Source organism: Chenopodium album, chromosome 22, assembly GCF_948465745.1.
Source record: "Chenopodium album chromosome 22, dcCheAlbu1.1, whole genome shotgun sequence".
In the NCBI taxonomy this organism is placed as follows: Eukaryota; Viridiplantae; Streptophyta; class Magnoliopsida; order Caryophyllales; family Amaranthaceae; genus Chenopodium; species Chenopodium album.
In genome coordinates, this window is record NC_137855.1 from 37158324 (window position 1) to 37302110 (window position 143787).

A 143787-nucleotide genomic window follows, 5' to 3' on the forward strand; every position below is an offset into this window, starting at 1 on the left:
ATTGTAGGTTCATAAAGTCATACCTAGGTTGAGTCACTCGTCAATAAAGGTAGCATAAATAGCTGATTCATTCATTTGTTTAGAATTACGCTGTCCAAACTTGATGATGATGAGGTATGGGACAAGAAAAGTTTTAAATAACTTTAGAAATTGCATTTAGGTCGAACCATGCACATGTCCCGCCTTAATTCAAATAGATCGACTCACCACTTAGATCAAGCCGGACTAGTTTAGTTTAATTTGAAAATTGATCGATTGCTCAAACTCTACCTTAAGCAAGTCGAGTTAGCCAAGATTAGCTCTTTGATAGACTATGTGATTTGACTTAAATTGCATGACCTTCGTTATACAATCTAATTCTATCAAACAAACAACCTAACCCATTTCAATAGGATTATTAACATTAATGAATAGATACTCCGTAATAGATTGGAATTATAAGGCTAATTTGACAACTTTTACAAAAAGTGATTTAAATGTCAATTGTATCTTCTACTTACAACTAATCATACCAGTCAGTTTTGGCTTCTACTTACAAGTTTCAACTATGGATTAAGCATGCAAATGTTAAGGGTTGTTACTTTTATTATGAAAAACAATAGTTAATTAGAATGTACTCGTATAAATGTATTATACTAAATCCAATAGTAATTTATTTAATACGAATGAAATACTACAACGAGCAAATTTATGAGACCACCGTATCTAAATGTGCATATTACATAGAAGAATCTCTAATCTTAATATTTGTGAAAGAACTAAACTTACTGAGTAATTATTACTCACTAAAGAAGATAAAAAAACGCTAGACATAAAGTGTGAACTAATGAAATGCTAATGAATCAAACAAAAAACACACAAGAAATTCGTGAAAACCAGTCATGAAGCAGTAATTATCCGCGTAAACTAGTGCTTATTATTTCTTAAGTTGCTCATGTATGTGATATAATGATCCCACATTCCCTGAAAATAAGCATCAGCAGTACTCCTCCTTGCGTCGCCATATCCATACCCAAAATGTTCAACCGATGATGATGCAACATTTGCAAAGTTCGATGACCCGAGATTGTCGTACATCCCCGACCCAAGATGTCTAGCAGTAGGCGACGACGAAACAACATTTTCAAAGTTCGACGACCCAAGATGATGCCCACACGATTCCGTGGTAATAGGCTGTCTAAATGACGAAGATCTTTGATTTTCAGCAAGATGTCCATGTGTGTCCGAGGCTAGTTGTTGTCCATTGGTTAAAGAGCCAACATTCTCATGCGACGCCGAGCCAAGATCTCCATATGTGGCAAGCTGTTGTCCATGTGACGACGCCGAGCCAAGTTGTCCATCAAGATTTCCAAGATTATCGTATAAACCCGAGCCATGATTCAAAGAAGGCATGCCAAAATGTTCAACAGATGCCGAAGCCAGTTTTTCAAATGAACCCGAGCCAAGATTTTGAGACAATGCGGCCGAGCTAGGATATCCAAATGATTCCGGGTTAACATTTCCAAGATTAGTTGCAACTGAGCCATTATCATCTCCAAAAGCCGGCGACGAATCAAGATTATTTCCTAACACCACGGGGTCAAGTTGTCGTCCAACATTTGACAAGTCATGATTCCCAAACACCGCGGCATTAACATCAATCGGCACATTAAGATCAATCGGCGCATTAAGATCAATCGAAGGCAAGCCTCCTGAGCCATTATTATTATTACTTCCAAATGTAGCGGACTCATCAATTCCAAACGGAGGCGAGCCATGATTTCCAAATGTCAAAGCAGCTAACCCATCATATTCACTACTATTGTTAGGGTTAGTTTGTACAGCTTCTTGGTTAGTAGTTGGCTCGCTAATACTAGGCTGCTTTCCCGTAACATTTTGAAAAAAATCATACGAGGAGAATTGTTGTGGACGCATTACCTTTGGTTGTCTTTCGTGTGTAATCATCGGATCATTCTCCGGAGCATCTCTCTTACGGCCTGCTTGGTCATTCGTCATCGGCGGTTTTCCGGGATCGTTCGCGTTATACATTTTTGTGATGTATGTTACGTTCAAGGGTTCGTTCTTGGAAAAAATAATCAAGAAAGATTGAAGATTAAAGCTTGAGGTTTAAGTTGTAAGAATGCACAGAATTTTGGGGCTTTAATTTGGTTAGTTAGTTGTGTTTAACTAAAGAGGAGAGTAGTATATATATAGTAGTGATCAGTAGAATAATGGATTCTTGGTTTGTTAGAATTTGGGAGTTTTATCCTAGTATTGACCGTTGACTATTGTTGGCTTGTAGATATTTTATTTGAGAGCGTTATCCGTTAGTATAGTTAGTTAGGCCGTTAGTTAGGTTGTTAGGATGGATATGTTTAAGTTAGTCCAAATTACGGAGTAATTTTTTTTTCAAGATCACATACGCAATTAATTAGTTTTTCTGATATAAAAATGAAGGTAAAATAATTTAACAGTCAAAATTTAAAAATGCAAAGTATTGAGTATATAAAGATTATAGGGTAATTACTTTTCAATTATACATTATTTTATAAACTAAAAGTTGGTATGTGTATAGTACTCCGATCGGATATTTGAGATAATGAGTAATTGAACCAAATAACTACTGCACTATAGCAATATAAACAATATAATGTCAAGGAAGTAGTAGCCATGGTCGTCCTTTAACAATTTGATAGAAATGATCGAATAGATATTGTTTAGTAGACTTTGGAATTAAGAAGTGTTTGGGTCCAATTTAGTCCAATTGGGCCAAGTCATTAAATGATCCAATTAAAAGCCCAAGGTCAAGGTTCAACTCTCCAAATAATGCTAAAGTCAAGATCAGTCCACAAGGCAAGTCAATTGGGCCCAAGCCCATTTCTCCCATATATGCCAAGGTATAAAAGCCATCAATATTACATTTGTACAGATATATACACAAAAAGCCTCAAGCAATTAATGCTCTTGCATAGCTTTCTCTCTCTACACATTGTACTAACTTTAGCATCGGAGGGGTCTTCCTCGGCAACACCCCCGAGGCTAGTTTACGTGTGCTTGCTGTGCAGGAAATCTTCGGTCCATCGTCACTTGGATCGAATCCAGTCTTCACCACCTTATTGGACCTTCGGCAAGGTCCCATTGTTTTTACCCGAAACAATTTGGCGCCGTCTGTGGGGAAGACTCTAAAAAAATCTTTAAGCCAATTTCAATCGTTCTACCTCAATCTTAGTTCCAATGGCTAAGAATCGCAAGAACAAAAACGACGGGGCTTCTCCTCTGAGAAAGCGCCGAAAGTCACTAGGAGGGGGTCCCTCGGAACGCCCCACTCCTAGCCTAACTCCTCCTCGGGATAGGAGCCCCTCCGCGGGACCCGACTCTCGTGAGGAGCCTAGGGAGAGATCCGAATCTCCTATCATCCAGTCCAGTCATCCGCCGAGCCCACCTCGGTCAAATGAGGACGACTGGTCCAGTCAAAGGACTCAATCTCATGCCCGGAGCCAATCTCGGAGCATTCGCACCAACTCTCGCTCTCAGCCGAGGACACCCTTGACGGGACCCAACTCGGAGGAGGTAGTGAGAGCCCTAGCGGTCCTCATGGAAGCCATGAAGGCCCAGAACGTGCCACCTCCACGCGACCGAACCCCTCCGCAAACCAGAAACCAGCGGAGGTGCCTCGGCCAGGAGGGGGGGAAACTCTCCTCTTTTAAGGAGCTTGGCGAATGGGAAGAGGATACTTGGAGAACCGAGAGGGAGAAAAACAGGAACTCTCACTTCTTCAGGGATTCCTCCATTCAGCTCGCCACGAGCCGAACCCGTAAAAGCAGCAGTTCTGCCTCTCGGCCAGAAACTGCTCGCCGAAGCGTTCACGACCGGCTCGGCGATAGGGAGCGGAGTGTGCACAGTCGCCTCTCCTACCCTGCAACCGAGGCCCAGACCTCCCAGCCCGGGACGAAAACCACTTCTACCTCTCTGAGAGGGCGGAGCGCGGTCCCTTCGGCTGGGAATAAGGGCAAAGTCGTGATGCTACCCTCCAGTTCTCCATTCGAGCAATGGATATTGGAGTCCCATGTGCCGACGGTCAAAATCCCGTCGCACATTACTTATGATGGAACTTCGGATCCGAAGGATCATATTGCCTCGTACGAGGCTCATATGCATCTTTGCCCCAGGTCCGAAGCAACTTGGTGCAAATATTTTCCAACCACTCTCAAGGGGGTCGCACAAGCGTGGATCTCCAAGGGGGTTAAAGAGGGCTCAATTACTGGGTGGGACGATCTGTCCTCCAAGTTCAAGAGCAAGTTTTCCACGGCAAATCGCCGAGAGAAGACTACCGCAGAGCTCATGGGCCTACAGCAAGGTGAGGCCGAGAGCCTCCGAGATTATCTGACTCGCTTCAGCAACGAGTCATCCAGCATTTCTCAGCTGGACCAAGGGCTGGCAGTCTTCGCCTTCAGCACGGTCTCAGAATTGGGCCGTTCTCCGACTTCATGGTCATGAATTCACCTCAGACCTTGGAGGAGGCATTGAATGCCTCGGATAAGTTCATCCGAGCTGAGGAGTGGAACAAAGCAAAAACCCAACCCCAATCTGGGGGAGGGAAACAAAAACAAGCACCCTCGTCTGAAGGCCAAGGCCAGAAGGCAAAGGGAAAGGCGAAAGCCTCGGAACAATCTTCGGCCAACGAGTCGAAGAAGGAAAAACCTGCTCCTTTCCCGGGCAGATACGAATCTTACACTCCGCTCTCTCTTCCGCGCGCTAAGATCTACAGTGTGACGAAGGAGGAGCAGAGTTACAGAAAGCCGAGACCGCTCCCAGAGTGGTATCAGCGCAAGAATAAAAATCAGTGGTGTGAGTTCCATGAATCACCGGGACACAACACTGAAGAATGTATCCATCTGAAGGACCAAATCGAGGATATGGTCCGGAAAGGGTACCTGAAAAAATATATCGTGGATCACCGCGAGAAAAAAGAGGCCGAGAAGCTTGAGAAAGACTCTCGGCAAGAAATTGACTTCCCCCGAAAGAACAGCAAAACTGCGGAGGGAAAATTCCCTCCAATCCATGTTATCTCGGGAGGAGCATGCTCTCGGAGGGAGCACAAACGTCACCTCAGGGCTCTGACCCATCAGGTGAATCATGCTGATATACAGCCACCCCAGTCACCGGTGCCGAACATGACGTTCACAGCCGCTGACTGTCGGGGGGTGACGTACCCTCACGAGGACCCGTTGGTGGTAATCGCCACGGTGGCCAACCACAACGTCAGCAAAGTCTTAATTGACGGTGGTAGCGGGGCAAATATTTTGTTTCGGAAGGCCTACAACCAAATCAAGCTGAAGCCCAAGCACCTCACGCCGGTATCCTACCCAGTATCCGGATTCAATGGGGCTTCAACTTATCCTGATGGGAAGGTCCTACTCCCTGTCACCATCGGCTGCGACGAAGCAGCTAGGAATGTCATGACCGAATTTTTGGTCATTGATGCTCCTTCAGTGTACAACGTGATTTTGGGGAGACCCATAATTCACGAGATCCAAGGGGTTGTCTCAACTTATCATCAGCTGATGATATACGTTTCAGACGCCGGCTTCCCCGAAAGGATCCAGGGCAGCCAAAAGGAAGCCCGAAGATGCAACTACCTCAAGCCATCCACTAGTCGCCCAGAGGACGATGATGAGGATGAGGAGGAGAAAGAAAAAGAAAAAGAGCCGAGCACGAAGAAGCCGAAAGGCCTAAGTGCTTCAGCGCAAGGTTCTGTACCCAAAGAAAGAGGGTCAGAAAAAGAGAAGGCAAGCTCTTCATCTGAGCCGAAAGACTCAGGGAGCCAGCCGAAGAAAAAGAACTCTAGGACGCCTGCTGATATAGACAGCAGGCCGGATTGTGAAGAATCCAGTCCATCAGCAATGGACACGGATCATCAGACTGAAACGGTCGAATTGACCGAAGGAGATGCTGAGAAATGTGTAACAATCGGGATGGACCTTGATCCAAACACCCGTTGTGAACTTATACAACTCCTTCAGGACAACAGAGATGTGTTTGCTTTCTCGGCAGCTGATATGCCTGGGATAAGTCCAGACCTCATCTCCCATAGGCTTAACGTCGACCCAACGTGTCGGCCAGTTAAGCAAAAGAAGCGGAATTACTCCGCAAATAAGAACCGAGACATCGCAGCCGAGGTCAAAAAATTGTTGGACGCAGGTTTCATCGAGCCTTGTCAGTATCCAGAATGGCTGGCCAATGTGGTGATGGTTCAGAAGTCCAATGGTACCTGGAGAATGTGCGTTGACTTCACGGACCTAAATAAGGCTTGTCCGAAGGATTTCTATCCCTTGCCGAGAATCGATCAGCTAGTCGACTCGACGAGCGGTCACGCCTTGCTTAGTTTCATGGACGCATTCTCGGGGTATCATCAGATCTTCATGCACCCCGACGACCGAGCAAAGACGGCATTCGTCACGAACGCCGGGGTGTACAATTACAAAATGATGCCCTTCGGATTGAAAAATGCGGGGGCAACATATCAAAGGCTGGTGGATCAGGTTTTTGCCGATCAAAAAGGCCGAAACATGGAAGTCTATGTTGACGATTCAATCGTCAAAAGCAAGAAATCTGAAGACCATGTTAAGGACCTGACTGAAACCTTCGCCACCTTAAGAAAACATCAAATGAAGCTGAATCCGAAGAAGTGTGTCTTCGGGGTGAGGTCAGGGAAATTCCTTGGATTCATGGTCAGCAAGAGGGGGATTGATGCCAATCCCTCCAAAGTCAAAGCAGCTCTAGATCTTCCTGAGCCGAAAACAAAAAGGGACGTTCAGCGGCTCACCGGAAGAATGGCAGCCCTCTCGAGGTTCATTTCAAGAGCCTCGGATAAGGGGTTACCCTTCTTCAAAGCCCTGAAAGTTCCAAAAACAAAGGAGCTCATCTGGGGAGAAGAGCAAAAAGAGGCCTTCAAGCAGCTTCGGGAGCATCTCGCTCAGCTCCCAACTCTGGCTAGTCCAGTGGAGGGAGAAACTTTATATCTGTACGTGGCCGTTAGCCCGGCTACCATCAGTGCAGTGCTGCTGAGGGAAGAAAATAAAATTCAGCAACCGATCTATTTCGTCAGTCACACCTTGACAGATGCCGAGACTCGTTACCCTCTACTCGAAAAAATTGCCTTTGCAGTAGTGGTAGCCGCTCGGAAGTTGAGGCCCTATTTTGATTGCCATCAGATAGTGGTTTTCACTGATCAGCCGCTGGAAAAAGTTCTCGGCAAAGTGGAAAAATCAGGTAGGCTGGCCAAGTGGGCCTTTGAGCTCACTGAATTCAGCATCAGCTACCAGCCGAGAGCAGCCATCAAGGCTCAAGCTCTAGCGGACTTCTTGGCCGAATGCTCGTACCAGGAGACGTTAGACGATGAAAAGAAAATCTGGACCATGTTTACGGATGGATCCTCCACCGTAAATGGTTCGGGGGCAGGGGTAGTGATAACCTCTCCCGAAGGCAAATCCTTTGAGTATGCACTCAAATTTTCTTTCAAGGCTTCGAACAACGAGGCTGAGTACGAGGCAGCAATTGCAGGCCTAGAATTGTGCATCTCTCTGGAAGTCGAGCATGTTTGTCTGAAAACAGACTCTCAGCTAGTTGCATATCAGATTGGCGGCAGTATATGTGGAGGTGCGCCGAGAAAGAAGTGTCGACGAAGCACCCGAAGTGTGCTGCGCCGACCCAGAGCCCAGCTGGATGGACCCCATCCTAGCTTTCAAGCTTCGGGGAGAAATTCCCGAAGACAAAATTCTGGCTTCCAAGCTGAAGAGAACTAGCTCAAGGTTTGTCGTCTTCAGAGGAGAGCTTTTGAAAAAGTCCTTCTCAGCCCCATTGTTGAAATGCGTGGGACCAACAGATGCAGATTACATCCTTCGGGAAATTCACCTTGGCATCTGTGGGAACCACATTGGGGGAAGGACCCTAGCCCATAAGGCATTGAGGGCCGGATATTACTGGTCCACCATGGTCTCTGACGCCAAGGAGCTGGTCAGGAAGTGCGAGAAATGCCAAAAATTCGCACCAGTCATCCATCAGCCAGCTAGAAACCTTCAGCCGATCCTAAATCCGCTTCCATTTGCCCAATGGAGGCTGGATATTCTGGGGCCATTTCCAGATGCACCCTACCAAAAAAGATGGTTAATATCGGCATCGACTATTTCAGCAAATGGATTGAGGCTGAAGCAGCCTCGAATATCACAGAGCAAACTGTCAGGAAATTTATCTGGCAGAATATTATTACTCGCTTTGGTATTCCGAGGGTTTTTGTCTTTGATCATGGAAGGCAATTTGATAATCTACCGCTGAGGCGGTACACAGATCATTTCGGCATCAAACTGGCATATTCAGCAGTGTGTCATCCACAAAGTAATGGCCAAGCCGAAGCTGCAAATAAACAAATCCTCAACGCCTTGAAGAAAAGGGTTGAAGATCAAAAGTCCAAGTGGATAGAGGAGCTTCCAAGAACCCTCTGATCACTTCGGACAACTGAAAAAGAGGCAACGGGCTATTCACCTTTTGAGTTGGTGTATGGTGCCGAAGCCGTTCTTCCGGTGGAAATCGGTTCTGAAAGTTTAAGAGTGCACCACTTCTCGGCTGAAAACGAGCGACTTATGAAGGAATCCCTTGATTTCCTTGACGAAGTGAGAGACTCAGCCCGAGACAGAATGGCTGCTTACAAGCAGAGAATCAGCAAATTTTACAACCGAAGGGTCCATGCAAGGCCTCTCAAAATTGGAGACCTTGTCCTTCGGAATGCTGCTGCAGTTCAGAAAGGCCGAATCCATGGGAAACTTTCAGCTACATGGGAGGGACCTTATGAAATTTATGATGAGCTTCAGCCAGGGACATACAGACTTCGCCAGTTAGATGGAACTGAGCTGAAAAATCACTGGAACGCTGATGTACTTAAGAAATACCATGTGTAAACCCTTCGGGGCAGAACAATCTTTGTAAGTACATTTTGAATTATTAATGAAAGGGCTCAGAGCCACCATTTTATTCTTTTAAGTTTTCTTCATTCTATCTACTCTTTAAGGGTTTTCATCCAGCCTCGTCTGAAACCTTCGCCTTCGGGTAACTGGGTTTCAGATTGCTGACAAACCCATCTTTTCAAAGAACTCTGGTCTTTCAGCTGAAGCCAAACTTCAGCAAGACTTGTTCTCCAAAGACAGGAGTCCATGGACAAGTCTGGGATATTGCCTTAGCTGAGCCTCGTATCCCAGAGAGCCATTATTTGAAACATTGCCTTCAGTTGGCCCTGTGTTTCAGATATCCATTTTTAAAGATAGAAAGAAAACCAAAGGATAACGGCAACTATTAGAAAATTTTTATTCAGCCTCGTCTGAAACCTTCGCCTTCGGGTAACTGGGTTTCTGATTGCTGACAAACTCGCCTTTCAAAGAACTCTGGTCTTTCAGCTGAGGTTAAATTTCAGCAAGACTTGTTCTCCAAAGGCATGAATCTGTGGACAAGTCTGGGATATTGCCTTAACTGAGCCTTGTATCCCAGAAAACCATGATCCGAAACATTGCCTTCAGTTGGCCTTGTGTTTCAAATACCCGTTTTTAAAGTTAGACAGAAATCCAATTCAGTAATCCAAAGACCTGAGTCTTCAGATTACTGAGGGAGGCAAGAAGCACTGTCAGCGCAAGTTTATCTTCAGCAGAAATTCTTCAAGCTGAAAGCTTTGTACTTGGCAAGTTTTTGAAGAAATAGTAAAGCATTCAAAATAAGGCAAAGTAGTCGAAGAGAAATGCATCAGATAAAACTCAAAGGCTCAGATTAAGAGCTACAGAATTCAGAATTGTCTAGGACATAACGAAATATCGGCAGCCGCCCACAAGCGGAAAAATACAGCTGCCGAAGTACAATACAAAAACAAATAAAGCAGTTTGTACATCAAGGCAAGCTGAAGCAAAAAACAAGGCAAAAATACTTTTCAGAAGCGGCAAGTCTAAAGTTGAGCGCATGATGAACCGCAAGATTCTGAAGACGACTGCCCGAGTTCCTATGCTTCAGCCCGAGGATCAGACTGATCAGCAATGCTGGCTTCAGCTCCGGCAGCAGATGAAGCAGGCTGTGCACCCTGCTGAGCTTCCCTCCTCTCTTCTTCTTCCTCAGCTTCCTCAGCTGCAAGAATCTCAGCTTCGGCTTGAGTAGGGAACTTCATATGGGGATCTTCTGGATCCTGGCCCCATTCAGCACACTTGGACCAGTCCAGATTCGGCTCAGCATGGAGACAAAGTCTTCGGCATACTCTGAACCCGTTCTTAAATCCCATCTCGTACTCTTCTTGAGTATAAATGCGGGTCTTGAGCAGGGCTTCAACATCTGCTAGCTTCTTCTGTACCTCCTCCAAGTTTTTCTTGGATTGATTTAGCTCTTCAGCGAGCTCGGAAGAGGCACCCTTCTGCTTGTTCAGCTCTTGCTGAACCTCTGAAGCTTCAGCCTTCAGTTGAGTCAGCTCGTCATTTTTGACCCTTAGCTGATCCTCAGCCTCTCTCAGCTTCGCTCTCTCAGCTTCGGCAGCAGCAACAGCCTCTGAGAGTTGGACGTTTTGGGCTTGGAGCTGTTCTTCAGCAGCCATCCTACTGGCTTCTGAATCTGCTGCACCTCAGCCTGTGCAGTAGCTCCATCCTTGATTCGGCTTTCAATGGCAGCCTTGAATTTGGTAACGTCCACTCCCATGTGATCTCGGAGAAAGTTCTCCCCTTCTATTAACGGGGGGAAAACCTCCCTCTCCATAGCAGTGCAAAAGGTCTGGAGGGCTTCAGCAGCCTTCTTTTCGTATTCCTCCCCTTCCTTCTGCTTTTCTTCAGCTGCTGCCTGCTTCATCTGAGCAAGCTTCAGCTCTTCAACAGCCACCTTCTGGGCATGCTCAGCATCGTCCACCCTATCTTGTAGGGTGTCTATCAACTCTACAGTGAGAGTTTGATTGTGCACAAACTGAAAACAGAGGCACAACTCAGTAAAAAAAAAAAACACAAACATAATAACTTGGAGCTGAAGAGCTGAACAGAAAAATAGAAACAAGAGTAAGGATTTACCTGCATCATCAGCAGTTGATTCGTCCTTACAGGGTCTGGGACAGATCTGCTGGATTCACCCATCCCAGCAGTGGCCTTCAACGACCAGGCCCTTGCCCTGTCTACTTCGGACATTCCAGCAAAATTGCAGAAGTAGGCTTCTGCACCTTCTCGGTTCTGGCCCCATATGACGTCCCAGATATGATCTGGAATTGGAATTCGGGAGGCCGAGAACCCCATCTCTCCAGAGTGCAGCGTCTGGAATGAGGGGAAGGAAGACTCAGGAGCTTCATGAACCCTTTGAGGTTCAACTTCTCCTTCTTCAGCAGTCTTCTCTCCCTTCTCAGCAGAGTCGATGACGATGACCTCTGCTTCCTCTTCGGGGTTGAGAACGAAAGCCTCAACCTCTCTAGCAATGTCAGCTGAGAAACCCTCAACAGCGGGCTTCTCAGCACTTTCAGCATTGTGCCCTTCGGCACTATCTACAATTCCCTCGGCTGGGACCCCTCCCTTGGGATCGGGAGTCTTTTGGTCCACCTCCATCTCAGGAGGTGGGGAAGGGGTCTTCGGTGGAGATTGTGGTGGTGGTGGGGGAACCCTCGGCAATTCGCCGCCTTCTCCGGGCTCTCTGATGCTGATGCCGGCCGGCCTCGGCCTCGTTTGGAAGTCATGAGGGCCGATGATGGCCATCCGTCTCCTCCTTTTCTGAAGGGGTTGTTCATCCATATCCGATTCTTCGGAGCTTCCCGGATTTGATCTTCGGGACGAACAGGAGCTTTTCCTTCTCTCTGCTTTTTGCTCCCTTCAGACTGCAAAAAACAGGGGGGGCAGGAAGAGTGTGAGTTAAAAAAAAAAAAAAGAAAAAAAAGAAAAAGAGAAAAGAAAGAAGAAAAGAAATTTCAAAGCTAAAAAGTTAAGTGTAACTCACCGAGGTCTCCAGCAAAGTCTCGTCTTCTTCTTCAGCCGCCCTCGCTGCTGCTTTTTCTTCAGCAGCCCTGGAGGACCCTTCTCCTCCTTCACAAGCTTCAATAGCCCGTGCAACCTCCTCGGCTGTACGGGCGGCTTCAAGCTCCTCAGCTAGCAGTTGAAGCCAAGGATCTCTCTTCTTCCACCAAGGCTTCTGCCTCTGATATAGGGCAACAGCCTCGATTTGGAGATGAGAGTGATCTAGATGGACCTCCCTGCGCTTTGAATCGGTGATAGCGGGGGCCCGATCGATAATAACTCTCTCTTGGTTGACGCCGAGACGATTGTAGTCGATGCCAACGTTTGTTTCGTTCCGCTCTGAGTATAAGAAAAGAGCAAAGGTCAGTTCAGCAAAATAAAAATGCTGGATCGGCTCAGCAGGAAAGTGCAAAACAAAATTCTTGCTAAGAATAAATAATAAAGGCCTCGGCCCCAGCCGAAGAAACTTACCATCCCTGAACTTTCGGCTGAGGCGGACAGCTGCTAGCATGTGCTCTTGAAAAATATAGTGGTTATCCGGGAGCCAAGTCTCCGGGATATACTTCATTCGGCCTCCAGCGCCCCCAGGGTTCAGCATTCGGCCGAAAATATTTTGCTGATTAAGGTGCGGATCCGGGCCTCTATCTTCGGGAGGGCCCAGACTTCCCATTTCAGGGTCAGGCTCAGATAGATACCTGGGAGAGCTGAAGACGTAAGGATGGTCAGGATCTGTGGGCACCCTAACCCAGATCCATTGACCCCTCCATTCCTTGTCTGAGGAGTCATTCGGCCACATGGTTAAATACTGGGGCCGAGACTCAATTCGGTACCACCCAGGACCATGATCACCGTGCCCACTTTGAGTGTTTGGCACTAGCCGATGAATCTTTTTGGAGAAGTGGAGGTTCGGCACATATCTGAAAAACTTGCAGACCCACAAATACGTCATCACCCTTCGGATGCTGACAGGAGTTAGCTGGCACAGGGAGACCCTATAGTGGATCAGCAAGTCTCGGACAAATGTGTCCAGAGGAAACCTCAGCCCATACTAAAGTTGTCTTGTGTACACCCCCACGTACCCCGGGGATGGACGATGGATTCTATCAGATGCAACGGGCATTCTGCACCAATACCCATCATCTTCCATTATGCCATAATGCAGCTCTATTTGTTCAGCAAACCGATACACCTCGGCGTGATGTACCCACCAATGGTAGGGGCAGTTCTTTATCATGGCTGAGGCTACTTCAGCGTCCTGCCACTCCTGAAATCCAGGAAGGACATCCCAAAGTTGAGCGGGAACTTCCTCGTCCCGCCCAGAGACGCTCGGCTCCTCCGTTCCTTCAGGAGGCGCCGATGAGATTGGGGTCGCCCTAATTCCTTCAGCAGGGTCAGACCCCACTCCTTGTCCGTTCCAGGTCCCAGTCCTGTTCCTGGGATCGGGGAATTGCCTTGCTCTTCTTGGAGCACGGGCTCTACCTCTAACTCCTCTCACCATTGTCGGTTTTTGAAGAAAAAGTCGAAAGAAAAGGGGGAAGGAGTTCAAATTCGAAAAAAAAATCAAACGAAAATCAGAGGAAATTACCTTTATCTGAAGCGGAATTCGCCGATCTACAAGTTCGGAATGACGAATTTCGGTTTCTAAGCTTATTTCTCGGGGATTCAGCGAAGTTTTGATGCGGATTTAGGGATTCTTTTGCGGGGTTCAATCTCGTGTTGGTGAAGAAATGAGGAAAGAGTGCGTCCCTTTTGGTTTTATTTCCAGAAATGGGAATTTTAGGGGTTCACGCTTAAATTTGCTCTTAAATTCCTCATTAAGTAACCGTTAAACACGTTTCCCCTTAATTAATGATTAACTACCCATTATCCGTCCAACTTCCACAAATTATCCATCCATCAGCCGTTATCTCGTTAATGGCGGTTTAAATTTAAATCTTTTTGGATTAATTAAATCATTTAATTCCCTCCTTTTTGGGGTTAATTAAACCCGACCCGTCATTCTTCCAAATCGGGTCTGGGGGGCAAGTTGTTTGGGTCCAATTTAGTCCAATTGGGCCAAGTCATTAAATGATCCAATTAAAAGCCCAAGGTCAAGGTTCAACTCTCCAAATAATGCTAAAGTCAAGATCAGTCCACAAGGCAAGTCAATTGGGCCCAAGCCCATTTCTCCCATATATGCCAAGGTATAAAAGCCATCAATATTACATTTGTACAGATATATACACAAAAAGCCTCAAGCAATTAATGCTCTTGCATAGCTTTCTCTCTCTACACATTGTACTAACTTTAGCATCGGAGGGGCCTTCCTCGGCAACACCCCCGAGGCTAGTTTACGTGTGCTTGATGTGCAGGAAATCTTCGGTCCATCGTCACTTGGATCGAATCCAGTCTTCACCTCCTTATTGGACCTTCGGCAAGGTCCCATTGTTTTTACCCGAAACAAGAAGTAAAGCTCTAAAAGTTTTTTAATTTAATTAAGAGGTTATATAATGCTGTTTGAAATCATATATGATCATTATATGTTGTTTTAAACGTCTGTGGTAGGCTTGAGTTTACAAACTCACTACAAGTGGTGAACGGGTAAAATGATCGTTTAAGGGCATATTGGATGGTTCCAACGACCCAATTTGACTCCCGGAGGATATTAGGGACCATGGTAAACTTCTTGTAAATTTTTATTTCCGGGCGAAAAAATGGTCAAAAAATTACAAAATTAAAGGCTATAATCCACGTTTTTAAAAGATATTTGAAATTTCAGGGCCCGGTGGCGAAAAGTCTTGAAAATCTAAGGTATGATTCTTGGGGTTATATAATGCCGTTTGAAACCATATATGATCATTATATGTTGTCATAAACATCCGTGGTAGGCTTGAGTTTAAAAAGCACTGAAAGTTGTGAACAGGTAAAATGACCGTTTAATGGCATATTGGATGGTTCCACCGACCCAATTTGACTCCCAGAGTATATTACGGACCATGGTGAACATTTCGGCAATTTTTATTTCCGGCCGTAAAAACGTCAAAAAATTACAAAATTGAAACCTATAATCCACGCTTTTTGAGGGAAATTTTGAGGTTTTGGGGCCCGGTGGCGAAAAGGTTTGAGACCCTAAGGGATACATCTTGGGGTTATATAATGCCGTTTGAAACCATATATGATCATTATATGTTGTCATAAACGTCCATGGTAGGCTTGAATTCACGAAATCATTGTAAGTTGTGAACGGGTAAAATGATCGTTTAAGGGAATATTGGATGGTTCCACCGACCCAATTAGACTCTTGGAAGGTATTAGGGACCACGGTAAACATCTTGGGAATTTTTATTTCGGGACGAAAAAAGGTAAAAAAATTACAAAATTAAAGGCTATAATCCAGGCTTTTTGAGGAAATTATGATGTTTCGAGGCCCGGTGGCACAAGGCCTTGAAACCCTAAGGTATGAATCTTGGGGTTATATAATGCCGTTTGAAACCATATATGATCATTATATGTTTTCATAAACGTCCATGGTAGGATTGAGTTTACGAAATCACTAAAAGTTTTGAACAGGGAAAATGAACGTTTAAGGGCATATTGGATGATTCCACTGACCCAATTTGACTCCCAAAGGATATTACGGACCATGGTAAACATATCGGAAATTTTTATTTTCAGCATTAAAAAGGTCAAAAAATTACAAAATTGAAGGCTGTAATCTACGCTTTTTGAGAAAATTTTGAGGTTTTGGGACTTGGTGGCGAAAAGCCTTGAAACCCTAAGGTATGAATCTTGGGGTTATATGATGCCGTTTGAAACCATATATGATCATTATATGTTGTCATAAACGTCCGTAGTTGGCTTGAGTTTACGAAATCACTAAAAGTTGTGAATAGGTAAAATGACTATTTAAGGGCAGATTGGATGGTTCCACCGACCCAATTGTACTCCCGGAAGATATTAAGGACCAAGGTAAACATCTCGGCAATTTTTATTTCCGGTCGAAATAAGGTTAAAAAAATTACAAAATCGAAGGCCATAATTCACGCTTTTTGAGAAAATTTTGAGGTTTCGGGGCCTGGTACCGAAAAGCCTTGAGACCCTAAGGGATATATCTCGGGGTCATATAATTTCGTTTGAGATGACCACATATGATCATTGTATGTTGTCTATAACTTCCGTGGTAGATTTTAAATTACGAAATCACTTTAAGTTGTGAACGGGTAAAGTGACCGTTTAAGGGCATATTGGATGGTTTCACCGACCCAATTGGACTCTTGGAGGGTATTAGGGACCATGATAAACATCTCAACAATTTTTATTTTTGGACAAAAAAAAAAGTTCAAAAATTTACAAAATTGAAGGCTATAATCTACGCTTTTTGAGGAAATTTTGAGGTTTCGGGGCACGGTGGCGAAAAGCTTTGAAACCCTGAGTAATCTCGGAGTCATATATTATTCCCGTTTGAAACCATATATGATCATTATTTAATTTGTTATCATAAACGTCGGTGGTAGGCTTGAGTTTACGAAATCATTGCACTGTGAACGATTAAAATGATCATTTAAGGGCATAGAATTGTACTCCCATAGGGTATTAAGGACCATGGTAAACATCTTGGAAATTTTTAATTCCGGGCGAAAGAAAATTAAAAAATTATAAAATTGAAGGCTATAAATCTATAATCCACGCTTTTTGTGGAAATTTTGAGGTTTCGGGGCCTGGTGGCAAAAAGCCTTGAGACCTAAGGGATACATCTAGGGGTCACATAATTCTGTTTGAAACCACATATAAATATTAAATGTTGTCTTAAACGTCCGTGTTAGGCTTGATTTTACGAAATCACTTCAAGTTGTGAACTGGTAAAATGACCGTTTAAGGGCATATTGGATGGTTCCACCGACCCAATTGGATTCTTGGAGGGTATTAGGGACCATGGTTAACATCTCGGCAATTTTTATTTCCGGGCATAAAAAAGTCAAAAAATTAAATTATTTTTATAGGCCATTGAAACTATTTTTTTCGAACTAATAAAAAAAGAAATGAAAATAACCTATTTTGGCCTAACTGCTTTGAAATTAAATGATGATTGTTAACAAAGTATTATAGTATGCCTTTGTTTCAAAAAAAAAAAAAAAAAGTATTATAGTATGCCTAGTCATAAAAAAGTATTACTTCGTATAACCTTGCATATTGAAATGTCAATTATTGTAACTTGCAATTGTACTTAATAAGTTACACACAACTAATTATACCAGACAGTTTTACTTACAAGTTTCAACTATGGATAAGGTAATCACATGTTAAGGGTTGTTACTTGGGATTGTTATGATCGAGACTTATGACAATGGTTGTTAGAACGTAAAAATGTATTAGTATATATTATGCTAAATCCAAAACAATAGTACGTACTGTAGTGCTGTATTATATTTTAATACGAATGAATTACTACAACTATATTTTTTTACTAGATCACCCGTAAGAGAAAATTACACAGACTAATTAATCTCTAATCTTATTATTTGTGAAAAAACTTAGTAACTAACTAGCTAAAGAAGATAAAAATGATAAGACATAAAGTATGTATGTAAAACTAATGAACCAAGAAAGTCGTTGATGAAGCAGTAATTATGCACGTAAACTAGCGCTTTCGCTTTCTTACGTTGTTCCAATATGTGTAAAAATGATCCATATTATCATGAAAATAAGCTTTAGCAGTACTCCTCCATGCCTCGCCAGTTCCATACCCAAAATGTTCAACCGATGATGATACAACATTTGCAAAGGACGATGACCCAAGATTCTCGGTCATTACCGACCCAAGATTTCTAGCATTAGGCGACGACGAAACAACATTTTCAAAGTTCGACGACCCAAGATGATGCCCACACGATTCCGTGGTAATAGGCTGTCTAAATGACGAAGATCTTTGAGTTTCAGCAAGTTGTCCATGTGTGTCCGAGGCTAGTTGTTGTCCATTGGTTGAAGAGCCAACATTCTCATGCGACGCTGAGCCAACATCTCCATATGTGGCAAGCTGTTGTCCATGTGACAACGCAGAGGCATAATGTTCAACGGGTGGCAGCGGAGAAAGATTAATATTTTCATACGACGAATAAGGCACGCCAAAATGTTGAACGGGTGGCAACGGAGCAAGATTATTATTTTCATTCAAAGAAGGCACGCCAAAATGTTCAACAGATGCCGAAGCAAGTTTTTCAAATGACGCCGACCCAAGATTTTGAGACAATTCGGCCGAGCTAGGATATCCAAATGATTCCGGGGTAACATTTTCATACGAAGCCAAGAAGCTTTCATCTGCAAGAGCTGCCAAGAACCTATCATTTTCAAGAGTTGCGGCAGCTGAGCTATCATTTCCAAGAGTCGTCCGCGGCGAATCATGATTATTTCCTAGCACCACGGGGTCAAGTTGTCGTCCAACGTTTAACAAGTCATGATTCCCAAACACCGCGGCATTAACATCAATCGAAGGCGAGTTTGAGCCAATATTATCATTATTAGTATTATTACTTCCAAATGTTGCGGACTCATCAATGCCAAACGAAGGCGAGCCATGATTTCCAAATGTCAAAGCTGCTAACCCATCATATTCAAGAGTAGAGGTATCACTACTATTGTTAGGGTTAGTTTGTACAACTTCTTGGTTAGTAGTTGGCTCACTAATACTAGGCTGATGCTTTCCCGTAACATCTTGAAAAAAATCATAGAAATTTTCTGGACGCATTACCTTTGGTGGTCTTTCGTGTGTAATCATCGGATTATCCTCCGGAGCATCTCTCTTACGGCCTGCTTGGTCATTCGTCATCGCCGGTATTCCGGGATTGTTCGCGTGATACATTGTTATGATCGATGTTCAAGGGTTCGTTGTTGGAAAAAATAATCTTGATCGAGTAGGAGAAAGATTGAAAACTAAAGCTTGAGGTTTAAGTTGTAAGAATGGACAAATGTAAGGGTTTTAATTTGGTTTAGTTGTGTTTAATTCAAGAGTAGAATAGTATATATAGTAATGGTTAGTAGAATAATGGATTCTTGGGTTGTTAGAATTTTGGGAGTTTAATCCAAGAATTGACCGTTGACTATTGTTGACTTGTAGATATTTTATTTGAGAGCGTTATCCGTTAGTAGTTAGTTAGTTACTAGTTAGTTAGGCCGTTAGTTAGGTTGTTAGGATGAATAAGATTAAGTTAGTTAGTCCAAATTAACTTTTTTCAAGAATCAAGATCACATATTCACATACATGATTAGTTAGTTTTTATGATTTAGAAATTAAGGTAAAATAATAAATTACTCAAAATTCATATCATCAGAATTAAATAAAAAATGTATTTAATTTTTAAGGCAATCCTATTATGAGCTCTACCTCAACATCCATGCGAGGTATTAAGTATATAATATTATAAGGTAATTAGTTTTCAAATATACATCATTTTATAAAATAAAATTTGGTGTGTATATAGTATTCCAATTGGAGAGTTAATTGAACCAAATAACTACACTATAACAATATGGAGTATATATTCAAGGAAATAGTACTCCCTCTGTCCCTAAATTACAATCCTCTTTCTAGCATTTATTCCGCACATAATAGAGCAAAAGAGGAACGTAATTTAGGGACGGAAGGAGTAGCAATTTTGTAAAAATGATAAAAATGATTACGTCTAGTTTAAATTTACTTTAATTAGTGAGTTTGGGAAGAGTATGTGATCTTTAATTTGATTAAATGATTACGTCTAGTTTAAATTTACTTTGATCAGATATTTAAGAAAGTTATAGTAAAATAAGAAAATACACAAAATAAATTAATAGTCTAATACAAGTAAACATAAATGGAGGGAGTTTTGTATTACAAGTGTACATTTTTAACAACATTGACTTTGATTGACTCGTCCCCAAAGTTTGAAATACTAGAGTGTATAGTTGATGTATTCTTAGGTTTTCGTCTCCTTAATCCAATTTTAGCTATGAAGTAGTGTATAGCTTTTAATCACAAATATCTAAAACCTTATACTAATTCTTAATAAAAAAATAAATAAAATAAAAAATTCTCGATATAAGAATCTATCTCGTACATTATCATGGTATTACTTCAATTTCAACACTCTAAACTTGTACTACGTAAAACAAAAATGGAAGTCATAGATTTTGGGCCAAGCTAAAACAGAAAAGAAAGTCTTCGATTTTGGGCCGTTTGAAAAGTCTTGCCTTGACCCAAATGGCTTGGTAATCTATAAAATGTATTAAATCAGTCATACGTTAGGCCCAAAATCTAAGCTTTTTTTTTTTTTTTTTTTTTTGACGGCACCAAAATCTAAGCTATTGAGTCTCATTAAGCTTGAAATTTAGTAACTTAAGCTACATTTTGTTTCTGAGGTGGTTCTATGAAGTTCAACTTGACAACCGTTGTCAAAATATACCTTTTCAACATGACAACATGTAAAGAACAAAAATAGAAATGTGACTTATTATTATTATATTTGACAGGAAGGTGACTTACTATTTCGATGTAAAGATCGTAAGTAATTTTACTAGAATTTTTTTTTTTGAAATGTGACTTATTATTTGAATTTGGAGGTCATAATTGATTTCACTAGGATTTATATGTACTGTATAAAATTTTCTTCATCATGTATTAGTTGTCTCCATTTCAAAGTCTACCACTATAGTTAGGTCTTAGTGTGTAGAAGATGTATTTATAATAAAATCTAATTTCCATTTGTCTCAATTTGTAAAAACTGTGTGATATATATTCCGTGAATTTTTTCCCGATTATATTAATTCAACACCTTGTTGTATGTCAGGTGTTGTTCGTCATATCCTCTAAAATTTTGACACAAACATGCAAAACCCAAATATATAATGGACTTATAAGAAGAAAAATTTATTTAATCATGCCAATTAAGAAACCAAATATAAGTCCGAGCAACATATCTTTCCGTACTTCACAAAATAGTGGTACCTCCGTTTCAAATTATTTGCAATGATTAAACAATTTTAACTCAGATCACACTTTGTGTCAAAATATTGCCAATAATTGAAATGTAATTAGTATAATTTCCCAATGGAGGAACCAAGTATTATACAATTAATTTGCTAATATGAGTGTGACACCCAGCTGACCTAAATAACAAGATATGAATATTCTGGATGGCAGTCAAAGCAAAGTATTAACCTCCATCCAAAGTCATCACCAAAAATAAAAAAACAAGAAAAAAAGAATAGAAACAGCTCAGGCAAAAAAAAAAAAAAAAACTGCAAGATAACATAGCATAATAAAGTAAGTACATCACAAAAATATGCTCTTATACTTTGCTCAAAATGCTAAGAAACCCAAAACAAGAATCAGAATAACTAAGTAAAAGAAATTAAAAGCTTCCTTACCACAGCTTGTAAAGTACACCCTTCTCAATTCTCATTTCCTCTACATAAACCCATCTACCACTCCAACAATTTTCATCTCACCAAAGAGTCTTACACTTCATATTAACTTATCCTCTCTATTTTCGTCGCGCTCTCGGCCACTCTGCCTGTTGCTTTAACTCAAGAGGCATACATATATAGAGAGAGTATTTTTTTTTTTTCTTTGATTCAATTAAACATACACCATGGGTAAGAGTTTGTTTGTCAATGCGCTCGGGCTCGTTAGTCTTGTATTGCTTATGCAAAGAGGTGATGCAACTACATTTACAGTAGGTGGTTCTAAGGGTTGGTCTGTTCCTTCTGATAATGGTAATGTTTATAATCAATGGGCTGAAAGAATGCGTTTCCAAATTGGCGATTCAATATGTAAGTCTTCATTTTTTTTAATTACTCTCTTCTTCTCTTTTTCTTATGATATACTCTGTTCTTGAGATCATACATTGTACATAATTAACATGTTTGAAGTACAACAAGCTAAGTTTAACTATACATGAACTAGTACACTTATTCACTTTCGAAATAATTCTGATTATGTACACTATATATCAATATATAATCAACTACGATTACAGTAACATCATCTGATAATGTTATCCTTTAACAATCTGTGACATTATTACTTATTAGGCCACATTTTCATACAAACATTATACTATACACCTAAATAATGTATCAATTCAATCACATAATCATGATTTACATGTTCAAGTTACAAGTTTTGATTAACTAAAAATGCATGATTTTTTCGATTTTTCTAGTGTTTAAGTACCCATCATCAAGCGATTCAGTGCTTCAAGTATCAAAAGAGGACTACAGCAGCTGCACAACAACCTCACCAATAGCCAAGTACACTGATGGTAACACAGAGTTCAAGTTCAGCAAATCAGGCCCTTACTACTTCATCAGTGGTAACAAAGACAACTGTAACAAAAATGAGAAGCTTGCAGTTGTAGTTATGGCAGACAGAAGTGGCAAAAGCTCACCACCTTCGCCTTCGGCCTCTGCACCTTCCCCTGCCCCTACCACCAGCCATGATCAACAACCACCTATCGCCTCCCCGCCTATGGACAACGGTACCACCTTAGCTCCTGCAGCTGGTTTAGGTCCATCAGCTGACTTGGCTCCTTCAGCTGAGTCTAACCCACCTAAGAAAAATGGTGCAGGCTCAACTGTCATGAGTTTTGTGGGTGCTTTTGGTGCATTTGTTGGTTCTTCTGTTATCCTAGCTTTCTGATTGATCCTCCATGGTTGAAGATATGTATGTATGGTGGAGGATTTTCTTCCTTTTTTTTAATTTTTTAATTTTAATTTGTGATGATGAATGTATTTTCTTGTGATTTTGATTCTCAAGAAAGTTGGTATTTTGTGATTATTTGTTGTGTTTGATGAATAAAAGAGGTCATATTGGTCTTGTGATTCTCTCAAGTTGAGGGTTAAATGCTTAAATGTATAGGCAAAAATAAATGAATTCCATTATATTGTGTGAAATGTACATTTATATTCAATTTTTCTGTTTCCCCCCCCCCCCCTCTCTCTCTCTCTCTCTCTCTCTCTCTCTCTCTCTCTCTCTCTCTCTCTCTCTCTCTCTCTCTCTCTATACTTCAACCAATTTTAATTTATATCATCTTCATATAAAAAAAAAAAAAAAAAATTTCATTATCAAAATTCATATTTATTGTACTAGTGCAAGGAAATTTAAAAAGATAAACAAATAAATAAACAGTTGTTTAACATTTGACAATGCTAAGTTATAAAGCATTAGTATATACATAATCTAATTGAGTGTATATGATTTAAACCTCAAACCATAAGATTTTACGGTAAAAACCTTACCAAGTGAACCAACACTTTGTAGATTATATATGTTTTATCTTAGTTATTTTAATACATTTATATACCAAACCCGTGTGTATATTTTACTTAAAAGATCAGGTAGATGCATACTAACAACCTATTTAAAATTCCAGTATATGTATTATGTCTGATTAATGTATCGATGCAGTAATTAATTCATCAATATATGTACAAAAGTAATATTACGGAGTACTTCGTATTTGAGAAGGAACGAATACACAACCGTATATGATGTATGTTTCATGGGTAAATTGTTGCAGAATTACAGGATTTTTACAATGTTACCTGAAGAACGTATGCCTTGTGCCCTCAACCCAACTGATTAACAGCAGCAATAATAACAGGGTAATAAATTGTGCCTTACATTAGTGAAAATTATTTACAATTTGTAACATACACAACAAGCCCGTCTAGCTCAGTTGGTAGAGCGCAAGGCTCTTAACCTTGTGGTCGTGGGTTCGAGCCCCACGGTGGGCGTTCTTTTTTCATTCCCACGCATTCAATTTTTTTGCACACATGAGATTTTTAGCATCTTCTAGTAGTTAAAAAGCGTATTATGTTTTTGAAAATGATGTCTTTTTTGAAGCATAACTAGTTTATAAAAGTTCAACTTTTTGTCGGATAACAAATTGTAAAAAGTAGATAAATTGGTTATTTTTTATCATAAAACCCCCAAAATTTACAAAGAATAAATAAAGTTTTGGTAGAGAACAGGTACTCAGGTAGGCATAGTCAATGTCTACAATGAGGTTAAAGATGACGACCTTGGTGTAGCAAAATTATAATAGTCAGCTGTAAACAAACATTGCGACTAGTACGACTGTATTTTTTGAGTGGAGTACGAAAAAAAATTAGTCTTGAGAGAAGAATATCCACGTTGACTTACCTATTCAAAAAGAAAATTTGAAGAAATTGGACTTACAGGGTAGCCTTGGCAGTCCTCTAGATAGAATGGCAGACCTGCTCTGAAAAATGAAGCTTCAGCAAAACTAAAATAAAGCTTAGAAGAGGTTTTTTTTTTTATAATATTGATAATGTCTCTGTTTGGAATTTACGATAAGTCTGTTTTTAAGGACATGGGAAGAAATCTCTGAAAGGTTTCAGAAGTCCCTGTGCAAGCCAAAAGATGTGGAGCTCCAATTCCACTAGATTCTGCGTACATTATTTTTCATTACCAATAAGGTAAAATTTGAATAATTCACAAATTCTAGAGCAATCAAAGCGACTGTGTGTCTCAGGGAATTCATGAAATTTCTCAAAAGAAAAGAGAGAGAAGTCCAGAACTCCAGATGTTTGTCGATCATTCCTATACACATTGTTTGCAGCCTGCTGCACAATCAATATTTCGACACCTGAATTCCAAATGTTCGAGCAATGAGGAAGACTGTGCATCTGCAACAATAGAGCCTATTCCACCACAGGGGGGAAAAAGAGAGATAAACTCACTTTCCTATCAAAAATTTTTGCCTAACTCAACTTTCTTTATTAGCCGCATTGTGTTGTGCAGAATTGAATCTAAGATTCCGGCTACCTGAAACAGAACAAATAACTTCATGAAGTGACAAACGAAAGTTTTCATTAATGAGGAAGGAAATGAACAAGAACACTAACCGTGAAAACACCCCCAATAATAGCACAAATGTTGGTAAGGAAATGCGAAAAAGATCTGGGATTTTCTGTTATCAACACCTGTTTGAAAAGAAAAGGGTTAAAGGTGCCAGGTTCAACATAAAGAGGCACAACTAGATTAAGCTCGTGCGATGCACGATTTTAACAATAATTTTTTAATTTTTTGTGTGTAATATATATGTACGCAGTAGATAATTTAAGCAAATCTAATAAATAGATAAATTAACAAAGAGTGGAAACCCCAATCATATAATCTATATAAAATTTACAGAATAGGAGAAAAGATAGTGTAAGAAAATGAATTAGTCTGACCTTCCTTTAGTTTCTCCAATGGAAATTGTGTAATTAGTCAATTAAAATATAAAAAATGTTAGGAAATTGTATAATTAATTTACCATTTTCAAACTTTTATTTATGTTGAAAAAATATATATAATGATGTCATTATTAGTGGCGAGAAATTTTTTTATGAGAGGTTGATATGTGGATAGTAATAATATCAGCGGTAATTACTATAGTTATATTTATAGAAGATTTATAGAGTTGCACTCTTATTTCCATAGTAAGGAGGACGGACCTGCATGGGAGAGAGCTCAAAGTGAAATTTGGCGACTGGGATGTCATGACTCTGAATCAAACTACTGTGTGCAGTATATTCATACTCCTCTAATAACGTATGTTCGTTAGGCGATCGCACTTCTGTTTTTACCACTTGAAGATAATGCTCAATCTGCAGTTATCAAAAAATTAGTTGTTGCCAAGAAGAGCAATACAAAGAAAAGTATGAAAGAAAGAGCCATTATAAGAACTACAGCGTCAAACAATATCACAACACTATTCCACTATAAAACATATATATATATATTTAAAAAAAAAAAAAAAAAAAAAAAAAAAAAAAAAGGTCCCATTCATTGACTTCTATACACGGAGCACATTATAATCGAGTAGTCCAGCCCAAAAATTATTGATTTGGGCTTAGCAAATACTAACCTACCAGAATAATTAAAATTTGAGTATTAATTACATTAAAGACTGGGATAAAAGGTTAAGGCTTGACTGCTTGAGCTTCAAGCCCCAAAAACACTGATCCACTTCAGTGTCAGTAGCTCTCATTTGGCCTTACTATACGATGAATCCCCCATTAATAATTTATGTTGCCAAGATCAGCGATTAAGTTGCCCATATCACCTAAAATGTTCTAAATTGCCTACACAATTGCCAGTAGCTGCAAGGAAATTGGAGTTATAGACAGATAATACAAACAGAGATAGCTAGAAACTCACCGTAACCATTGAATTTGAGGCCTCGTCTTGGTTGATATATGATTTACCACTCAATCGATCATGGCTTGCACCAAGATAAGGTATGATCCTTTGGACATCAGTCATAACCCTGGGTGAAATTCTCTTTCCAAATGAAAGGTGAGTAATCACATGAGACATGTTCATCTTAGATGAATCAAATGAATGTGATCCAGAATGAGCAGAAACAATAAGGTTTCCAGGAACCTGCAAGGTACAGCAATAACACCAATCTGATCAGAAAAAAACATATGGTCCAATTTAAGTAGAGAAACCCAGGAACAGCAATACATCAAATAATCACACATCAAGTACATATAGCAAACCAGAATATACATACAACTATTATTTCAGGGCTGAGTAGATGAGTTCAATTACCTTCTTAACACGGACAAATCCTTCAATTCTACAGCCACCTGAAGGTGGTGCTAGCCTCTTTATGTTCTGAGTCTTATTGCTAGACTTATCTTCAAGAGCCAGAGTTTGGTTTCCCAATGGGATTGCTGAAACCAGAGATTCCATAAACTACAGAAAAAGATTGGGAAATGAGAAGAATTAAATGCAATTACTAGGCAACAAAAAATACAAGGAAATATAAAAGCCAGAACGGGTGTCCTTCGACAGACAAATCTTGTTACCTTAACAAGAGTATCAGTGTCACGATCCCCATAGTAAGATTCGTGTTCGTGATGTCCATGCTCATTCCTATTAGAAACAAATTGAATTTAAATGGGGAATTTGGGAAACTGAGATAAGCCAGATAACAAAGGAACTCAACACTGGCATAAAGTGGTAGTCATTACAGGTAGATGAACAAGAAACAATTTATATTGCTTTGGATCAGATTCATCAGAATTATGAGTACCTAGTCGATCCCACAGCAAAGTCCAGAGAAAATATGTGCTCAGCTTATAAAACTATCGAGGATTTTCTAAAAGTCCTTAAGAAGAGAAGATTTTGTACTTTTGTTTATTAAACAGCAATTGACACCATTTATCAGGAGTTAATTCAAAGAAAATAAACTTGGTACACATCACTTCAAGGGGTAGGTAAGAAATATACACACACACACCAAAGAGAATATTTCCTTTTCTGAATTAATGAAGCTAAGTAAGCTCATTCGTGATGATTTAGTACCAACAAGCAGGTCAACTCAAGTACTCAACAACAAAAGGGCTTCTGCCAGGCAGTTATCTAGCTGCTTTACAGATAGCAAGTTAGCAGATCAATCCTTAGTTCCCAGATATATGGGTTAACTGAAATTAAAGTCCTTGTGGGGGAGAGGAGGTATTAAGTCTGAAGTGATAGGGGTATAAGAAGGAAGTAAAGAAAAAACCAACTATTACAGAGAAAATTAGCAAGTAATAAGTCGACTAAATTTGCATATGACAGATTCTGGCAAGGGAAGGGGGAAAAATAAGCACTTAAAACCTAGAACATTCTTTTACACGCTATTTTAGAGTTGGACTTGGTGGTGTGCTGTGACATGTAAGATTATGAAAATGGCAGTAATAAATTAGAATCAGATTTAGCTTACTTCACATCGCTTCCTTTACGGAAAACTCTGATAGAAGGATAGCCTTGCACATGATGCCTGAAAATTTTCCATGAAGATAATATTAATGCAACAAAAAGCAGATAGGATCATAGGAGCAACAACAAAGTGATAAAAACAACCAATCAAACATTTATGATACAATTTTGGCAGCTCTGGGAAAATTATGTAGAGACTGAAGTCTTTGCAAGAATTTTTCAACTGTTAAAGGAATTTTGAGCTCTTAGGCTTGGAGAGACCCTTCCTAGTTCCTAGAAGATAAATCTCTCTTTTAGAGCTTTGTATTTTATATACAGGTAATGTTTCTTTCTTTGCAATATAATCATTTACTTTTTGAGGAGAATATTTCAGAGGTTTTCAAAACTGTTAGGGAAGAGAAAATTGAAATGAAGAATAACATAAATAAATAAATAAAAATTAAAAATAAAAACCTACAAATGTCATTGCAAAGGGCATTAAAGCAAGAACCACAGCATGAAATTGCAGGAGTTAAGATTTTAGTCTTTAGAGAGCCAAAGTTCTTGATTTTGGTGGTAGCGCAGTAATCTTTTTTCCCCGACCATATGTTGGAAAAAAAATGTCATGAGAGGTATCCACATAAATTTAAAATACAAGCCTTTTCTCCTAAAAATTAAATCACTGGAAGAGGATTCTTGTTGGGGATCAAAGTGGCATGAACACTTTTGCTCTTGTAACAATGAAACAAAAGCACATCCCCACATTCTGAGAGCTGATCACAGACAAACAAGTTACATTTCCCCATCCCTTCTTAATTAATTCTGACAGCTTATACAGTATAGAAACTTGAAGAACCAAATGGATAACAGTCTGCACTCTGCAGCATGTTTCATACATATCATACTCGTCTTAAAAATTCAACAAACTCAAAATTCAAGACTCAAACTACCAACTGCTTCACGTGTATAGCAGAGGTGATCAAAAAACATTTAATAACACATGGACAAAACAAGAAATGTGTTCTGCTGGTAAAAAAAGTTGCGTAGTAGTTAAAAGGATCATGTAATATTTTCACGTACTTTCAGACATCAGCTCATCACCATGATATCCATAGAAAAGAAATATGTGATACTATACCTCCGACACAAATCAACTTGTACAGTGCAGTCAACTTTCCCCAAAAGAATACGCCCATCAGCTTCAGGGTCATGTCTGCAACAAAAATAACAGACCATGTTGAAAGTTATAACCAAGCACAACCTTATGTATTATACTGAGAAATGTACCAGTGACTCATCATCGTGCATAAAGAAGAAAAGAAAAAATAAACAGCATACCTCTCTCTCATGATCATCGCTACCTTTTCCCATGAAGGTTTCTGCAAGGAAAATTGAAAATGTTATATTAACAATGTGCTCCAGCAGAGAATATTGTTGAACAAGTGCAATATAGTACATATTGCAAATGATGAATTCAGATGCATAGTTGAAGTAGGCATTGGACATAGCAGTTTATATCCATTTTAGGTTCTTCCAATTCTGGGATGTTGTGAATTTAGTAATACTTGGATAGTTTTTTTTTGACAAGGATACTTGGATAGTTGGATGGAGTTAAGTACACCTAAACTATGGGATTATTTCAAGAGCATCAATAACATTATTTCACTTATGATCAGTACTATCTTCAGTTCAAACCAGTTAATGTTAATTCTAGAGGTCTTACAGAGCTTTGGGTATCTTTGATGTCAATAACTAACAGGCTTTGACATTTTGTTTTAGAAAATTTTTGTTTTAGAAATTGTACTCGACAAACAGGCTTGTGAAAAATAAGCATGTCACCATACATTGGTTTTGAAGATGCTCCTTTGTTTCATATTAATCACAGTGTTTTCCTTTTTCATTTGTTTTGTGTTAATTGCAACACTTCCTTATTTGGTAAGGACCCACTACTATATTATTACTCTCCCACTAACCCCACTAGCACAAACATTTTATTATTTCTCTCTCCTAATGATTAAATATATCCCCACTAACTATACATTATATGTTCCTCCTTTGGTCCCACCATATAATTTTCCTATAACTTTGTGCAATACCTAGTGTTGCAATTATTACAAAACAGAGGGAGTAAAATGGGGCCTCTCAATCAGTCCTGATTTATCTGATACAAGGATGTACAGATCTTGACTTCCAAGGATCCTGTCTACAGCAAGATATATACTGGGTTACTTCTTTGTGGTCAAACAGTCAAGAGTTCAACACTTTTAAGTTGGCTAACTAACATGCACCAGCGGCAGTAGAGACCAAGACCCTAGCTCAGTCACTTATATTTAAGTCAAACATGGTTGCCATGGTCTAAAGCTTTACCACTTTTAGTTCAATGACCAGATTACAAAAGTCAACTAGATGGGACAAAAGGAACAAACAGCCAAAGACTAATGGCAATCTGAGTTTCCACCCTGCAGAAATAAAATGCGGTGCAATTTTTGTACTATAGTCCCTACAAAGATAAGGATCCAGTGCTTTACTATTCTGGATAATATGCACACAAATATACTTGCATGCGAAGTCTATTACCAATTTTCGTCCAATATTCCAATTGCATTTAACATTGATGCTGGTAGGCAGGCAATTTATGAAGAACAAATGAAACTCCTCCATCTCACTATAAATATTGCATTACAGCATCAAGCATCAATTTAAGAGATGATAGAAATTAATGTTTATCAGAATTTTGTGCCTCAAAACGTTTTTAAATTACTTGGAAGTTGATATAGAGTATCAAGTAGAAAAAAGATTGTCAAACATTGCTTTTGTATTGTAGAGCAAAAATTACTTTTGAGGCAAGAAAAATAATGTTTTCTGAAAACAACACTAAATGCAAGATGGAGGGAGTACCAGTCTTTTGCTCCAGTAGCACCATGGAGCATAAAAATTAACGACCAAAATATCATGCCTGCAAAAAGAAAATCTTAATGTCAACTAACTGAAATTTCTCTTATGGGTCATCAAGTGAGCAACAACCATGCTAGACAAGGATTTTTAAATTATTATTGACACTAAAGTATAGTAGTGACATTAATCATATTAGGGGCCGTAGTTTATGAAGCAAAAAGAGAAAAAACAACAAGAAAACAAAGGAAGGAAAGAAACCAAAGCCTATAACCCTTATATTGCTGGTACTGGAATTAGAATAAAAATTTCTGGGGTAATGTTTAATTTACAGCTATTACAGAAAGGGAAACAATCTATATTTATAACTCTTCCCAAACCATACCAACCAATGGCTATGTCCACCCCTTGGTTCTTGGCTAGCTTTCTCTGTTGAACAATTAGAAGCTCAACACCTTTTTGAACAACACTTAGTTCCTTCTGCCATGCACTAGCCTTTTCATCATTTTCACATCTACTTCAAAATAACCTGCTTCATTCCCCCCTCCACTTAAAAATTGAGACTTTAACTAATTCTACAAAACCATCAAAATTTAAGTGGGGAACCATGTTGGTCCAACCTCACCACAGCAAGGTCAATGAAGCACAGAAGTCAAGACAGAAGAGCATAGAGATAACAGATAAGGAAACGAGTAGAGAGGTTTTTGGGGTGATTTATCATGCCAAATAATGCAAACTTTGTGAAGTAAAATAATAGAGGATTGAAGGTGCTTCGTCCTCTTTTTCATTCTTGAATACCCCTATGACAAACGATCTTTAAAATAAACACAAGGAATGAACAGAACCTTAAAAGAACATAAAACTAATTTATATTGAATAGAACTCACTCTTGTGCAGCTCTTTCAAAATTTTGCCCATTTAAAACAAGGGAACCTTCACCATAGTCTTCCTCACCATCATCGTCATGCTTAATGAGATGTGTAGTGGCTCCGGATAGAAACTCAGGGCCTATTGGTCTCAAATGCGAATCTATTGAAAACTTGCGGATTGTTTTTGTTATATTCAACCTGTTCTGCAAATCAAATATCATAACTTTAGACAACTCAAAATGTATTTGAAAATGATTTTAAAAAGATGAGTCGAGAGTATTATAACTGCAGGACATAAAAGAGATTTAGCAGCTATCCACCCATAAGAACCACGGACAATATTTTAACAAATCACCTAGTCCCAAAGCATACTTTCAGCACCAAAGTTACATGGACATGCTGCCAAGTTCCAAAATTTTAGGACACAGGAACTCTGTCCAATATTTGGATGCGGGTGCAGGGGCGGGGGCATGCCATTTTAACATTTACAAATAAACTTTATACGGAGTATTACAGAAGCTTCAGTATTTTCATTAATATCCAATAAAATTATACTTCGTATACTTTCTGTAATTTATAATAGCTACTTTCTGAAAAGTAAAAACAATTAAACCAATCCTTCTTTCTACAAAATAGAAAAGCCCAGTAGCCCAATCCCTTAGACCCTTCACCCTTACTTGGATGCCACCCACTTTAAATTAAATTTTAAAAAATCCGGTATCTAATGACAAACTACTATATTAGATCTACAATTTTGCAGCAGAAAGGTAAGTTTGATAGTGAGAAGTTGGAATTGACAGAGAGAAGCAACAAAAGCTACAACACTAGGGATTTTGCAGAAAATGCAAAAACAGTAAGAAAAACCTCAAATATATTAACATCTTACGCCAAACCAATACCTCTCAAGAATCTTCCATGGACAAAAAAAATTCTAAACATACATCTCCCCTATGATAACAAAGAGCTATAATTGCCTATAGTCTGTAGACTCTGTACCAATAGATCATTAATCCAGAATGCAAGAACTGCTTGTTAATTAACAAATATTAAGAAGCACATGAAATTTGATGAGCCACTTTAATTTTTTGTCCATTAAAGCAGTATAATACAATGCCAAAGAATTTCTCAAAAAAAAAAAAAAAAAAAAAAAAAAAAAAAAAAAGGGTTTTTCTTCATGGTACCCCTAAGTTATTGAGTTTTCTACATTGTACCCTTCTAAATCCTAAATTCTACAAGGTGCCCTTGAGTTTTTGGGTTTTTCTACATGGTACCCTTGAGTTGTAAATTAAATGACTCTTAACTTAATTTGACTCAAACCGACACCATCTAAATGATCTATTACCACTTCTATATTTATATTAGATGGAGGAATCACTAATCTTCATTATTTGCTATTTAGTGGAACTTTTGTACGATTATTTGAGATGGAAGATAAGAACTTTTTTGCTCCTACTTTAACTAAAAGAGCTTGTTTTAGAGGGACTCAAGTTGTTAGTCCTTTTTTTTTTGCAATAAGCATGCTAGTTGTGTCTTTGATGGTGCTAAATAAGTCGTTTAGATGGTGTGGGTTTGAGTCAAATTAATTTAGAGCCATTTATTTTACTACTCAAGGGTACCATGTAGAAAAATCCAAAAACTCAAGGGTATAATATAAAATAAACAAATAACTCAAGGTCACCTTGTAGAAATTTGAATTTAGGAGGGTACAAGGTAGAAAACTCAAGGGTACCACGTAGAAAAACCCAAAAAAAAAAAACGCCAAAGAAGAGTAAATGTTGAGAAAACCAAGTGCTAAAATGGTTGCTGTAATAAACTAACCTCTAAGAGGGGTATTATGAGTAGTCTAATACTATTAGGTTAATAGTCTTTAGTTTTATTAAAAATACAGAGAGAGGGAAAAGGAACAGGCAGGCAGTTTTTGGAGTGGATCCTTAGGAGAGTTGTGACCTCAAGTCACCGGAAGAGTTGTAACCTCAAGTCACTAATGCCTAAAGTTGCTAGCTTGTACAAGGCCCCATTTTCAATATTTTCAATCAAAGATTCAATCTTTTCTCTGTTTTCTGTGTTAATTGTGTGTGTGTGAGTCCAGCAAGCTTTAGTCCATTACAGTTGACACGTAGAATTATTATGCTCATTTCATGCCCAAGCAAGAAAGACACTCCCGCCCCCCCCCCCCCCCCCAACCCACAGTCTTCATTGCTGGATTCATATGATTGCAGATTTGCAGAAAGCTTTTTTTTTTTTTTCATAAAGCATAAATATCAATGGAAAGCAATAGGATGATAGTAATTACCGTCCCTAACACATCGCTCACATCCACAGAAGCAAATTCACAAGAGAGTGCCGGAAAGCTACAAAAAGATATTATTAAATATGTCAGCATAAAGCATTACTAATCAACATTTATAAGAAACATATAAAAGGACGAAGAAGCAAAGGATGCTTTGGCACGATAAAGCTTAAATTGTCAAAGTTAACAGCATGCTAAAGCAGCCTAAAACTAAAAGATAAAACCTTGAGTAGTACCAAGGAAATGACACAAACAGCAAGAACAATAAGAAATAGAAAATTCCACAGATAAACCACTAGTAGCAGTGAACAGGAGAAAGTCATTCTTTTATTTATCTGTGAATATTGGATAATTTGGTTGTCCCACCAGATTCATATAAACCCTCCACAGGCTTAACATAAAAACAAAATCCAATGCCAATCTGAAAGTAATCATTAAATTCAGCTTGAAAAAACTCTATAAAGCTTTATGTACAGTATTAATTTAAGACTTAAGGTCATATCTGTTTTTTTTGGACACCATTGGTATTAAGCTATAGTATTTCTTATTATTGATTGGCTCAAGGAGCATTCAAAGAGCAAAAACAAGTTACAAGAGTATATTGAATCTACATTAAAAATATCTAACATTTCTATCAAAGTGCTTTTTAACTTTAGGATAGGTAGATATGCGAAATTACATACACCAAATGTACTGGTCAGGATATCGCCCAAAAACCTTGAAAAGCAGCAGCATGAAACAAGAATATAATGCAGATGTAAGCAACGATTAAGAATACGAAGCAATTCAAGTCCGGTTTGCACAGTTAACTGTATATAAAAAATAAAAAAAATAGAGAGAGAGAGAGAGAGAGTCTGAAAGAAGTAAAACAAACTGATTAAAATAGTTGGTTCCTGCTTTATCCTACCTCATATTGAAATCAATGCGCAAGAATTCTCCATCAGGACTCTTGTCAACTACCACAGATGTTGAGGTGCTGAGAGCCAAGTAACTACTTAACTCCTGCAAAGATATCATATATGTCATTATCAGTCACACATTTGACAGCTGGAATAGACTTACTGGCCAAGGGGGGAGAAAATAGAAAAAGCTGACATGATATTTCCAATAAATAATGAAAATTACTAACTTTCTATTTAATTTTTCACAAGAATAAACTTTTGTTTTGTATTATGTCAGAATTGATGCAGTTAATGTTGGCCTCAGGAAAATACATTGCCTCATTCAAAGGTAGGGTATTAAGGCCCTGCATAGCTTGAGCCACTTGCATATCCATGGCTCATAGCAATACTGCTGCTGCTGCAGCTCATCTCACTTTGACACACCAATTATGTGACAAAACTTATGCCATAAAGCCCATAATCACCGATTGGAGTTTGAGAGCCAAGCAACTTTATAAAAGTGTCACAGATTAAGCTCAAGTAATTAGACAAGCTAGAGCATCAGCCTGGACTATTAGTTACAAAATAACAGAATGTCAGACTACTCAGATCTCAACCATGTCGAGCCTGAAACCTTCATGGGCCTCAAAAATTCAAATTTAAGCATGCAACTATTCAGCTACCCAGACTTGCTTCACTCCATAAAAGCAGACCGTACTGAACATCTTGGATGAGGGGTGAAGAGAAGAAAAAAAAAATAAAAAAAACAATGTCTGTGTTGAGGAAAATGTGAACATGATTGCAAAAATTAAGGATACCAGTCAAGAGCTACTTACCATCCCAAACAAAAAAATTATGGCAAGGGCAGCTACTATGGACAATCCTGCACCTGACAATGATGCCTCTGTTAAATCTCTTGGAATTTTTCTGCGTGCAAAATGGAGAAAAGATCAGTTAACACAGGTAAAATTACAGATATTAACCTCTAGGGCTCAATGTTATTCTAAGCATTGTAACTTTTACCACAAACCTAGTTCGCCCCTGATAAATCTCTCCCACAAAAAAAAATATAATCATTCTCTAAATGCCTCAACATTTCCTCCTAAGGCATGATTGGATTAGAGGTAATGCATTAAAGACGCAATATAAGAAAATAAGTAAAATAAAAGAGAGTAGAGATAGTGATAAAGGGGATGAGGTAGCGCCGTAGTGGTAAAGAAAATAAGGTAGTGGCTTTATAGAAAGAAAGAGGGAGGGAAGAGGGATGGAGGGAATTATTACCCTCATCATGGAGATAATAGTTACCCACCACCACCCTACGATAACCGTTACCCTCAAATTGAAGGTAATAGTCATTTCCTACTTCCCTTCTCATCACACCACCATCACTAATGTCCCCCTTACACACCTTCATTTTCTTTATTTGACTTTTAATACCCTCCCAATGCACTACCCCCAATCGAAGCATGCCCTAAGAAAAGATTTCACTGAGATACATGATGTTAGTGTATTTCTAAAGAGTAAAGAAACAAATTTCTCTTAACTTTATAAACCAATATCCCTTAAGCTTTAATACCCTTCCAAAGATGTTCCCTTGAATTTTACAAGAGAATTTACGACAATGAAAGTCAACGAGTCGCCAAACTTTTATAACAAGAATTATCACAAGGAGTATATCATACAAATTGTTGTAATACTGAAGAATTGAACTATAATTTTGATAAACATACTAGTAATATTTCAAATTAGCGGGCGTAATGCTGTGCATATTCCTTGGCCAATTTTTGAAGCAAAACAAGAACATGCATCTTCAGTGCTCACTAAGAATATACTAGAACAACACGAATCGACAACTACAGACAATCAAGCAAAGAATTCAATAATCCGTACAATAAAGTATAATATACTCTCCAAATCCAATACAATCTACTGTACAAATTGATCAAAGTTTGAATTTTCCAAATTACAACTCCAACAATCATATCAACAATGCATCCACAAAACTCTCAAATATTCAACATTCCTAAACAATTTCCTCTTTAACACTCAAAATTCTATAAATTCTATGAATTGAAAAAAATAAAATAAATTTCAAGCTCCATTAAGCTACACAATGTCAAAATTCAGAGCACAAACAACAACAATTAATGATAAAAAAATCATACACATTACAAATCAGGTTAAATTCAAGCCAGAAAATGCGAACCACATAACAATACATCAAAAACTCATAAAATTATCAAATTCCAAATGTAATTAGAACAGGAAAAGAAATCTAACCGATAAAAATCGACGGATTTGAGCTTGCTAGAAGAAATCATGGTGTTCGGACAATAAATTAGCAATTAAATTGAGGAAAATTAAGAGTGAGGATAAAAATTAGGGATCTGAAGAGAGAAAATTGAGGAGAGAGAGAGGGAAAAGAAAGGAGATCTCAAGGGAAAAAATGGAGCTTGGTTATCTCACTCTTCTGAGATGAGATGAATAGTGTTAAGCGCACGTCATGCATTTAGCAGCTACGGCAGCGTTATTTTATGGCAGGTTGCTCTCTATTTGATGTCGATAGTTGCGCTTGCGCACCACTCCCTCGAAATTTTTAATTGGTCCGTGGAATAATAAATTGGGTAATGCTACTGGAGCTGGCAAAAACTAACACGACATGAACCGAACACGGAAAAAAATGGGCTAGTTTCAACACATTTAATTAAATGGGTCAACACGACACGATACTTTTAATTAAACGGGTTGGGTTAGTGTTAAGATTCTCAACACGACTCAACCCGCCTAATATAAAAACCCAATAATTTATGGAATTATTAATAAATTTATTGAACAAGACCAATATTTTCAACTCAACACGACACGAACCGAACACGAAAAAGGCGGGTTAGTTTTAAGGGTTTCAGCACGATTAATTAATTGGGTCAACACGACACGACGCGTTTATTAAATGGGTCGGGTTAGTGTTGACTTTCCCCAACCCGTTTAATTTCCGACTCGAACACGAACACGACACGATTGTCAGGTCTAAATGCTAGTCACGAGGGCGGTGCTGAGAATTGAGCCAATATCTTTCGAAACCGAGAGGGGAGCTCTAGTTACTTGAACTATACCTCACTCTCAAATTAGCTACTTGTACTCGTAATAAAAAAGTCATAGGTCATTAATAATAAAATCAAATTATCATACTACGTAAATACAAAACAAATTCGAATAAATAAAATTTTAAGTAAAATCACGATTGTTGTATAAAATCTGACATAAATACGTATTAATCTACACAAGTGTAGAGTTTTTCATTTTTTTTAAGCCATTGGTTTGAAAATGAGTGTTAGGGACTAAGGGCTCGTAGTCGTCATAGCTCGTAGGCATTGGTCGTTCGTTTTGGTTTTGATTTGATTTAATTAGATTTTGGATTTAAGTTTGATTTTATATGGAATATTCAATTTTTTAAAATCATATCGGGTATCAAATGATTTGAGTGATTAAATTGAATATTGGATTAAAAATATTGGATATCATTTTTAGGGTCTGTTCTCATTGACTGAACTCAGCTGAACTGAACTAAACTAAACTTAACTGAACTAAGGGCCTGTGTCTCATTGACTGAACTGAACTGAACTCAGTTGAACTGAACTAAACTTAGCTGAACTGAACTGAACTGAATATTTTATAAGAGAAGGAAATTAGGAGCTGAACTAAACTGAACTGAGCTGAACTGAACTGAACTGAACTTCACTTCAACGTAAGAGAACAGGCCCTAAACTGAACACAGCTGAACTGAAATGAATATTTTATAAGAGAAGGAAATTAGGAGCTAAACTGAACTGAACTGAATTGAGCTGAGCTGAACTGAACTGAACTCAGCTGAACTGAACTGAATTTCAATGTAAGAGAACAGACCCTTAGTTAAGTATTATAGGATGTTAGTTTTATAAGTATTATAGGATAGGATGTATACAAAATTACAAACTAGGGTTAGGCTAATATTTTATTTATAGTTTTTTGGAGTGTGAAATTATTTTGGTTGTGATTCTTGTGAAGTGTAAAAAGGCTACAATAAAGAACCTGCTCTTTAAAGTTGAGGGTAAGCATTAGAAGTGCAAAAAATTTTCTGTACAAAAATGTGTATTTCTATTCATGTAGCCTTTTCAATATTCCCACATTGTTTAAAAGAAAATAAGAAGGTTTAATGTTTCCATATTTGTGATTGATTAGGCTCCCATACGAAGTTGATCTGAGAATGTATATATGATTGGCATAACTCAACAAATTTGTATCGTCTATTATCTAAGAAAAATCATTTAAATTTCATAAATGCAACAATGTTTGTCACTTTTCCAACAAAATTAAAAAAAAAAATCAAAAAATACATTGTAATTAATTATTTTTACAGGTAAAATTGTTTTTTTTTTTTTTTTGGGGGGGGGGGGGTATAAAGAGAATATTATGACACTTCATTCTTGTGTGTATTCTATTTAGAGATAGATTGATATTTACAAGGGGGAGGGGGATCATATCCAGCTACAACAAAACAACTTTAAAGTACATCAAACCACAAATAATACAAATGTTCAATGTTCAATGCTCAATGCTCCCAACTATAGACTTTGATTTATAATTTCAAAATGTAACACAACCAGATATTAGCAATTAATAATACCGTGTTTTATATATAGAATATAACCAACTAATTCTACCTAATCATAACTAATAATAACATACTAGCAACAATTTTAAAGTTAATTTATAGACCATTTAAAAGGTGTTAAAGTTAACCTATATAATCTAGTTTCCTACACATTCTCAAATTCCATCCTAATAATATAAGTTTTTATTTTCTTCTTATTTCTTGTCTTCAACCCAAGCCTAAAAATTAAAACACCCCTGCAAAGGGGGTGTTTAAATTTTTTGAAGACAAGAAAATAAGAATGGGAATGAGGGGGGTGAGTGTGATGATTTTTATGGTTATGATAATTTTATTATCACAATCAAGTTATGCCAAAGAAGGTCCACCGGAGGTAACTTTACCGATGCCGCCGCTACCTCCGGTTCCACCTTGCCCGGATGCGTGCATGGAGGTATGCATGAGAGTGCACCAAGCAACAAAGGCAATATGCAAGGAAAGTTGTAAACCTTTGTGTAAACAACTTCAAACACTAATCAATGTTAGGAGTAAAGGACCACCCCCACCACCACCCAAGCCACCCAAAAAAGGTTGATTATTATTTTTTGTATGTGTCGGGCGTATAAACTATTTCATATTTTTGAGCTAAAACGTGCCATGTAATTAATCATGTATTTTGTTGATCAAATGCAATACAAACGCCCTGAGTTATGGTACTTTTTAGAATGTAGTTACAAATTGCAATATGGGTTCATGATCAACATTAAATAAGTTTATCTTAAAGAGTAATTTCATGTTGAGAAGTTTTTCGTTCATTAATAAAAGTATCTTGCTAACGAATGCCCCCGGGGCGTTAGATAAGCTTTTGTTTACTTCATATTTCATTTAAGTGTATAGAAAAACTAGTAAAAGTAAATTAAATTAGAAAAAAAAGGTAAATGAAAATGCATTATTAGTACTCTTGAAAATAGGGAGAATAGGAACCATTTTAACAAATTATAAAAGACAAAAATGTCATTGACGACAAGAAAACTATCTAAACCATCAAATTTTGATAATTCAAGGGTCCAAATTGGCTCTCAATTCTCATTTTGACTAGTAAATTACCATTTTCCAACTTCCAACCAAGCCACAAATTAGAGCACTACATATACAAGTAGGATATTTCTAGACTTGTTCCCCTAATTATTGGCCGAGATTGCTAAAATCAGTGGTGTATCCAATACTTTTTTTTTTAAAAAAAAAAAAAATATATTATTATTATTATTATTATTATTATTATTATTATTATTATTATTATTATTATTATTATTATTATTATTATTATTATTATTATTATTATTATTATTATTATTATTATTATTATTATTATTATTATTATTATTATCATTATCATTATCATTATCATTATCATTATCATTATTATTATCATTATCATTATCATTATAAATTTTATTATTATTATAAATTTTATTATTATTATTATTATTATTATTATTATTATTATTATAAATTTAGTAATACTTCCAAGTTCCTATAGTGGTTTACCAAAGTAAAATGGAAGAAAATGTACAAAATTGAACAAATGTAGACATTGCTTGAAACAAGCCAAATCAGCATCCTCGACTTATCACTTAGGAGTACAAACAACTAAACAAGGTATACCTATCTATAGTTATGCATTATGGAAAAAAGCATTCAGGCTGCGATTCAGCAGTTAATTGGTATACATTTTCATTAGGCAATGCCATATGAATCAAACCAATGCTTAGTTAATTCCTACATTACAGGCAGAGTGCTTGGTATACTTCTATAGCAAGGTTTGCAAGGCAGCCAAACAGCTGTCTTCATCCCTTGGTTACCAATAAAGGAATAACTAAGATCGCCTCAGAGAAACAATAATACTACGTATACAGGCTTACAGCAATGCAGTGATGCAGAAACAATGGCATCTCACTATCCTCATCTGACAGTGGAGTATGTCAAAAACTCAGCAGAGGTGAACTGAAATGGCTGACGCGGAACAGGATTCCTGTCACAGTTCATAGCCGAAATTGATAATTTAGACAGAGGAAAAGACAACATATGATGATATGAAGCAAAAATTATAAACCAATTAGCAAAAACATACGGTCTAGGTCCATAAACTTTTATCTGGCGCACATGGGTATCCCTTCCATTAAGGTGATTTGACAAAACAGCAATTTGCAGCATGAAAGTATTAACAAAAGTTTCCCTGTAATTATGCAAAACACTTATCAGATATTGGCTCAGGAAACAGGTGTTCTAAAGTCTAAAATATATCTTTTTGAGATCATTAATATAAACTAACACAAAGTTATTCAATAGTATGATCCAACTTCCTATTCTGAAGTAAAAGCTCATAGCTAAATGCACCGTTTAAGCAATTAGAGTAAAAGCATACAATGCGATATACGAAGTAGGATACAAAAGTAGCAGTAAATTTGAAGAGAAATATAAGAAAATATGGCTCCAGGATTTCAACGAGTCCAAAGTTTCAAACCTCAAGCCTAGATCTACTTCTGGATAAAAAAACATGAACTGTTAAAGCATGTTGACACCAAGATGATGATTAGGAAAAGGTTCTAGTCATAGCAAAAGATAGCTACCAAGATAATAACATGAAGATCGATATAGTAAGTGGAAGAAACAGAATACATAAACCTACTATACACCATTACACAAGGAAAGGTCAGAACATAAAGAGAGTTCATTTTGATGCAACAACAAAAAAAGCCTCAGTCTCAAAACGAGAGTTGCTTTGCAACAACAACAAAGCCTTGGTCTCAAAATGAGAGTTGGTTTTGATGCAAGGAGATATACAATGAGATCACATACAGTTATATTCACAGATAAGATGGTATTTCCATGATGTTGAATGCTTTACTAATATGCTAATACAGAGATAAGAGCCATACTGCCCTAAACCTCCACACACATTCAATCCCTGGAGAAAGAAGCACCCTCTTGTGCGTCCTCTCATGCTCCAAAAAGTTGGAAGATTCATTCATCAGCCAAATAATTAATTCCTCAGCAGGACATATTTTCACAGTGTAACATTACAAGTTTAAGGCTTCAACCATGATTTAGAAAAATAAAAAACAGCAAGCATTGAATTTAAACCCACTTTCACAAGAATGTATGCGGCTAAAGTGATTTCAATTCACAGATGACTACTATGTAAGCTACCAAACCAAAATCAGATAACAATTTTACTCGAAATGTCTCACCGTGCATCATTTCCAGATAATGAGATATACACCCAACCAGATGGCTTGACTAACTCCACAGCTTTTATTTCCTACATTAATGTAAATTTTACGAAAAACCCATTTCAATACAATAATTTGAACAAGGAACAATAATATTCAAATGTTTGATGTTATAAAACTACCTTCATGTTATGAAACCCATCACCTGCTCGAATCGATATCTTACTAGGCGTGTAACTCTCATCGAGCTTAAAATCAACATACAGCACAATAAGCTGAAACCAAATTAATTTCAGACAACAATAAGTAACCCTACCACAAAAACCAAACAAATTACGACAACAAAAAAAAAAATGAAAAACCAAAATCAAATTAGGCAAAACCCAATTACTTGCAATTTCACTTTCTTCTGAAATTGAATATTAATCATATGAGGCTGTGCTCCATCAGACCTACAAAAGGAACATAAATTTCATATAAAACTTTATAATTACATAATTGAAAACCCTAATAGAAGATTAAAGAGAAAAGAAGAAGTGTTCTTAACTGCCAATATGTTTCGAAATTATCATCTCGGAGACATTGAACACCATTACCAGGTTTACAAGAACTGACACTCCAAGCTGCATTCTTCGTCATCTCGCGCAGATCACCATCGACAACCAAATCCTTGCTACCTCCGACTAGCTTTCCTTCATCTTCTCCTTCAGATGATTCTGTTGCCATTTTCGAAGTTCTGGAATTTTCTGGAAAAGGGAATTGTAAATGTAATTTAACAATTAATTCAGAAAAAGGAATGAAAATGTAATCAAATTCAAGAGTGTTGATTTAAATTAAGCAATTGTTGGATTTAACCCAGAATTATCCAAAAAAAACTCAAATTTTTAAGGGATTTGTCACCCTATCTATTGATAGCAATTGAAATGAAAAAGATTAGAAAGAGAAAGAGGGGAGAATACCTTGATTGAAATTTGAATCCGCAGATAGTTTGGAAGCCCGCGACTTTTAGCCTGTCCACTCAGTTGTCCATCCCCCTTTTCAAGAGTGTAGAAATTTGAAAACTAGCTACTCCGTACAAACTTACAAATACAAAGTACAAATACAAGGCTTTTAGAATGTACTGTACGTCTGTACTAATTCGACCTATTGTACCACAGCTTGGTGGAGTTGGTGCCTTGGTGGGGAACTCCAAGGTTACAAGTTTGTTTGGGGGTAAGAGGATTCCCTTACTTTCCCCCTATACTCTCAAGTTTGACCTGCGGAGTTGAGCTATGTTAACATGTGAGAGGTGTCGGTTCAGTAGGGTCTTTTATCTTAAGAGTATACTCCATTCTCCATTCTTATGTCAAAAGATTTTTACATCAAAAACTATGTACTACCTCCGTTACATATTTATGTGTCACTTTGGGTACAATTTGTGATTTTTTTAAAAAAAATTCTAAAGTTACTCATAAAATGTAATCAAGGTAGTTATACTCAGTAAGAGCATGTTTGGTAAGAGTATTTTTTTGGTTGGATACGGATTCAATTAAAGAATTAAACCATCACCATAAGGGTTTGGTTAAAAAGCTTGGGTTATAATTACCATTACTTATGGGTAATAATTTTCACTTATTTGTTATCTTTTTAAACCATAAGGTAACAATTATATGTAAGAAAGAGGTACATAAAGTGTAAAGTATGGACGAGAGGAAAAAAATGCGAGCAATTGTAATAATAAAAGGTAGAAAAAGTAAGAGATGGGGTAAAAAGGTTGTCTTTTTTTTTTTTGGTGCAAAAGGGGGCAAAGCCCAAAAATTACAAACTAATTAAGCAATAAAACGAGGGTTAGTAACCCCTAAAATGTCCTCCCTGATAAGCTCCTTCATTTCAATAGGAGGGTCCTCGAAATAAAGGCACTTATCAGTTTGAACAACACCTAAATTAGCTAGTTTAATAGCTACTTTATTACCTTCACGAAAGCAATGAAAAATACGAAAATTACAGCCAAAAGAACGAATGATGTTACGACAACTACGAAGCATGTGTACGCCTTCACCCCCATGGAGTTGGTCATTCTGAAGTGCCTTAATGCAAGCCTTGTTGTCCATCTGAATTTCAATCTTGCTTACACCTAAAGTGATTGCCATTTGCAAACCAAGTTCCTCTGCCATTAGCTCAGCCCTGTAGGCACTGCACACACCAAAATTTGTCGTGAAACCTCTAACAAACCTGCTATAGCAGTCTAGTAGCACCCCTCCACCTCCAGCAAGGCCAAGTGAACCACGAGCAGCTCCATCAGTATTCAAGGCTATTCACCCAGCAAGAGGGGCTTGCCAACGAATGAGAACATGTTTCTTCCTAGAAGTACGAGTAAAAATAGCATTTACACTCTCATCCATCATCACTTTCCAGGTTTTTTAGCAGGAGGGGCTTGCCAACGAATGAAAACCTGTTTCCCTTGCATTTGTGTGCAACGATGGTAGCGCGGTTCCACAGATAAAAAGGTTGTCTTGTGAGTGGTATAAGAAATGTGTTGGATCGGAAAAAAGTATAAGAGAGGGAGTGGAAAAATGTTAGAAAAAGTAGAATAAAGTAAAAGTGAAAAGAACTTTCAAGGAATGTACAAAGATGAAAGTATAAAGAACTTTCAAGAATGTACTACTCCCTCCGGTCTCAATTATCTGCAACAAAGGGGACTTTTACGGACTCCTAAGAAAAACTTTTAAGGGATTGTAATGAGATATTAGGGTGTTTAATTAAGGTGGGAAAAAGGAGGGAAATTGGAGAGAGAAAGTCATGCATATGAGTAAATATTGTTATTGTATTGAATTGGCTGGGAAATAGGAGAGAGAAGGTGGGCCTTTTTTTTTTGGGTGGGAATCTGTCAGCAAAGGGAAGAGGGAAAGTGGTGTTCCCTCTTTTTTTTTGGTGTGAAAATTTAAAATTTTCACATTTCCTCCCATACTTGAACTTTTTAAAATTTTTGACCAAATTTGAAAACCATTCAAATTTCAAACAACACCATTTGTCACCTAAATCAGCTGCATATAAAAGGGCAGCAACCATTACATTTCAGTCATTAGAACATCAGAAATTAAGCCACCATGGCTTCCAACATCACAAAGTAAGTTTGTTCACAAAAAAAAAACCCATTAGATACAAGTTTAATTAGTCCAAAATATTTACTGCCTACTCTAACATTAGTCCTAAACTAAAGGGCAACATTACGGTTCCGCTTCCAGCAGCACTTCACCAAAAAGTTCGAGCAACCACAAAAAACTTCATCACCTTCCTTCAAATCTGCAGGAAAACAAAAAAAAAAGGTATCCAACAACATGGAACAGCATTTTGATCAGCAATTTTTTGATATTGAACAAATCCTAAATGAGGGACCATTTCAGTACATAAGTGATGAAGAATTGATGGACTTTGATGCTGATGCTGACAGCAGTGAAGAAGAACAGGACAACAACAGTGAAGAAGATGAAGTACCACAACAGCAAGCAATAAGTAGAAAGCAGTTAACAGTCCAAACAAAAAGAAAAATGGTTGATGACATTCTACTTAACATGCATGCAGGGGAACTTAAAAGGGGATTTCTGTCAGACATGGGGAGAAGGTATGGGGTTCACAGAAGTACAGCACTTAGGGTATGGAAATTTGTAAAGCAAAGTATAGCAGAAGGCAATGTTATTGATGTCAGAAGCAAAAAACTTGGTAAAACTGGTCCAAAACCAAAGGAAATCACTGATGAGTTCTTGCAGTCAGTGCCACTTTATAAAAGGACAACAGAAAGGAGTTATGCATCAGCCCTTAAAATTTCACACTCCTTTCTTCATAAGCTGAAGATAAAGGGAAGGTTAAGAACACACACAACAGCTAATCATCCAGCACTGACATCTAACCATAAAGTGGCAAGGATGAAGTGGGCCCTAGAGCATATTCACCCAATTCCAGTAGTTGGTAACCCAACATTCATGGACATGCAACAACACATACACATAGATGAGAAATGGTTCTATATAAACCCTGAGACAAGGAGATTTTATTTGCTACCAAAGGAAGAAAATCCCTATAGATGTCAATAGTCAAAGAGATATAAAGTTAGAGCCATGTTAATGGGGGTCATAGGTAAACCCTTGTATGACTGTAATGGGCAAATGTTGCATGATGGCAAGTTTGGTATATTTCCATTCACTTACCAACAAAGAGCTAAAAAAAAGAGTAAAAAAAGGGATGCAGGTGTCATGGAAACTAAAGCTGTGGAAAGTGTGAACAAAGAAGAAATCAGAAAAATGCTCCTGCATAACATTATTCCAGCAATCAAGAGACAATGGCATCCTAGTCTTCTTAAAGATATATTCATCCAGTGGGATAATGCTAGGCCACACCAAATTCCAATGGATGAGGAATTCATTGCAGCCTGCACTTCTAATGGGTTCAACATTCAAATGGTGTTCCAACCAGCACAATCACCAGACCTAAATGTTTTGGATTTGGGTCTGTTCAAGGTCATACAATCTCTACAATATCAGTCTTTTCCCACAACATTAGATGAACTCATTGACAAAGTGTATGAGGCATATGAGTGGTTTGATCCAATACTTAACAAGTATACATGGATAACTCTTCAAGGGGTGATGATGAAGATTCTGGAGAAGGAAGGGGGCAACAATTTTAACCCACCACATATGGGCAAACAAAGATTAGAAGCATTAGGCTTATTTCCTACCATTTTGGAATGTGACAAGGGACTCATTCAACAAGCAGTAGCATATCTTAACACACTTTTCATTCCAGTCAACCAGGATTTCCCAGATCAGACTCAAAATGAGGTGGATGCAGACTAGGGGCAGAAGATAGGTGTAATACCCCGTATTTTTAACGTATTTTATATTTTATTTATTTATTTATGAAGTATATTTTGGGTCAAACTATTTTAATTATTGGATTATAGATTAATCAAGTATTTATAATTGGGTCAACAAGTATTTAATCCAAATGTAGCCCATCTTTCTTATGAACCCAATCACCCTATTTTTACTTTTGGGCCACCTATTTCAACATTTAAAGTCCATGACTATATGAAGCCCAAACCTACACTAATTACCCTACACTATATATATCTACTAGATCCCCAAAATTTCCCACACAAAAAGGTTAGTCTTATTTTCTTCCTTTTTCTCTCCTCTTTTCATTCTAGCTATTTTGATGATTTTATTTATGGGTTTTGGTTTTAATTATTCAAAGTATGTTTAATTAGTATCATAATTATGATTTGATGATTAAAGATTGTGAATTTTAAATAATAAAGTGTTTTATTTTCAGATTTCATAAAAATATAAGTTAGGGTTTTAAAATTATTAAAGACTTGATTTTTAGGGTTTTTATGAACAATTGATTTAGGGCTTTTATAGTAATGATATTTTGGAAATTTTGGTGATTATAACTACTAATTAGTTTAACTTAATTCCAGATTATTTTGAACACATAAATTCGTGTTTTAATTTATAGATTCCCGTTCGTTAATATTAATCCCGTTTTAATCCCGATCAGATTCTAAACTCATCCGATTTTGACAAAAAAGTAGTGTTTTCCATGTGGAAACAACGTTTTAAGAACGATTCACTACCTTTGGTAGTGAGCACCACCCTCTTGTGGCCAAATTCAGCCTCTAAGTATGATTTTCGGGCAGTTTTTGATTTTTAACGAAGTTTTTTTTAATTTTTATCCTTGAGTTTAAAGGGTAAGAGATAATTTAATTTCTCTATGGATAATTTAAGTATGAAAATATATTTTGATGAAGTTTTAAAGGGGTTTTTTGATTAGTTTAAAATGCTGGAATTTTATTTAAAGTAGTATAATTGTGATTTTAATAAAAGGGTGTGATAACCTATTAAAAAGGAGTTAATTAGGGGTTTTAAAATAATTTTCAGATTATTCTAAATAGTTTAAAGTGAGTTTAAGTTGCTGGAAATTGTGTATACAAGAGTAATTAATTTAGTATCATTGTCCCTTATCGTAGGAGACTTGATTCGGGAATTGTTGTAGTATTTTCGGCCACTTTATGGGCTTAATTGAGGTACGTTCGCGTACTTAGCATATTTGATGATGTAGAATCATGCTAGGTTTGGTTTCAATCAATTACAAGTAGCATCATGCTAAGGTTTATGTATTAAATTGTGAATTTATTAGTATTGGTGATTGAATTATGAAGCATGAATTTATTTGTGATGATCTATGGATTGGAAATTATATTTTGGCATGAGTATATGGACTACATATTTATTTATGGCATGTTAGAGAGCATGTTTAATTAAACTAATTGTTTAATTATGTTTAGAATATTGAAAAGGAATTTTATTATAGTCCATATAATTTTTATTGATGCATTAAGCATGAGGAAGGAGCTATATAAGTGTCTATGTACACAAGGAATAAATGGTATGTTGGTGCCTTTGTGCACTTAAGGTGTTTTTACACCGAGGGATAGGATTGTTGGCGCTTTATGCGTTTAAGGTGTCTTTGACACTGAGGTAGTTTTAAAAAGGGTTCAACATTAAATTATATGTGGTCACTAATTATTCAAGAATTAAATTGGTATGTTTGTTTGATTGAATAATTGTTGATTGAGTTATTATGCTTTCAAGTTTAATAATCTGTAAATAACGTAAAGTGAAAGAGATTACGCACCAAAACTCTTGAAACGTATATACCTTGAGTATGAACATATGTGGGGAGTTATGTGACTTTATATTTGATCATAACTTCTAATGGAGTACAGGACGCTGTATATTCCTTTTTATTATTATTATGCGCTGGAATTCCGCCACCAATGTGTGGCATAGGTGATGCTGGCACGGTTAGCTCCCGTGTCAGTGGGCCTCAATTTATTAAGGTAGGTTTAGTTGGAAACCTGTTCGATGCGTAATCAACGCTAAATGAATTATTTAGTGTCCAGTTAAAGAGTCTTGTTGTTTGTTGTGTGTGCTTGTAAGCAGGTGCAATGAGGTAAGTATGTGTGATGCTAGGAGTTGCATGTTAGTGTGTTTAAATATGCTTATGTACTCAGCTTTGCTGATTGTGTGTGTTGTTTGTGTCTGGCTATGTCTTTATCTTGCCCCTACGATGATCCATTTTAATGGAGAGTAGTGGGGGCAAGTGGAGATAATCTTTTCAGGTGTTGAAACATATTAATGACGGGGCATGAGTGAAGAGCGAATCATGCTAGTTTCTATTAGTTGAGATGTGGTTTATTGCATTCAAATATTATATTATATTATGTTATGCTTATGAGACTAACACAAAGGTTTTCGTAATTTAATTGGTTTTGATAAGGGCCTTCAATGGTTCCAAGTTGTAGGTTGATTTAATTTGACTTCGTTTGACTTTGGTTTTAATCTTTACTTTCGTTTGGTTGACTTTTAAGTTGACTCGTTTTGAGTGGTTTTGAGTTAAGTCTTCCGCTGTGTGTCTTTGATAATTGCCTTAGCCGTTTTCACGGTGGCGGTAATGTCTTAGATATTCCTAAATCGTATTTTTAAAAGGGTAAAGTATGTATTTAAAGAAAAGGAATTTCTAGGGTGTTACAATAGGAACAATCATTCAAGGGAGGCATGACTTCCACACATAACCAAACAAGTACCAAAACCATTGTTTTTGTCAAAGTAAGCTTTTGTTTTTTATTGTTGCTTATTATGGTTTGGTTATGTGTCTTTTGGTAGATAAATTGTCTTTATTCTAAGGCAGTCATGTAATGAATGATTAGGCTACAGGGGACTTTGTGACTAAACATCTTTTGTATTCATAACAAGATACTAATGATAAACAAAGTTCCACTTAAATTCCATCAGATTGGGTATTTTTTTTTCATTGAGATGTTGTAGGATGTTACCTCCACAACAGCTGTACAAGACAGTAGTTGGAGCAAAACCACTCTACACACCCCACTCAAACTGAGTCACTTCATCATTTGGAATTATCACACATACATACAGCATTAAATGAGGGACTCAATCACACAACACTGACAGAGGGACTCATTCTGACATCCAGAGGCATAGACTAGCAAGAACTCTCAACCACATCCAATTAGGGACTCTTTGGGCTCCAACACAAGCCTCATCATACATCAAGTGACATTACCTAACCCAACAAGGGACTCATTCCAGTACAGAGGCAGAAATGAACCAGAAAAAGGGACTCAAATCATTACAGAGGCATAGGCAAGTCACAGTAGCAACATATGCAGTAGCACACACATGTCATCAACAAACAATAACCAGCATAAATCAACAACAGCAACACCAATATACCAACAACAACATAACAGAGCACAGGGTAAGAAAACCCTTTTCACAATCAACCAGCAACACCAACATAACAAATGAACACAACAATATCAAAGCAAATAACAGAGCACGGGGTTAACAAATCAACAACTCAACTAGCATAATCAACAACTCAAAACAATAAATTAGGGTTAAGAAATAGTTACGCTGCGCTGATCAGTTGTTGGGGGGGAAGTCATTAGGGTACTTTGCCCTAAGGTAAGCCAAATACTCATGGTCCCAGTCACTGTAGTCAGGAGTAAAAATAGATCTGACTCTTTTTCGGCCACTTAAACTGCTAGAAGAGGTTGGGGCCTTTAGGGACTCAGGAAAAACCCTCCCCCCAGGAACGGGAGAGGGAAGATGGACCACCACCGCAGCAGGGGGTTGCGGAACTTCAGCCTCGACAATAATTGAGTCAGCAGACGATTCCTCAACAACAGCAACAGTGTTTGAAGGGCCATGACCACCCTCCAAAGCAACAGGGGGACCCGTTTCTCCACCGTCACCCTCTTTTTCGGCCAGATCTGGCCCATCTTCGTCGTTTGTGCTCTCAGTCTTCTCCTCTCCCTCATCGCTGGAAGAGTGTTCAACCAATTTGGCTCCGATCTTCCCTCCACGGTAACGGCGGAAGAAAGCAGTACAACGGCGAATTGGCTTCAGAATACCAGTGCCTTTTTGAAGCTTGTACAGCGTAGAACCCTCAGATCTATGCTCTGGGGTGGTGATTTGAGTGGGGTCATTGTTTTCTGGGTTCATTGTTCCAGAGATTGAAGAAAAAATTTAGATCTAGGGTTTCGAAGTTGAGAGAGAGGAGAGATAGGAGGAGAGAGAACGACAGAAATGAAAGAGGGTGGGTGGGTTTTGTTAAATTTTCTGGAGAATTCTCCAGAAATGATGAATGAAGGCACCAAAACCAAGACGTCTTCAATGAAGAACAATGAATGCAGGTAGTTGGAAGATGAAAGGGTTTGGAAGAGAGAGAGTATAAGGGGGTTTAATTTTGGTGGGAATCATTAGAGAGTGTTAAGTTTAATTGTGTTTGATTAAGTTATGTTAAACAAATTTAAAACAAAAAAGTAAGGGTACATATGTCTTTTTACACATTAAATTTTACTAAAAATAGAAACTTAAAAATTTGTTGCACATAATAGGTAGCACCCAAATATGGCAAATGTTGCAGATAATTGAAACCGGAGGGAGTATAACGAAAGCAAAAAGTGTAGGAACATTAGTAATTTTTTCATAAAATTTGTCATGAACTTTACATTTTCCTCGTTGCAACATAATACACCGTTTTTAAAAACTCTAAAATGACAAGTTTTTTGTATTGTAGTCTTCATAAACTTCCTTCAAACATGTTGTAGTTGGAATTTTTTTTTTTTACTTTTATACTCTCATTTTTTAAAGTGCATCAGTTGATTATCACATTTGTTGAGCCATAACTTTGACAATTAGAGTAATATATATAATTGTCTATATACTCTCTCCATCCCCGAAAGAACGACCCATTTGGGTTGATTACGCAGGTATTAAGAAAGTTAAATAAAAAGAAGTAAAAGTATGTTGGAAAGATAAATTTACATGGAGTTTGTAAAAAAATAGAGAGAGAAAGTAATAAAATTACATGGAAAATCAAAATTTTATATGGGAAAGCTAATTTTGCACAAATATTGTTGCAAATTGGTGGGTGTTTTAATGTGAATGAGTCATTCTTTTTGGGACTAAAATTAGGCCAAATGGGTCATTCTTTCAGGGACGGAGGGAGTAGTAACAATTGTAACCAAATTAAATTATGAAAATAGACCGTGTGACTAAATTAATGATCCATGGATGGAGCCGTTAAGTTCTATTTTATTGTACAAATTTTTATTATGGGTGGTGATGCTCTTTTTATTATCCCTATTTCTTCTTTTTTTTTTTTTTTTTTTTTTTTTTTTTTTTTTTTTTTTTTAAACATATTATCCCTCTCTAAACAAGTACTTTATTTTTTAGGGGTCTTTAAACAAGTACTTGAAGTAAGTGAAATCATTCTTTCAAAAAAAAGTAAGTGAAATCATTAAGAAAATTATTCTCTAAAGACATGGATAAGCTTAATGACTCATTAGCTCATAAATTAAGACTTCTAATTTAGGAGCAATGTAAATAAGAAGTACAAATACAAATCCATTACGTTTTTCTATTCTCTTTCTCCTCTCAATCAACCTCTCCCTTTCTTTCTCTTCTTCTTCAATGGCGATTGGAGCAATGCTTAGGGCTTTCCGACTTCGCAACGCTAGCTTTCCTCTCCGACAATCCACCACTTCACGATTTGTAAGCTTCTTTTTTTCAATCATCTCAAATTCTTGGAGTTAGATTATTATATCGAAATTTTAACCAATTTGCACTGTTTTTTGATCGATTGAGTGTTGCTTTTGTGTTTTGTGATTGTTTGAATTCGAACTTAGTTTACTGTTGGATTGATCAATTGAAATTGGATTATGTGATTATCAATTATTGTCTGGAGAATCATTGAAATACATGCTACTATTTGATTGTTGGGGAAAAACATGATATATTAGGGCTGATGTTTTTGATATGATTACTTGCAATGCTAGTAATAGTGGTTGTAATAATTGAAAGTTTGAAAATTGGATTTCCTTGTTACACAATTTATTCATCAGTAAACTGCAATAGAGTTTAAGCTAGATCCTTCGATTAGCAATAATACCACCCCTCCGAGGTAGTAAAAAGGTGTACAAAGTCAATAGCATACACAATATAGTTAATGTGGTGACGCAGCACCCAAATATTCATGCCATTTCTGGCCAAAAGAACTACAGTTTCCTTCAGAAAGACTATCTCTAGGAATGGGAGGGGGGTTACAAAAGTTAAATTCTGAAATCCAGCTTCTGTCTTCTTTCCTTCTAATCTGGGTAGGAGTTAGATGCAACCTGGCTGGAAATCTGCTTCCTTGACTTTCTTCCTCAGAACTTTCATAATGGCGCTGCTCCCTGAAGGTGGCATTAGGTCCCTGCACCATGTAGATAATAGGTGGCCTTCATCAGGGGGGAATTAGTATCACAAATGCTGTTGACAACACGATGACAGTCAGACATAATAAGAAAATTCATCCAGTGTACAGCTGCTAGGATAGCAAATAACTCTGCCATATAGGAATTGGGAGCTAAGCAATGTCCTGCCAGACCTTGGATCCATTCCCCAGAATGGCTCCTACATATGCAAGCTATACCAGAGGACACAGAGAGTTGAGGGAGAAGGAGGCATCTACTGTGATTCTGATCATCCGAGCAGAGGAGTTGGGCAGCAGTTGGGGGGGTTAGGTGGCCAGGGGTGGTGGTAGAGAAATAAAAAAGGTCTTTGATGGAGTAAGTGGTGGAAGCCCAGAAGTTAGGTAGGGGTTTGGATTTGCTGTTGAAAACCCAGTTGTTCCTTCTTAGCCAAATGCTTTTAAGAATGACAGGAAAGGAAAAGTTAGGGAATTCCTAAGAGATGAGGGGAAGTGCTTTCTAAGTTTTGTAAAATCCAGGATTGTATGTCAGGTTGATCAAAGCTGGAAGGGGGATTAGCTATTGCCCAGACTTCCCTTGCCCTTGTACAGTCTCTTAAGACATGGATGGCATCCTCAATACTACCAAGGCAAAAACAACAGAATTGAGAGGGGGTTATGTGTTTGACAAAGAGGTTTCTGCAGGTGGGTAGTCTGTCCCATAGGCATTGCCATAGGAACATTTTTGATTGGGGGGGGGGGGGGGGGGGGAAGGTTCAGGTTCCACATTTTCTCCCATGGGTCATTAGGGGCTGAAGTTGACTTGGTTTTTTTCCATAGAAAGGAGTATGCTTGGGATGCATCAAAAAATTTGCCTTTTGAGAGTCAGCAGAAAGGAAGGTCATCCCCCTCTCCTGTGAAGGGGGGGGGGGGGGGTGGATCTGATTAATTGCTGGATATTGGGAGGAATATTCATACTCAGGTTGTGAAGGTTCCATCCCCCTTCATCAATAATACAGTTCAGGGTTTGTGACTCCTCATGTTGCCTCAGAGGGCCATGGGTTAAGGATTTTAAGGGTCCAAGGCCTGTCCAATTATGGTCCCAAAGGAGGCAATGGTTCCCACCCTCTGTCCATACCCTTCCAGATATGAGTTTAGATTTGATCTGGAGCAATATTTTGTTTTTATGATTTTTGCAGTGAAATGCCATGTTTCTGTATTAGATATTTAAAAGAGTGCATAATTCGGTTATAATTTTCGTTAATGATCCATCTGTGTGTGTGTATTTGTTGTAACGAGTAAATGTTGCCTTTGTTGAGGACTGAATCTACAAACTCGACCCAAGCCCTCTATTCATGGTGAACATTAAACCTATGATGCGGATGCAAGAGGGGAAGCTCCTGCCAATTGAGCTTCCCTTTCTGCTCCTTATTGTGTTACTGTTCATATATCTGTATTATAAAGTGTGCTATCTTTTGCTCAACATCTTTCTTTTATGTTCAGATGTTTAGAAACATTGAAAATTAAACAAAGGTATGTGAGTCTAGTGAATGTCGTTCTTGGTTTTGGCCTGTCTCAGTAATTGCTCTCTGGATTCAACTGTCAATTTTTATGCTGTTCTCAATGCTTGCACCTCGTGTAGTTTGTTGCTACCTTCTTTTAACTTTTACATTTTCTGATATACTGATCAAATGTTGTAACTTTATAAGCAAATCTTTCTTTTCCAAATCTTGCATCCTTACTCTAGTTTTGTACATGTGGCTAAATCATGGAGATCAATTTCTTTTTTAGAAGTGGCTATAGCCTATACATGATGTTGTATCAATAATTAATATTAACATCATGTTGTGATTCTGTCAAATGCATGAAGTTTTTTACCTTATTGTGTTTAATGAGGCTATGTCTTCTGCTTAATGGAATAGATTAGCACGTTGGTGTTGGCTGAACATGAAGGAGGCTCCATCAAGTCATCGTCTATTAGTTCTGTAGAGGCTGCAAAGTGTTTAAGTAAGGATAATTTGATCTCCATGCTATTGGCAGGTTCTGGTCCATCTCTCCAACAAGCTGCGACACATGCTTCCTTGTGCCATCCCTTAATTTCGCAGGTATGTGCCTTTTCTTATTTAAAATAGAATTACAGGATAATATCATTCATTTGGCGTTTTCAATATGACTTACAATCTTTGAACAAAGTAGAACCAAACAAAGAATTTTGAGGTAAGTGGTAAAACAAAGAAATAAGCAACTTATGACACTACTGAAAATTTGAGCTAGATAGCCAATAGAAGTAGAATTTTTATTTCAATACTATTTGTGGTCAAATCTAGTCATTTGGGAACAATAGTTTTCATGAAGTTACCTTCTGAGTATTGGTGGTTTTTCTCGTAAGAGTTGGAAAAAGCTGTCAATGACTTGTATACCATACAAATTTGTCATATCCTTTTTTTTTCCTCGTAAGCCTTGAGCAGCTGTCTAAAATTTTACTTTGTATTTTTGAAAGCTAATTCTTCCATTTGGTTTACTAAAAGATGTCTTTTGAGTGGATAATCATGGTTACCCTATCCTTTATAGAAGTAGGAACCTTGAACTTGTAAAGCAGAAAAATTTTCACAGTACTAAGCTTGTGCTAATGATATGTCTTGTAGGTGCTTGTGGCCGATTCAGATAAATTTATGCATCCTTTAGCTGAAACTTGGGCAAATCTGGTTGAATTAGTTCAGAAGAAAGGTGGATACACACATATTCTTGCTGCTTCTGGTTCATTTGGTAAAAATATATTGCCCCGTGCAGCTGCGCTTTTAGATGTTTCTCCAGTAACTGATGTAACTGGGGTATCTGGGTCTCATCAATTTGTGAGGTATTTTTACTACTCCCATCTGCTTTTGTTATCTCACAAAATAAGCATACAAATGTTGGACTTTTAAGGAGGAGTAATTTAAAAAAATACATGTAGCATAGATGTATATGTTGAGATGGATGTGTGTTAAGTTGGTAACACCTTCAAAGATAAAATTAGAAATGTAGATATTTGGGGAAAGTTAGAGTTACAAATATTGAGGATTATATAAGGGAGAATAAAATACGACGCAGTGGTAATGAAGGTGAAGGGTTTGGCTATTGGAATTTTCAAAAGAAGTCGAGGGAGACTAAAGATGACTTAGATGAAGCGATTGAATAATGATATGATGAAAGTTGGTTTGCAAATGCATGTAGCACTCGATAAAAGTGAATGGAGGATGAGGATCTTTGTAGATGACCACCTAAAATAGATTCTTGGTTCATGCATCTGACCCATCATTCTAATTTGGATTTTGTTGTTATTATTTTATATTTTCTTCTTGATAAAATTGCTAAGACTATTATTCTAAAAGCCACTGGATTATGTGTGGATGACTATGACAGGCCAATATATGCTGGAAATGCTCTTTGTACAGTTAAATATACTGGCGAGTCTCCATGCATCTTGACTGTCCGTGCTCCTTCATTTCCAGTTCCAGCATCTGAAACAAGATCCAATGCTGCTCCCATTACTCAGGTTGATCTCTCAGCCTTTGATGAAGGTCTGTGTTTAGTTTAAATACAAGCTTTTTCTGTTGTCACACTTGGCAGTGATAGTAGCAATTGCCATCTTAATTTTGATTTAGATTATATAAAATGAGAGCCTCAGGGTGGTATTGGACGGCAACTTATACAATTCCGAGTCATGAAATATGGGTATATCTGTGTTTGTAAGTACAGTTTTTATGAGCTCTTATTCTGGTAATTCATTTGCAGAAATTCTGGATAAATCCAGATTTGTAAACCGTAGCACTCAGGAAACTGAGCGCCCAGACCTTGGAAATGCACGCATTGTAGTGACTGGAGGACGAGGTTTAAAAAGTGCTGAGAACTTCAAGATGATCGAGAAGCTTGCTGAAAAACTTGATGCAGCAGGTGTGTAAAAACATTTAACATATGTTTGTTAATTACTTAACATAAATATGAGCTTGAGTTAGATATCTTTTACACTTTTCTTCTGTGCTTAACATGTGTAACATAGCAGTTATTTAACCTGTGTTTCTTCCTTACTTGCTTCCTTCTAGTTGGAGCTACACGTGCTGCTGTTGATGCAGGATTCATTCCGAATGAATTACAGGTAAATCAGTGCTCCTGAATCCTAATTGTGCTTGTAGACTGCTTAATCTGTATCATCTTATAAATATAGGTAGGTGGGGTGAAGGACTGAAGGCCATGTATTTTGCATGGAATATAAAGAATACCTCTTAGAAAGAAACTCATACATCCTTTGTGTGTGTGTGTGCGTGTGCGTGTGTGTGTGCTGTTGTGGAGGGGGAGGAGGGGGTGTAGGTGACTAGGTGGGGTGAAGGTCTGAAGGCTTAACAAATACAAAGTATTAAATATCCTATCTAGCGCTTTAACAATATTGAATTCCAACAATATGCTGGTATAACTTTAACAACATCAGCATCCAGATTGCATAGAGCCATGGACGCCTTCACAAATGGGAAGGCTACAATGTAAAGTAATATTTTAGTTGAGTCAGACAGAAAGCTTTTATCGCCAATACAATCTCTGTTTTTGATCCATAGTAGATTCTCTAGATAGTTTTCCATTGACGTTTAGTATGCAACACTCAACTCAATGCTGGTGCTTATAGACCGAAAAATATAAATTTATTCATCATATAGTTTACTGTACATGTTCATTTTTGACTTTGAGTTTTTTCTTCTTCTTTGTCTTTGTCTTTGTTTCAGGTTGGACAGACCGGAAAAATTGTTGCACCAGAGCTGTACATGGCTTTTGGGGTATCAGGAGCCATTCAACACGTGGCTGGCATGAGAGATTCCAAAGTCATTGTGGCGATAAATAAGGACGCAGATGCCCCCATATTCCAGGTAGGAAAACAACTTTCTTATCTTTATTGCTTAATTGCAAATGAAACTGAAGATTTATATCTGATTTTCTGTACCCTTGATTCATGAAAGTACACTTGCATCTGTAAATGCTGAATCACAGCAATTATGAGAGTGTACATCTTCCTCCCCTCCTTTCTCAGTGATCAGGAATTGAAAATTGGATTGCATATTCGTGAGCCAATGTGGAACTAATGCAATACCCATAACTTAATGTGACACATTGCCACAGAAAAGATCATGTTAAGACGTGTTATATATGCATAATTCAGGACTGATATAAAACTTGGCCCTCCAATATGGGAATTAGTATGATCACATTTCTCCACATTGCACATAAGAACTTAATATATAGTCGAAACTAGTATGATATGATTTATTCATGGAAATTAGTATTAGATACTGCCATCCAAAACTTGAAGATTATGCTTGAGGAATCACCTCTAGTCAGCCTTCCAAGTTCCAACATCTCAAGTTTATCACAGAACGCTGCTATCACACTATCTTTTCTTTAAATTTGAATTTAGCATACTTTTTGTTTTGCAGGTGGCGGACTATGGGCTTGTTGGTGACCTGTTCGAAATAATACCGGGATTGCTAGAGAATCTTCCAGAGAAAAATAAAAAATTGTAAATTTTAGTGACAGGGCTCACTGTATATGACCATCAAGGCATCAATATGACCAATTGACAAGGCCTGTCTTACACAAGGTGCTGTTATTTACAAGCCCTCAATTTTAGTTGTAGCAGTTCAGGACTTCAGGATCTGTGGAAACATTTTAATTCTATTCTTATCCTTGTACAGTAATGAACTAGACTTTGTATTCCCTGGAAAAATAACATACTCCTTATCAATTTCTTGTTGAAATTGAAAAATCCTGCCTAAAAAACTTGCACGCTTCCGTATTTACTTACTATATACGAAGTATACCTGTTATTTATTTATTTTATTTATTTTTTTCTTTATTTATTTACATTCACCCACCCTTGTACTATTTTTCACTTACTGTTATCATACTTTTACACCCACTGGTTACTTTTTTCATAATTTAATTTATGTATACATGATAACTAGGTAAACAAAAATAAAAAAAAGATACGGAGTAATTTTTAGTTTTTGTCAATAATAATCTTTTATGTCCAATGTAAATCAGGGACTTGAACACAATCTTACAAATTTTAAAAATTACTGGTAGAAAAAAAAAAAAAAAAAAAAAGGAATAAGCACACTTCTATCCTTCCACTGCTCCTCTTTACTTTCATGGTATCCATGTTCATTTTTTTTTTTTACTACATGTTCATTTTAATTTATTCAAAGTTAATAATTAGGAAGGTGGTTCAACAGGGTTTGGAGTCTTCCATCAGTTTTTTACTCAAAACAATTATAAATTAAAAATGAACATGTAGTAAAAAAAAAAATAATAATAATAACATAACTTTTACGTGTTCATATTTTTAACGTGTTCATATTTAATTTTTTTTTTTTACTAACACTTATTGGGAGCAAGGGATATGTCTAGGAATTACAAATGTAATTGTACACCGTTATCATTTCAAATTCTATATAAGGTATGTTCTCAATCCATACCACCATGAATGGGTTCCCAATCCGTTTCATTCCAATTTGTTGAACCAAATGACCCCTAAGAACCCTGAATTCTAACAATATTAATTAGAGAACCAGCAAATTTTATCTTCAGAATATTAGTACAGTTTTCAAAGAAGTCCCTCGTTTTATAAATGCAGATAGGTCTTCACATAAAGATGAGAAATTGACATCATGGAGGAGTCTGCATTCTGCATAATACTTGGTATTTATAACTTCGGGAAGTATTTAACGTAGTAAAATATTAATATCAGATTGTTTTTATGACATTATTAGTTGATATTTATATCTACTGAGGTTAAGATATGCCAAAAGAAGCGCATCTAGTGTAGTGGTATCATAGTACCCTCCCACGGTACTGACCGGGGTTCGATTCCCCGGATGCGCATCATTTCAAAAGTCTTTTTTTTTTTTTTTTTTTTTTTTTTTTTTTTTTTTTTTTTTTTTAATTTAGAAAAAAACACAATTTATACATGCAAATATGCAATTACTTTTTTTTTTTTTTTCAACAAGATTGATTCACAAGCATGCTCCATTTACCAATAATTTTGTATAACAATCTACACAAATTAGTGAAATTACCATATCTCTTTGCTAGCTCTCTATGTTAAGATAAAGCTCCTTCTAGCTTAGGGGTCTTACTATGAAGAAATTAGAATATTTTCTACAAAACATTGTCCGTTTTTTCTTTCAATGTTCTGTTTTTCTTCTTTATTCAGTTCATATATATGTCAGAAGCCGAATTTATCACCAACTTATTCTTTGGGTTTTTAATTTTATTTGGGGTTAATAATAGGAAGGTGGTTCAAAAGGGTTTGGAGTCTTTTGTCAATAATTTTTTTTATCAACACAGTTATAAATTAAAAAAAATAATTCAAATTGTACATAGGCTTTCACAAGGAAAGATGCGACATTTTAAAAAACATTGCTCTAGCTAGTCAAGCTTGAAGCGTTGGAGATTAGAGTTGTGCTAAAATATGTGTTTTACTAATCTTTATACTCCGTACGTAGTAGTAATTTTACATGTCTGATGTCTTATTATTATTAATGTATTCTTCTCACATAAAAAAGCAAAATCGCATTTTTATTTTTAATTTTATTTTTTTGTTTTGTTTTTTTATATACCATTTGATATGTTTTTTTTAATTAGAATAACGAATTTGCTTAGCTTTACAGCTGCATATCGGCTTGATTAGAAATTTAGAATCCCAAATAAAATATTGCTAGTACAAATATTCTGATAGAGCATAGATTAAGTAATTATACGACAATCAAATGATTGTCATGAACTCATGATTTTAGTTAATTGTAGTTTATGTCTGTTTATTTTTTGTCTTACAATTTGGTCGGAATCCTAACTACCTATAAATCCAAAAAAAAATATAGATATAAAAAAGACCAAACCTTTAATTTTACTTTCGATTATGATGTATCAAAAGGACCAAATTTTGAAGTAAATGATTGATAATTTCTATCTCTAAGATTACTTCCTAATTTTGTGTTTCCTCAGCTCAATTTCAAAATTATTGTAAGTTAGTTATTCCTATTTAGTAAATTTCACAAATATTGAATTGCAATGTTTTTGTTTCAGATATATTTTTGTACTAGGAAATTTTAAATTTATCTTACAATATGAAAGTTTAATACGAACCGATACATATATAAAGTGTTGTTATTGTATAAAAATGAGTTGAAGAGCTTAATTCGGGTTTTAAATAGGGTTACCAGCTCAAGTAAGCAATTAGAGAATACAACATAGAGATACATCAAAGTTCTTAATTAGTATGACATATTGACATGCATGAAACCTAATTTATAGTCAAATAATACTAGTGTTACTTTTTACATAGTATGACCTTTGGCCTAAAGGATCTTGTTCATACATTCTAAATAACCCTAGCTATTTCCTCCATTATTATTGAATAATCATTATATTGAATGGAGAGATTCTATTTTTGTTCTCCCCTACTCAATTTACATAAAGAGGAAGCTACACTGACAAACTAGCTTAGGCCTGCATATATAATTGAATATTTCAACTAATTTGATTTAATAACATTGACATTGGTACTAAGCAAAGTCCTTTTTTCCTCAATTGGGTCTCCAGAAAATCCATATCATTGCCTTCTCCTTCATTCTGTGAAGCTTGCCCATTTATTTCCTGCATAAAATCCAAAGGTAGAATTTTAATATAATGCCTTTAATTTCGCTCTATTTAACCGTCTTTTATGAATAAATACATGATTTTACAAAAACTTTAGTTGTCATGTTTGAATTTAAAAGCTAATAAATAGTACTGTACTATCTTTTTATTTGGTAAGAAGAACGGTCCAATCAGACTAAGACTTCTCACACGTAAGCCAGATTTGCTACGTACACAAGTCAAGCTAAGCTCTCCTACGTCCCAACTGCACCAAAAACTACTTATTGGTGACACAATGTATCGGTATTTTATAAAAAACAAATAATAATACTCCGTATTGCATAACATATACTTGTATCTTTTATTCGTATTTATAGAGACAAAACTTGTTACTACGTACCACCATTACTTTTACCATTGATGTCATTCATGTCAAACTCTACATACGAAGTAGTATTTACATAAGTATATCCTTAGCAATCGAGATTCGAGAATAGTACAGTTTCTAAAGCACCAAATGTACCAGAAAAATATGTAGTACAATTTTTTGATAATTTTTTTTTGGATATATATAAATTTGTGTTATTGTAATATTGTTACCTGTGACAAAGACGTGTACATGCCCTTCGTATGCTTCCTCTGAAAATGGCTGGAATTATATGCCTATTATAACACAATTTAACAAACAAATGTTAACTCAATATTCTACACAAATATATAAAAAAAATAATATTCATTATTTATGTTGAATATGTTTATAATTACGTACCTGGTAATAAACAACATCTTGGGTATCCAACTCTTTAGATTTGATGTATAAATCGTTCAAATCATTAACCTACGCAAACAAGGAAGCAAATGGATGAGTCGTCAATCTAAACAAAATTAACAACGGATAAAGGACAAAATCCTAATAGCTAGTATATATTGATTATATTCCCTCCGTTTTTTTAATCTTTCGTGTTTGACTTGTTGGTGACACGTGTGTAAAAAAAGAAAAACAGACCATGATAACTCCTTTTTTTTTCACCAACTTTATGAAATCACGAATGACCAACAAAAAAACGGACTAAGAAGAAAATTGATCAGAAAGAACATAAAAAGACGGAGGGAGTAATGATAATACGTACCTTAGGACTGTGACTAGGAGAACTAGCAGTATCCTCTAACTCCTCATCAACAAACTTTTTGGCTTGAATCTTTCTATTTTGGGAGATTAGTTTACTATTGCAAAGCTTTCGCGTAGCACGATGATGAGAAGATGAGAAGGAAGTATGGTCATCATCTTCTTCTTGATGATCTTGAATAATATCCATGTTATCATAGTTATTGTTGGCTAAGAAATCTTCAAAGTACAAAGTCCAACCACTTTCTTCAGAACAATTTGAAGATTGAGATTGACTCATGTAATTTGTGGAGCTCATTGAATCATCCATACTTGTATATTTGTTCTAAACAAAAAAAAAAAAAAACCACAAATTAAACTATAGTATCGAGTTATACTATATAGTTGTATGAATAATGAGTTTATATTGACAATGTATTGATTCAACTGTTTTTTAACACCTATGAAACAGCTCTTTGCTGGAAGGTCACATTTATAGCAAGTATAGTTGTATTTTGTGGTTATAAAATTGTGGGCCCATTGGATTGATTAATAATTACAAGTTGCTTCTTTTTTTTCTTAGCAAAAAAAAAAAATAAAAATAAAAATAAAAATAAAAAATTCCTTATGAAAAGTCTAAAATGAGTAAGACCCTATTGTATTTCCTTAAAATAAAAATAATTTCAATTCAGTAAATATTATTTCAATTCAACAAAATAGTTTCAATGTAGTATCAATAAATTTTTATTTAGTAAAATTCAGTAATTTCAAAGAACAAATAAAATTGATCATTTGTATATATAAAAAAAGATTAAATCAGTAAAAATAAGTTATGTTTGGTAAAATTAATTTCAAATCATTAAAAATCATTTTAGTTCAGTAAAATAGGTTCAGTTCGATCAGCAAAAAAACGATGAAGAGAACATGCTAGCCTAAATCAAATTCTCATGAGAATATTCATAACTTTAATAATTCTCATCTTGTTTCATTTTCCATGATGATTTGAAGAGAAGAATCTTGTTTAGGTTAAGCAATAAATAAGCATGGCAAAAGAAGGGTAGGTGATTTGTGGAACCTAGGTTATGATGTATTGGTAGCCCTACTATGTATACATAACTACAAAAATGTTATAATTGTTGGTAGTGCAAGTTGGATGTCATATGGGGGTACTTTAACAACCACCAAGTTAAGGCACCAACTGATCAAATTTTGAATTATTTATCTTTCTAAAACTCCAATTTTTTTACTAAAAGGACTCGAGATGTTAACAACTCAAAAGAATAATATGTATATGCCTAAACCTAAGCCATTTGTACTGCAAATTTTGTCAAAGATAGCTAGTACTTCTTAGTTGGTGTATGTTGAATTTCATGTTGCATACATTGATACATATGAATTGTATGTCCGACGACATTGATGAAATGGTAATAATTGAGAGAAATTAACCTGTTATGAAAATATGAACACGTAAATAATAATAGTCCATACTCTCCACCTTGATCGGTCTCTTATAGCTCAAACTCACTTGCATATTATTCTTTCAATATTTTTGTGATGGTCGTTTATCGGATGAAAAAAAAAAAATTAACTTTCGTCTTTTCAATATTATTATTATTTTTTTTTTTTTTTTTGATTCAAAAAAAAAAATATAAACCAAAGAAGGGGAGTCATGAGAACTTGGAATCTCTTCTTGCAACCTCACAAGCAAGAACTTTTCATACATAATTAAGGCAATAACTAATGTGGGATCCATAGTGTACTATTACTTATATATTAGAGTACACAAACTGATTTTAGGGGTAATAATAATGATCTTTCAATTCTGAAAAATATTTGACTCAGTGTAAACTCTAATATGTATTATAAGAAATAAAGTAAGAAAAAACGAGTCGATGTAAGAAAAAGATGAATACAATATGAGATAGGGAGAACACCGTAAAAAGTTTATGAGTCTACAGGAAAAAAAGGTATTCCGTAGATAAAATAATAGAGGTTGGTTAATAATTTTTGGGAACAAATAAAATACAAAAAATATAATTAAATAAGTATTAAAAAAAAAAAAGGAAAAAAAAAAGTCAAGGAATAGGATATCACGAATTCACGATATAAAGAGAAATAAAATTTAGTCACACTACATGTCAACTTCATCAACTTAGTTGCAAGTCAGTCGTTTAAAAAAAGCAAAAAGGACACTTATGATTTGGAGCAGATAATGTATGACTTCAGCCGGAATTATCAAACCATAATTAATTGTTGAATTAGTGGTTTAACAACTAATATAAGGCATATGACTTGGCAATCTTTTGAATTTTTTTCTATTTGAAATTCATTATTTGATGCTTATTTTTGGGATAATATTTTAAACACAATTTGCTATTGGTTGACACTGATTCCTTATATTCAACTGTTGACATTTCTTTCATTTCAATTTAAAAATTTAGCATATTATCAATTAGCAGAAAGATTCTAATTCAAATTTGTAAATTGTATAGTCATTTGCCCATATCTGAAATAGACACGCAATCCTTTGATACAGAGAAAACGAAATTGGGAATCTTTTACAAAATAGTTAAGTCTGAAACTTGAATAGTACTCTCAATATCAATTGTTTATCTATCAGATTAAAGATCCTTTCAACAAATATATAGAAAACAGGAAGCCGAGATCCATATTAATTAACCCCCTAAAAATTCAAGTTTGCAATAACATATACCATCACATATTCACATGTAAGGATGACAAAACTACAACACTATAATTCTATGCTAACTAATTTGACTAATTATATAAACGTGTCATAATGTACATGCTTAGTTGCCTAGCTAGCTAAGCTAATATATATATATATATATATATATATATATATATATATATATATATATATATATATATATATATATATATATGAAAAACCAATTAAACTAGTTAACCTAGAGAAAAGATTATATTAGATAATTATTTAGTGTAAATTAAAAAGAGTATTAAAAGCAAATTAAATACACAATAATTAAAACAAGATACGATCAAGAAATTGATTATACCATCATTATACAATATACTAAAATTATTGAAATGTTGTGTCATATTCTCTTGAATCAAGTTCTAGATGGAAAAATTCTATCCAATAATAATCCAAGGAAAATATGCATAAAACATCTGTTAGATATCGATGTTGTTGCATTGTGCTCCATCTCTTTCGTCGCCCCTACTCCATATAATCAAAATTCCATATAAAGACATCTATCATAACAATAATACAAAGTATTTTATTGAACTCAAAACTTATTATATATTAAGACACTAGACACCACATCCAGCAAGTACAAATTGAAGTAATTGACATGTTTTGTATCCCCTCTTAGCTAGCTACTTTTTTTTTTTTTTTTTTTTTTTATTTAAATGAGAGCCTCTTAGATAGCTACTTCTTAAATACCATAAAAATTAGGGCCTGTTCACATTTACTGAACTGAACTGAACTGAACTGATTAGAGCTGAACTGAACTAAACTGAACTGATAGGAACTGAACTGAACTGAACTGAATTGAGCTGAAATGAATATTTTATGTGAGAGGGAAATTAAGAGCTGAACTGAACTGAACTGATTGGAACTGAACTGAACTGATTAGAGCTGAACTGAACTGAACTGAACTGAAATTAAGTAAATGTGAACAGGCCCTTAAAGTTTCATTTCTTGAATTCCTCAAAAAAAAAAAAAAAAAAAAAAAAAAAAAAAAAAAAAAAAAAAAAAAACTTGTAAATAATTTGTTAATCCATTATGTTATAAAACTCATTAATGATTCATGATATGATTTAATTTTATGTACGACTTTATTTAGATTTACCTCAAGATTTACTTCAATAAAGTCACTATAAATTAATTACTCCATGCATATGATTATGTATTGTAAGAATAATTAATGATTAAAATAAACATATTTTGACAAAAGGTGTATTCATTAATTGGACATATTATTGTTGTTGTTTCGAAATGGAGGTCGGTATTATAGTTTCATGCATGATATCATCTATAGTGATCATTGATGAGAAAAAAAAAAAAAACAATTAGTAAGTGGTTATCACCTAATTTTTATTCCATATATGCATGAGGATTATTTTAATTAATTTTAGGGTGTAGTGTTAGTTGATGGATAAAGAAGAATCAAACAGGTATATAAATGAATCTATTAGGTATAGTTTTCTTGGATGGAGTTGGTTCTAAATTCTAATTATTTTCTAGTCCGATAAATTAAAGTTCATTTTTTTTGGTGTATTAATATTAAGTTCATTTTTCTTTTCATTTATTAAATGATAACCTTGCATATAATATAAAGTGCTTTTTTCATGTATGAACTCTTCTAAGCTATCTTCTAATGGCCGGCCTAAAATAAACCCTTATATCAAATTTCTTGTACGATCATTATTTTCAACTACTAGAATTTCACGTCATTTAATTTCTTACGGGAGTAAAAAATTTTCAACTGTTGAAATAGAGAGCTACTAACATATACGTATTAATGATCTCATATACTCAGTATGACCGTATCCAATATGAGATCTCATATTGATAGATACAAGCTAATTAGTATAATAAAAACAAGCTTGTTATTAAAAACTCTAATTATATTTTAATCATTGACTTATATCATCTCTTAATGACAATTTGAAAGATTCTTAGCTATATAATATTTATTTTTTGTTGTAAGAGATTTTGTTCCAATTTAATTATTTGTAACAAAATCATTAATTTAAAACTCTTACTTCTCTCCCACCTCTCTTATTTTCTCTCTTACTAATATCTTCACTAATCATTAGCTAGCCACCTGTGAGTTTAGTTGCGTCACCTTACGTATACTTTATCATATGCTCTTATATTTGAGCCACATGGAATAATAACGGCATAGACCAATCACATATTAATATTCCCCTCCACATATTTTTGTATAAAATAAAGTATTTATACGAAAAAATAATTATTTAATTTTATAAAAAAAATAAAAGTAATAAAGATTGACAAGCATACTCATCTGCCGCCTGTTGTAAGAAATATTTTGATGTTTGTGGAGGTCCTTTATTTGGTGTGACAAAACATCTCTTTGCATTTGTTTGTACTAATATAAACTTGGAGTTATATAATCAAGTTATGTCTGTCACAAGTTTGGTAGTAGTCAATCTAGTCATGACTTTGAACAACAATGATGGGTTATGTGGGTAGTATATATACCTCATTGGATTATTGGATAGGATCGGATTGGATTTCATTTATCTTGTTTGTTGCTAAGCTAGTTAAATAATTATGCTACATGTTCATCTGTGTATGTAAATATATACGTGATATTTCAGACGAAAAGCTTAATTATTATGTTTCATATTAATATAAGGGGAACAAAACTTGTTATAAATACAATTTGTAAGTTAATATATAATAATGTATGTGTAGTTGGAACTAACGAGGAACAACCAATAAGGAAGCTTGCCAAATAATAATCAAGAGTGACTCGAAAACTCAATATTGTTTCATGATTAAATGAGCTTAAACTTGATTGGATGATTAGGCTGAATTGACAATCACACATATATCTAATGATGATAGTTATTTAATTTTCACATTAATTAGACCTATCAATGATGTATGCATTAATTTTAAACCTTTAATTCAATGAGACAGTTATTTTAAATCATGCACAATTTTATGATATCCTTCATCCTTGTCATATTTTATATCTATAGTGTTTTAATTTTTTTTTAACCCCGACATTTAAAATAATGGAGGTGCCTTGCATTCATGCTCAAAAGATCACTTTCCTAAATAGATAACCATCTATGTTTTCCCATGAATTGTTTGTCTTATGAGGTTAGTTAAAGGCCAAATTAATATTGACATGTTTGTGTAAATAAAGTTCATGGTACAATAATTTTTTCAAAGATTGCCACTTAAATTCATATGCACAATTTATTTAATGACTTCAACAGATCAGAGAAGATAGTTAATTGAATCACATGGATATAGTTTCAGTCTATAAATAAATCAATTAAGGATACATCTATCCAACCTTACAGTTGGAGTAGTTACTACTATTACTAGGGCAACTTCTACACTTGGCCTTCAAATCCTACGTCAACTTGGAAACTTCGTTGTCTAGATTGATACATTGTGAGCAGTTGCTCTTTCAAGATTCATAATTAATGGCAATGAATTTTTATGTAACAAAACTCACATGTCAATGTTTGATTCGATCTAATTGTAAGTGTTTTCATTTGACATGAATGTATTTTAATTTCTTTGTTAAATTTTTATTACTAGCCATCATCTTCTATATTTATACTTATATTAAATGATGACCGATAATTTATCGAATAATGATAATATACATATATATGAAGAAAAACAGCAAATGTCAAGTATGAATGAATTTTTTACAAAGAACATAATTATTATTTTAATTACCATATTTCATTATTGTCTACCAGCCGCATCATAAAATGTCATACTTTAGTTACCACTGTTACTTTGAAAGAGAAGAAAAAACTATTTCATCAACTAACCCAAGCCAAAAACCTAAATCATAGATTATTTTAATCATATCATTAAGTAAAGCTAGGCACGGGCTAAACTGTGCAGGTTCTATGTGTCAAGACTAAATCTGGCTAAGGAATAATTGTTTCGTACTTGGCTCATGCTTGTCTTCCATAATCAAAAGCCCATGCACGTTGTGTCGTGTCAAGAATTGAACCTCCTTTAACACATTTTGTTGATTTGGTTTTAAAGTGCGTGGATAGCTTGTAGGTCGGCTAGTTCGTTGTGTTTGTGCTAAAGTAAAAAGAAAATTAAATTCATATGTACACTATTCATGACGCACTGCAACACCTCTTATGGCAAGCCTAGACCTAAGTAATTAGGGTGTTGGCCCGACCTATGGCTAACTCTATCGGTACATCATTAGGTTTTTGTTGATAGTGCTTGAGGTTAGACATGGGGATATGTCTACATCCTATTGCATGTTATAAACCCAAAAGAATTCTAAAATTGTCTTGGTGTAAAAAATGAACATACAAGTATAAAAAATGGGCCATGAGTTGGAGAAATGGAGCTTTCAATGCCCAATCAAGAATCAACAATGCACATGGAGCATTCAAGCACACGTGTACCCAACAATTTCATACCACATGCTATAACATGTGGAATTGCAGCCCAAAAACAAAATGACCCACCAATTTCATCCATCTTATTTAAGAATTTTGTTGAAACTTGTAACAAGACAAATGCTTCCGTGAGTAGCCTTTAATTTCTAAAGATCCACATCATATCATATCATATAATTTAGCCAACTTGTTTCATTATTATAGATTCATATCTCGTGTGTTATGTACTTTTATTTTTTGTTTTTAAGATAATTATTAAGTCTATATTGACCACCTGTGTTGATATGAGTCTGATAATATACAAATCTAGTTATCACAACATAAAAGATAGTCATTTTGATCCTAACTTGCCCAATAAATCGATGAAAACTAACTATGACAGTTTAATTTTACCAAGTTATTGAAATTCGAAAGCAAATTTTATCAAGTAAAATAATGACTAAATTATGTGTTAATCAACTTACTAGTGAAAATTTTGAAATCGAGGAAGTATTTTATAAATTTGTATACAATTTGAGCACCAACTTAGGATCTGACCCTCTTGCTAAACTGCGTCCTATCATACAATATTAAGTCAACCAATTTTAAACGCGGTAATCCATAATTTTATTTGTTTGTTAGTAAATTACAACATCTTTTTTTTTTGTTTCCCCTTTGAGAGAATTATTGATTGGGTTGATATCATATAAGAGTTTATAAAATCTTCTTTTTATTTTGATGATGACAAACTGTATAAATGATGTTTCCTCACTATCAATCATTCAATAATCAAGTGATTAAAAGGGAACAATGAAATAGATGATCATTAAAATAAGGACAAAAAATTTCAAGACATCACAAACCGATAAAGACATAATTGCTTTATCAATTATTTTGTAAATATTTTAACATATGTTCACAAGAACAAAAATTAAATAAAATTAATTAAGTACGAAAATTTAAATTTTCATTAATTCTTACATGTCTACGGGTTGCTTCATTAGTGTTATAGCTAGGGGATACTCAGTCAATATTACAGGGGGACTCGGTTAAGAAGTTACTTTATTCTTTTTACAAGCGGCCACAATGCCACATGCTAAACGCATAGGCATACTGAACGCGCTGATTTTTTGTTATTTTAATGGTGGAAAATAAGTCCTTGGACAAGTGGGATGTGCTTACAGTTTGTTGTGCTTCTATAAAAATTTGGATGGCGAGGAATTAGCCCCTTCTTATCCCAACTGTATAATCAACTGTCAATTAGTACATCAAAATTGTCCTTCCAAATTTCTAGTATCCACTCTCTCATAATTCAAAAGTTCATTTTGACTTGTTATTCTACTCATTGCTTCATAAATCTATCACATTTATTGTTAAATTACAAAATACAAGTAGGTTACAATAAGTTCAAATCACAACCAACAATGGATAAGCTAGAGTATAAGAAACGTAGAGATAGAATGCAAGGAAGCCCACAATACATCTCTTTGAGAATAATTTGACTTAGAAATTAAAGAAGCAAAGCATTGGTAAATTGAAAGAATTGCTAAAATTGATCGTGATTCTAATTAGATTGAAAACTAAATTTAAAGAGCTTTAATTTCTAAGAAAAAGTCACACACCAATTAAATTTCAACGAATAACAAGGAAGTTATATTATGACGTTTGAAGATGAATTATTCTTTGCAAAATATACCCCAACACCCAATCTGTTTGAAGATGAATTTTTGTTTGCAAGAATTTGAGTCTATTTTTATTATTTTAACAAAGTAAAATCCACGTTGACTTGGATTTGATAAATGTATGACTTTAGCAGATCAAATGATAAATATGATGTTAGAAAGGATAGTTGATTAGCTTAATTAATAAATACGAAGTACTATAAAACCTTATGACTTGACCTTATAATATAATCTTTGTCACCATTGTAATGATTGAGTAAACTATAGTAGTACAAGAAAATAACATATAAATAATGCTTAGAGAAAATATTCATAGATCCTAGTGGAATAATAATCGTTTTTTTTTTGTAAGAATTACTTTCTAAATCTATCATGACTTCATCATCATTCTATTACATACTTTTATGATTTTTCTTTGGTCCAAGAACAAGGATCTTAAACACTTTTTTAAAAAAAATTTATTTTTTAATATCTAAAAATGTTTGATTCATGCTTAATGAAATAATTGATAGAAGGGAAGCTAGGAAAATTATTCGCATAATCTGTAGTATATCTTCTTATTATAATATAGTATATAATGAGCAATTGTATATTGAGGCTTGCAATCTTTACAAGTAAGATAACAAAGGTTGACATATTGTGATCAACCCTAATCTTCTAGCCTTTTTTTTCTTTTTCTTTCAAAGAATTTCATAATTTTACTTTCTCAAAAAAGAATTTATATTTTACTATATGGTGTACAATATTATTTTTATAATCACTCCTGTGTCAATAGAATTTTGCATTTTTTTTTAATGTAAATATGGAAAATAATTTATATTATACGAAATTAGATTATATCTTATATGTATTTGAACTTAAAAAAAGTTGTCATGGTGTGAGAAATGCCACTTTAAATGGTCAAGTTATAGTGCACTCATGAAGTCGTGAACCATAACTATGGCACTAGCACACTAACAATTCAATCATGCATGTATAGCTGTATATTGTGTACCCAATCGTACCTTAACAAGTGCCACCACGTGTGGAGCTGAAAGGTGCTCTTCTCAAGGGGTGTCAAAATTATTTTCTAATTTTCCTAAAAAAAAAAAAAAAAAAAAAAAAAAAAAAAAAAAAACTAATTTATCAATAATATTAATATATGCCATAAGTATAAATATTTTACCTTTTTTTTTTGCTTGTTTCGAGCTCAATATGGGTTCTTAAGAGTCAAAATGACCCCTGAAACCGTTATGGGACATTTTTCAGCACGCAAATCGAATAATTTCACTGGCTTCCGGCGAGAATGGTGGTCGGAAAACTCACTAAAGGTGTGCTTTGCACCCAAGTCATTAGTTTGTAATGTTTTGACTACTAAGCAAAGTATAGATTGCACCCAAGTTATACTTCAGAGTGTTAAGGCCAATTTTTCCTATTAATAATTAGCCATAATTATAAATTTTAAAATTGATATTCAAAAACAATACATTGAAATGATCATAACATGTAATATATGATGACTATATTTGATTCTATAAAGAATAATCATTGGTCAAACCAAATAAAACTATACGTGTATATATATATATATCCTATATATAAAGTGAAAGGGGGTTTTGGGTGATAAATTTCACTTTCCCAAAATACCCCTCTCATTTTGTCTTTTTTTTAAGAAAAAAAAAATACCATCCTTTAAAAAAGAAAAAATTACTCCCATCTAAAAAAAACTAACACAATACCATCATTTTGTAAAAACTACCATCTAAAAAACTAACATGTGAAAAAAAAAATAAATAAAAAAAAAAAATTCTATTTGAAAAAACCAAAGAATTATACTTGATAGATTCACACGCACGAATGTTCGTGCGTCTCTAAACTTGTATATATAGTACAAAAGTCAAATTGCACTCGTAAATTTTTTCTTTTTTTTAAAAAAAAAGGAGGGGGAGGTGGCGGGTGAATATAAAGTATTATGTTTGTACAAGCCTATGAAATTAAAATGTTAGTTGACACCACATTTGATACAATGATATGAATCCAATTATCCAAGCATCCAACAAATATGAACTCTATGTAGATTGTAGAAGGTTTAAGCAACAAGATCATCAACTTCGGCCTGAAATTTAGAATAAATGAAAGGTGTGAAAACAATGAAAGCTAGATACAAGTATAATTCTTGATGAAGGACCAATTACCATACAAGTCTAAGCATCCAACTGATCGCTACATATCTAAGCATATGAGCATTCCTGCATCACAGCCTCCTGCCAGAGCTATTAGCTATAACCCAAACGCGCACAGCAGTAAACCAATTGCTTCCTGCTGTTAGTAGGACTCTATTTGGGACCTGATGTTCTCTAGTCAGACATTCGTAGATAGTTAATGCATCTTTAACAATCCCCGGAACTAATCATCCAAGGAAAAAATCCCCATTTTAAGTTAAAAGAAATGCACGCCAACTGCATTCCTTCCCTCTCTTCAGATACAGCAGTTACTGATAGGATTGGGCATGTTAACCTAGTACATGTTCGTCCCATCTGGGCAAAACATACTATGTTTAAAACTAACATTTTCCTCCATCATGCTTTACTGCAGTCAAGCCTGTATCTCTAAGACTCTAACTACATTCTCGCTTTAATTTCCTCAGATTCCTGCCATATGATCCCTTATGTAACAACCTCATTCAGAATTCACAGTTACTTTGTGCAAAATTTACTAGGCCCATGAAAGAACCACACGAAATTGAAAGGGTTTCCCAGTTATGTATATGAAGCTCTGATTTGCATGCTTTGATGGGAATAATTGTTAACAAAAAGGAAGAGAGAAAAGCACAGTATTCTGATATCACAATCGCACACCAACTCGGTTAAGCATGAAAAATCCTTAGATAACAAATTTTTAGCAACAACATGATAAAACACTTTGGTGATCTGATTACCTTCTCACCGAAACAATTCAGAGCAGAGAACTATCCTAACAGCCAAATCACAAAACTCCAAGATTCTGCTAATAAATTAAAGACAACAATTAAAGAGACTTCAAGTGGCTCAAATGGACTGAGATTCAAACGAACATCACAAGTGTTCAAATCAAGTGTGAAGTTCCAGAATATTGATAGTATTCTTCCCACGATTACGAGACAAGAATGAAACACAACACTAAGAATAGCAAACACAGGCCAAAAAGGGGTCAGAATTCCTATATTCTTGTACACAATAGATTCTCCCTTCTTCAAACTCGTAAAAGTCATAATTATATTAAAACACCATCAAGAATAATTAGCAGTCTTATGAAATTGATACTGTACTCCAAGTAACAAAAGAATTGCAACAGAAATTGTAACAGCATTAATAAATGTGTGAAGGTTTTTACATGAACTCAGGAAAAACTCAGCTCAATCATGCTGTCCCATTTAAAGACCAAAGACATCCATCTCATCATCTTGGCCTGTGAGCAGTATGACTGAACATTATGGCAGAAAAGATGTATATATCAGCAAATGTAGTAAAATCAAATGCGATACACAAGAACTTTCAGACAGAACTGTAAAGATGCTCAGTTTCGCCTCTATCATTAGCAGATAGTGAGCTGTGTTATAACAATTCAGTAATTCAATTTAAAACTAAAATTGCATCAAGAACAAAGCCAAGCCAGGAAAACCACATATTAGGAATACAATAATACAGCCATACAATATCTTTGCATTTATCATCAAACAATGTGCCTTACAATAGTTTATACACCATGGGTATACATTTATTCTCCAAAATTAAGTGATCTTGTAACAAATAATAAATAATAGTTCTGTGCTAAATACATTTAAATAAGAAAAAAAATTGCTTGATACAATATCTGAAGAAGTCAAAATCGGGGATATAGGCTTACTTTTATAACACAAACGATTTGAGTTCCGCAGCAGCCACCTCTGGGCTCCAGCACTACACTTATTCACATTTACAATTAAGGAATCTGTACAAGTATTCACGTCCTCAACAGGTAATAGGTGACGTCTTTATTCATTAAATACATGCAACCCTTCATATGGGATACAAGCTGATCACATAAATGAGGACGGTTGTTCGCCACAAACTTAGCAAGAGGAGGCAACTGTGGACATGACTACTACACAAGGGGGGTAAAAAAAAGGTGTTGTTAAACCCTTTTGAGGATGATAACAGAATGCTACTCCATAAATACAGAATCTAGCATTCGCCCTTGTTCCTTGGCGTTGGCAGTGAGCAGGATTGGCACTGATGTTATTATACCAAGCACAGTTCCTATCAGCTTATGACCACAGGTCTACAAAGCATATATGATCCTTTATAGCATCAAGGCATAAACCCAGACTCTGAACATATGCTACATAAGCTGATACTCCAATGATTTTGGCCTCCAAGCCCCCTTCAATCTCAAAAGAAGGGTATAAGACACAGCTATTCATTCATCCACGCCGGCTGACAAATTGAACTACTATTCTATCAAGAGCTGATACTCTAGTAACTTTCAGTTCAGGTAATTATGCTCAAGTACAAGACCAACTAGATCAATAACTCATATATATGCCAGTGAGGCAGGGTCAGGGGAGACCCAGACGTATGCAGCCTCCTGCTTCTAGCCAAAGACTATTGAAAAGCCGTTTGAGATAGACTTTTTGTAGGGAAGCTGATCTGCATCATAGTGATCCATGACGGAAATATAGAAAAGACCATTCTCTTCTCAATATAGAGCGACCTGATAGCAATGTTGTATAATATCATCGTCCTTTTCCATATCCAGCTGAATTATCAGAAGTACATTGTCCAATCTTCCATGTCTTTGTTTACCTAACTCGGAATAACAAAGATACTGGAACCAAACAGAGTCCCTTTTCCTTTAGACCTGCATAGCTGATATCTTTCCCAATATAACCTGAGTGTGGTACTTCTCCAGTCTGGTTAGAGGTATTTTGTTTTTCCTGAAGAATAGAAATGCCAGAAAATATTTAGTTAAGTGAAATTTTAAAGAAGTGAAGAACGTCCACATTGTTTGGCACAAATTCAGACCAATGCAAGCAATAAATTTGAAACAATTCCTAAATAGTTGTATTATACCTGAATAAGACCAAAAAAACCGTGCTTCCCTTGTTGCACTGGTGGTAAAATGTTCAAACCACCTGTTTCTTGTAATTTTATTTGCAATTGTTCCAAGTCTTGAGCCTGAATTACAAAAACATTGATTTCGTTTCAAAGGAAGTTGACACCTTAAGAAATAACAAGAAAACTTTACACTATGGCAACAACCTAAAAAAGGGTTTGCAGGGATTAACATGAGAGCTACTCCTTACCTCAGAATTACAAACAGGAGAGATTGCAGTGTCTTCCAGGTCAGGATCAATATAAGTTGCCAGCATCTTTCTCCTTTTAGCAACAGACCTAGCTGACGCAACACGATCATCATTGTTCATGTTAATCTTTTTTACCAAAACAGCAGCACCGGAAAATATGGAAGAGTTTTCAGAACCAGAACAGGTGACAGTATCCTCCACATTACTGCTAGCTATGGAGTTGTCGAAGTATGAAGACCAACCACTATCTTCAGAAGAGACCTCAAGTCCATCACCAGAGAAATTAGACTTGTTCTTGAGGTTTGTGGAGCTCATAGAATCCTCCATTGAATCACCAAGTACCAAAATGAAGCAGTTAGAAGGTGTTGAAGATTAATGCAAAAGCAGAGGAAAAAAAAAGAGGCTTAAAAGGTTTTCAAGTTTGGCCTAAAAGCTAAGGGATGAGTTCTTTATATAGAAGTATTTAAATTTTAGTTTAAGTTTTGAACCCAAAAAAATATTCCACGTTTCATTTCTAGAGCTTGTCTTCCACTCAAACAAAATTAAGGCATGGAAATTGGAGAGTCATCTAAAAAGACTTGGTAAAATATCATGACATCCACCCCATCACCAAGTCAATATCTCACGTGGGAAGCATATTCTACAAGATAACATTAACCCATGGAAACAATTGCTCAAAATTATAAATTTTAAAACTATTAAATAATTAAAATAAATTTATAACCCTAAGATGATATCACAGTCCTAAGAAACACAGGTATTTGTCACATTATTTCAGAAAAAATCCTTCAAAGATTTATAGTTAAACAATGTTGCTGTCAAGTTATTTGTCTAAAATAGTTGAAATTGTTAAATGGCTTTTCAGAAATTAATGGATGAAAAGCACATAAGACTAATAAGAGGGACCATAGAATAAGTGAAAACAAGAATGCCAGGAAACAAGCTATATATACTTGATAATTTGATATCAACCTGGTGAGATAACACCATTGACCATCAGAATATATCCAGTGCAACCAGTGAATACCTTATGTGGCGCATTTATTTACCTTTCAACAACCATATTGTAAAACACAGAGCAAAAAATCTTGTAGCGGCATCTTACCCTCTACCAATGTATAGGACTATACAAGTGCAAAAATGAATATGGTATCACTTATAAATTTAATATTGTATAAATTCAAATCAGTTATTCTAATTCTACTTCTTAGGTAAAAATCCATACTCAACAGTTATTCTATTGTTAAACTGAAGCTTACTTAGTTGCCCTCAGCAGCCAGGTAATTGTATGCCTATTAGAGATGTCAAACCACATTATTTTTTGGCAACTCATAGAAAACATATTTGACCCCTATATTTGAAGAGGATAATTTCAGCAGGTGCAAATAAACGGCTATGTCTGAAAACTTGAAAAGTGTTTTGATAACCATAAATGATAAACTATCTGAATTATTTAATAAGCATTTGGTATAATAGTGGCCATGAATCCTGATTATCTCTTATATTATTAATTTTTCAGATCCTCCAAATCTTTAGCAGAAGAGTTCAGCATAATTTAGGCGATATGCTTATCAGCTTCTAAGAAAATTCAAATATCCCATTTTTGACCAACCCTATTATAGTGCATTTTAAAACATCCAGAATGATATAACATTGATTTTCAGCACGTAGTACGGTAGTAGTCGTGGAAAACCATGAATGCCAGAAATAAAGAGATGGAATACTAAGCTTGAGATGATTCTGAACTTGTTCAGCAAGGATAATAAAGTAAATAAACATTATACTAATCAAATTTGACCAAAATATTTTAAGTGAATAATCTTCAATTGACTCATTATATATTAATTTGCTTATACTTCTCAAAAGGTTCTTTATGTAGAAGAATTTTATTAAATATGGCCTAAATGATGGGGGCTGAAGCTGGTCCTAACAAACTCCTGATAATCAGAGACTGAAATGTTTGACAAAAAACGGCTTACTTCCTTGTAGTCACTGAAGTACAGCCATCCTAGTCTCTGTCCTACCAAAATTACTCGCCTACGACCATATCTAGCTAGAATGCTAGATAATGCTGCCATGCTGGCACACATCATTAGAGGGGCTCAATATTTCATTAACTACCAACTACTGTCAAACAATCACTTTGTTCTGGTGAGTTGCGAGACTTGTGACTGACTCATGGGAAACACGACATAAGCATTGAAAGCAATAGCTTCAAGTTGAGCTAGGATCTTAATTCATGAATATTTAAATTAATTTTAAACCATGGTAAGTTTTCTAATCACAAAGAAACAGATTGTTTGTCAAACATAAGAGCAAAAAATTATTCTGAATCCGCATATTGAATTGATTATTCCAAATTCTATGAGAAATGTACACATTTGTATATAACAGAAAAGAGATCCATAATTGTTGCAACACAAATCATCAGAGTTACAGTCAAAGGTCAAGTCAATATTCATATATTGGCAACCAGATTGACAGAGCCTCTAGAATCTAGATTTAGCCGCAAATTTTACTCTCTAAAATGTCCAAATATTATCTTCTTCGAATTTTCACATATTCCAATTGACTAATCAATCATGCAACATTCACACATGATTCCTTTGAAGAAAGATTCCAAATACAATACAGTTTCCTATGTGGATTGTCTTCCATTATTTTATGACATTGGCGCACGTTTCATTCCTCATGCCTGACTCTCCCACCTGTCATTAACCTGCTTCTTGCTCATTCTATGTAAAGCCTTTATTAAATGTCTATGTTTGACCAGAAATAAGGTATTACCTAAATACCTGATCCATGCCATGACACTCTCACAGATGATTTATTTTGAAGATTCTAACCATACAAATTAAAATAAAACAAAATGTAAATATTAATGCATAAGGTATGATAGGAGACTCACCTGCCGCCTACATTAGGAAATATGAGGACATCCTCTCTACTTAATATAGAATATCTTCGCATGTTTGAGGAACTGACAAATAAGTAAAAGACACTTAGAGGTATGTTCATGGTTGTCAATAATCCATGACATGGGGAAGTGAAATTGAGCTCCTTGGTGGGCTTCCAATCAAGCAGTAGGATTGCTTTCATACTCAGTATACTACATCGTGCTGTCTTGCTTATCTTTTACTTTGCGTCCAAGGAATGTATACCTCGTAGAGAGTCATTCAAGGGATGACAACAATTCTTGATGACAAAGTGCATCAACATTTCCACACGTGCATGCAGATGTTTCTGTACCATATGACAGCAGATTATATACTGATCAACTAAAAAGAACAAAAATAGAGCTTGTTCAGCATAGATAGCAGGATAATCCTAACCTTACCCCCCCCCCCCCCCAACCAACCAATGCATGGGTTCCTTACTTTCAACAGAGAAATTTTCCAAGCATTTAAATTAAACTAGATAGATTTGTAGAACAAAATAAAAAAAGGCAGCAAACTGGCAAAATGAAAAATACACCATTAGAATTACATGCACCAAAAATTAGTCATTGATATCAAGAACTGAAGACGAATGACTATTTGTCGTGCAGAATAGATGGTGGCTATTTCTTTGGGACACAGGAAGCTTGCTAATGAAATAATAGTTTACAATAAGATTGTACTTTTGAGGATCTCTAGATTTCAACCTACCACAATCATGTAGTCAGCAGAGTAATACAAACAAAGGGCAAAACAAAAGTTCCTCAAAATACCATTACATATTGACAGTCAACAATAATACTAATGATACAAGCATGTAACATGTAAACTATGGAAAATTTCTTATACATCCTTCAAACATATATTAACAAAATATATCCCAGTTAATCTCTTGGCTTAAGAGCTACAGTGATCAAAACAAAGAAGTACAAGTGTTTTGAGTAACTGATAAGATGTATCCCGGATTCAGAGTGGCTCCAGTCCCTCATTACTTAATATAATATCAGTCAACCTACCAGGGATATTTGTCATATAATGAACAATTGAACAGAGAGCGAGAAAGAGAGGGAGGGAAAAAAGTTTCAAGAATCAGCTAAAATTAAAATTATTGCAGCAGTCATCATCATTGGTCCTTTGTCAAGGTTGCGTATGTAACTGCGTAATGTACACCTCATATAGTCAATATTTAAGTGTAAAATTAAGTTTTAGGTTTCAAAAGACAGAAATCTTTGTTAGAAAGAGATCAATACTACCTCCGTCCCAAAATAATTGGGACACTTGATTTTTTTTTTTTTTTTTTTTTATCAACTTTGACCGTATTTTATTGCTATTATATAAAATAAAATTTTAATAAAAACTCAATATTCCAGTATATACATTAAGATGAATCCAACAACAATCTACTTATTAGCATTTTATTTTATATAATAGAAAAAAAGGATGGTCAAAGTTGATTTAAAAAAAAAAAAAAGTCAAGCGTGTCAATTATTCTGGGACAGAGGGAGCAGTATGTAAAATTAAACAGTGTATAACATGAGGCGTGCATAAGATAAGATATTAAAATAGTGGAGAGCTCAACAAGCCTGGCACACAAAATTCATTTAATATTCAAGTATTGATTTTGAAAATATTAATGTCCTAAAGACTACCATATGCTTTAAATTAAAGGGAAAAAAAAAAATCAAAAAGATTTTGGAGGCAGATGTAGCTTTTGGGATCTGTGATCAGTCACACAAATTCATAAGAGAGATTGGAATTCAACCAAAATTTGAAACATTAAAAAATTGGGTTATATTATCAACCCTCAATGTATAGAACTACCAAGAATACTCACATAGTTTGACTGTTAATTTTCTTAGAATAAACATATTGTAATTTAAGAAAGTATTTTTTCAATCCAATACTACTTAACTCAAAGCATATAGTTTCTGTAAATCAAATTAACTTAAGAACCAGCAATTAACATTCAAACTCAAAAGCATGTCTTAGTATTACGAAACAGATGGAGTATTTGATTATGATAGAGAGCTCACAAGCAATAGACAACATAGCCCACAATATGAAAATGATCTACAAGATTTTAAAAAATTGCATGATAATAGAAACAGTCTACCAATGAAGGTTTTAACTTCCTAACCATTATTCAATCAAATATCTCTAAAAACAACATATTGTGATCAAATTTGACAGCTCCTACACATTCTAAATTAGTATTACTAGACACCAATAGACTATAGCAGATTAGCAGCTATTGAAATCACTTTAATCTTACTATAATCATGTAATACAAAAATCAATCAACATTTCACTATTTTGAGTAAATGATATGACTAATATACTGAGATCAGAATTAATCAGTTCCTACAATTAAGATATAGGCTTATAAACCATTGTTGAGTTTCCGCCATAAAGAACCAAAATCAAACAAAACCTGGACAATTAATTACCCCTAAAACTTCATCACCATCACAACCCAATCTGTTGATGGGATGATGGGCGGCTAAATGTATTAGTATAAGTTTACCCCTAAAGGCCTAAAGTAACTACATTACTTTCTCTGTCCCAAAATACATTTTACGCTTACCTTTGTTATCCGCCACAAAATACTCCTTGACACTTCTAGTTTCAAAACACCATACTAATTGAAAATTCCTATTTTCTCATTTAAAAATTAAAAGTATTCCACCACCAAAGAGACTAAGTTTAAATTCACCATAATACAACTCTACTCTCCATCAGCCTACTCCACTCCTTAGAACTAAAGGACCAAGCCGGGAGCAGAAAGAGGGATTTGATCCATCAACCTCACTCTTGGCAAGTCTATGCGCCCATGCTCTACCACTAAGCTACTTCCACCAACCTATGAGGCACGGAAACAACTCGGGTTTAAGAATTGAACAACTAAGTCCCAACCATTTCTGTGTGTTATAATCACGAAAACGATTAAGGTTTAATAAACGGCGAAACCTCAGGTCTTAGAAGGTCCCGAGCTTCCTAAAACGCCAGCTACCTAAGCAATTCATGTATCCTCTAAACCGCGATCAGATAAATGTATGCAAATTAACCACTAATCATACTACATTACTAAAGAGACTAATAAAAAGTCCCCTATAATCAAAATCACCATATATTTTGAGGATCCAATATTTAAATAGGCGTAAGACAGAATAATACTTCCAAGAAACAAGAATCAAGAATTACTACATTAAAAAAATCGCAGTAGTTTCTTATGTTCTCTAATTAATATTCATACTGTAGTTTCTAATCTTAAAGTACACAATTACATGCAATTATTTGAAGGTATGGAAATCAGAAACATAACTACAATGAAGAAATGCTCAATTTCATCAAATTAAATTAAAATGAACAAAAATTGATTACTGCAATGCATAAACAATAGTTAGGGGTTTGAAATTTTTGAAAAAATCAGGAAAATACAAATGTGAACAATTTTGCGCGCGTACCTTGATCATGGACAACTAAGGGACAAACCTGAAAATTCTGATGAAAGTTTTCATATAGAATTTTAAACAAAGGGCCGAAAGAGGTTTTTATTTTACTTCTCAAAAATGTTGTCACTTGTTTCAATTATATTTTTTTGGGGTCTAATGTTAATTTCGGCTTTATTAATCAATATGATAAGAAATTATGAAGTCCATGACTGATGTTGGATTTTATTTGGGTTTGTTACCACGCGAATTTAATTAATATCAACCTTTTATAATTATTAAGCGTATGGAAATAGATATATTTAAGGTTTAAAATCGCTCTTTATTCTCTTTAACTCCGTAAAAAGTCATATGTAACATTATTAAGCGATGAGGGAGTATTGGAGTAGACAATTAGACATGTCTATCACACCATAATTGGCGATATAAAACAAAATGTAGAAAAGTTTTACGAAATTAAGTAAATGTTAAATGTATACAAATAAACATGAACTAAAAATCCATCTATTGTAGCTTTAGGATATCGGTTAGACTCAATGTTGTCTATTAAATTTGAGTGTTAATGAAAGGTTATCAGTCTAACCTCAAGTGTTTATAATCTGTACATATGCCGCTAGGATAGGCTGAGTTGGACTGATACTGAACTTCTGAGGGGCGCATAACGTTGAAATCTGAAGGTGTTCATTGCATAGCCGTATCCACAGGCATTGCTCTGTACGATGGATCACCGTACACAATAATTACAGACTTGAATCGCAAAACATAATTAAAGATTTTACATATATTTCCTCTTTGGAAGGTGTTTTATTACAGAGTGCAGACGGACTGAAATACAAGTCAAGTCCTGAATTCAGGTTTTATTGTCCAGTAGTAAGAAATAAAGTAGAGATTCGTTGAATATAGCAAAAAGAGATTTTATGTTGTACAACTACTCGAGAGTTCTGAAGCTGTCCTCTGCAAAGTGCACTCCAAATAAGTTGCAACAACTGATCACTTCAGCCCAGAGCAAGCTTCATGATAAGCCAAAGTATTGGTCTGAAGAGCGGCAGCATAACATGAGGATGAGAGGCAATCAAATCCTGAGCTTGGCAGATGGAAATGGAATGCAAAACAGGAATAAGTCCCATAACGCCTCATAAGGAAAGGATAGTACATGCAAGGGATCGATGCACAACCTTTACCTTCACTCACGATCTACTCTCTCGAAATAACTTTGAAACAGTTGAGTAGGCATTATGACAATAAATTACAGCTTTCTAAGAACCCAAGAGGCAAGAGAGATATTCTACTCAGGTCACAATTTCAGCAAAAAATATAAACAGAAACAAATTCAGTATCTCTTGTTGCAGATTTTGCATCAATCATCTGTTTGGAAGGATGTCCGAGTATGCAAAATCATGAAATGGAGGGCCTGAAATGAAACATTAATATGAGTCAGCCACACAGCTCAACGTAAGTTGCTCATATCTAAAAATAGCAAATCACATTCTTGCACAATAATTCAAAAGTAGTTAATTAACAAAGGACTGTAGGGTTAAGGTAGAATCCAAATGCAAGTCACATAGATAAAGTATTTATATTCATCAAATTTTAAAGGATGTGAACCCACAGGAGTCAGGCCACACCAGCTGAAACAACAAGTACAATAAAACATGGATTTGAACCAATAGTAACAGTGTAATCGGGAAAGGCAAAATGCCTTACACAACTACCAAATTTCAACAAGAAACTAACCTGCTTGTCCAGCCAAGATATAAAATGGGACATGAGCAATCATTTTAGTCCCACCATCACTCCAGTTCACAGTTCCTGGATATTTCTCTCCCCTGGGATGTCGTGATGATCCCAACACAGACATACATATTGCAGGCTCATTCAGTAAACCCAAACAATCACGAGCCCTTGTCCAAACCCTTGCGTCAGATAATCGAGACCGAACTACCTGAGATGTTAATACTCAGTTAGCCATGGACTTAGACTAAACCAATTTCATCCTGGGCAGATATTTCACAAAACATTGTACAGTGACAACACTTCAGAATCCCTCCCTGCTCTCTTCAGTTGGGAATGCTTAAAAATACTCCCTTATCCCCAAAACTCAAATCAAATGACGGTCCCAGGTAAAGCCAGATAAGGTCATTAGAGACATCATTATAACAAGAGGCTGACGGATATCGCAAGATTAAGTAGGAAATCTAAGATTTTAAAAATTTCAAATGAACTTCAAACCTTTGCTAAGGATACACGAGCCCTTGGTAGTAATTCACGGTGATAAGTAGCAAGTTTTGCAATAGCTGTTATAACAAAGCATAGAAGTCTGGACTGTCCTGCCTTCTCAGAGCCTGTGCTAGTGGTGCCTTGTCTTAGACCAAGACGGCTTCAAAAATTAAAGCAAAATACTGTCAACAAAGACACCAAAAATTTATTCTTTAACAAGGAGAAAGTACTATTGAACTTACCTAGATGAGAGGTTCTCGTACAAAAGTAACTCCAAACTTTCAAAAAGTTCACGAGCTGCATCTTTGTGAGATTCACCGCCCCCTCCATGCTCTCCAATAGCCCAACAAAGTTGTAAAGCCAACTCTGTCTACCAAAGAAAATACATTCAAATCTCAGAATATATTTACCAAATACATCAACATTCTGAAATTCAAACGTGATTGTTCAACCTTCTCTTGGCTGTCATAAGCTTCACCAAGTCTGTCCACAATAGGTTTCTGCAGAGCATTAGAAAGCCATAAATTCCTAGGAAGCAAGTTTTAAAATTGAAAGAATGAAAGACGATTTCATCTTCAAGTTTAAGCACACAGCACAAGTATGAAATGTGACACATATACAGCCACTAAGGTACCTTCAGAAGTGAGATAAAATCTGGTGATCGCTGAAATGAAGCAAGCATAAATTCCAAAAGTCTTTTTCTGACCTGTGTGAAAAGTATAATTGTCAATAATTGATACTTCCCTCAGCAAGATACGGAGTATCAGAGCAACAAACAGAAAGCCTAAAAAATTATCAAAATCATGAATTTAGAAACTGGAACATCTATTTGTATACCCTAAGCAAACATCTAGGTTTATATGTTAACTTTTGATTTTAAAAATTAAACAAGAACCAAAACAATAAGGTTGCATTCAATGAAATAAATATCTTGTGATTGCATATCAAGCAAAGAAGAGAAATCCTCATCATAGCAATGAAAGCCTAAGTTATGAGCATAATGCCAATGCGGCTATGAAATAGGTTTGCATCTGAATTTGCCTAATGCTCTTAAAAATGTTGATTTTTAACAAGTCTAAATACATCAAGACAAAGTAGATGAGCAAAATGGACAATATATTTGTTTAAGTAAAAGTTCTAGACTTCCTACAAATCAAATGCACATTACCTCATATGAAAAAATTTTGTCTGGGAATATAGCAGCATGTCTTAACATAAGCATGGGAATAAGTGCACAGATCAAGGCTGCCAAAAGAAAAGGCAAAGATGCTTCAGAAATTAATGTACTACAGCATTACAGTATGACAGAGTGGCTATAACAGCAGGTGGCACAATGACATAAGCAACAAGTCTTTACACTATGAAGTAGTAACTAGTATGTAAAACAGATGAAGATGGAATAAGTCTCATACAATCATTGACATCGCGTAAGGCTATAGCAAAATATACATCCAGCAGGCGAGGTGCAATCTTTAGTGATTGTTTTAACCGGTCAGACTGAACACCACTTGTAGCAGCCTGTAATGCTGCAGCAATTGCAGGTGATGTCCAATGACGTTCCTGGAACATATCATCATTTCTTAAGTCAACCTTTAGTCTCATGGCAGTAAAATAATATGTAAAGTTAGCAAGTGCAACGCTTAACGCTTCCAGTTTCAGTCAAGTTTGTTATCAACATCAACCTAAATGTTAATTATGGTAATTGGCATAATGCACTAAATGGCAAACATACAAAATGATAAATATCATCTACAGGGACTATGTAAATAGTAAATAAAAAATATTTCTCCCAATGATCTATACCAGGTTTTCAGGTTACTTTTAGCTATTTATGTATTTCCATGTCCCTCTCAAGTGGACACTGCCAAAAGGCATGGTAAAGCAGATAAAATGAAAGTGCAGGGTCTAGACCTGGAACATGCTTAAAGCTCACTAACACTTCCCCTAGCCCCAACCCTCTGCCTCTTCCCCTTCATGCTCAACCTAATTGATAATAACTCTTAACCTTCAGGTTCAAACCTTGACATGTCATCTTTATATCAAAGAGAAGTAAATTACATAGAGAACCCAAAACCAAGATCCCTACTATATACTATTATAATATTAATTTGTCAGAAATATGTGAAAACATAATCATAAATAGATCTTCATACAGTGATAAAGTCATTCTCATCTTTAAGAAGATCAAGGAAAGCAGGATCAGCAACATCTATAGTATTGCTATCCTCAGATTCAGAGTCACCTTCTCCGCCTGCTATGGTTGAGCCAGTATATGCCTCATCCATTAAGGCAAGTAGCATCTGCATCCAAAAACATCTATTGTACTTCAAAATTGTCCAGAAAACAGATTAAAAGAAGTATGATACTGGAAAGTTCTAGTTTCATAAAATTCACCTCGGGAGCAGTACTATTCTTGATTGAAGCAATGCTGTTACCAACCAGTGTTCCAGAGCTTTTTTCCACCTTCTCAAGAGCAACAACCAGGACTAGCACAACCAAAAGGTAATTATCCTCCCCCAAGTCCAACCAAGAAAACTTAAACATATAATAATCATCACATGTAAAAGATATAACAATTTATATTTTTATAATAGGCTAGGACAATTGCAAAAGATATAACAATCATCACATGTAAAGTTACTGCTAGTGGGAGGGGGCTATTTTTCCCCTACTAACAAAGTTGAACCATGAACGTGCAACAGAGAATTGTTTTAAGAGAATCATGTTCAAACCAGTTGGTTTGACTTTACAGTGTCATCTTATGTGGCTTAATGTAGACAATTTTGAAAAACAAATCTCTCTAGACTTTTCAGCAACATTTTCCGGCATATGACACACTATTGCAAACTCACCAGGCAAGTCTGCGATAGCTGGAAATAAAGCCAAGAATGACCCGGGAGCTACTAGTGCAGGAAATATCTTCAGAAAAGGTTTCTCAAGCCTGCAAAGTAAATTAATGTATAATGATCAGCTGATACTTTAGTTAGATGACTTAGATCTCGGTAGGTGAGTAGAATAAGAGCTTCAAATGTTAACTTTATCATATATAACAGAATGGCTCACAATGTGTACATTTACAAATATGATTGCACCATATACAGGTCTTGTTTACATAAATGCATATTTGATATTTCAAAGATTTATACAAAATTATCATAATCTATGTTTAAATACCAGATAAGAGTGTAAAAAGCTGCTTCAAGGAGAACATCCAAATGGGATCAGCTTAACAGCCAGGTAGCCAGCTATCCAAGAATAGTGTTTGCAGTCAAAGAATACATATAGTAGCAGAACATAAAGCTGGTGATGTCTGAATGGACCAACTAACCACATACGCTTATTACCAATGAATTTTACTTAGGCATGGGTGCACAATAAGTTTATTATGGACATGGCTCACAGAGGAATGACTGCCAATCACAGATATCAAATGATTTTCCAATTTTTCTAAATTACTCTAGCTCTTTTTCCGCAAATACTAATTTTTCTGTGGTCTTGTTCGAAGGATATTGGTTGACCAAGACTTGATCTAAGTTAACAATTGTGTAATATGGATCAAAGACAATGGAACATATACATGCATCAATCCAAGCATTGGATCTACCCATTTCAATGTCATTTTAATGAATTTGTTCTGTTTAAAGTTTATAATAAAGAGCCAGAGAGGTAATAACTCCATATTGAAGGATTACAGATAGCTTGGTTGGAATGAAGAGCTCAAGCAACAAAGACTATGACTGATGGATAATTGGATACTATACACAGGTCAAGCCGATGGTTCGAATGACAGCATGAACAGAAAGGCTAAGGTGCTAGCATTCCTAGCAATGCATCTCTCCACGTGAAAAAACATGTTGTCTCCATTTTATTTTATTAAGTGTTACACTTTCCTTAATAGGTCATTTTTTTAAAGGGTCACTTCCATTTTTGGCAAACCCAACTAAAATTTTAATATTACATCTCTCTCTTGTCATAGTATTCACTTTTACTAATTTTATTATTTCTCTCCTCTCACATCCCTTACTTTTCAATGAACTATTAACCCCACCATCCTTTCTTATAGTTTTTTAATACCCCAACTACCCCACTTATATCTTATTAAATAAAGTCAAGTAAACCTCCTAAAACTATGTGCCAAACAATCTGTAACACTTACAATATTCCGTAGATTCTAAAAAAACTAAGAAAAAACCAAGATCCATTCACTTGAACTCAGACAAAGTTCTTCAATCAAAATGCAACAACGTGTTCCTTTCCACCAATACTACAGTGTAGACAAGTAAAAGCCAGGGGCTACACAGTTTTGATGCTATAGGATTCTTTTAACTATCAGCAGGAGAGAGAGAGAGAGAGAGAGAGAGAGTAATACTTAAATGTCAACAATTTAGTTGATATACTCAAGCACTCAACTACCTACTATCATCTGTACATATAAAGCGATGCAAACCACTAGCACCAATCATTAAGATTCCGAAGAATTTGAACATAGTGAAGACTTCCACCATTTGATAGCATACAATGAAACAAATATAGAAATACTTACTTCTCTCCATTCCATGCAATGAGCTTCAATAGCAAGGGAAAGAACTGCAAGCACATGAAACAAACTAATAACTCAAATTTGCTTACCATCTTGTAAAATTAACATCAGAAAAGTTTAAAAAAACAACTCAGAAGCCTTAACAATACAAGATGAACACATTAAAAATCCATCTAGAACCTAAGCCTACAAAGAAGTAAATTAGTAGGAAATTTCAGGTATAGGATACAATCAATTAATGGCGGAAATAGAAGCAAAAGCAACCATGAGTGCACATTTTGATTAAGAAACTAGTGAATAGCCCGGGCGTTGCCCCGGGTTACTACTTTTATAGTTATACAATTGCTAATTTCAAAGAGCATTGAATAGTTTATATGCATTATGTGTCTTCATTACTTTGTAGTATAATATTATTTATTGTGAAAGGTTAAAGCATAATTGACAATAGCCTAGATGGTTAAACAATAACCTTTCTTCTAAGAGGTCAAGTGATCGAACCCTTGCATCCATATATTTTTTTTCAATATAGTTGAGACAATATGGAGTATTATTGTTGGTTGTGTGGATGACGTGGCATATTGAGGAGTTGAATGGATGACGTGGCATAATAAGGAGTTTAGTAAGTGATGTGGCGAAATGAAGGGGTCTACGTGGCGTATAGACGTTTTTAGGAACGCCTTTTAATATATTAGTATAGATATTAGTGCCAGAGAAATATGAGCAGCAAAAACACTTGGAAGAGCAAAAAGAATAGAATTTGATAACAAGGATCATTAATCCTTGAGTTTCTCATCCTACTGAAAAATTGCAATTACACCTACTACAGATATACTCCAGCTTCCTTGTAATTTTCATAACTTGGGTTGTGCCGAAAGGAATGTAATTTTTCAAAGAAGTAACTTTACTTTATCAGACATTAGCAATACCTAGATAAATTCTATAAGTGTGCACTTCTTCTATAAAAAATAGCATTACAGTTCCAGAACATACTTGAGGTAGCACAGTTGGAAATGAAGTCTGAAGCTTCTTTTTATTCACAATAAGAAATTCGATTGTTGCCTCTGCAATGACAGGGTCCGCAAAATCACTGCAGTCAACATTAAGATATTGATAGTTAATATTAGAACACTTCACTAAAAAAAAAGTTTTTTTTTTAAAAAGAAAAGAAAAAAAAAAGAAGACGAATGCCATGACTCTAACAAAAGGTTGAGAATTTATCATCCTCAAAACATTAATTGTTGCCCATAACTTTAATGGTGACAGTTCATAGTCACAAATTTGGCTCAGATTGAAAACCTTTCCATCTTGGGCTCAATTAAAAGTCAAGAGTGATTAGGTTTCATTTAAAAGAGTTGTATATGTACTATGGCTCCAAAGTCTAAATTATGTACAATAATATTTTCTTCATTGAAAGTTTATTATGTACACAAGTACGCATATTTCTCATTTTTAGCCCTTGGGCCAGCTACCATTTTCATCACTTCTCCTTCCAAGAGTTCCAACCCCCAACCCCATTATCTCACCTTTGACTGTATTAAGCTAGGAATATTTTCACTCTCAACTTCTCAAACTATAAGTGTCATTATGTAGACCTCAGATATAGCTGAATATATAAAGATTAAGTGTTCGTGGTGCTGATAGTGAAGGGTTCGTTCTTGATAGTGGTAGACAGATTGTGGTTTCATCTTTTTAGAGCAAAAACAAACGCACCATTAAGCAATATTATGCTTTGTAACTAGTTTCACTTCTAGACCTCATCAATTGCATTTCTCATACTACAAGGTCAGCAACATAAGAGAATATATTATCCTGATGCCAGCTTCCTATAATATGCTAATACAGCTGTCTCCAACATACTACATAATTACATATACACTATGGATTTGCAATTCACTAATATAAAAAGATTAACAGCTTATAACCCAACTAAAAAAAAAAAAAAAGTTCTTCAATTTCCTAGCATTCTAAATTTCTAATCCAAGTCGGCATATGCCAAATAACAATTCCCACACTAGAGCCTCTAATAATGCCAATTATTCTTCAAGAGATTTGATGATATCAAAGCACTACATACCATTTAGGCATTAATCCTTCATAGCTAGCCAGCTTTGACCCAATCACAGAGTCACTTTATACGAGGTTAAGATGGTATAAGAGTAATAAGACTACAGACACCAACTAAGCATCACTAAAATAGTACAATGGGTCCTCTATAATGCAAAACACTACCTTTGTATTTACTGGAAAATCTAAGTCACCCTCAAATACCCCCACAAAGATTCCTGGAAAGTGTATTTCGGTTAATTGCATCTCAATTGTGCTGGACTGCTGGCCCACAGCTTCTTCAAATATGGACTGTGTGCAATCAACATCCAGTTTCAGACATATCATTCCAGCTATTTCATCGTCTTCCAGTTTATATATATTAAGGGTTTTATCCAGGGTTTTATATCTTTTACATCAGACATAAACAGTTTAGCATTCCTGATATACTATGTTTATTAGATATGAAGGAGAGGATAAATCACCGGCTCAAGCAAGAACGAAAAAATGTCCTCAGACTGGGATCAGCATCATGAAGAACAGACTCTCCAAAGTCCAAGAAAAATTGGAGAATGGCCTGTTGAGAAAAAAGCACCACAAGGAATAAAAAAATATTTTCATTGACAATTCCAATAAGTATATACTTTTATAAAAACAACATATAAGAACTAAGAATTTAACTATTGATGGACTTTGTTCAAGGTCTAAACATCTTCATCCCTTAGGTTAATAAGTGATACACTGTTTTGCAGCCAGAATGCCTGAGTTATCGATCTTAAAAAACTTTTTACACATTGTATTTTATGTATAACTTTTGTATGTCACTATCATCATGTGAAACTATGGCTTACCATTATATAGTTTGCTTAAATCTTCAAATTTCCTCCAAAAGGGGAAAATCACAAGGGAAAAAAAAAAAAAAAAAAAAAAAAAAAAAAAAAAAAAGACTTTTGAAGTTTTCAAAAGTAGCTCTCTGCTTGTCGGGGAAAAGGCTATCAGGCTATGTACACTTGAACTCAATATACCAATGAGCAGTAGATCCACCAGGCTTTAATTTAAGACCTAGTCCAAAAGTAATGTTATAACCTAAACCTTTTTAGAATTCTCCAAAACTTTCTTTATCCATGATATAAGGTTTTAACGTCTCTATCCACATCTGAACTCTGAAGTAATCATTAGTTAATATCCAAGATACTGAATTTGGCTTAATATAGAAACCAACTATTATCCAAGGAATTAGGCAAAACTAAAGGAGGATACGGATAAAAAGCAACTAGTATTAAAGATTTGCCAATGAGTACACAACATACATATATATTGCTTACATCTTTTGGCAAACAATTCATTTAAGGGGTCGTTTGGTTGGATCATTTGGAATGGAGTTGGAAACCATTCCATCTAGTTTTTTGTTTGGTCGAGGATTTTAGTAATGCAATCTCATACCCAAGGGGTTCTAAATTCCCCCCATACCCACCCCTCCCCCTAAGATTCACAATACATTATATCAATGAAGGATAAAATTCATTCCAACAATAAAACCAAACAACTATGGACTAGTATGGGTTTTAGAATCCATACCTCTCTACTATGAGATTACATACCAATCCATTCCAACTTGATGACCAAACACCCCATGACTCAAGTACGTAAAATACATAGATAACATGCTTTTGTAGGTGAAATTGATCTCTTCTCCATGACTCGAGTTGACAGTTAGTTTAAGAACCCAAACTCCACAATACTCATAGTTTAAAACACACTTGATAGAAGGGTAGAGAGCCCTCAAAACATAACTAATATCCAACAATGATCATTATAGATGCCTCCGAAACACTCAATTATAGATATATCTCTGCAGAAATCCTCAGGCCAAGAAAACCCATTCGCCTAACACTCGATTACAGACAAAGACACACAAACTATTCCTTCTTCTAAGTTCAAGAAAAAGTTATCTCGCCCTCCAATTTCCAATTTCCAATTAATAGCAATAGTAAAATGCAAATTCCCCAGAAATAAATCAATAATCAATGCTCAAATTAACAACACTTTAAAATAAAATCCCAAAATCAATGAAAATTTAATCACTCACCAGCAAGAGAAGGCCATGAGAAGAGCGAGACTGGGAGAGAGAAGCAACAGAACGTTGAAATAGCTTGTTAATGGAGGAATAAATTCGAGCAACTAAATCATCAGACTTCTCAGCTTTACAAAGCTCACAAAGCTTCTTTACCTGCTCACAAATTTCCAAACACAATCGATGAAAATTTTACATTGAATTGAATAATTTCAGAGAAATGGGGACGAAAAAAACCCTAGGAGAGAGAAAAACTGACGGATTCAAGAAGAGAAGGGTCGGAAGCAGGTGAAGTGGAGTCTCTGGCACTTGCTGAAAGTGTCCGGAGGTAGAAATCCCAGTTTCTGTCACGATCTGCCATTTTTTTCCAACGATTAAGCTCGTCAATTTAGGGTTTTTGATTGCAGATTGTTGAAGAAATTGGGTGTTATTTTTGCAAAATTCAATTGTTCTTGGGAGTTTGACGACGAGTCGCCGGGAAGCGAAGAGAGAAGGGAAAAATTTCAGGTAGACGTTGTATTGTTGTGCCTATTGTTTAGTGGTAGACATGTCAGCCAGGTAGTTGGGTAGGAGTCGAGTCGAGTCGAGTCGAACAAGCTTGCGAACCTAGTTATCCGGAGTGAGCCGTGTCTGGAACGAGGCTAATTAAAAGTCATACTCCCTCTGTGTTTTCAAAATTTCGCGGTCTATACTATGTACTGTAATAACTATAATCATTACAGACTATGTTTACTGATATTAAGTTGTGATTAGATGATATGAAGGCTTATACTAATGAATAACATCTAAATTTCTTAGACTTCACAATACTACAATAAAAGTCTTATTTCCATTTCTGTTTGTGCTTAATGTCATTTCTTCTCTCACCCGGACTCATAATCCTGGTAGGCATGGACAAGGCTATTAAACCTTTTGAATCCGTATCCTTGTAAATTTCGAAATGCCTATCAATAATAGTCTTATTTTTCATTCGTACAATCATTCTCGAACCAAAAGATTTGTTGAATAAACTCAAAGGTCTTCCCTTGCTTGCGATTCAAATAGGACATGGAGTAGTAAATCTTAAGGGATTGGTTCCTATTTGTTCCATTGGAGAAATAATGGATTTTCCCAGTTTCAGTGGCATTAACATGTGTCGATTCATGCTCCTCATTCTCCAACAGAACATAAACATTGTGGGTATGGATAGGTTTCTCTACTTTCATCTCACCAGCATGATTTGTAAAGACCAGACTTGTAACACCATTATGGTTCAGAGAGCCACAAAGGGGAATAATGAGAATTGATCCCAAGATTACCTGGAATCAGAAGGGGAGCTCTAACCACTTGGGCTATCCCTTACTCTCATTAACACAACTCTGGTTATCATTACAAGAAATGGTTATCTTAAAATCTTCTATTTACTTAAATCTATGCTTAGTATATAATAATACAAAGCAATAGTGCCACATGTCACACTCACCATCCAACTTTTTTTATTTTGTTATTTATAGATCATTTATGTTAAAATCATTAATCTATTAATTCATTACGTATAATTAACGTTATTTAAAACTCTAGCCTCCATTGTTGAATTTTGAAGGGGTTTCCATCGGTTTTAACCGGTGAAAAGCCCTAATCCTTGTTTCTTTAAAGTTTTTTTAGGTTTACAATAATGCTTTCTCCTTTTAGGAAGAACTTTTTCTCTCGAAAGAAAGAGTTTTCGATCTTTTTCGAATGTCAAGGGTTTTTTGACCTCCTTCGAAAGACAAGGTTTATCTCCTCTTTTGGATCGGGGGAGAAATTTTTTAATTTTGAATCCATGATATTAGATTTAATGGATTGTCGTGAAGATTTTTCGTTAGTGAAAAAGTTATCAAGTTTTCAAATATAGACATATGACTCAGAAGGAAAACATCCTCACAGCTACAAAGGATCGTCACAGCTACAAAGGATCGTTAGATTGTCTCTTCAACAAGGCTGTATTTTCCAGCGATATAAGCGGGAGATGTTCCACAGTGCAAGATCTAATTGATGGTCGTAGTTTTTACTACGGAAAATTTTATTTGATTCAATATATTATGTATTTGTTAATGTGAAATTTTATTGTAGATGTCGTATGACTTTTAATTAATGACATATATTTTGTTATTCAAAAGAAAAAAAAATAACGTTATTTGACTTATTTTTTTCACATTCTCACTAACTTTTATAGGCTATATATATCATGTTAAAAACTTTAGGTATTCCGTAACTTGCAAAATTTATATAACAAAAATAAATTGTTTCATTTTCTTCATTAGAAAAAAAGTTGTAGATTATTAGTGCACATTAAATTATATAACATACTACAATTAAGGTATTATTATTATCTCTATCGTGACATTTTTAATTAACTATCACCTGAAAACCTATGCATAAAACTAACAAGTAACACCTCAAGAAAAATACCCTGTTAGTAATAATTTGTAAATTGAACGAGCCAAAAGACTAGTTATATTTGAAGTAGAAACAACCCAAGGTAATGTGTGGCTCACACCCTAGTAAAATATTGAAACGTGGTGAAAAAACAAAAAGAAAATTGAGGCATAAAGGAGTTGAAATTTTTATTTCCATGAGATAAGCATACAACTAGCCTTGATCAAATGTAGTCGCCCTTGAAATATACGAGTACCGACCTACACCCTTTTTCCACTCTGTATCGTTTATTTATTTATTTTTGGGAGTAGCTTAAAATGAAAGTTTTATTAAGAATATTTGACCCGATTCAAATTCGCCCCAAAATAGCGATCTTGGCCAATGGTCATAGTTTTGTGTAGTTCTATCCTGGGCATTACCCCTGCCTAACGGTGTGTTTGGATAGAAGAAAATGGAAGGAAAAGAAGGGGAGGGAAATGGAGAGATGTGATATCTTTCATTTGGATAACAAATGAAGAAGTAAGGGAATTGGAGGGGAGAGAAATGGAGGGATTAAATTGTAGGAAATTGATCCCTCCAACAATGGAGAGATTTGGAAAAAAAACTCACTATTATTCTCTCCCTCCCTTTCCCTCCCCTCCTCTTCTACTCCCTCCCCTTCTTTTCCTTCCTCTTATAATATCCAAACACACTGTAAAAGTCTTCATTAAATAATAAAATCCATTTTGTTCACGCCATGGCTTTTGCATGGCCCATGATCAACTCGTATATTTTAAGATTGCATTTTATAACATTAATAAATGGAGAATCTGTAACGTAAAAGGTAGAGTCCTGAAAATAATTGAAAACTAAGCTTGTGATAATAAACTTCACATGGATAATGTCAATATGAGATTGTGTTAATTTATTTCACATTTTTATTTATTTAATAGAATAGAGAAGATTTCATTAAATAATATCTAAAACTCATTCTATTAAACGCCCTATTATGACAAAATGGTGTAGCTTCTGATTTGCAATCGAATAATTTAGATATCCTTGCATTTTTCTCGATGGAGCTCCCTTAATATTTATTTGGGAAAGTAATATAAGTAGGATTTGATTGGTTCTCAAGGTCGAAAAAAATGGTAAGACCAGTCTTCTAAATCTGCAACCTTACACCAACAGACACTTAGGGCCGGTTCTCATTGACTGAACTGAATATTTTATAAGCAAAGGAAACTAAGAGCTGGATTGAACTGAGCTAAAATGAACTGAACTAAATTTCAATATAAGAGAACAGGCCCGAATCAATCATTTTTGTATTGTGATGTCTGACCCGTAAATATTGGACCAAAAAAGTGGGTTTGGCGTTCAAGCTGGGTCCTCCTAAATTAGCCCACCCAAAAAAATTTCTCTTACATCCCATCCGCCACCCAATATTAATAAAACCCTCATACTGTCATTCTTACACTCTATCTGCCACCCTTTACCCCACTCACTCACTCACGCACTCTACATCGGCATGCATTTGTCAGGTAATCTTCTTCTTCTCCCTGTAATTCTTCTTCAGCTATTGATATTGATTGTAAATGCTGATTAAATTTCTGCAATTCCTGACTAAAAATCTGGGTAAAATTATTCTTTAATTACAAATTCGACTATTTTACTCGTTGACGTATTAGTGAAAATTGATATGCAAAATACACTGTTAAACAAATCTATTACCTCTAAAAAAATGGATCATTTAATCATTTTGTTTAATTTTATTTTATTTATTTTTTTTCCGAAATTAAAGGGTTATTTTTAATTTTTTTATGATGATCGACCTTACGACCCTAAATCAATTTTCGGTTTTTTTTTTTCAACATTTTTATTTATAATGATCGACCTCACGAGTTACGACCCTAAATCAATTTTCGTTTTTTTTTTTTTTTTTTTTTTAATAATTTTTTTATTCTTTAGGGTTTATTTCTAGACTTCTAGTGTAACAAATACAATGAAATTTGAGTCAAATTTTTACTATCTGAATAGAAAGATTTAAACTTTGACTAAATTTGAATTTAATATAAATCGTAATCAGTTTTGCTGTCCCAGATTTGTATGACAATTTTGCCTTTTTTCTTTGTATTTCGTATATATATTTCAATTGGCGGATGGCTGTAACTTTAAAATTGAATTGCAACATTGGAATTAAATGGAATTTGATTAATATTAATGCATATCAATACACAGTATGATGTGATTAATATTTAATTATTTAAATTAATTAGTTTATAGTTTAATACAACAAAATTTGGTAATGATTTTGTACGGAAATATGTTATGTTTTGTTGATTATGCATAGTTAGAATTCCTAATTTATCTTATATTCATCGTTTAATTTCATATTGTATATACTCCTATAAATCTCATACATGTCGGCTTGTATTTAGGAAAATTTCCAAATTACAACCATTTAAAGTTAGTATTTTGCACTAAAAAAAAAGTTAGTATTTTTCCTTCAAAAAAAAAAAAAAAAAGTTGTTATAAATTGTAAATTGCAACTTAATTCAAATTTTCATCGGCTTGCACGTCGAAAAATGCTCGGTGAAGGTTCGGCCATTTTAAGAGTCCAAATTGAGTTAGTAATTGGTAAAAAATTATCGTAAGTGCCTCATTTTTACAGGGAAAAATAGCTGCCCATAAATCGATACATTTTTGTTACGCAAAATGAGACACGTTATTTAATCTGCTAACTTCGAGCTCAATTTGGATTTTTTAAAGGCGGCCCCAAAACCTTAACCGAATATTGTTCGACACGCAAACCAATGAATAAGTTGAATTGAGTTGCAATTTACAATTTATAAGAACTTTTGTGCTTGAATTTTACAAAATACAAATTTTAAATGGCTGAAATTGACAAATTTGCCTTGTATTTAAGCCGTTTACTCTCAAATATTCTCTATTGGTCTAATCTTAACAGTCATTAAGTGATTTTATATTCGAGCTTCTTTTATTTCAGATTAGTCGCAAGATGACCATGCCAAATAAAGAATTGAAACTTGCTGAAGGATTAGTTGGAGGAATAGATAGGATAAGTTGGCTTCCTGATGAAATTCTTTGTAGTATTCTGTCCCTTCTTCCGTCGAGAGAAGAGGTAGTGAGAACTCGAGTTTTGTCAACTAAATGGAAGAATATTTGGGTTGAGGTTGAAAATCTAGATATAGATGATGGTAACTTTCGACGAATGAAGCATAAAACTGAGCAAGAGAAACAACAAATGGAGAAGAGTTTAGTAAATTATATACAGAAGGTGGTAAATTGCTATGAGTATCCTTGTATAGAAAGATTGTGTCTATCTATATCGTCATCCTCCTCCTCAACCTTCCTTAATAGAACATTAGCTGAGCGAGATGTGAGGCACCTTGAGGTCCGTTTTCGAGAAAATCAAGTAGCATCATTACCTGAAAGGCTTTTCATATCAACAGCATTAGTAGTACTGAAGTTGAAAACTGATTTGCTTGAAACTCCGACTACAATCTGGCTTCCGAGTCTTAAGACCCTTGGCCTTAACGTCTCGAAATCTATTTTAACTCAGCATTTAGAGGGTTTCTTATCTGGATGCCCTTCTCTCCTGGAGTTACTCATCAAAGGTCGCGCTGTGAAGAAGCATGATTTGCTGGATTTCAATCTACTTATTCAGACCTGCACATTAAAGAGATGTGAATTGGACTTTGTTGATAATGGAGATGTCACTAAAGGAGGATCTGACAAACTTCTTCACCAAGTTTTGATTGATGCTCGAAGACTTGAGTACCTTTGGGTAAGAGATAATCAGAGAGGCATTTATTCACTTATTAGTACTCGTACAAAGCAAATGGCTGAGGCGTATGTGGATTGGCAACCAACTTATAACAAAAAAAAATCCTCAAAACCCGAGACTGAAAATTTATGCAGGTTTTTAAGAAGTCTCAGATTTGTCCAGGCGCTATCACTTTCCGGCCATACTATCCAGGTACGAACATTCACCATTGGAGTATTAGACACTTTACTAATCAAATTTATTCGTGTTTAGAGATTTGTGTTAATCCATACTCACACATGTTTGATGTTGATAATGTTGGTGCTATGCTTATGCTATTGCAGTGGTTGAACTTGAGCTTTTATTTGAATGAAAGTATAATACCCTTCAGAAAGTTGATGAAATTAGAATTGAATGTTGTTAGTGATGTTAATTGTGAACTCTTGGCAAAGCTCCTTTCGTGGACACCTAATCTCGAGTACCTTACTCTCATAAACAAGGTTAGTAGTACATTGATTGAGTAACATTGATCTATGGCATCAAGAAACAACTTTGTCGTTCATCACATTCTTATTAGTACTTCCAATTTTTATTTCAGGTTTGTCCTGGTCTCTATGTTAATCCTAATGGCAGAGGTCGTTGGACACCACCTGAAGGTGTCCCGATTTGTTTGTTAAAACATCTGAAGGAGATCATCGTCGAGGGACTTCATAAAGGTTATGAGGTTCAAGCTGTCAAATATCTGCTGCAACATTCAAGAGTTTTAAACAGGTTGACTATTAACTGTACTGATGTTGAGGAACTAGACGCATTTAAGGATATATGGAGGGCTCCCAGGGGCTCAGTGACCAGCGAAATCATACTGAAAGCTTGCTATGATGATGATGAATGATAAGAACTTTTTCTATTAAGCATTAATCAACATTAATTATAATATTATATTGATATATACTCTTTTATTTCTCTTTAAAACGAAATGTAAGTTCATTATCCTAACTTTTTCATCATTTATTTATTTGCCTGTGGTTAAAGGCATTAAAGTCTGATAATCAGTTTTTAATTTATGCATGATATGTGTAGATTTGGCTAGTTCTATCATATTCATAATTTCTTACTCAATATGCTGGTGTGTTGGTGTCATACTCATGATATGTATAGAGGCCTGTTTTGCTGCTTTGATTTACATTTTTTGGTCATTTTGGTATTGCATTCTTCCACTTTTTCGATGTTAGGATTAGGATATGATTTTATAAATACAGTAATAGCCTTATAACTAGGTTAAGTTCCGTGCCATGCACGGTCATTTTTAATACTTATCATTAGTTTAAGACTGCTATTTAATTATATAAAAAAAATATATACCTAATTGCAAAATAGGATGAAAGTTCTGTAATTACAAAAAAAAAAAATAATCAAAAAATTTATAACACTAAAGAAAACAGAGAGAATAATATATGCACGACTAATAAAAATAAATATAAATTACATTACATGTTATAGATAGATTACTATTATTGCATATATAAATAATATAAATAATATCGAGATATACTTATCAAATAGAAAGTGAATTATTATTGTATAGTTTGTATTAAAAACTTCTCTAAGAAGCTTTGGCCAAAAAAATAAAAATAAATAAAAAAATTAAAAACTTTTGGAGGGAAAATTTTTAACCAGGAAATGATATGTGTCATTCATGGTTTCGTCTTTAGTATAAAGTTATAGATAGATAGATTATAGATTCTCTAAGAAGCTAGCTTTGGCCAAAAAAATAAAAATAAATAAATAAATAACTTTAGGAGGGAAAATTTTTAACCAGGAAACGACATGTGTCATTCCTGGTTTCGCCTTTAGTATAAAGTTATAGAATAGATTAATTATATGGTAGTATACTAGTATATGCATGTTTTAGGAAGATTGTTTTGAATTATAATCTTAGGAATCAAAACTGATAAAGATTAGGTTGAACTGATTGAAATAACCGACAGAAAAATGACTGAAATTAATAGAATCAAATTAATCTAAACTTAATAATTGAATTGAAATAGAATAATAAATGAAGGTTATGTATATTTCACTTGATAATATTTTTTTTGATATGATCAAAATTCAGATACAAATAAGTAAGTAGCCCAAGCGTTGTCCTAAGTTGCTAATGTTGTAGATGTGCAATCGATAATTGTTTTTATAAAGATTTTCAAACTTTAAATTGTCATTATCAAACAAAAATTGAGTTATTCTTTAAGTATTTTTTTTAATTGAACCTCGTGGTTTGTACTTATATAATTGTTTTTAAAATAACCATCTTTGTTATAAAGAGGTTAATTAAGGGTTCGAATCTTCTTTTATTATTTTGTCAATAATATAGTAATATGTATTTCAATAGCTAGATTTATAATAATATATACATTCTCCAATTTTATAACTTTTACAACAGCCCGTCTTGGGTGTGGCTGGTCACACCGTGTGACCACTTATAAAAAAAAAAAAAAAGTAACCCTATGAATACTGACTAAGCAACCCTTGTAATATTGATCGAGTTCTCCTATAACACCGACCGAGTAACCTTATGACACAATGAAGTATCCCCTAACTGACCAATTAACCTTTTTAACACTGATCAAGTAACCCTTATTACACTAACAATGTATTTCCTATAATACGTGGCACATATAAGTATTTGTGAAAACATTTTTTTTTATTTTTTTTTATTTACAATTCAATGAAAATGTTTCATTTACTGAATTGAACATGACCTAGTCCAAAAAAAAAACAGGCCCAGCTAAACTAACAATACGGCCATAAACAAAAATCGTATACTGTACTTCGTATAAACTACATGATCATTTTTATGAGAGAGAAATATATATGAACCCAAATTTTGATCGAATTTCACCAAAAATTTGCGAAAACAGCGGCGAAAATGGGAATGATAATCAATTTCATCATCTTCTTCAATTTCTCTGGTATTTTTCTGAAATTATTCTTCATTTTTTTAAATTGTTTTTGCCCAATTTAGAATCTTTTGTGTTCTTTTTAGTTTTGAAGATAGTATATTGCGCTAATTTTTGTTTCCACCATTGTAAAAGGACAGATGATAATTGATTAAACTCCACTTACGAAACCCTAATTGAGAATCTTTCAGTTCACTGTAATAATTGTTGTAATCTGGGCAATGTGGAATTTTAATGGGTATCTGAATATGTTAAAATTGCTGAGGAGAAGATTTCCAATAAAATGGGATCAAAATTAGGCTGATTATTTCTTTGAGAGTAAGCTCATCCCAACTAAGAAGCATTATTAGTAATAATTATTATCATAACATCAAATCAAAAACAAGATGAATTAGTAGTTAGAAATTATAATTCAGAAACTTAAAAATGGCGGTGGTTTGGCACTAGGAGGCCAAATTGATGAAAATTTAGTGGTTGAAGTTAGAGTTGAGAAAAGGGTTCACAATGAATTTAACTAAGAGTGATGAACTAAAGTTTCGGGTTTTGGGAAATTATTTGTTAGGGGAGGGGGCATAATAGACTTGATTAAGTGTTGCATAATGCACATTTCCGAAATTTAAACAATCATTGCACTAACTCGTTTTCTGTTCTTTGGATTATGTTGCTTCGGTAGATAAGAAGATTAATTGTTTCTTACAGTTAAAAAGAATGAACTTATTTTCAGTTAATGATTTGGGGTTAAAGGTATCAGAATAGGATATGCAACTAAATGTTTGTGTTGACTCACGTGATTGTTGGCGTACATCAAGTATGTATTCTAGTTATAGTTTCCATTTGCAGCATGGTTTGATTGAATGAAGTTCAATAGCATTGAGCATCAATGCCAAGCCTTTTTAGTTCATATTGTACCTCTGTCAAATCAGAAACAAAGTTGTTGAAATTTTGTTCATGCTGAACTAGAATTAAGTTGCATTAACTATAGTTATTCATCATTGTGTAATTTATTTGTTCAGGGACTTTAAATGGTATGCTTATGTGGTGCTGTTTTGGTGGAATCAAATCTTTAATAAAGTGTATGCATGGAAGTTTCCAGAGTTTATTTCACGACTGGCATCTTGGTCACTTGGCTGTTTGTGTTTATGAGGGAAAGTACTAAAGATTTTATCATGAGTAACTGTTTGACAATATATTTACATGGAGATGAAGTTGCTACTCCACTGGTTGCCTGTTGTATAGTGCTATAGTGATCTGCAGGATAAGCTGTTTGGTAAAGATTCAGAAGCACATTGATCAAAGTTGCCAAATTCTTTAAGACAAAGTATTCAATATTTTGGGCATTTAAAAGATTTAGACGGGTAACACAACTTTTACAACGATCATAAATCTATTACCAAAAGTCAAACTTTATAATTTATGTACGGATTCATTCATCACCCTCAGCTGCTTTTCTTCTATGACTCTGCAAAAACTTGACAGTTGGAAAGCAGGTTCTTATTCTACTTTTTCAGTTTCTCATCTAGGCGCATTACTTGCTTTAGCCTTATGAAGCAAACAAGAGAAGGGTCGATATGAGAAGTGCTTGATACTTTAAATACAATGAGGGTCTTGGCCTTCCGAGGCGGCTTTTTCAAATACCTCTGAAACAAACATATTTAAGCTGAGTTTGAGCTTCTGGATAGTATGGTGTATGGCCACATGCAACCATTTATGAGTAGCACTATAATGATACTCATATATGACATGAAGCTTTTGAACACGAGACATGTTATTAATAAGGTGCATTACTTTCTTACTCTGTCCTTAAAATTTTGGAAAGCGATCTTTGATTTCAATTTGCATTTATGCTTGATGATATGTAACAAAAAAAGGAAGCCTTCATCTGATAAAAAATTGTGGGATATTTTAACATATTTTGTTGGGAGAAACAATTAGGTATGATAGAGGATTGAATAAGCTTTTGGATATTCTTTTTATCTTTTCTATGCTTTTTTAAGTGATGGAAATAGGTATAATAGAGGAATAAATAAGCTTGTGGATATTCTTTTTATCTTTTGTATGCTTTCCTTAAGTGATGGAAACAAAGCTTTGGCTGTCTGCATGATTGACATTAGCCAACATAATTGTATTGAATTTCCTCCATCTTTTAGTAATACATAGTTCATAATCAATTTCTACTGCAACACTTGGGCAAGTGTGTTTTCAGCGAGGCCTTTTGGTTTTCATAGAGTTCATTGCTTTAACAGCTTGGTGACTCTGAATGACAAATATTCATTAATACTGTTTCTTCGTCTCTGTGGTGATGGTAGTTTGGTCTTTCTGATGGCATGGATTACGCTTTTCTGAAGGATCAGTTACTAAAAGAAGTTCTAGACTTAAATCTTCTCAAATGTCATCTAAGCCTCATTTTATTCTCCAGATTTGGTAGGTTTTCAGTGACACTTCAGTGTTGATCATACCTAGCTCATAAATGTACATTGCATACATTTGTGGAGATTTTAGTGTCGATGGTCTTACCTAGTACATAAGTACACATTGCATATGTGTCGTACAACCTATTTTACCTTGTCGCAGACTCACATTCCTCTCTTCCCCTTTCAAAACATGTATTAGGTTTGAGGTGGTTGCTTAAATGAAAATCCGACATCACGGCTTCAAGTGACTTACGCTTCATGCTCTAAGATATGTTCTGCTATGTCTTTTCTTAATTTCAATCTAGAATTACATTTTAAAATCATACTGCCAGGAATGGAATTGTGAGCTATGTTATTTTATGAAATTATTATTGCTTCTTAGGTTTCAATAAGTTTTAAGGATATGGAATTGTTGTCTAATTTTAGGCTAATCCATTTGAGTAGGTATTTTTTACTAAAGTAGCGGATTATGCAAAGTTTGATAAAATGATTTGGAAGTATAAGGCATTGGTTCCGAACTGTTTTGTACGGAGCATAATACTGTCAGAATTGCCTTTGCTGATTAAATCTTTATTTATATTGATATCACTATTTCTAACATTCTGGAAATTGTACATCCTCACTCTATTGGGATATTTCGAGTAACTGCTTATATAATCTTGCAAATAGATGGTTTGATTTGTGTCAAAAAATATCAAACTTGCTTCGATAGTATGTCTTACATAGTGATCTCTCATTCTCTCCTCCTTTCCTCTTCTGAAGTGTATATTTGATAGTTTTGGATATTTTGGCGTGATTGTATTATCATGGAATGTCAAAAAGGTCTAAGTTGCATTTTCTCTATAGTCAAAGTTGTGTTTCCAACCACTCATTTTCGGTTTGTTTTAAAAATGAATTTGTATCGTCGACGTACAATATTGCTTTCATGCTTAAAAGCTGAGCTTATCCATGTGTATGCCTTTGCTGTTTGCTCATTGATGTCTTCACAATTCGACTCTTTTTGTGGTGTGACTAGTAAGATTGATGCGGTGGACTTCTTTAGAAACTTCTATTGAGTGGAGGAAACTTACATTTTCCTCCTTCATAAGCAGTACAACACTACAATCTTTTTGGGTATCGCTTAAAAATATTCAATGCCCCAAAAAGCTATTGTGAAGTTATGATGTCTTCAACCTCTTGATGATTTTTTTTCGTTTTGCAGATAGATTGGAAATCAATATTAATGGAGAAAATATCGAGTAAGTCATGTTCTTTTCTAAATCAATCTATAAATTATTGGAGATGTGAATCTTCAACAACAAAAAAAAAAATCCTGTTAATGGTGCTACTCTATTGTATGCCTTTATTTCCCATTACAATACTCCTTTTAAAATCTTTGATTGGCCTTTATTCTTTTATCATAATTTTTCACTCATTTATGTTGCATTTTGTGGGTCAAAGTTTGTGGCTTAGTCAAAGGTCTTAAAGGATTATTATTCTTAGAGATTGAATTGCTTGATGTAGTTGGTGTTTGCATTCTCTTTATTGAATTTCGCTCTTTGAAGCTGCTATTTTGCAAATAGCGTTTCCAGTTTACCTGATACTGAGTTTTTTAGTTGAATCAACCTGAACATGATTAGTTAAATATATTATCTGGCATTTTCGTCCTTTAACCTCCCCCCCCCCCCCCACCACCACCACCACCACACACACACGCACACCTTTTTTGAGTGAAAATGCAACAAGCTAGAGGCCAGAATAGTTCTTTTTCGATTCACGTAATTGCAAGTAGAAAAACAATCCCGAATCTTTTTATGAATACGCTGTATCCTGATTTCACTGGAATGCTGGAGAAATTCCAATGCAGACTGAAGAATATGTCACTTTGATTGGATGGTGGCGTAGAATAGAAAGTGTGCAGTGAGGGATCCTTTTATGTGGCCATTTAAGACTTGGCCCTGGTTAATCATGTTGTCCTATAAAATGGTTTTTCTTTGTGCTAGCTCACTGGATTATCCATTTGTTACGGTTGAGAACTTTGTCATATATGATTCTATGTGCTGATAACTTTTTAATTTAAACTGTACCATCCATGCCAAATGTTGTTCCATCTATTATTTTTTTTTTGGGGGGGGGGGGGGGGGGTGGAGAGTGGAGTGATCCATTGCCATCCATGGAATTTGACACACAAAACTGTGATACAAATATGCTTATAAGGATTTAAGAGGAAGTCTATGCAATTGGTCAAATAATGCATGTTTCTTTTCTTTTTTCTTTTTTTTTTTTTTCAAATGCTGTAAAACTGGTGGGATTTTAGATTTTTTCCCCTCTTGTTCATTTTAAATAACAGTTTTATAATCAATACGAAGTATAATATAGCTTCCTCCGGGTTTTTTTTTTCTATTTATATTTTTTTTACTTCCAACATTTTTAAAGTGGATGGTATGCATACTCCACTTCAATTTTACATTGCGATTTTAACTTGAAGAAAAACATAGTTATATGGGATCTTTTAAAATTTGTCTCATTGTGTACTTTATTAAAAATTTAATTGTTATAAATTTTACAAGTGTATAATTAAAGATATTAACCGTTGAAGTTGTTTAATTGAAACTTGAACGAAACAAATGTTGCAAGTAAAAGAAACAGAGGAAATTGTATTTCATTTCTCTAAAAGGGATACTAGGAAGTAAAAAATATCCAACATATATGGAAACATATGGATTTTGTTCCGCATATGGAAAAAATCATTTTCATTAATGGTAGGAAATCAGTTTTTACTTTGCTTGTTTTGGTCCAATTTCTAGTGTGTGAATTAGATATAATCTCATGAAACTTGTACTTAGTCTCGTATAATCACAAATCTAAGTTGATAGAATGAGATTCCAGCTCTCACATATTGATGAAACTTCTAGTTTCCATCACTATGAAGATTAATATAGGTACTTATTTTAATTTATTCATACTAATTTTCATAGACAATATGTTTATTTACTTCTTTTTTGTCTTTAGATTTATGTGGACTTTGTGAATAATTTCTGTGTTTCTACATTTTTGGCTGTGATTGCATTTTGTTTTTCAGATCTGATGGCAGTGGAGCAAGGTTTTTTTTTTTTTTTTTTTTTTTTTTTTTTTTTTTTTTTTTTTTTGGCATGCTTGTTTTATTTATTTATGTAGTTGATTTAATTTTTATCTTCTTATTTATATATTTACTTTTATCATTCTGGGGAGGGTTTAGAAGGGGTAGGCATTGAGGTTTAGTGAGAAGTGTGGATTTTGTGATTGCACTGAAATTCTGAACATTCAGAAACATATGTTGTAGAGAGCAATCTTTACTTTCATATTAACCAAACTTTAATGTAGAGATGAACTAAAGCCCTGGTTAAATAGCTATGTCATCTTGCCAAAGGTTAACTCTCTCTTCTGCTTGGTAATGAATAATTAATTCTGCCAAATGGATTCCTAAAATTATGAGTTACAGTTGGATTTTATGCTTATAGATATAAGTTTTAACCCCCCCCCCCCCCCCCCCCAACCCCCCACCCCAAATTTTTTTTTTTCCTTTGTAATATATATATATCAATTGAATGAACTGTCTATATATTTTTTCTGGAATCATAGTACTGTATACTACGCTAGAATTAAATTGAGGAGCTTTAATTCATGTTATTTTTCTCTCTGTTACCTTATAAGTGAGAGAAGCAGATCTGATGGATAACAGCTCTAAAGAAGGTGTAGATAGGATCAGTGGGTTGCCTAATGACATCCTTTATCACATCCTATCATTTCTCCCAACTAAATATGCTGTAGCAACCAGTGTTTTGTCAACTAGATGGAAATACTTGTGGTCTTCTGTTCCCGTGCTTGACATTGATGCTAGGCTTCATCGAGACTTTTTCTCTTTCCTCAACATCTATGGAAGTAAGGATTCAGAGATCTCCTTCAAGAGATTTGTAAATAGAGTATTGCTTCTTAATGATACTCCTCATATCCAAAAATTCCGTCTCATTTATGAGTGTCATTATACTGCTGCTCCGATTCTTACATGGTTGAATGTAGCCCTTTCTCGTGATATTCTAGAGCTCGAACTTGACTTTTATCTGTCTGTTCCAAAAGAACTTATCAAGTATCCTAGGAACTTTTTCATGTCCAACTCACTTGTTGTGTTGAAATTATCTCGCATGCCTCTTATTGTTCCTTCTGTGGTATGCTTCCCTATGCTTAAGGTTCTTGAAATTAGGAGGGTTTTGTACCTAGATGACAAGTGTACTCAAAACTTGCTTTTGGGTTGTCAAGTTCTTGAAGAGTTGGTAATAGAAGAAATCATAAGGGAGAGGCCAAGGGTGATAGATATTTCTATACCTACATTGAAAAGATTTTCTTTTAGTTATAAATATGTGACTGATATATCAGTAGATTGCCCCTATAAATTTGTCATCAATACCCCAAATCTTCAGTACTTCCATGTCAAAGGTCGTATATCAGATGATTTTGAGGTGAAGAGTTTGGCATCTTTGATTGATGTGCATCTGGATCTCCGCGAAACTGCTGTTCTTGCTGAAAACTACAAAGATTGTCATCAACGTATTTGTAATCTCTTCAAAGGGTTAGCGAACGTTAAGCTCCTTACTTTGTCTATTGATGTCGTTGAGGTATGTTATCTTATTTGTATGCATTATATTAATCTTTCACTCACTACTTATTGATAGTGATCACACAAGTATTGATGTAGTTTGATATGATACTAAACACTGTGATTTATCTCTTGGATAGTTGTTATGCGCAGCCACCACTGATCCAAGTTTGCCAAGGTTTTACAACATGAATACGTTGGGATTAGGCATTGGTTTAGATCTTGATTTTGGCTGGAATCGGCTTGTGAGTCTTGTGACGGAGTTTATTAAATGCTCCCCTGATTTAGATGCTATTACCCTATATAATAAGGTTAGCCCAGAATTCTGTTTTATGGAATATATGGTAGCTACTTACTCCAGGGATTTTCTGAAAAGAATATGACTTAGTTATAATGTTTTTACTTGCAGCAAGGAATTTTAAGGGATGTAGAAGAATTGCGCAGGAATCCTCCTGAGGCTGCGCCTGAATATCTGCAATCTCATCTGAAGGATATTCTCATTCAGGAGCTTTATTATAACTTCCTGCCTGAAGATGTGGAATATCTGGTGCAGGATGTGAATGTTCTAAAGAGGCTGAAAATAAATTGTCAGTGTTCATTCATGCTCAAATGCCAGCTTAATTATACTGCACCTTTCGAATAAGATTAGCTATTTGGCTTGAAGACCTATTGATGAGAAATTTACATTTTGTGTTGCTTCTTTGTTGTAATTTGGAGTAATTTAAGTTTGCTGATTTGAACTAGCTCAGTCACCCTGGTTGTAAGGTGTGAATGTTGGAGTTCCTCAATGTATGATGTTGTGGAACCTTTGTTTTTTATTTTTTCTTTTTCGGAAAGGCATGATGCAGAACTTCTTTCTGTAGAAGACATTGTTCCTGATTTAAGATATTTTGCATTAATTTGAAGGATTAAAATACATTGAGTTTATTTTCTTATGTGTTAACTCATATATCACATGTGCAGTCGCACAGTTTTAAAAGTTTGAATACTTGGTCTACAGTAATTTGAAATCTAAATAGTTTTAAAGTGAAAGACATCTTCATTTATTTTGTTGTAGAGATGTTAATTGTTTTGGTTTATTCTATTTTGAGGTGTGGCCTGTGGGGGTGGGGAGTGCTAGTCTCCTAGCTAGCAACTGCTGTAGCGATATGGGGGTTAGTTTCTGAGGTGTGTATCATTCCATCTTTGAATGAAAGTAGTTTATGTATCATTAACAAGTCTGATGTAGCCGTCACTTTCCTTCAATGGGTTTCTTGTTGATGTTATCAAGGGCTCGCCTTGTTTTGTCCAGGTTGTAGGGGTGATTTGGTTGAGTGAGCTCTTAATTTTCCAGAACTGTAGATGAAGCTCATGTCTTCTGGCAAATTGCGTATGTATTACTGGTTTGTTGTCTACAATTCTACATACAACTTGGAAGATAATCCTCTAGTTTTCGACCCCTTGATTTACATTAATATTTGATTTTCAGTACTTTGTCATTTAGATTTTAATTCCTCACAGGGGCAGCTCTCATGGAGCTTCCGCCTATCGGTATTGGAGCCATGGAACATTGGAGAATTGTTCATTCGTTTTTACTAGTCTTATTACTACGTGTCTACGTGTTTCCTTCATTTAATTCAGGAGACTCTTACACTTCTACTCTTGGGAAATAAGAAAAAAACATTTTCTGGGAAACTATATAGTTGATTGGTATTCCAAGAACTCAAGAAAGCAATTGTAATTATTGCTAGCTGTAATACAATGAGTTTATTCAAGTCCTTGTGATTTCTCTCTATAAAAATCTAAAGATCATAGTGCTATATACGGAGTATTTATCAAAGTTGTTACACTCCAGTTATATCCGTCAGCCAAAGCTTGGTAAGTGTTTACATTTCATTTCTGTTTCCACCTATTCTTGTTTATTTTTATTTTTTTATTTTTTATTTCACCACTTTATGTATTAATCATGTGCTTCTTTTCTTTGGTGTGAAGTAAAACATCCGAAATGGCAGAAACTGAAGAGGTAGACAGGATTAGCAGCTTGCCAGATGATGTTCTCATTCATATCCTATCTTTCGTGCCAACAAAAGAAGCTGTTGCAGCAAGCATATTATCTAAAAGATGGGAATACATTTGGACCAAAGTTCCTGTTCTGGATTTTAGTTATTCAAAGACTAAAATTTCTTCAAATTTCAAAACCTTTGTGAATAGGGTCTTGATTCTCAATGATGCACCTTTCATACGACTCTTTCGCCTTCACTTTTCCCATGATGTTGATGAGGACTTGCATGTCTGGTCATGGGTCAGGAATATGATGAGGCGGGATGTTTTTGAGATCGATGTTAATTGCGAAACATCTGAAGCAAGGGGTCTTGTGAGTGAGAAACTTAAGGTGTTAAAGCTGAGGTGCCTCCTTATTACAGGCATCACTCTTTTGTATTCCTTTCCAAATCTCTCGGTTCTCCACCTTGAGCTCTGTTATTTTGAGGATGATGATACTATGAATAATATTTGGTCAGGTTTACCTTGTCTGAATGAATTTCTTGTTCGTTTTTGTGGCGGATTGCAAAGTTTATGTATTAGCTCTTCTTCTTTAAAGAGATTGATGATAGAAAATACTCTATCTGGGATGGAGAGTCTTGCTATAATTGAAGTTCCAAGTCTTGAATATATTTCTATTCAGGATCAAGTTTCAAACTGCAAGTTTGATATTAACATTCCCTCATTAGTTGAAGCTCACATCGATATCCGTGGAATAATAGATGGTATAAGAGCTGCTAAATTTCTCGAGCATTTTCACGGTGCCAAGAGTTTGAATCTAAAAATTTCAACACCACTGGTAAGTGTATCTTGGCAAAATTTGACAGTTATTTTTATGCTTGTAGCAGTTGTAGGTATATCGTTTTTGTAACACTACATTAGCTTATCCTTTAAAGAAATTTTATGGGCCTTGGTGTTTCATTATTAACCTTTGATCAACATTATTCAATATTTTCTGAAGTTCAAGTTTAGAATGTATATATTTGTATCATTCAGTGCTTTTTTTTGTTTTGGAAGAATTCTTCAGAGATATTTGATACTTGATTATTTGGAATCCCTTTTCAGGCAGGTATGTTTGATGCTCAATTACAGCCCTTGTTTCCTGGATTGACATGTTTGGATGTCAGTTACTGGTATCACTCATGGCAACCTGCTTCAAGAATAATTCTGCTCTTTCAATTGTGTGACCATGCACCCAATCTTGTGTCCCTTAAATATAAGGTGAGTCCGGTATCTTTCAATAAAAGCTGAGCTTAGCTTCACCAATATTGAAAATGACTAATCCTGTCTTTGTTTTTCTGGAATTTTAGGTTGATTTAGGCACAATGAGTGAGTCACCCACACTTCCTAGTCTGGTGCCCAAGTGTTTCTCATCAACTCTCAAAGCTATAGATGTTTACAACTTTCGAGGGACGTTTGCTAATAATGCACTGATTGAATATATCTTGCGACACTCGATGGTATTAAAGGTGATCAGAATCCACATCCAGAAGGACTCGACAATGGCAGCTGATGCTATTTCATCGTTATTAAAAACTCCTATCGCCTCATCTGGATGTAAATTCGTAATTTGTAGATCTTGAGAACGAAGTTCAAGACAATGATATGGATTTGTGGTAGGTTTTTAATTTTTGGATCTTTTTGTTAAGACTTGAAAGCTGAAAACATTCGACCATGCTGATATTTGTTTGTTAGATATCTACTGGAAACTTACTTTCCTTAATTTAAAGCTTTATTTATGACTCTTCGTTTCATTGTTGACTGTTATCCATTGGTTAGATAGGCAATGGTGTAATTTGTTACGAAAAATTACTAAAGCAGGAAGATTGTGATTGTATGAAGGTGTGGGCACCTGATCACATCTTCTGATCTTACCATTTCTCCAAGCTAAGTTTGTTGTACCAATTGCCCAATTGGGGATGTTGATGATGAATTGATTGTCGATGCATTCTAAATCCTGTTGATTATTATTGTACTCAAAATTGCTTTTATGTTGATAAATTCTTGAGGAGTTGGTTATAGAAGAAACAAGAAAGAATATCCAAGAGATTAATATTTCTCTTTGTGCATCACAAGAAGTTTATTCTCATGATAACTTCTGATTGATTTGTTCTTGATGATAAGTAGCGTTTAATTGTCATATTGTGTGTAATCACTTCAGAGAGATTACAAAAATCTTACACCCTGTGCTGTCTAACAAATTAGAAATGTGTTTGTCATTAAAAACTTAGTACTAAAAATAAATACTTCTGAATCTGCCTGGATTTCTGTCTGACATTTTATGAGTATTCAAATCCTCCTCTGATTGAGAATCTAGTACAAATTTTTCAGAATGAAGGTTATTGAAATTCTGTGAACAATTTTTTATTTTTTCTTATATAACCTGTTATTTCGATGTTTTCCTGAAAAAGAATAAGACTTGCTTATACTCTGTCAGTATCAAGGACTTATTAGGAACAATGATGAATGGTGCAACAGTGCAAAACTCCTCTTCAGCAAATACCTGAATGTATGTTTTCTATGCTTTTGAGACATTCTTATTCAGGAGTCTTAATCTAACTTCTTGTCTGAAGATGTGAAATACCTGTTGTATGATGTGAGCATGTGACTGTTATGATGCTGAAAATGAACTCTCAGTTCCCATTCCTGCTAATAAGCTGGATTGGTCTTACCTTCTGAATCATAGTAATACTTATGCTTTAAGATTGGACACTTTTGCATACAGAGGTTTGCGTAAGAAAAACTTGCATCACATCTTTTCTGTCATCATGATTAATAATGGATGGGAGTGACTTTGTGGATATATTTGAATTTCTGGATATACTGGCATGAAGTTCTGGGTGTCTGTCCTGTATTATGTGTAAATTGTGATGCAGAACAACTCTGTTAATACGATTAAACTGTACTGTACTTGGATTATGTATCCAGTTAAACTGTGACATCTTCCTATAATTAATATCAATGTCTGGATGTGATTGAAAGTTTTTCTTATAGTATCCAGCAACACAGATGTTTGATTAAGCTGTCCCATGATACTGCCGTGAGGCTTTTTGGCTTATTTCAATTTGCATGTATATTACTCCTATCCAAAAATACTTGTACAAGTTATATAGGCATCTTGCACTTGGTTGGGTAGTTCCTTTTACAAAATTAAGTTGGATAATATTTGGGGGTTCGGGGCCTTTTGCTCTTCAGTGTATTCAGTCTCAGGCTTCTTCTATTTCATTTGAGTGTTAACACATTTTTTTTAAAGAAAATGTTATTATATGATTAATTGTCATACTTTTATCCTATCCATCAATAAATGTATTTATAATTTACATCACAATTAAAAAAAAACTAAATTTTTAGTAAATTGTGGAGGCATGCATATTGCAATTAAGCTTTTAAGATTCCCATGAAGTAATTACTACTATTTACAAAAGAAAAAAAAAAGAAGTAATTACTACTGCACCATCCCAGATTCCCAGTAAAAATCATGTATTCATTTCTGTTTGGGAAGTGTAAGAGTTTTACAGTAAAAGAGAATTTAAAGAGACAATCTCAGTCAAAGATAGCTGTTATTCACTGTACTTGATTAATACTGGGTAGTCTAACAGCTTCATTTTCTTGTCTATAAAACTCAAATTTTCTGTAAGTAAAGATATAGGAGTAGATTTTTAATCACTCTTCTTCCATATTTCTGTTTTTATTTGTCTGACAGTGTAGTTGTAATCCCTGCTTTGTAATTTTCTTAACATTTCTTGTCTTTTTTACGCAGAGAATTGACAATGGCAGAGGTTGATGAACAGGTAGACAGGATTAGCAATTTGCCGGATGCCCTCCTATCTGAAATCTTATCTTTTTTGTCGACCAAAGAAGCTGTTGCTACTAGCATATTGTCTAAAAGATGGGAATCTATTTGGACCAAAGTCCCTGTGCTTAACTTTTCGGTGTATTCTGTTTCTGTTAACAGCTTTGAAGCGTTTGTGGATAGAGTCTTGATCTGTAATGATTCACATTCATTAAGGCTGTTTAAGCTGTCTGTCTTTTCTTTTGGAGAGGAAATAATCAATGAAGTTAAATATCATTCATGGATTACGCATATAATGCGACGGGATATTGTTGAAATAGATCTTGATTTAGAGGGGGGAACACTACCATCAGGGACCTTTTCGAATGAGAAACTTATGGTGCTAAAGATGAGTGGTTTCTATTCCCCTCTTCTGAATCCAATTCATCTACCAAATCTGTTAACCCTACACTTCACAAGCATTGATTTTACTGATGAATTTTCTTTAAATGATATCATGGTGAGGTTGCCTCGACTGGAAGAATTGGTTATTAGTGAATGCATTGTATCGCAAAACATTTGTATTCGTTCTTCTTCTATAAGAAGATTGCATCTCATTCGAAAATTTTGTTTGACGAGAAGAAAAGAAAAATATACAATAGTAGCTGCTCCAAGTCTTGAATATCTTTGTATTGACGGTTTTTCACCACACTATGAGTTTTGCAACATGCCCTCTGTAGCTGAAGCTAGACTTCACATCCCTCACTCTAAGGATTATGACTACTATTTAAAAGCGCTTAAACTCCTTAAACAAGTCTCTAACTTGATGATTTTAGAATTACAAGTTGCGACTATGGAGGTATATGCTTTTTATCCTACTTTCTATTTATTAGAAATTTTCCATGTTTTTCTGTCAATATCTGATGGAATTTTCTATTTCTGTTTTCCGTCTCTTGAACTATTAGGCTACTATTGGAGATACTGAGCATGATCAACAGCCCTTGTTTCCACACTTGACCCGTTTGACAGTTATAGGCTACGACTTTAGGTCAGCCAAGTGCTCAAAATTTTCATGGCGGCATCTTGTATTATGGATCTTAAAGCGTGCCCCTAATCTTGTCTCTCTTGATTACTCGGTAAGTCCGTCTATTTTTAACGTATGCAGATATTTCTTATAATGCTTATAACTGAATCTATTTTTAAAACTTCATTCAGAGCATATATTACAAATGGCTTGAGGATGAAGAATTACAACGGCTACCAGTACTTCCAAGTTCTTTGCCTAAATGTCCAATGCCAACTCTTGAAGCTGTCAACATCAGTTTGTTTGATTTTTCGGATGATGATAAGATATTCTTGGAGTATCTGTTAAACAATGCCAAAAACATGAAGGTGCTAAAAATCAATTTGGAGGGTATGGTTAGTGGAACAACAATTGCTGCAATTGCAAGCCTATTCAAAGTTCCGAGGGCCTCATCTATATGTAAACTAGTAATTTCTCATCAAAAATAACTTGTTACTTTTCGATAAGAACCTGGCTAGTAATCGAGAGGATTTGCGGATTGTTACACCTAGAAGTAGTTACAAAATACAGTATAGCCATCTGATTTGCTTCTTTAAAATGTTATGATTACAAGCAATGAATTTTTGTACTAAAATTATGATGTTTTGAAAATGTCTCAATTTCCTGTTACAGTTTTTATAGTGTAGTCCACCAGGAAATTTTAGCTTTCAATTTAGATTTGTAGTTTGTGCCATAGATCCTCCTGGGAAAGAGAGGGTGTATTCCCAAATTTTGTTCATCAAATTGATTAACTGGTATTTTCTGTTTCTCCATTACATGCCTAGCTTGTTGGTTGAAAGAAGTGACTCTTCGTTCCGTTGTTGACTGTTATCCATTGGTTGGATAGGCAGTAGAGCAATTTGTTATGGAAAATTACTAAAGCAGGAAGATTAGGATTGTTGTGTGCACCTGATCACATCTTCAGATCTTCTACAAACTAAATTTGTTGTACCAATTGCCCATTTGGGGATGTTTGTGATGGCGAATTAATTGTTGTGAATGCATGCTAATTCTTGTTGATTAATTTGGAATCAAAATTGCTCTTATATGTCGATAAGTTCTTGAAGAGTTGGTTATAGAAGAAACAAGAAAGAATATCCAAGAGATTGATAAGGTGTGGGCACCTAATCACATCTTCAGATCTTTTAAATTTCTCTCGATGTGTAAAAATAAATACAATCATATGGGATTTAGTTTGATTTGTTTTGGTGAGTATATTATCAAAATTTAACATACTCTAGAGACATCCAAATAGTGCATGCTTAAACATCGATCACCATTCACCACCCATTAAATTCGGGTGTATAGTATTTGAAGGACATTTTGTCATGTTGTTAATTATCTACGGATTGGTTTTCAACTACTTTGGAATCCATAAAGTATCTATTAATAGTACGGAGTATTTAATCTAAGAAAGAATGTATCGATGGTGGCGTATATATTCAAGAAAAAATAGTACGGAGTATTTATTAATAGATTGTATCGAGGTTGGTGTATATATATCACTTTAAAAGCACTAGCCTCCATACTACGACTCATGAATTAATTTATGATTTACGAATCCATAAAGTTGCCTTTTTATTCCTTACCTTTTATATTTTTATTTTTAGTTTTACGCATTTTAGCTATTTGGAATCCTCCTTTGATTGACAATATTGTACTCTATACTTGAAACTTTTAGTACTCCCTCCGTTTTTAAATACTTCCTCCATTTCTCCATGCGCGGAGTTTTAGGAGATTTTGGAGAAAGTAATAAAATATGGAGGTAATGGGTTAGTTGAGAGAATAAAAAATTGTAAAAAGCAAAAGTAGTGGAAGAATAGAAGGAGATAGAGTATTATGTTGGGTACTTGGGTTCACTAAGGGCCTATTCTCTTCCGTTGAAATTCAGTTCAGTTCAGTTCAGTTCAGTTCAGCTTTTATGTCTAATGATATTGCTAATGATATAAAGCCAAATTTCATTCTTTTAAGCTCTTATTACAATGACGCAACAAATAATAATAATAATAATTATTATTATTATTATCAATAAATAATAATAATAATAATCATGAATAAATAATAATAATAATAATAATAACAATAATACTAATAATAATAATCAATAATTAATAATAATAATAATAATAATAATAATAATATCGATACAATTCATTGTTCAAATGGTTCTATTTTTTTGATACACATTTCTATTGTTAATCTTATTGAGAAAATTTATAATTATATTATAAATTTTATAATTATGTCATATGAAATAGTACATTTGTATATACACATAGGTATAGTAATATATAATCAAAGACCACTTATCCGTAGTTAAAAATCACTAATTAATAAGTTTAGTTCAGTTCAGTTCAGTTCAGTTCAGCTCAGTTCAGTTCAGTTCAGTTCAGTTCAGTTCAGTTCAGTTGATTTCAGTCAATCAGAACAGGCCCTAAGTGTGAGAAATGAATTAAATATTGTACAAGCTTTCCGAAAATGAAATGGAGCAGGTATTTAAAAACGGCCGAAAAAGAAAAGTGGAGCAAGTATTTAAAAATGGAAGGAGCAAGAACTAAGAAAGTTCTACTTGAGTTGAAAAAAATATTATATTAAATAAATATCTTTCAAAAGAAAATATCTTGTAATAAATAAATAAGTCATTTTTTATTTATTTATTTATTTATTTTATATATATATAAGAAAGTGAGTTGACCTAGGACAAAAGACAGCAGTGAGCAGACTTTGGTGTGAGAGTGAGAGAACTTGTCAGGAGTCCAACCAGCAGCCGCCGATCGACGGTCATTCGATCATCATGGACGATTCCCGCTTCCGATTAGTCCCGATTCCCAATCCCTATTCACCAATTCCGTAAGTTCTAACCCTAAGTCTTTCGATCTTATTAAAATCATTTTTTTTTTCAAGTTATCATCTTTGAATTTAATTGTTTGTCAGGTCTAAACCTTGTTTTGTTAGAGTTGTAAATTCTTAATTCTTAAAGTTTTTATTTGTTTTTTTTTTAATGTTTTTTGATGATTTCGATCATATATTTGTATTATTGTATGATATGGTTATGACAATTAAATAATTGATTGATTGATATTTTTCAATTTAATTAGGACATTTCAAATGATAACCTAATTTCTTTCCTTCTCTTATTTCATTTGATGTCACAAATTTTTGATTTTTTAAATTTTTTTTAATTGTAGGATCAATTGTCATACTTTACAACCCCTATATACTCCGTTCCGCATGTATTGACATCGGTTAAGGAGAATTAATAATTAAAAAAAAAATTAGCAATAGGAGAATTTGTAAATAAGTCAAGCTTTTGGCCGTCCGCTTTTATTATTTAACAACTTTTTTTTTTTTTTTTGAAAGAAGTCCTAAAGGACATTAAATTTCATTGATAATAGCCATACGACATCTACAATTGACAATTAATGAAAATGAAAACGAATTTAACAAAATCAAACAAGAATTAATCGGAGAAGGATTAAGAATCCAAATACATAAATATAATAATTCGGCACATTCTCGGTTCGTTGTCCCATACAACTTTTTGAATGGATCTGTCGCCGCTTCGCAATTTTGTGAAAAAGTAAATTCTTGTGTTGATTTCGTAACCCGAATCCGAACCATAATCAATAGTAGCCCGTACAACCAGAGATCAAATTAAACACAAATAAAACCTTATCTTTCAAAGGAGTCCGAAAAACCTTGTCTTTTGAAGGAGATCGAAAAACCTTGTCGTTCGAAATAGATAAACCCTTTTTTTCGAGGGAGACATTGTTGTAATCTAAGAAACAAATAACTTAAAAGAAAATTAAGATTGGGGCTTTCCACCAGTGAAATCAGATGAAAGCCCCTTCAAAATTGATAATGAAGGCTAAAATTTAGAAGAGAGAAGAGAGAGAGAAGGCTAGGGTTTATGCAACGGCCTTTTTAATTAATTATGAACACGTTAACCTTGTAAAATTATTAATTTTTACTTCGTATTATGTTTAAATTAAAAATGACCCGAAAATAAAAAATAGGTTAACTGCTTACGTGGACTTTTTTTTTTTTTTTTTGAGGAAAGCTTACGTGGACTATTAGATGAAGGTAAAAAGGCTTTATTTATTTTAATTTTTTTTTTTGGCAATATTTAATCCACAACTATTACACCTTTTTCATTGTTCTTCATCCCCATTTTTCCTCATTCTTACTTCGTCTTCTCCATTCTTCCTTTTCCTCATTTTTCTTATTTCAGAATTATGCTAAAATGAAGCCACAATTTGTTGTTTAATATTCTATCCTCCTTTGAAAAAAAAACACCCTAATAATTCAATTCAAAATTCTAGTGTGATTCGAAGAGGATGATGAGAAAAGAGGTGGATTGGTTGTGGTGGGTTGCAGGGTTGGTGGTTTGCACATGTGGTTTTGGGTTTGCTAGTGTGAGCATGCGTGGTAACGAGTGAGCAGTGGTGAGGTTTGGTTGTAGCCTGAGGGTTTTAGAATAATAGGAAGAAATAAAAGAGTATGTTTAATGGAGTTAAGAGTATGAAAGGAAGAATGGAGACAAGAAGGAGATTGTGATCGAGTTTGCAATTGAAGTTATATTCCAATATTTTATCTCAAAATTTCTAGAATTATAAAAGATTTACTCTCGATAAAAAAAACGTAATAAAAATTAATGCTATTTCAATATTGACGTACTCGGAAAAGGTTGATATAATAAAAGCTGCCCGGTAAAAAGTTGACTTAATATATACGTATTTTCCTTAGCAATAAATGACATTTTTACTACTTGTATTACTTGTGTTTAAGCCTATATTTATTTTCTCTTAAATTAGTTAAATATAATTGCAGCCTACAATTAGGCTCTATTTGTTTTGAAATGAAAGTATGTCACATTTTCCTTTTTTTATTTCTTACATCTCATATCTCGCATGTCATTCTACTCCTCCCTTCCACTTCAAATTCTCTCTTCCTTTACAATTTTTCTTGATAAGTTTATAAACATAGGAAACTATTTTTACAATTGTGTTTTCTCTTGAAAATTATTTTTCATGGAATATTGTTTTTCAATATTTTCTGTTAATACAAATGGAGCCTTAATACTAACTGAAATACTATAGCCTTTTCTACACTTGTTATATATTTTTTAGGCAGAAAACTTAATAAGATAGTGTTACTCAAACTTTTTATATTTTTGTAGTAGTTTTTTGGATATTTTGATTTTTACCACCTTCCAATAACGACTTTGTCGAATTTACCACCTCCATAAAAAAAAGATTTACTTTACTACCTCATAAAAAAATAAAACATCAGTTTTACCACCAATCACCTCCAACTAACGGATTCCGTCCATAAATCCGTTAGTGGGGCCTACTTTGCACACGTGTCGCTATATTATTGGGTAAGTTTTAAAAAAAATTAAAAAAAAAACAAAAAAAAATTAAAAACAAAAAAAAAAATTAAAAATAAAAAAAAAATTAAATCCGGCAGCCCCACCTCCCCTACCCAATTTCGGCAGCCCCACCTCCCTTACCCAATTCCGGCCACCATCTCTGATTCCGACCACCCCCTCCCTCTCCCTCCCCGTTTCCGACCAGCCCTTCCCTCTCCCTCCCCGATTCGGACCACCCCATCCCTCTCCCTCCCCGATTCCGACCACCCCTTCCCTCTCCCTCCCTGATTCCGACCACCCCTTCCCTCTCCCTCCCCGATTCGGACCACCCCATCCCTCTCCCTCCCCGATTCCGACCAGCCCTTCCCTCTCCCTCCCTGATTCCGACCAGCCCCTCCCTCTCCCTCCTTGTTTCCGACCAACCCTTCCCTCTCCCTCCCCGATTCGGACCACCCCATCCCTATCCCTCCCCGTTTCCGACCAGCCCCTCCCTTCCCCTGCCCGTTTACGAGCCAGCCCCTCCCTTCCCCTGCCCGTTTACGACCAACCCCTCCCTTCCCCTAGCCACCACCTAACAGCTACGACCAACCCCACCACCATTCAAACCCAGACGCGAAACCACCGCGACCCGAAACCACCACCACCCAGACGCGAAACCCACACGAAATTCCGACTAACCGAGGTAGTTGATTTCGTTGCTGGTTGGTTGACATGGAAGATCGGGGAAGATGAAGAAGAAACGTTCAAAATGTGGGCCCTACTAACGGATTCATGGATGGAATCCGTTAGTTGGTGGTAAAATCGATTTTTTGGAAATTTTGGTGGTGGTAAAGTAAATCTTTTTTTTATGGAGGTGGTAAATTCGACAAAGTCGTTATTGGAAGGTGGTAAAAATCAAAAAAACCTTTTTCAAATAAAGTTTTAAATGGTAGTTTTCGCAAAATTTTCTTTATCTTTATCATAATTTTTGAAGGGGGCTATGACAATCAAGGACTTAGCTTTTGGGCCACGTGGGCCGAGCCTCCACCACCTCCCCTTGGTTCCACCCTTGTGTTAGTCGTCTTTGGTGATTGGTGGTAGGTTTTGTGGTAGCATCAAGAATTTGTGATATACATTATAGGAATATATCAATATAGTCTGAGAAAGATATACGAAGTAAATGCTAGCATGGTTTATTATGAAAAAGGAAGTGAATTAAATGAATGTTACTTTAAAATTATAAAAGTTGTTTTTGTTTTATGTTATATTGGCGCTTATTAGCAGGATCTTTATTATTTACCCATTTAATCTTTAACTCAATTTTTTCCTTGTATAGATTCTAGTATATGTTTCTATTTGCCTCTCATATACTACCTCCGTTAACTTTTAGTTGCAAATTTGGGTATTATTTGTGAGTTATGAAATATTTCAAAGTTGCAACTAAAAGTTAACGGAGGTAGTATAATCTTGTATTTAAGAGAAAAATATTCTGAGCCTTTTCTTTCTCTGCTGCAGAGAACTGACAATGGCCGAGGGTGACAGGATTAGCAGCTTGCCGGATGTCCTCCTCTCCTTCATCTTATCGTTTTTGCCAACCAAAGAAGCAGTTGCTACTAGCATTCTGTCCAAGAGATGGATATCTATTTGGACTAAAGTCCCTGCGCTTAACTTCTCATTTGATCCAACAGATTCTGTCCAAGACTTCAAAGTGTTTGTGGATAGAGTCTTGCACTGTAATGATTCAAGTTCATTAAGGCTTTTTCAGCTTTCTGGCTTATCAAGGACACAAATTAGGGACTACCATTATCAGTCATGGATTAAGAATATATTGCAACGGGATGTCGTTGAGATGGATCTTGTACAAGTTGGCGGGGGAATACTACCAGCTGGGACTTTTTCGAATAAGAAACTTACGGTGCTGAAGTTGTATGGGTTAATAACCCCATTTCGAGGTTCAGTTCATCTACCAAGTCTCTTGATTCTGCACTTAAAATATATTGCATTTACAGACAATTTGCCTTTGAAAAATATCTTGATGAGCTTACCTCAGCTTGAAGAATTGGTTCTAATTAGCTGCTTGGGATCGCAAAATATGTGTATCCATTCTTCTTCTCTAAAGAGATTGGAAATCGTTGAGGAAATGGTGTTTCCTGAAATTATGAAGAATACAATAGATTGTCCAAGACTAGAATACCTTCATATTAATGGTAGCCAATTTTCTGAATATGTGTATGGAAACATGCCCTCTTTGTCTGAAGCTAGACTTCATGTCGGACTTGGCTCTAAGGAACGCTATGATGTTGAAGTGATTAGCCTCCTTGAACATGCTTCTAACCTCAAGACTTTGAAATTAGATATTGCAACCAAAAAGGTAAGTGATAGATATTATAAGCAATTCAATATACTCTACTTTTATTTTTTTTATGTAAAACTTATTCTGCTATCTATCACTGTTATTTTTGGTGTTTCATCTGGTTCACCTTTTAGGCTAATCTGGATTCGAGGTTCAGTTTTAAGTGGTCAGGTTCCTGTCCACTTCCAATTTTGTCACTAATATCTAATAGAATTTCCTGTTCTGTTTTGCATTCAATAATTAATTTTTAGCCTGCTCCTGGGTATACTGAGCGTGATCAAGGCCCCTTGTTTCCAAACTTGACCCATGTGATCGTGGACTACGACTTTAGTTCAACCAACTGCTCAAACTTCTCATGGCGGTATCTTGTGCTATGGATATTGCAATGTGCTCCTAATATCGTCTCTTTTGATTTTTCGGTAAGTCTAGCTATTTAAAACTCGAATGTTTCCAATAACCTCAAGACAAACTTTTAAATAAAACGGATGTTCAGTAAATTACTGAACATCCGTTATAAAGTGACAATAAAATGTGCAAAAGTTACACTAAAACGCACAAAAGTTACCTTGACATATATAAGAGTTATTTATGCTTTATTGATAAATTTGACAAAAGTAACACTAAATCGGACAAAAGTGTACACGATGTACAATAAATTACTGAAAATCGGATGTATATAAAAGTTTTCCTAATTTCAATGGTTAATATCTTTGGTACTACAGAGTGAAGATGGCAAATATGTCAAAAATGTATGTGTGGTGGGATTCCCACCGCGCCTAGGTCAGCTACAGCTAGAGGAATTCCTTCCACATCTTGCTAATCCAGCGCAATACCAACCAAAGCTACCATCACCTTCAGCATTACCCAAATGTATGTTTCCAACCCTTGAAGTTGTGAACGCCACCTTGTTGGATGTGGCTGATGCTGATAAGATACTGCTGGAATATCTGTTGAACAATGCCGTAAACTTGAAGGCGGTCAGAATCAATTTCAAGGGTAGTAGGGTTGATGAATTCAACAAGGCTGCAATGATTGGATGGCTAAGCGAGGTTCCAAGGGCCTCATCTGAGTGTCAACTAATAGTTTCTCCTCCTTAATGCCGGGTATGTCATCTATATTTTTGATAAATTTGTGTTGTAAAATTGGGATGCCACTAATAATGTGTGTTAAAAGAACTTTACAACAACATAAAGCTAACCTCTAATGTCATCACTTGCAGGAACTTGCGGCTTAAAACCGTGTCGTGGATTGAGCTATCTTTTGAGGAGAGGACTACCAACAAGCTAGCATATACATTTTGGCTGAGGAAGCAAGGAACTAAACAATGGTTATTTTGTTACCAGACTTTCTATATATTTATCTACCCCTCTCCCGGTCTGTATTAATGCTTATAACTTGGACAAACTTGAAACTACTCTTGCTCAAGCTTGAAAGCTCTCTAAACTTTAATCTCCGCCTCGGTATGATCGGGGTAAACTATTTATTAATCTATCTGTTTGTCTCCACCACCACCACCACCACCCCCCACCCCCCCCACCAAACACATACCTAATGACGTTTTTAAGGTTTTCACATAATGTCTCATATTAGTCATATGCCTTGGAAATTTTGTGTTTTGGTTGTGGGCTTGTAGGATATTGAGTATATGAACTTATGTTGGATACAAAGATTTGACTTCAATTTTCCACCATTGACCATGACGTGTATGTCATACTCATATGATTTACGTGCATAGGGTCTATGTACATTGCATGCATATAGGAGGGTAACTTGGGGTTCGGTGGTACATTTTATCTCTTTTAATGGTAAAGTGGTATATTTTTGTGTACTATTATAAATGTATAACGTACCATTAAAATATAGGTTGTTTGAATAATACTTTTATGTACTATTATGCATATAGTGGTATTTTTTGTCATCATATTTCCCACCACTGCTTGTGCTCAAGTTCTCATTATTTACGGTAAAATGTTTTTCTATTTGAAAGTGAAGTATATAGGGCTTTTGCGCATATAGTTCTCCGATTATTTGACTCTGACCCAAACCTTCAAACAATTGAAATCAATTTAGAATATAAAATAGTGGGACCCAAACCTCGAACAGTTGAAAGTTGAGAACAAAGACTACTGGGGCCTTAGCGTATACGAAGTATATGAAGAAGGGAATATTTGTATAAACTCTAAATTTCTCTTATTCATTAGCTCAGCCAACTTACACTACTTTTTTACTTCAAAAAATTTTATCAAAATTTCAACTTTTTTAAGTTCGAATTGTAATTTCATTCTGATTTTCTTGGAGACAGAAATCAACTACTGTGCAATTCAGGTATCGCAAATTCACACCCTATATTTGTTCTTTTCAATTTTGATTCTTTCATTTTCCCGTATTTTAAAAGATTAATTTTAGTTGTATTAATTTGATTTTGAAAGTGAAATTCTTGGTTGATTGAATTTGTGTTGCTGCGCTGATTAAAAATCCTTAGCTGGTAGATTTTAATAAAATGATTAATTAATTTGGAAGTTCTTTAGTAAATGAATGCAAGATTTAGTTCTGGAGTGTATTGCTCTAGAATTTGGAGTTAGGAACAGTAGCAATTCTGAATTTTACTATTTTTTTTTTTGGGGCACTGAATATACTAATTAGACAAACAATATTTGGCAAATTGTTACCTGTTTCAAACAACTGTTTTAATTAAAATCACAATTTCCTGATTTAACAATTTCCCCAATTCACAATTTTGTAAGTAGTAAGTTTCTAACCTTTAGTCCCAATTTGTTTGTTTGTTTGTTTTTTTTTTCTTTCTCTTTTTATAATAATCTTTAAGGTTTAATTGTTTGTTTGTTTGTTTTTTTTTTCTTTCTCTTTTTATAATAATCTTTAAGGTTTAATTGTTTGTTTGTTTGGATGATTAATTAAATTTTATAGGTACGTATTGGATTAATTGTCTAATTGCGCTTTCTTACTTGTTCACTTGTTAATCTTGAACTTTAAAGTCTAATCCCTATACAAGAATTTGTAGAATAATTAATAAACTCTATCTTTGTTATGGTCTATGTTACTTGGACTCGAATATTAATGTCCAACATAATTACGTGCTCAAATGTTCGACTTGACTACTTTGTGAATTTTTTTTTAAGATTTCTGAACTAAAAGTGAAGTGTGTTCCGGGTGAGTTCCGATACCGAGATGTCTTGGGGTTGGTAAAGGTTTACCGTCCAATTTGATACCTGCACAGTCAGCACAGATAATCTAGCCCGGGGGTTATCCAGGAATAACCGCTCCGATGCTAAAGTTAGTAATCTGAGGAGGAAGGTTTGAAGAGAGAGAAAAAGTGTAGAGAGAGAGATTAAGAGATTGTACCTTTAATATGAAAATGTGGCTGGGTATATATAGGGGGATAACCAAGCTGGTGCCACATATCCCTATAGGTGGTGCACCGACCTTATAGGTGGCGCACCGACCTTGTAGGTGGCAGGTGCCTGCGTGGTTTTAAGCTGCTCTCCACGTGGCCGAGAAACCGGCTATTGTGGATGCTAAGCTAGTTTGCTAATTGTACATATAATTTGTAACATTAAGGTGTTTATCGGCCAAACAGCTATGTTGTCGGTATTATCCCATACAACTAGCCCCCCAAGTGGGGACGTTGATAAGGAGTCAACGTTCGCACTTTAACGACAAAATATATATTTACAGAATTAAAAACTTCCGAATTGTCCCCAAGGTGAGCAAATTACCGATAGTGCTATGCTCAACACAAAGATAAGTGCTTGGAGATAAAAAATCTCCGATTTACCCCCAAGGTGAGAAAAGTACCGATAGTGCTATGCTCAACACAAAGATAAGTACTTGGAGATAAAAAATCTCCGATTTACCCCTAAGGTGAGCAAAGTACCGATAGTGCTATGCTCAACACAAAGATAAGTGCTTGGAGATAAAAAATCTCCGATTTACCCCCAAGGTAAGAAAAGTACCGATAGTGCTATGCTCAACACAAAGATAAGTACTTGGAGATAAAAAATCTCTGATTTACCCCCAAGGTGAGCAAAGTACCGATAGTGCTATGCTCAACACAAAGATAAGTGCTTGGAGATAAAAAATCTCCGATTTACCCCCAAGGTGAGCAAAGTACCGATAGGCTACTATGTCTTAAGTACGTTTTATTTGGAAATTGTTATGGGCGGGAAAAATTGAAAATAAGCAAAAAGTATAGGGGCACGTGTCAGACGTCTAGCGATTCTTGATGAAGAGGTGCTTTAATCCTCATCGTTGGATTTCATGCACCAAATGTCAAATCAAACAACTGTTCAACGGGGGTATAAATAAGGAATACGGACAGTTTCTTTATTTCATCTTACTTTTGCGAACAAATTTCTCAAAAAATTCCCAAAAAATCTCTCAAAATTTCCAAAAAACGGTTCTGTTGCTACTCCGAGTGATTGTCCGTGCGAAGATTTTCTTGGGTCGATGTTTGTGACTTGTATGTAGTGGGTTTTGATGTTTCTGTGTGTGTTGAGTTGGTTATGCGTGAATCTATAAAAAATTCTATTGCGGGTGAGGCCTGTGAGGCTGACCCGTTTGTGCACTTGTCCTCAGCGTCAGAAAAGGAAGCTGAAAAGCCTTCTCAGCTTGTTAACATTGGTATATTAGAAGACATTGATCTTGTTGAACTTGAATCTATCAGTGTTATTGAGGACATTGAATCATATATCTTCCTCGACGAATACGGGTCTAATCTTGGTAAAATCGGCGTCCAGAAAATGCCGAGAACTAAACGTCCTAGCGTTGATCCTAACCAGGCCGAGAGCGCTAATAGGCGTCCTGGTAAAGAGCCCCTTGTTGATCCTGAAGCCGAAGCGTCTAGTCCTAATGAAGAGGATATGGGATCTACTGAACGCAGCGCAGCGTCAGGTAGGGATGAGATTTCAGATGAGGAAGGCGGAGATAGTGAAAATCAAGGAGAGGAAGAAGAAGCGGGCGGAAGTGGACGACAGTCTGGATCCGATAACGAAGAGACCGACTCCGATATAAATGATGACATTAACATCGGCGAACAAATCATTGCCGAGGAAGCATTAGATGAGGGTTACAATTCAGAAGATGATGATGAGCAACACCGCCGTCCTCTAGTGATGGCCGACACACTAAAGGTAAAGACTGTCGTTATTGACGACAAATGGTTGGCAACTGCTGCCGAGAAGGATTATTGTGGCGTTGGGAAGAGGTTTTTCGGGCTTCCTGATGACTATGTTCTTACTTTACCGCCCTCTGATAGCACTGTGTTTGACTGCCCAGCTGGGCATATTGCCGTGTATGCTAAACATCTGGAGTTTGGACTCCGCTTTCCGCTTCATCCCTTCATCGAAAAGATGTTTAGGGCCTGGAATATTTGCATTGCCCAGTTAACTCCTCCTGCCGTTCGCAATATTGTATCTTTAGTATGGACGATGATTTATATGGATTTTCCGCTAACTCTGAATCTTGTGCGTAAGATTCACCGTCTTAAAAAAGACAGTTAATCACCTGGTTGGTGGTCTCTTCTCACTACTAGCGGTAGAATTACAGTGTGGCCAAAGCTGACCAGTTGTAAGAATTGGCAGAATCAATTTTATTTTCTGAAGGTTCCTGATAAATTTGCTTTGCGAAGGACCTTCTATCTTCCTCATACCTAGTTTGATACACTTAGGGATAGGAGTTTAGGCAAGCTTGAACGAAAAGCCTTTCGGTTTTTTGAGTGTATTTATGTTAACGAGGGTAGACAAGTTAAGGCCGTTCCAAGGGAGTGGCTGCCTAACTGTAATTATATCCTGGGCAACGCTCCCCTGTCTCATGTCGGTCTATGCCATACTGATGCAATGGGTATGATTTAAAGTCATCATTGTTGTTTTTACCGTTTATCATTTATTTGCACACAGTTTTCGTATTTTGTAATTATACTGTAATTCTTTCCCTGTAGTTTTTTTTTTTTTACAACGTGCTGTTTTGTCTGATATTTCCGTTATTCTTATCGTTGGTTTAACCGTTCATCCGTCATGATTTTAAACAGGTGTTGACAAACTAGACAACGCTCGACTCGGTCTTTATCCTGACGGCAGCGTCAAGCATCAGTGCCCTCCCAACCCCCAGAAAAAGCTCGACAACCTTCCCAAGTTTGCTACCAGAGCTCAGAGGGGTAGGCGAAGAGATATGAGAGACATGACGGCTATTTCCCAATCGAAACCGGCGGGATCAACTGTTCTTCCCCTGAGGAGGGGTGGTGGTGCCGGTAAGTCCAAAAGGACCACTTCAACCAGCGACCGTGATCAGTCTAAGAAGCGAAAGACAACTCCCGCTTCTGACCAACAAGCAAATCAGCCAAAAGCTTCCGCTGCTGGGCTCAGCGTTGTGAATTTGGACGAGGATGATGTTGGTGATATCGACCTGTCGTCCTTGCAGCCGCCCCGTTCTGAAGCCGAGAAGGTCATTACTGTTACCAAGGTGACCACTCAGGCTAACATTGGCCTATCTGGACTTAGCGGCCGGAACGCATTTGTTCCTGCCTCTGTGTCAGAGTTCATCGAGGTACCACATGTAAAAATTCCTCAAGAAGTAGCAGATGAGCTCTCGGCCTTTCCAGCTGGTAACGCCAGTGAGTCTTGGCGTCCAACGCTGACGGTGAACAGAGGTGAGTCTGTTTACTCTGACGATCCGTCATCTGGGGGCAACCTTGGCTGGCGAATGCTGAAAGATCTACCCACCCCTGCCGACAGGCCTACTGGCCGCGTTGTGGCTCCTTGTGGTGAGATGATGAACAACCTACTGAAGGTATGTCACTTAATTCTTTATTTTATTTCTTTTCTCTTTTCTGGTTTTGCTCGTCCTTTTAGTCATATGGTTATCATGATTTGTTCCTCATAATATATTATTTTTTATTTATTATTATTTTTTTTTTCTTTAAAGACCGTCAACTCTGCTGTTGAGGTTGTTCATATGTATAGGCATTACCAGAGGCAAGCAGATAAGGCGAAGCTTATTCTGAAAAAGGCTGATGATGAACGCAAGGCCCATAATGCTGAGATTGAAGGTTATAAGGGCAAGCTGAAGCTGATGGAGGGCAAGGCCGCTGACCGTGATGAGCTATTCAAGAAGCTTGAGGATCAGACTCAGCTAAAGGCTCGAATTGCTGATCTTGAGCAGCAATTGGAAGCCGAGAAGAGCGGCAAGAAGAGGGCCGAGGATAGCCTTGAACTACTGCGTTCGGAAAAGCCGGCCATAAAGCGTAGAGCTGTCAATCGGTTTTTACGGTCGGACTTGTACCGTAACAAGTTGGTTGATCGCTATACCGGCGGTTGGGTTGCTGCGCATCGGTGCGTTTGTAAGGCCGAGGAGTGGGACGAGGAGAAATGGCAGGTAGTGGAGGATGCGTACGGTTCTGACCGACATCTATCTCCTACTAGTTATGAACAGGAGTATTTTGATGATCCTCCCAGCCTTGCTACAATGAAGAATCTTGACCCTCGCGGCCTTCCTGAAGAGGAATTTGATGACGCCCTACTTGCTACTCCTCCCCATGATGATGGTTTAGGGAAGGAGTCCGAGTCCAAAGAAAACTGAAGTATTTGGGCCGTCATCCATCTCTTTCTGTTTTAACTTCGTTACTGAAGAACTTATGTCTGTATATTTATGTCTGATAAGGGACTTACTTTAATTTTGCTTATCTAACTGTTTTATTAGCACACTTTTTAATTATTATCGGCTATGTATGATAATCCGTTCTCTTTTGATGACTATGCTTATATTTTTTGTCTGTGACATTTACGCTTGTGCTCTTGTTAGCTGTCAATTTTGCTTGTTCTAGTTAGTTTTGTTTATTATTCATAATACGCTTGCCCCGCAGTTTTATGGGTAAATGCCTTAGCATTTATTCGTGAAACTCAGTATTGTCCTTGAACAATATACTGCCGTGACGGATTTGAAGAGAACAAGAATCCATTATTCCTCATGAATAAATCCGCTCGTCCCTTTTTTTTGTTGCGACCTTTAGCAGGCTGAGCAACGACAGTGGATCAGACCGTCTATTCAACTCACCTTTAGGTGCATAGTTATCCAACCATCTCGGCACTTGAATGGCTGTTACGGCTAGTTAGGCCGTTTGCAAGTCCATATCGAAAGTGGGCAGATGATTCTCATTTTTGCTGATTATTTCGCATTTCTTATTAACGGCTTTCCGCCAAAATAAAATTTGCGTACAAAGCAATCCTTAGAAATAATAAGTACAAAACACATACGGAATAGTTATGCCGACATCTAAGACTACTATTGGTACAAAATACATATCAAATTTAGCTAACTTAGTACAAAATACATAGGATTAAGCATAATACTTTTTTAGGACAGCTGCGTTCCAAACATTTTTCAACTGGGCTCCCTCTAATGTCATAAGACGATAGGAGCCTTGGCGTATTGTTTCGTATATCTGATACGGACCTTCCCAGTTTGCCGTGAATTTACCATCGGCATTTCCTTTTCCCGTTGCAGCTGTTCTACGCAACACCAGGTCTCCATCTTCTAACGGCCTATGGTTGACACGCTTGTTGTAGGCTTGGCTCATTCTGTTTTTGTAGGCTGCAGACTTGATGGAAGCCGTTAGCCTTACTTTTGGTAAGAAATCTAACTGCTGTCGTAATAGCAAATCATTTTGGTCCTCGCAGAAGTGTTGAATTCGAAATGTCGGTAACCCTACTTCTGCAGGGATGACGGCCTCCGATCCAAACGCCAGATTGAAAGGTGATTCTCCTGTCGTCTCTTTTGTTGTCGTCCTGTTAGCCCATAATATTTCCGGCACCAAGTCTGCCCAAAGTCCTTTGGCGTCGTCAATCTTCTTTTTCAGTGCGGTTAGTATTTGTTTGTTAGCGGCTTCAGCTTGGCCATTGGATTGAGGGTGACAAACTGCGGCATATGCGAACTTCACCTTATATAAGGAAATTTTTAACCGGATTACAGTCAAATTGCGAACCGTGATCAAATACCATTGCTAGCGGCAACCCAAATCTGGTGAAAATGTTTTTCCTGATAAACTTCTTCACCTCATTAGCAGTTATCTTCGCAACCGGCTCCGCCTCGATCCACTTCGTGAAGTAGTCTATTCCTACTATCAAAAATTTACGACCTCCCGTTGCCGAAGTAAAAGGTCCGACAATATCCATCCCCCATTGGGCGAATGGGATAGGGTTGAGGATAGGTGTTAAGTCGTTAGGTGGTTGATTTATCACTGGACCAAATTTCTGACACTTGTCACACTTCTTGGCGTAGGATAGAGTATCCGAGCTCATTGTCGGCCAATAATACCCTCTTTTCATTGCTTCTAAGGACATTGACCTGTCGCCTGAGTGATTACCGCAATCACCCTCATGTATTTCTTCTATTAGTCTCGCTGACTCATATGCCGTTAGACATCTACGCAATGGCAGTGAAAAGCCTCTCTTGTACAGCATGCCCCGAAACATAATGAACCAGACACTATCCTTCTTGATCCTTTGTGCCTCGCTTTTATTTGTCGGAAGTACACCCTGCAACTTATATGCCAGAATGTCATCATACCATTCTCGGCTTTGCGTCACACAATTTACTTCTTTTTGCTCTTTTTCATCTATACTTTTGTGTTCCAGAACCTCAACCATCAATGTGCGTTCTAAGTTATTAAAACTTAAACTTGCCAATTTTGCCAATGCATGTGCCTGAGTGTTTTGCCCACGTGGTATTAGATTGATCACGAATTGATTAAGTGTTGTTGTCGCATTTCAGAGCTTTTCTAAGTAGGCCATCATTGTCGGCTCACGTGCTTCGTATGTCCCATCAAAATGGCTTGCTACCAACTGCGAATCCGTGGAAAGCTCTACTTTCTTTGCTTCTGCCGCTATGCATAATTGGACCCCGGCCAATGCTGCTTCGTACTCAGCCTCATTATTGGATGCCTTAAATTTAAATCTAATTGCATATTCGAATATATCTCCCTGTGGGGAAGTAAGGATTATACCGGCCCCGGATCCGGTTGCGGCTGAAGAGCCGTCAACGGACACTTTCCAGATGTCGATTTCTTCCTCTTCTTCATTGTAAGAGGTCTCGACTATAAAATCTGACAGGGCCTGGGCCTTGATCGACACCCTGGGCTTATAGATCAACGCATATTCCGACAACTCAATTGCCCATTTCAGCAGACGGCCAGAGGTTTCCATCTTTTGAAGAGATTTCTCTAATGGTTGATTTGTTAAAATCTCAATGGCATGTGCATCAAAGTATGGTCGCAGTTTTCTTGCCGCTATTACGACTGCATATGCGGTTTTTTCTACTAGGGGGTATCGTCGTTCTGCAGCATTTAACACATGGCTTACAAAATATATAGGCATCTGTGTTTTCTTCCGTTCCACTAATAGTACTGCTGCTACCGTTTTGGGGGATGCCGAGATGTAAAGTTGTAGTGTTTCCCCCGTTTCCGGCCTTGCTATTGTTGGTAATGATCGTAGATGATTCTTAACGGCTTCTAATGCTTTGACCTGCTCTGGTCCCTAAACAAAAGTCTTGTTTTGTCGTAGAACTACGAAAAATGGCAGAGCCTTATCGGCAGATTTGCTGATAAATCTCGTTAACGCCGCCATTAGGCCCGTTAACTTTTGTATATCTTTAATTGACCTCGGTTGCGGAAGGCTGAGGATAGCTTCTACTTTGTCGGGATTAGCATCGATTCTTCTTTCGCTAACCATAAAGCCCAAGAATTTTCCGGACTTGACTTCAAACACACACTTCTCGGGATTCAGCTTCATCCGATATTGTCGTAGAGTATCGAACGTCTCCCTTAAGTCTTTAATATGATCTGCAGCTAGACGGCTTTTTACAATGGAGTCGTCAACATAAACTTCAACATTTCTTCCTTTTTGATCGGCGAAAACTTTATCTACCAGTTTTTGGTATGTTGCTCCTGCATTCCTCAACCCAAAAGGCATGGCTTTATAGCAGTAAACTCCGGCATCTGTGATAAATGCCGCTTTGTTTCGGTCCGGCTGATAGAGGCTGACTTGGTGGTATCCAGAAATGGCATCCATAAAACTTAAAAGTGCATGGCCTGACGTGGAGTCAACCAGTCGATCTATTCTCGGCAATGGATAGCAGTCTTTCGGGCAAGCCTTGTTTAAATCGGTAAAATCAACGCACATTCTCCACTTTCCTGATGGCTTTCTAACCATTACGACATTGGCTAACCATTCCGGATATGTGCACGGCTCTATAAAACCTGCCTCTAACAACTTGTTCACTTCTGCTTGTATCGCTTCAATTTTTTCTGTTGAAAAGTTCCTTTTCTTCTGTCGTACCGGTCTAGCTCGCCTATCAATATTCAACTTGTGCACCATTATTTCTGGGTGAATACCTGGCATTTCGTCGGCCGAGAATGCGAAAACATCCGCATTCTCTCTCAAGAATTCAATCAAGTGGCATTGCATATCGCTATCCATATCGGAGCCTATCTTCACTGTACGATTAGCAACTCCAGGCTGCAACTCGACATCAATTGTTTCTCCTCCCGGCAGCGGTCTTGGCATAGTTACGAGCCTTGTGTCAAAATTCGTCATTGCCAAATCTTGGGTAGAGGGGGATCGCTCTCTTTTTTGATTATGCAAGTTCGTTGAACTTTGTCGGCCAGGTTGCTTTAATGCCGATACGTAGCATTCTCTTGCCGTTGTTTGACTGCCTCGGATACGCTCTGTTTTGCCGACATTGGACACATAAACCATCGTGAGGTGATATGTCGATACCACTGCTTGCACATCATGAATCAATGGTCTACCAATAATAACGTTGTATGCTGACGGCACGTCTACAATCAGGAATTCTGTCATCACGTCCCGTGCCATCGATCCTTCCCCAATTCTTACTTGCAGTATTATACTTCCCTCGGGTCTGACTGTTGACCCGTTAAAACCGATAACCGGGTACGACACCGGCGTTAGGTATTTTCGACCTATCATCATTGCATCAAACACTCTTGCGAACAAAATGTTTGCCGAGCTACCCCCGTCTACCAGCGCGCGCTTGACGTCGCACCCATTGATTGCCAATATCAGCACTAACGGGTCGTCATGAGGAAAAACTATACCCTTTGCATCGTCCTCGGAGAATGATACGCGTGACATTGTCGCGGGTCGAGGTCGTTCATCTACTCCTAAAGCGTTCACCACATGTTTGAATTCCGACAAGCTTTTCTTTGCACCGCTAACGGAACCCCCATGCACGGGCCCTCCGGTAATTACTTCTATGGTTATCTTACGTCCAGGAGGTGCAGTACCTTGCCGATAAGAATCGGCATGGCCTGGACGATAGGTGTCATCTTGCGTTGACAGGTCTCCTTGTTTCCGATATTCGGTTTGTCGGGCCAATGGTGCTGATTGTCGGCTGGTTCCCCCCTGAGACCGGTATTGGGAGAGGTGTCCCTTTCTAATAAGGTCTTCAATGTTTTCTTTCAACTGGATACATTCTTCGGTATAATGGCCGACATCTTTGTGGAACATGTAATATTTCTTTATATCTCGGCCCTTCGTTATCATTGGTGCCGGCCGGGTCCAATCTTCCTTGTGTTGATTTATTGAATAAATAGCGGCCCTTGGTGTGTTCAGTTGAGTATAATTATTGTACCGTCCCAGACCTCTGGCAGGTCTGTTCGCTTTTTGTGGGTTCTGCCTTCTAACCCCTTCCACCGGGGTTTTTACTGGTACATACGTGTTTTGTCGCCGAGACGATTCTGCCGAGACCGTCTGGTTGCCTGCTTTCAGAAGTTCTTCGCTCTTGATATATTCATAGGCTTTGCTGAATGCTATCCCCAGGTTGGGGAAGGATTTCCGCGCCATGTATCTCTTAAAATCACTGTCGGCTAGACCACTCATCAAAGCCATGACGGCTATCTCTTGCTGTAATTTTGGAATGATGTTAGCTTCATTATTGAAACGCCGAACGAAATCTCTTAGTGATTCGTCCCTTCTTTGTCTGATAGACATGAGTTCCCCTGAGGTTCTCTATCTTGCACTGTTGCTCACATACTGACTTGTGAACATCTCAACAAGGGTCTCAAAACAGTCGATAGATCCGGGTGGGAGATTAGTGAACCAATCTGAGGCAGCCCCTACCAGCGTTGTAGGGAAAACCTTGCACCATACCGCGTCAGTATCGGTATATAGCAGCATATGGATTTCAAAGGCCGCTACATACCTCTTTGGATCACCCTTGCCGTCATAGGTACACGCCGACATTTTTATTTTTTCCATTTGTTGATCAAGGACCCCTTGCGTAAAGGGAGACGTTCTTAGTCGAATGATGGCCCTGGCTAAGTGCCTCGGCGGCCCGCTACTGGCCTCCTGTCGGTATGATTCTGATTCCTCCCTTTGCGCAGTTCTTGTGACCTGTCGTTCAGAGGGCATCACCATTTCACGCGGTGGTGGTCGTGGCTGAGGCTGCTGTTCGGCCTGATTGAACTGATCTTCAAGGTTGATAATTACGGGCGGTGTCGGCCTTCTTTGTGGTTCTCTCGTGGCCGCAATCCCGGCCTCTTTCCTTTTTCGGGACATTGCCTGCATGACTTTGGCCGTTATCTCTAACTCTTCCGGAGTGAACTCTCCCCAGGGATCCGGGATAGCCTGGGTTCTTTTCGGTGTTAACTGTACGTTTACCGTATCCTTATAAAGAAGGTGAGTTTCATCCTCCACCGTTATTTCTGGTATAGTGTTTACGGCCCTGTTGCCATCAGTTGCCAGGATGCCGCTATCAAAATTCCGGTTTTCTGATTCTGGGATGGGCGTAGTTTCGGTATTTCCTTCCATGACTGTGGGAGGTCTTTTTTGGACGATAGAAGTTATTACCCCCTCCTTCTAGCGCCAATTGTTCCAATACCGAGATGTCTTGGGGTTGGTAAAGGTTTACCGTCCAATTTGATACCTGCACAGTCAGCACAGATAATCTAGCCCGGGGGTTATCCAGGAATAACCGCTCCGATGCTAAACTTAGTAATCTGAGGAGGAAGGTTTGAAGAGAGAGAAAAAGTGTAGAGAGAGAGATTAAGAGATTGTACCTTTAATATGAAAATGTGGCTGGGTATATATAGGGGGATAACCAAGCTGGTGCCACATATCCCTATAGGTGGTGCACCAACCTTATAGGTGGCGCACCGACCTTGTAGGTGGCAGGTGCCTGCGTGGTTTTAAGCTACTCTCCACGTGGCCGAGAAACCGGCTATTGTGGATGCTAAGCTAGTTTGCTAATTGTACATATAATTTGTAACATTAAGGTGTTTATCGGCCAAACAGCTATGTTGTCGGTATTATCCCATACAAAGTGTGCAAGTGTTACATTCATGTTGGAGGGTCGAAAGTCCAACACGAGTACTTGAACTAATATGAAGAGCTGAGTAACATATATGGTAATTAAAAGTAATCAGAGGTAGTAATTGATTTATATTCTCAATTTAATTAGGACATTTCAAATTATTCACCTAATTCAAGCAAGTGCAAGACACCTAAAGACCTAATTCAAGCAAGTCCAAGACATTTCAAATGATTCACCTAGCTAATCTTTTTAATGTTTTAGAATTTCTCATGTTAAGAGCCTAAGACGGTAGGCAATACCATCTCTCACCTAATTGATGAGTGGGATACGCGTTGGTATTCAGAGTATGTATTTCTTGACTACTCAAGTACAAGTATTATTTTGGTGGAATTTGATCTTTTTTAATAAACGCAAAATGATAAACATAGCCCTAAGGGCTATAAATAAGAAGCTAAAAAAGGAAATATTGAGGATAAAGTAACATTAATTACACCGATCTGCTCGTGATTTTGTCATGAATTCCCAGTTTAATTCCATTTTAGGAAGTATATTAAATGCTTATATATATCATTACCCTTAAAATGCCTCCCTAATGTTTCCTTAAACAAAATGCAAGTCCAAGACAATACTAATAAAACCCAATCTTTGACAATTAATGTTAATAAAATCCCAAGATATATTTGTTTGGATTTTTGAGTTGTACAACTTTAATTACTTCCTCTGTCTTGGCTTCTCTTATTTCATTTGAATGTCAAAATATTTTTAAAAATTATTAATGCATTTTTTTAAAAACAAAAAATAAAAAAAATGTTAAAGTACGATCAATTGTCATGCCCCCAATCTTTTTTTTTTTTTTTTTGAAGCCTGTCATGCCCCCAATCTTGTGTCCCTTAAATACAAGATTAGTACCTTATCTTTCAATCTAAGCTGGCTTCACCAATATTAATTATAAAAGAATTTACTCCCTCCGTCCCTAAATTACATTTCTCTTTCTAGCATTAACTCCTCACATAATAGAAAGAAAGAGGAATGTAATTTAGGGACGGAGGGAGTATAAAGTATCTGTTTGTTGGGAATTGTAGATTGATTCAACCTCCACTTCCAAATCTGGTGCCCAAGTGTTTCTCATCAACTTTAAAAGCTATAGACATTGACAACTTTCGAGGGACTTTTGCTGAGAATGCAGTGATAGAATACATCTTACGACACACAATGGTATCAAAGGTTATCAGGGTCCATCTTGAGAAGAACTCAACGACTATGACAGCTGATGCTATTGCATGGCTATTGAAAATTCCTATGGCTTCGCCGATGTCAATTTGTAATTTGTTGATCTTAAGAACTATCAGACAATGTTATGGTAGGTCTCTAATTTTTGGATCTGCACTATTAGTTTACGTCATCAAGACTTGGAATCAGAAAATATTTGAAGTGCCGATTTGCTCATGTTGAACAACCATGCTGATATCAGTATGATCCAAACTTACTCTTTGTCTTAGACTTCCTTATTTAAAGCTTTTATCTATTTTTTGGTTCTTGGTTAGATAGTCAAAAGTTTAATATTTTATGGAAAATTATTACTTAAAACAGGAAGATTATAATTGTATGATGGAGTTGCGGGTAGTAGTATCACCTGGTCATATCTTTTGATACTATCATTTCTCCAAACTAAATTTGTTTTACTGATGAATGTTTTAGCAATTAGATGATATACAGCATATACTTAGGTGCTTTATGTTGATAAGCTATTGATGAAGAGCTGGTTATAGAAGAAACAAGAAAAGAGAAGCCAAGAATGATTGATATTTCTGTATGTGCATTAAAAAGTCTGTTTTTATGATAATCTGGTGATTGGTCGATCTGTTCTTGTTGATAATTAGCCTTGTCATGTTGTGTGTTATCACTTCAAAGAGATTACTAAAGCCAAGCTCCTTATGATGTCCAATGACATTGTTCGAGTACATCCCCTTATCACAAAAGAACAAATTTGAAATGTGTTTCTCATTATTCAAAATCAATATTTTATTCGTCTTTGATGCTATATTCTATGTATGGTCTGAATCTGCCTGGGTTTTTTGTCTGACAATGTTGACAGTTTATCAGGTATTCTATGGCTCCTCTGCTAAAGAATTTAGTACTTAATGTTTCAGTAAGAAGGTTACATACAATTCTGTTTACAGAGTTTATGTCTTGTTACTTTGAATTTTTCCTGCACAAGGACTGTCAGTATCAAACATCAATGTATGGTGCAGTGCAAAACTCCTCTTCCGGGTATACCTGAATATTTGCTTTCTATGCTTTGAGACCTTCTCATTCAGGATTCTTATTCTAACTTCCTGCCTGAAGATGTGGGATACCTGGTGAAGGATGTGATTATTTTGATGAAGCTGAAAACAAATGCTTGGTTTCATTCATGCTAAGATGCCAGATTCTGAATCATACGGAGTATTAATTTTTCTGGTTAAACATTAGGCGTTTTTGCATACAGAGAAACTTGCATCACATGTTATCGTGTATAATTATATGGATTTGGGTGACTTTGTGGATATAATTAAATTTTCTCCTTGGATATATACTGGCATGAATTTCTGGATGTCAATTTTGGCTTACAATTGAATTGTGATGCTGAACATCTCTGTTTAATATGATTTAACTGTATTGTGCTTGAATTCTATCCAGTTAAACTGTAACATCTTCCTATAATTAATATCAATGCCTGAAATCTGGATGTGATTGCAAGTTTTTCTTATATCATCCAGCAGCAATAATGTTTGATTAAGCTGTCCCATGATACTGTAGTGAGGCCTTTTGGCTGCTTCCAATATGTATATTATTCGCTCCCCCCATTCCAGAATACTCGTACAACTTCATATATTAGCTTCTTGCACTCGGCTGGGTAGTTCCTTCTACAAAATTATGTTGGATGATGCTTTCATTACTTATCATTGCAAATTTTAAGTCCTGGATAATCAGGTTGTGTTGAGGCTTATTGAGGATTGCAGGTTTGGCTTTGGGGGTTTTGAAGCCTTCTGCTCTTTGGTGTATTCAGTCTTCTTCGACTTCGTGGCAGATTCTTTTAACATCACAAAAACTTACAGAGTAGTAGTATTTTTTAGATTCCCATGAAATAATTACTACTGCACTAGTATCAATCATTTGTTCATTGTATTTTTTTATTGGAAGTGTCAGAGTTTAATTTATAGAGAAACAAATAGTATCCCAAGATTCCCAACATTACCGAGTAGAATCTGAAGAGAAAATCCTAGTCAAAGATAGCTGTTATTCAATGTACTTGGTTACTATTCGTACTGGGTAGTCTAACAGTTTTTCTGGTCTATAAAACCCCTATTGTGCTTCTGTCCCATTTCATCAGAAACTCAATTTTCTGTAAGTATAGATTCTAGTACTGTATCTTTTTATCCTTTCATATTTCTGTTTATTATTTTTTTATAGTATACTTGTAATCTCTGCTTTCTGATTTCTACAATGTTTCTCTTTTCTATATGCAGAAAATATGACAATGGCCGAGGTTGAACAGTTAGACAGGATTAGCAGTTTGCCGGATGTCCTCCTTTCTGAAATCTTATCATTTTTGTCGACCAAAGAAGCTGTGGCTACTAGCATATTGTCTAAAAGATGGGAATTTGTTTGGACCAGAGTTCCTGTGCTAAAGTTTTCGGTGTTTTATTATGAATGTGTCAACAGTTTCAATGTGTTTGTGGATAGAGTCTTGATCTGTAATGACACACGATCATTAAGGCTGTTTCAGTTTAATTGCGACTTAAGCAGCGATGATCTCCATTATCATTCATGGATTAGGAACATAATGCGACGGGATATTGTTG

The 143787-nt window shown here is 35.7% G+C and overlaps 12 protein-coding genes and 2 non-coding genes across 15 annotated transcripts in view; 9 read left to right on the forward strand and 5 right to left on the reverse strand.

Moving 5' to 3' along the window:
* Nucleotides 1–21416: 21416 nt before the first annotated feature.
* Nucleotides 21417–22812, forward strand: LOC145605360 (early nodulin-like protein 9). The gene is made up of 2 exons (XM_081661403.1): nt 21417–21758; nt 22151–22812. The coding sequence occupies exons 1-2, from the start codon at nt 21578–21580 to the stop codon at nt 22624–22626; spliced, it is 657 nt and encodes a 218-aa protein (XP_081517529.1). The 5' UTR covers nt 21417–21577; the 3' UTR covers nt 22627–22812.
* An 838-nt stretch (nt 22813–23650) lies between these two features.
* TRNAK-CUU (transfer RNA lysine (anticodon CUU)) lies at nt 23651–23723 on the forward strand. Its single transcript has one exon. It is a non-coding gene; the product is annotated as a tRNA-Lys (tRNA).
* Nucleotides 23724–24236: 513 nt separating this feature from the next.
* Nucleotides 24237–37143, reverse strand: LOC145603705 (protein disulfide-isomerase 5-3-like). The gene is made up of 15 exons (XM_081659665.1): nt 36900–37143; nt 35456–35546; nt 34646–34740; nt 33742–33799; nt 31467–31651; nt 30586–30643; nt 29026–29066; nt 28826–28900; nt 27713–27769; nt 26814–26880; nt 26554–26700; nt 26158–26382; nt 25452–25604; nt 24858–24935; nt 24237–24777 (listed from the first exon to the last, which is right to left on the reverse strand). The coding sequence occupies exons 1-15, from the start codon at nt 36938–36940 to the stop codon at nt 24700–24702; spliced, it is 1449 nt and encodes a 482-aa protein (XP_081515791.1). The 5' UTR covers nt 36941–37143; the 3' UTR covers nt 24237–24699.
* A 3673-nt stretch (nt 37144–40816) lies between these two features.
* On the reverse strand, nt 40817–43514 carry LOC145605598 (anaphase-promoting complex subunit 10). Of its 2 annotated transcripts, none has more exons than XM_081661672.1 (7): nt 43439–43514; nt 43027–43225; nt 42871–42931; nt 42662–42754; nt 42498–42568; nt 41378–41482; nt 40817–41278 (listed from the first exon to the last, which is right to left on the reverse strand). In XM_081661672.1, exons 2-7 carry the CDS (start codon nt 43203–43205, stop codon nt 41209–41211), a joined length of 579 nt encoding a protein of 192 aa, XP_081517798.1. In that variant the 5' UTR covers nt 43206–43225; nt 43439–43514; the 3' UTR covers nt 40817–41208. The 2 variants fall into 2 exon arrangements, with proteins under 2 accessions (XP_081517798.1, XP_081517797.1); XM_081661671.1 differs by having other exon boundaries at nt 43027–43215; nt 43439–43494.
* Nucleotides 43515–46579: 3065 nt separating this feature from the next.
* Nucleotides 46580–47311, forward strand: LOC145604327 (uncharacterized). Its single transcript, XM_081660245.1, has one exon. It carries the CDS (start codon nt 46580–46582, stop codon nt 47309–47311), a length of 732 nt encoding a protein of 243 aa, XP_081516371.1.
* A 5239-nt stretch (nt 47312–52550) lies between these two features.
* On the forward strand, nt 52551–59611 carry LOC145605591 (electron transfer flavoprotein subunit alpha, mitochondrial-like). Its single transcript, XM_081661662.1, has 8 exons — nt 52551–53104; nt 55703–55885; nt 56426–56637; nt 57183–57340; nt 57555–57713; nt 57863–57915; nt 58535–58675; nt 59240–59611. The coding sequence occupies exons 1-8, from the start codon at nt 53024–53026 to the stop codon at nt 59324–59326; spliced, it is 1074 nt and encodes a 357-aa protein (XP_081517788.1). The 5' UTR covers nt 52551–53023; the 3' UTR covers nt 59327–59611.
* Nucleotides 59612–60615: 1004 nt separating this feature from the next.
* TRNAG-CCC (transfer RNA glycine (anticodon CCC)) lies at nt 60616–60686 on the forward strand. The gene has a single exon. It is a non-coding gene; the product is annotated as a tRNA-Gly (tRNA).
* Nucleotides 60687–62035: 1349 nt separating this feature from the next.
* On the reverse strand, nt 62036–64077 carry LOC145606053 (vascular-related unknown protein 1-like). Its single transcript, XM_081662114.1, has 4 exons — nt 63572–64077; nt 63211–63279; nt 63042–63104; nt 62036–62459 (listed from the first exon to the last, which is right to left on the reverse strand). The coding sequence occupies exons 1-4, from the start codon at nt 63875–63877 to the stop codon at nt 62334–62336; spliced, it is 564 nt and encodes a 187-aa protein (XP_081518240.1). The 5' UTR covers nt 63878–64077; the 3' UTR covers nt 62036–62333.
* A 20720-nt stretch (nt 64078–84797) lies between these two features.
* Nucleotides 84798–95484, reverse strand: LOC145604938 (uncharacterized). Its single transcript, XM_081660931.1, has 16 exons — nt 95168–95484; nt 94924–95064; nt 93320–93411; nt 91782–91878; nt 90795–90838; nt 89104–89192; nt 88646–88737; nt 88405–88551; nt 87664–87811; nt 87420–87496; nt 86886–86957; nt 86704–86751; nt 86494–86621; nt 86264–86411; nt 85769–85976; nt 84798–85445 (listed from the first exon to the last, which is right to left on the reverse strand). The coding sequence occupies exons 1-16, from the start codon at nt 95267–95269 to the stop codon at nt 85396–85398; spliced, it is 1683 nt and encodes a 560-aa protein (XP_081517057.1). The 5' UTR covers nt 95270–95484; the 3' UTR covers nt 84798–85395.
* A 4738-nt stretch (nt 95485–100222) lies between these two features.
* On the forward strand, nt 100223–101960 carry LOC145604328 (FBD-associated F-box protein At5g22730-like). The gene is made up of 3 exons (XM_081660246.1): nt 100223–101281; nt 101413–101568; nt 101667–101960. The coding sequence occupies exons 1-3, from the start codon at nt 100301–100303 to the stop codon at nt 101958–101960; spliced, it is 1431 nt and encodes a 476-aa protein (XP_081516372.1). The 5' UTR covers nt 100223–100300.
* An 8098-nt stretch (nt 101961–110058) lies between these two features.
* On the forward strand, nt 110059–111947 carry LOC145605745 (F-box protein At4g09920-like). The gene is made up of 3 exons (XM_081661815.1): nt 110059–111064; nt 111186–111356; nt 111455–111947. Exons 1-3 carry the CDS (start codon nt 110123–110125, stop codon nt 111686–111688), a joined length of 1347 nt encoding a protein of 448 aa, XP_081517941.1. The 5' UTR covers nt 110059–110122; the 3' UTR covers nt 111689–111947.
* A 12827-nt stretch (nt 111948–124774) lies between these two features.
* On the forward strand, nt 124775–126699 carry LOC145604330 (F-box/LRR-repeat protein At4g14103-like). The gene is made up of 3 exons (XM_081660247.1): nt 124775–125620; nt 125854–126021; nt 126325–126699. Exons 1-3 carry the CDS (start codon nt 124775–124777, stop codon nt 126697–126699), a joined length of 1389 nt encoding a protein of 462 aa, XP_081516373.1.
* Nucleotides 126700–135378: 8679 nt separating this feature from the next.
* Nucleotides 135379–135984, reverse strand: LOC145604331 (uncharacterized). The gene has a single exon (XM_081660248.1). It carries the CDS (start codon nt 135982–135984, stop codon nt 135379–135381), a length of 606 nt encoding a protein of 201 aa, XP_081516374.1.
* A 5170-nt stretch (nt 135985–141154) lies between these two features.
* The window catches only part of LOC145604332 (F-box/LRR-repeat protein At4g14103-like), a 3658-nt gene continuing 1025 nt past the window's right edge, over nt 141155–143787 (forward strand). Inside the window, exons 1-6 of the mRNA XM_081660251.1 lie at nt 141155–141302; nt 141688–141752; nt 142038–142091; nt 142261–142311; nt 142415–142475; nt 143452–143787. The exon at nt 143452–143787 is cut by the window's right edge and continues 177 nt beyond it. Of these exons, the coding sequence (XP_081516377.1) occupies nt 141155–141302; nt 141688–141752; nt 142038–142091; nt 142261–142311; nt 142415–142475; nt 143452–143787 (715 nt within the window). The remainder of the gene's footprint in view (nt 141303–141687; nt 141753–142037; nt 142092–142260; nt 142312–142414; nt 142476–143451) is intronic.

Coding starts and splice junctions, on each gene's coding strand:
- LOC145605598 (XM_081661672.1), bottom strand. CDS start 43,205: ATGGCAACAGAATCATCTGAAGGAGAAGATGAAGGAAAGCTAGTCGGA. Junction 42,755..42,870: donor AGAAGAAAGTGAAATTGCAA/GTAATTGGGTTT, acceptor ATTTGGTTTCAG/CTTATTGTGCTGTATGTTGA. Junction 41,279..41,377: donor AAAGTTTATGGACCTAGACC/GTATGTTTTTGC, acceptor GAACTGTGACAG/GAATCCTGTTCCGCGTCAGC.
- LOC145604330 (XM_081660247.1), top strand. CDS start 124,775: ATGGCCGAGGGTGACAGGATTAGCAGCTTGCCGGATGTCCTCCTCTCC. Junction 125,621..125,853: donor TAGATATTGCAACCAAAAAG/GTAAGTGATAGA, acceptor ATTAATTTTTAG/CCTGCTCCTGGGTATACTGA. Junction 126,022..126,324: donor TCGTCTCTTTTGATTTTTCG/GTAAGTCTAGCT, acceptor TTGGTACTACAG/AGTGAAGATGGCAAATATGT.
- LOC145606053 (XM_081662114.1), bottom strand. CDS start 63,877: ATGGATGATTCAATGAGCTCCACAAATTACATGAGTCAATCTCAATCT. Junction 63,280..63,571: donor CTCCTAGTCACAGTCCTAAG/GTACGTATTATC, acceptor TTGTTTGCGTAG/GTTAATGATTTGAACGATTT. Junction 62,460..63,041: donor TGTACACGTCTTTGTCACAG/GTAACAATATTA, acceptor GATTTTATGCAG/GAAATAAATGGGCAAGCTTC.
- LOC145603705 (XM_081659665.1), bottom strand. CDS start 36,940: ATGATTTCTTCTAGCAAGCTCAAATCCGTCGATTTTTATCG. Junction 31,652..33,741: donor TGAGCGATGTGTTAGGGACG/GTAATTACTATC, acceptor TTTGATTTGCAG/AACAGGTTGAATATAACAAA. Junction 29,067..30,585: donor GCTACTGGAGCAAAAGACTG/GTACTCCCTCCA, acceptor TTTTCCTTGCAG/AAACCTTCATGGGAAAAGGT.
- LOC145604938 (XM_081660931.1), bottom strand. CDS start 95,269: ATGGCAGATCGTGACAGAAACTGGGATTTCTACCTCCGGACACTTTCA. Junction 88,738..89,103: donor AGCTATCGCAGACTTGCCTG/GTGAGTTTGCAA, acceptor TGGTTGTGCTAG/TCCTGGTTGTTGCTCTTGAG. Junction 88,552..88,645: donor AGAATAGTACTGCTCCCGAG/GTGAATTTTATG, acceptor TTTTGGATGCAG/ATGCTACTTGCCTTAATGGA.
- LOC145604328 (XM_081660246.1), top strand. CDS start 100,301: ATGACCATGCCAAATAAAGAATTGAAACTTGCTGAAGGATTAGTTGGA. Junction 101,282..101,412: donor TTTCCGGCCATACTATCCAG/GTACGAACATTC, acceptor ATGCTATTGCAG/TGGTTGAACTTGAGCTTTTA. Junction 101,569..101,666: donor ACCTTACTCTCATAAACAAG/GTTAGTAGTACA, acceptor TTTTTATTTCAG/GTTTGTCCTGGTCTCTATGT.
- LOC145605745 (XM_081661815.1), top strand. CDS start 110,123: ATGGATAACAGCTCTAAAGAAGGTGTAGATAGGATCAGTGGGTTGCCT. Junction 111,065..111,185: donor TGTCTATTGATGTCGTTGAG/GTATGTTATCTT, acceptor TCTCTTGGATAG/TTGTTATGCGCAGCCACCAC. Junction 111,357..111,454: donor CTATTACCCTATATAATAAG/GTTAGCCCAGAA, acceptor TTTTACTTGCAG/CAAGGAATTTTAAGGGATGT.
- LOC145605591 (XM_081661662.1), top strand. CDS start 53,024: ATGGCGATTGGAGCAATGCTTAGGGCTTTCCGACTTCGCAACGCTAGC. Junction 56,638..57,182: donor GGGTCTCATCAATTTGTGAG/GTATTTTTACTA, acceptor TGACTATGACAG/GCCAATATATGCTGGAAATG. Junction 57,341..57,554: donor TCTCTCAGCCTTTGATGAAG/GTCTGTGTTTAG, acceptor ATTCATTTGCAG/AAATTCTGGATAAATCCAGA.
- LOC145604327 (XM_081660245.1), top strand. CDS start 46,580: ATGGGGGTCATAGGTAAACCCTTGTATGACTGTAATGGGCAAATGTTG.
- LOC145604331 (XM_081660248.1), bottom strand. CDS start 135,984: ATGCCTATATATTTTGTAAGCCATGTGTTAAATGCTGCAGAACGACGA.
- LOC145605360 (XM_081661403.1), top strand. CDS start 21,578: ATGGGTAAGAGTTTGTTTGTCAATGCGCTCGGGCTCGTTAGTCTTGTA. Junction 21,759..22,150: donor CCAAATTGGCGATTCAATAT/GTAAGTCTTCAT, acceptor CGATTTTTCTAG/TGTTTAAGTACCCATCATCA.